Below are 139,131 nucleotides of genomic sequence, written 5' to 3' on the forward strand. Positions count from 1 at the left end.
AAGACATGATTTTTTTGGCACAGAAAGTTTGAGAACTATACTACTGATTTAGAAGGCATTTGTAGAATAGGCCTCAGGTTAAATCAGGTTAAATCTACCCATTTGTAAGTCTGAGGGAGTACGAATGAAACAGAATATGGACCCATAAGGGTCACTTGTACTTTAATTGTTAACAATTAAAGGACCACTTCACCACTTTTCAACCTATCTTCATAGAATAGGTCCTAACACATTGATTCTAAACGGCTAGTTGTTTCCACAACTCTTGTTTCCTGCAAACGACAGAACAGAAAGTACACAAGGGCATGAGGATAAAAGCACTTGATGCATTTACTTAGTGTATTTATACAAGAGTTGTTTACAAAGCTGTCAAAGCTTCATAATAAGTGCGCCGTGCACACAAGCACACTCTGGTCCGGTGGTAATGGCTCATAATTGGTTTGCTGTTAGGACTGGAAAAGCGGTATGTCCTCCACACAGCCTTATGCGTAATTACTGCCAATGTGAGGATAATGAAGAGGAAAATAGGTAGAGGAAAATGGACATGCGGTCATGCAAATGCCAGTGTGAACGCAACAAAGTCAAGTCAAATACATTTACATAGCACGTTTAGTAGACTCAATATGCTTCAAAATATAGCTAAAATAAAAACAATAGCAAAGAGAAAGTGACATAGCATAAGAAACAGAAAAATAGAATCATTATTGCGTTTAAAAAGCTGGTGAAGGCCACAACTCTGGCCAAAACATTGTAGGCTACCTTGTAATTCATTTAATAGCCAACACTAAAATCTAAAATGACCGAGAATGCTTTCTCAGCTTTAACGGGTTAATACCCAAGACACCTGATAGTAAGTGTGTGTGTAGTGGGAAACATATCCTAAATCCCCCAGCTGTGTTGATTTATCCGAGTTACATCTGTACAGAGTTGAACAAACTCTCAGGATGTCATGCTGTGAAGAGCGAGCATCATCCTGAGCAGTGCACAGTGCACACATAAAGTAAAGCCACTTATATAGACACCTTTATGAACACATCTGTGAAGAAAGCTAGTGGTAAGCATTTTTTTGCAGATTTGCCACAACTTAAGCTAAATTTACCTAACTATGAGGATGATGAGATGGATGTGCCACTGATGGTGAGAAAGACCAGTGCAGAGCTGAGATGGAGGCCATAGTGGATGTGGAGAGGAGAGCCATGGTACGGACACATATAGTAAGGAAGGGAAAGAACGATTGGGCGAAGAAAGTAATGTCGATTAACTGGGAGGAGACCCGGTGGCCCGCCTAAGAAGACCTGGCAGACGACAGTGTTGGCTTACATGAAACTCGACCATGAGATGGCCATGGACCGTTCCTGGTGGAAGAGAGCCATATCAAGAGTCCAGTACAACCCAGCGGTGCCTGGAAAGCGGACTTTAAACCGATCATGATGATGATGCACACACGCATGCATGCACAGAGAGACAGACAGCCTTAACTGTTTTTCTGGTGTGCAGCACAATCGCCTTCCATTCCTAATCTCAGAAGGCAGACGACCATTCTGACCTCCCGCCTCCTTTTGTTTGCCATTGTGTTGCCAGAAACAAACCACACGTCAATCTGTTGCTATGGCGTCAAGACGGGACCCAATAGGCCTGGCACGCAACATCCCAGGAGATGGAATGATTGGAGTTCAAATTATATAGGAAAGGCACAAATGATGTTATAGTTTTCCTCTCTCTCTCTCTCTCTCTCTCTCTCTCTCTCTCACTCTCTCTCTGTGTATGTGTGTGTGCATTGTGACAGCCTGTGGCTGTCACAATGCATATAATGTGACAATTATATACCCATTATATATTCTAAGCCATTGTAGATATATATTTCATTCATTCTGAGCCATTGTATCTATTTATTCTGTCATGAGCAACTCTTGTACATAACTATTTAAGTGCTTAATTATAGTATTAAATTAACCACTCAGCTATGGCTTCCCCGTGTGTGTGTGTGTGTGTGTGAGTGATTGAGTGAGTGCGTGCGGCGTGCGAGTATGAGAATGACCTCAGTCCAGTCTACAACTGATGTGAGGATATGTGTTAATATAAAGAGCAAAAGGACATGGACCATAATTCTTAAATATCAGTTATATCACTATATTTCACTCAGGGGAGGTGAGCAATCCTGCTATAGACTATAGTCCGACTCGTTTGTTTTGTTTAGAAAATTAGATTTTAGTGCTAGAGCAGTGGTCCAGACAGTGGCCTTGTGGTGTCCGCCCTGAAACTGGGAGGTCGGGGTTCGATCCCCGGCCGGGTCATACCAAAGACTGTAAAAATGGGACCCAATGCTTGGCACTCAGCATCAATGGGTTGGATTGGGTGGTCAAATCAACTAATCAAATGATTCCTGAGCGTGGCACAGCTGCAGCTCACCGCTCCTTGACTGCGGCTCACTGCTCCAAGTCAAGAGATGGGTCAAATGCGGAGAACAAATTTCACTGCGGTAACGTGTGTGACAAATCATATGACTGACTTTTTTTGTTCTCAACCTGTGGGTCAGGACCCCCATCCCGGCATCCCCACATGATTTGGGGGGGGGGTCCACAGATGACAATAATGGGTCAAACATTGGACAAAATGGTCAAATGATATGAGAAAGAGGCAAAAATTGTGAGGCAAAGCGAGGCGTTGTGATTGTAAATCTGCCATTTTCAAAAATATTTATATGTTGAACCGGAAATGTATATGCCTCCCTCAACTCCTATAGACCAATTATTGGTTTACAAACATTGGGACTGGGCCCAGGTGACTGTTTCATGTAATCAATTCCCAACAGATCTCCAAACCTGTTGTTTTGGAGAGCGCTGGTTTCAGTCCATTCAACCTCTCTTGTGTGTTGGCTAGTGAGATGCACCCTAGGAGACATTTATACTTCAAAGCGCAACAATACTGCACACATAGAACAGCTGATATACAAGCTCACATCGCATTGCATGTGAGCTTAGAGGTCTGCATGCCCGACACCATCGCGGGATGATGCATAAATTATACTTGATGGGCTGCAGGTGCGCGTGCAGCCGTGCACAAATCACAAATCATGAGCACACCTCCCGTTCTTATGACAGCGACTGGAGGTGTGGTTTTGAACTGATTTGAATTGCTATTATTGTTCAAACACAACAGAAACCAATGGATTATATATTTCAAGAGAGAGATCACAATAAAAATCCTAATCATTCTTGCTCCACACTGCGATAAAAACAGCATCTAAAAGTTTGATGGGGCATTTTGTACACGTGAGTGCAGCTAGAACTTTTCCATTGCATCTTATGAGAGGTGGTGTTCTTCTGCTGCCGCTATGCGCGCGCATGCTGTTGCTTATCAGTGTGACGTCGTCTGTTAAGGCGTCTATTGCAAGTGCATATCAGGATAGGGGGTCCCCAGTTCAAATATGATTATTTTGAGGAGTCACGGGCTGAAAAGGTTGAGAACCACTGTGCTAGAGCAGGGGTTCTCAACATGGGGGTCGTGACCCCTCGGTAGGGATCCCGAAATTATTTTGGGGGGGTCCCTAAATCGAATGGCTGGAAAATGGAAATGTAGAGTTCACACAGTATAGTGCATGCATAAACTTTCCTTAATGATTATATCTGGTTTCAGTATTTATTTATGGTGTATTCTCTCTATTATTAAGGTTATTGTAGCAGTCAATTTGTATTGGTGGAGGAGAGGGGGGCGTGGTGGGGGTCGCAAGACATGGCCAAAGTATTTTCGGGGGTCCCCAGCCAAAAAGGTAATTGATCGTAAGGTCTGTGGCCATACTGAGGTTAATTATTTTATTTTTTACCCAACTCGGGTAACTGCAATTTGTTCTCTTCCGAGACCGGGAGCAAACAGATTAGCCAGGAGGTACAGTATTCAATAGACACATGCACACGCACACACATTTAATTAAGCAATTACAGCCAGAGCACACACACACACACCATAAGTAACCCACTGGTGATTAAGGGCTGATAACATCCGAATCCGCTACTCTATGGCACATTTATGTGTATCATCACAGCATGGGAGCTGGCTTGACTGGCAAGAATCGTACAGCTATTTCAAAATGTGACAACGTGGGAGTACTGATTTATCTTACTGCTTGCCATTATGCAGATCATAGAGAGAGACACACACACACACACACACACACACACACACACACACACACACACACACACACACACACACACACACACACACACACACACACACACACACACACACACACACACACACACACACACACACACACACACACACACACACACACACACACACACACACACACACACACACACACACACACACACACACACACGTGAAGTGAGTGTGTGTGAACATATCGTCACAAGTGGCAGGGGCGCCAAACTATGTGGGCGCCAAACTATGCTCCTGGGTGCCTAGCCCCTTCTATGACCAGATTTGTGTGCAGACGGCAAACCGCCTTTTCTAAACACAGTGCAACTGTGCATCTGCAATGAATGAAAGTGACTCTCTGCATCTCTGTCGCATACAGTATGTGCAGGCTTCTAAACAAAATTATGCTAAATGCTTAAAAATGACTCGAGTGAAATTGTTCTCACGAAAGTCGAAAAGTCAGAAAGTCGAAAGTCTAGCTAGAATCTAGTCTTTCTGACCTTGGCTTCTATACAGTGCTGCCTACTTCACATTCCTGCATCCATTCACAGTTTCACACATACTGCAGTGGCAGAACACCATTTTACACACTCAAGCCCAACACACACCGTCTGTGAAGCGGGTGTGCAGCGACGCCGCACAGCAACACCCACAGGGTGCGGCGAGCTACCGCGCGGCTCACGGATTCCCGGATGGAGGCCGCACGGCAACGCCTGGAAAATAGAACAGCGCCGTATCGGAGCGCCAGGCCAGGCGTGAATGCGCGTCTGATGCTGCCGGTGTGGGATAGGTTAATTGAAAATAACGGAGGCGGCTGTTTTGACGCGCAGCGTTCACAGACGGTGTGTGTTGGGCTTCACACTGTCTTGCTCAAGGACAGTTTGAGCCACAGCTAGGACAGGAGAAGCCAGGGATTTTTCTGCCACAAAAACAACGTAACGTACATATTATATAAACACATTTTGGGGATCTTTGACATAAAATTGTTTGAGAACCACGTAATCTTGGTGGCCATAGCTGAATGGGCAGAGAAGCAGCCTGGTAAACAAAAAGGTACCATGTTTGATTCCCGGCCTCAGAAATGTGTCGAAGTCTCCCTGAGCAAGACACAACACCCCCTTGGGCAGCAATCAGCTGAAAACTGAATTTCCCTTTTGGGATCATCAAATAGGTCTAATTATTATAAATCTAAACACATTTAGCTTCTGCAGTGGACAAGCATATGTCTCTAAATGTTGAATAACAAAGTACTACCCACCACTACCCAACAGCAAAACAAGCATCTATCTTTCTATCCATCAATGGAATTAGGGACAAAGTAGTGATATGTACCAGGATCTGTAACAGCAATGTGAAGTCAGTCCTACTCTACAGGGCTGAGCCATGGAGGACCACTGTTAACACCACAAACAAAATCATTCATCAACACCTGTGGCAACGCACCAACCAAAAACCAAACCAAAAAAACAGGAAGAGATCCTTGAACAGAGTTGGAGATGGATAGGCCATACTCTCCGTAAACCAGCCTCAAACACGACAAGACAGTCCCACAAGTGGAACCCCCAAGGGAAAAGAGATTAACACCTGGCACCGAGACTTGGAGGCAGGTGCCAAGAAAATGGGCCACACTTGGGGACAGCTGGAGGTGTTGGCTCAGGACCGAGATGCTTGAAGAACTCTTGTAGACGCCAGAAGCCCCAGAATGAGTAATAGGCGTAAGTAATATGTGCCAGCCCACTGTGTGTGAACAGAACCAAATGGATAGCAATCTGAGAGAACCCATGAAAATAGAAGATACACTTGACTTTACAGAACACATAAAAGCTTTCAGATGTTCAGTTTGAGAGTGCATGTGTGTGAGAGAGAGAGAGAGAGAGAGAGAGAGAGAGGAGAGTTTGAAAACCACCAAATGTTTATAACATGTTCAAATACTGCTGTCAACTTTCAAAAGTATAAAGCGTATCCTAAATGGATGTATAACTCTGACAGAAAATGCACAATCTTTTATAGTCTCACAAGATAGTATTACTCAAAGTGTTAATATACGAAAATAAATGACGAAATAAAAACTACGCTATGATGAGTGATGACTAAAACTGAGACTAAATATATTGATAATTGTGTCAACAAATATAAACTAGATCCAGTAGAACTAAAAGACAAGTCATTTTAATTAAGTTTGGTTGCACTCTGCGACGCGTTGTGAGCTTGTAGATCGGCTGTATTCAGCATGCAACCTATTTTTTACAGTCTATGCATGCAACCAAGTCTAAAACCAGCCATGACGACACCATCAAGGCAAGCCAAAATATATTTAGTCGACAAAATCTAATGTAGATTTAGTCGATTAAAACCTTACAATATTTAGTCGACTGAAACTACACTAAAACATTTCAGATTACTTTAAAATTAGATTTTACTCAAAAGACTAACGACTAAAACTAAATAAAGAAATTGCTGTCAAAATCAAATCAGATTGAGAACCACTGACTGGTCTAGACGGATCCAGGTGGGGGTGTTTGTTGAAACTGCAGTGCTGCTAATCACTGCTGTCAACCTCCAGACTGCAACTCTTTGATACTTCATTTGATTTCTTATTTTCTTTATTAGATCCCCATTAGCTTACTGTGAAACACAGCAGCTATTCTTCCTGGGGTCTCTCACTCACTCACTCACACTCCACTCCACATCATCGGACAGTCCTGCCCGCTTTACTGAACCTCTCGCTGGCTTGTAATCGGCCCCGACAGCATGACCGCGGAGTCACCCGCGGAGTCACCCCACATGATCTGTGTCATGATGAGGTTGCCCTGGCCTTGGCCCCTCCTGGCCTGGCTGTCACACCGCCGCTATTAGGGACATGTCAAAACCATATTTATTGAAATAAGATGTCATACAATTGCTCCAGCACCTTCCTCTTTCCACTGCTGATCATGTCCAGCGCATGAAAGAAGCAAGTTATCGGCAAGTTAGCTGACGCGTGACGGGGTGTTCTAATCTCGCCATTTTTAATGGCTGTGTTTATGTTTGACACATGCTGCATAGAAGCATCGTCAACATGGGAAAAAGTGGTGGGAAGGGAACCCGTCGCCGACGGCTGTTTGCTTAACGATTTTGACTGCTACGGCAATTGCGTCATAGCAAGTACTTCAGCCTAGAGAAGCCGTCCTGAAAACCGTCGTTGCTTAAAGTCCCTATTGTCTACCATTCAGTGGCTCTCAAACTTTGTATGCATATACAGGTACATGTACTGTACATTTGATGCTCGATCTTGAATATTTTTTTATTCTCTCTCGTCTTTTGCACTCTTGCTTTCTTTCTGGGCCACTTCACCCCTTTTGCAACCACATCTTATTTGAACAGTGTTTGGGAGACAAGAAAGACTGGGGTTTATTTTTATGTGGGCAATATGTGTTTTTTAGATATTGTAGTATTTCCAAGTGTCTGCGATGTCACAGACACTGGTCTCACTTCCTTCCTGGACTACATGTTGTCTCAGTAAGACAGCCCTCTCCCTCTCCACAAGGTGGGGTGAGTGCATCAAAGCATTATGGTCATTGTAGTAATCCAGCAATCCAGTGAGTCAAACCCTAGTCAAACATTATTTACTGTCTATAAATACTAATAACATTGAGTGCCTTAAGTTTATTCCAGCAGTGAAATAGCCCTTTAATCTTTTAATCATTATTCTACTGTTGTTACTGTTATTATCTGTGCCACTGGTTCCTAAAGTGGGGTCGGGGGACCCCCAGGGGTCCTTGAGGCAGTTCCATGTGGTCCCAAGCTAAATGATAGTTTGGAACCAATTGGACCCTTTATGGGTCTGTAACTCTGCGTGTACAAACTTGTACACTGTCAGAGTTAACATTGATTTTACAATATAAATTGGGGGTCCTAGATAGAAATGCCATTAACTGGGGGTCCTTGAAATTAAACAGGTTGAGAATCACTGCTAGAGCCTAATCATCTTCTCTTATGGGGGCATTATCTATTCAAAAGGGGGTCCGTGGGATAATTAGTGTCAATTTGGGGGTCCTTGACATGAAAATGTTTTGTAACCCCAAACCAGTGATCTATGCTGCTGCATTGTCTGAAGGACTCTTATGAACCTGTACACAAGATGTAACAATAGAGTACATAACCTTGAACTTGAACCTTAATGTCAAGGACCACCAAACTGATAACTGATAAGTATAATTTGGCCCCACCTAAAAAGGTTTTGTGGCAGCCAGGTGTGTGTGTGTGTGTGTGTGTGTGTGTGTGTGTGTGTGTGTGTGTGTGTGTGTGTGTGTGTGTGTGTGTGTGTGTGTGTGTGTGTGTGTGTGTTACGGTATTCAACAATTTTGATATATTTAATATTTTCAAAATTGGCAGATGTACAAGCTTGTAGGCTAAATGTGCTATTTTAAGTGGTTAAAATGTAGTTCTCAAACATTTTAATTACAAGGACCCATTAAGCCATGGATGGACCCCCATCTGATACAATTCTTTATTTTTATTTATCTCTGGGACCCCAATCTATACCCTTTCAAAATCCTATGAACTAAATCTTAAGTTTAACCATGGACCATTTTCTATATGTCCACATACTCAGTGACATAACCGTAAATACTCAAGATTAACCTTACCATATTGATTTTAATACCCCCCCCCCCCCCAGACTTCACTTTGAGAACCAGATAACAAACAATATAGCCTATTTTCATTCAACTGTCAAACTGTAGGCTATAGCCGGCTGCCCAATGAAGACATAATTCGCTCGCTCTATGCAATTTGAGCATTGACTGATTGAAAACGGCTTGTACACTCCTACTCTACAATAGGCACATCACATGACACTATGAAAGCACAGTTTAATACAAGGTCTGCTGTTATTAGAGGATTAAAAAACCCCAAGAGACTATATAGTCTTGTTTCCATTGGTCTCCTACATTTTCAATTCATCAGAGTATTAATAAGGCGCACAAATTTGTGCAAAGAAGAAAACACTCGAAGCAGCGCAGCTGTGTAGGACAACCACCAGTATTTTAAAGCAAGAAATATTGCAATTACAACTCACGTCTCTCCAAATGTCTTTGGTTGTCCATCTTCATGACTTCATCTCGAACTGCATCAAAGTTCATTGGCCTATTTTCTTTATACATTTGATGTTCGAACTTAAAATCAAACCAGCGACATGCCAATTAATGGTCCTATATAGTCCCTCCGGGAGACCATGCAGGAGCAGCAGAGACGTGCCACATTCATTCATATGCGCAGTGCTCTTCTAAAATGCTGGAGTTGTTGCAATGCTTGTACACCTGATCCCACCCCCGCACACACACGCGTGCGCGTGCGCGTGCACTAATAAAGTGCGCGGTGAACGAACGAGCCTGCAGACTTCCTCACTTAGGGCTACGCTGTCACAATTAACAAACACACACACATAATTGGAAATTAACGATTTAATTGTGTTTGTGGCGTTGAAGCAGTTGGATTGAACAGTGGATGGAACATAGGATTGCATTTTATTTATATGCATTTTATATGCATGCATTTATGGTGGGCATAGCCTACAGTGATTATCTAACCTTATCACATCAAGGGCCTTATTTCCTGCATTTGTTCACAGAAAAAAAGGTTTTAAATAGCAGATGTGAGCATTGTGAATAGTGGTTTAAAAACAGATTTTGATGCAATATTATCCAATTTAGCTGGGGAGGGACGGTAGGGACCCCCAGAAACCCCTCAAGGACCTACAGAATCCTGACTTGACTGTTTTGTTTAAAAAGTGCCATAGAACACTATTTCTTTGAGCGGTTCTAGCCCCTCCAACATCTTTCAGAAATATGGTAATACTATATGGCAGTCTATGGACTTTTAATTACGTACAAAAAGCAGAACTACTTGCAACGGCAGCCATGCAAGTCTATGGACTTTTAATGTTTGTCTAGACTCTAGAGCACTTTAAACAAACAGATACGATGTTTGTTTAAAGAAGTGCAGCGCCCCTCACTTCACACAAGTGTGACAAGTGTGATTTTTATTATAATACTCTCTCTTTTCTGTCTCTATACCACATGTGTTCTGTTGACCCCCATAATTATCTGTATTTGGCCACGGACCCACATCTGAAAATATGTTGTTCCAGGGACCCCCCCAGAAGTTTGCTCTGAAAGACTATGTGACTAGTACAAATTTAATTGTGGATATCTGAAATTCATATTATGACTAGTATACAAATATAGTTTTGGATATCTGTAATTAGTATTATGACTAGGAACAATGCAATTACTCCTAGGAAGATCTTAATTTCTCCTAGGAAGAACTTAATTTCTCCTAGGAAGAACTTAATTTCTCCTAGGAATAACTTAATTTCGCCTAGGAAGAACTTAATTTCTCCTATAGGAATAACTTAATTTCTCCTAGGAAGAACTTAATTACTCCTAGGAAGAACTTAATTTCTCCTAGGAAGAACTTAATTTCACCTAGGAAGAACTTAATTACTCCTAGGAAGAACTTAATTACTCCTAGGAAGAATTTAATTTCTCCTAGGAATAGCTTAATTTCGCCTAGGAAGAACTTAATTTCGCCTAGGAAGAACTTAATTTCTCCTAGGAGTAATGTCAGTTGTTGATAGGAAGAACTTAATTTCTCCTAGGAAGAACTACATTTCTCCTAGGAATAACTTAATTTCTCCTAGGAGTAATGTCAGTTGTTGATAGGAAGAACTAAATTTCTCCTAGGAAGAACTTAATTTCTCCTAGGAAGAACTTAGTTTCTCCTAGGAAGAATGACAGTTGTTTATAGGAGTAATGTTAATTTCGACTAGGAAGAACTGAATTCAAGATATCCTGAATTACAATTTCTACTAGCAAGAATGCAGTTCTGACTAGGAGAAACATGGTTTTGGAATTCTAAAACATATATTACAGATGGGAGGGTGGTTTGATTAAATGTTAAATGGCTTGCCATAGTGGTTACACCCGACCCCCTGCCCCTGTCACCTTCAACACTTGTTGTCACCACAACTGGATAAAATGCACAGTGAGAACGTGACTACAGTGTCACTGTGATTATGATACATCACATCACAGATGTTTCATAGAATTATGCATGGTGACTGCTTGAGTCATAATATAGACTACGTATTCATATATTTATGATGAAAGGAGAGTATAGGGTCGTTCAGAGAGGTTTGTAGAGCATAAAACATTGGTGCAAACATGCTTGCACTCACACACGCACGCACGCACGCACGCACACAAACACACACACACACACACACACACACACACACACACACACACACACACACACACACACACACACACACACACCCACACACACACACACACACACACACACACACACACACACACACACACACACACACACACACACACACACCTTTCATCATCATACTAATAACTAATTGCTATGCAAATCGGTAGCCTGGTAGGTAGCCAGCTGTATGTGTCAGGCAGCTACAAAATCCAATCCGTTTTATTCATCTCTGATGTTCAATAAAAAGTAATATTAAAATAAACTAGATAAAGTGCCCCTCGGGGGCGCTATAATAGGCCAATGTGAAAAGGGTGCCATTTCTTCTTACGCCTTGGATGGCAATTGGATGATTTGAGGCATTTTGTTCCAAAAATGTGTTTTGCCAAAATCCACCTGTTGGTGGCGCTATAAGAGGCCAATGTGAAAAGGGTGGGATATATTCCTCAGCCTAGTAAATTGCACACTGCGTTCATGATTTGAGGCTTTTTGTTAAAAATGGGCCAATCCTGCAAACTTTGACAGCTAATGTTAGCCAATTAGGATGGAATCTGCAATATCGGCCAGATCCGGTTGAACACATGACTATAGAGATAGTGTGTAACGATTTGCGGGATATTTGGACAGAATCTGGAGGAGTAATATAAAAAAAAGGTTTTTCAAAAGTCGGCCTCCTGGTGGCGCTATAACAGGCCGTTCTGAAGGTTTTGTTGGCATTCAAGGAGTGTGTGTGCAAAATTTGGCATGGACCGGGTTAACGGTGCCGGAGATATTAGCTGTACATAGACGGATGGACGGACGGACGGACGTATGGACAGACACACACCCGGACGGACACACGTCACGGAGTGCAAAACATACTCTCTCCCCATGCTTTCGGCCTGGTGGAGACAATGACCAGCAAGCTACAGTGCTACAAAGTATATTCTCTGAATTTAAATTACTGTACAGTGTACATATCCCTATATGAGTATCCATAACACCCCTTCTATTCCCTATAACATCAAGTACCTTGATAGCCTTCTCAGTAAAACCTCAGTGTTTAAGGATCCATTTGTAACTCACAGACTGCACATACAAGTGTGTCAGAGTTCAATTTGTGTTTTGGGTTGGAAAACCTCTATGTCGACCTGTAGGCATGCAGCCATGCAAACATGTCGGTTTCCATGGTTTCATTTCAAGTTTCATTTCCATGTAGGCCTACAAATGGAGCCAATGGACCCCTAATAAGAGTCCATTTTGTTCCATTTGTACAAACTCAATAGTTATAGACCGGTAAGGGTCCATTGGTTCCTACTATCAATCATTTAGCTGGTAATGATTTTATTCATGCGTTGGACTGACACTGCTTTTCAAGGGTGATATAGTTCAGTTTGTGTGGCACTACGCGTGGTGCCACCAAAGCACATTATTACCAACAATTATTTAAAACCATTTGGTTTCGTTTAACACTCTCAAGAGTTAAAGGTCCAACTGTCCATCATTTAGGTGGGGACCACCTGGAACCCCTCAAGTACCACTGGTTGAAAACCACTGCTTTATAGTATGAACTTGTTGTATAAGAAGGCAACATTTAGTTGCCTTCTTATACAACATTTCAGAAGCTCTACTCTACAGGGTCAGTGGGGTGGATTATTGTGTGTGGGTGTGTTAAAGAGAGAGAACCCATTCTAGACAGGAACCCCTTTTGGGTTTTTTAAGCATTATGTTATACTTGTCTTTAGCTATTGAAAAATAGCAGATCTACAAGCTCATAGCACGCCAGCACGGCACCAAGTGCCGTGTTACAAGCTTGTAGATCTGCGATTTCTGTTACGTTTTTAACTCAAATCTTTGCTTCTGGGGGGTGCCTGGAACAACATATTTTCAGATGGGGGTCAGAGAAGTATTGAGCACCACTGATATAGAAACAGGTATTTCAGAAAACTGTCATTTTTACATTTTCAGGCCTAATGGGAAGAAACCTCAAGCAGTTGGGTGGTTGACTTGACTCTGGTTTATTGGAAACAGCAGTGCTGCAGGGATCAGTCAGTGGCTCTTATCATCACCTTTATGTATACTCGGAAATACAGTTGAGGGCAAGCCCTCATTTTCAATGTAGCCGAGGTTATATAGATGGGTGCTCTTTGGTGATGCCGGTAGAAAGGGTTTTTTTCTTAGTACTGCTTACTTCCCAATTCCCAAAAGGTGTAAACTGCAGACTTGTAAAGAAAAGGATTCCAAGGCACTTTGATGAAAAAAATATATGGATTTATTTTGAGCAAGGCAACACAAATTTGACCAACGCAACTGGTTCTGTAGTTTGTAGGCAAGGAAAACATTTATTTGAATTTTCTGGCATCAGACCCTGAAGAAGAGTTTAACAAGAGAGTACAATTAGTATAACTATTAGTATACAGACAGAGCCACTTGTTCTCCCACACAAGGATTCATCCTTCCCTGCCAGTTGGATCATTGACCACACAGCTGGCATCAGGGACAATGTTGTGCTATGCAACAATGAACAAAAAGATGTAATCAAATAAGCCCTTTTAATCATTCCACATAGTTAAGACAGATTGATAGTCATAGTGTTGCGGCTGCCATGCCCTGCTGTGTGTGGAGAAGCTACATTATATGGATGATTCTCATCCTGGAGTTTCTAATGAGGCAGGAGACAGCTGGAGTCAGATGAATCTGCCACACTGTACATCAATGTCAATTTATGCTTGATGCATAAAAGTCTGTCGTGTTCTGTGCAGACTCAATATTAGATTGTTTTCATAACATATTATGGTCAATAGAACATTATGAAGAAGAAAAAGTTGTAATTTGTTTTTATTCGAGTTGAAAAGGACAGGTCACAATAAATTAGTTGCAGATGCCGATATGTTAAGACAACAGTTAACATTTACGCTAGGAGTCCCTCTGCTTCTTCAAGGGCTCGCTCCATTTCTGCAGCCTCCTGTGAAAACAGCTCCCGCTCCTGCACCAAACCGAGCCGCGCTTCCGTCAAGTCCTTGATAGTTGTGTTGATTGCCTTGAGAGACAAAGGGAAGCACAAAGACAAGAAATAGCAATCGTTCATATTTTCTGTTATGTTGCTTCAAGTCCATGCATGCGATCCATGCAAATCATGCATGAAATCCATGTATGAAATGCAGGGACATCTAACACGGTCTAGCACAGTTAACGTGGAGTTTGAACTTGAATGGAGTTATTAAGAAGGGGAGTTTTAAATTAATATGAAATATCAAATTAAAGCAAGCAAGTTAAAAAACATTTAGATTTATACATAGAAAAAGAAAAAAGGAAATCCAGATAAATCTCTTAGTTAAAAGTTGTTCTTATGAAGCCGTTTTGTTCGTAGAACAAAATAATCATACGCTTGCATTCCCGAAGAGTTGGGAAATTTACTGCACAAGATTTTACGTAAATGGACAACTGTTTCCACATCAGGCTGGCCTATATGGAATATTGTCAGTGGATTTGCAGTTTTCAGTGCATGTGCAAAACAGGCAATACATTCTCATCTCAACTAACCGTTAAGTTAATTGCATAATGAGGAACGACAAAAGGTATAACACAATTCCCCCACTCTTAACTGGGTCTATATTATACTTTTCTGTTTACCATTAAGTGAGGAACTGAAATACTAAGCATAAACGTCCTTTGAGAACATCCCATGTAACACTGGTTGGACAATTTATAAAATGAAAACCTGTACAACTGAAATGGAGAGTTACATAGTCCAATCAATCAGACTTACCTCCAGTTGAACAACCTGCGTTGATGCCACGTCTCCAAACGTCTTCAACTCATTTAAAAGATCCCTGGATACATTCTGAAATTGAGGGTATGAAAGAGACATGGTGACTTTAACTTTACTCCTTTGTCTCCTGATAACTTACCTTACACCTTATGCCTTACCCTCCACAATCTGTGTGTAACTAATACATAAAGTATACTAATACTAAAGAAAATACTGTGAAAGATTTGTTTTACAAGTTGCAGGTCATAATAAAGTGTGTTACGAGTAAAAGTAAGTAATTTACTGGTGTGGGGTAAGTTCAACATTTTCGGTATCAAAATACTAAGTACTTGTGCAGAATCCAAGTTTCAAATGTTGAACTTTTGAAATGAGCTGATTTACAAGCATTGGGACACATTGTGAGCATTGTGTTCAGAGTAGACAGTACAAGTGAAAGCTTACTGTCTTAAGTTGAGGGCAAGCTAATTCAAATAAATGACGTACCTGCACCTCTCTCCTCTGATCTTCCTTTTGCGCAATTTCACCAACCGTCTCTCCTACAACTGAACGAGCGAGGAAAAACATTAGAAAATCAGATGTGCACGTCACTTATTGACTTAAACATCTTGTTTTGAAGTTAAGGGCACATATTCACCTGGATCAATCTTTGCAGCGATTAGGGCCACGTGGCAGTCGTTGAGTGATTTCTTCATGTTTGTGTTCTCCTTCTGGAGCTCACTGAACTGCTGTTCCAGCTCATCAACCCGTTGCTGCAACACAGAAGACTTGCAGCTCTATTTTCGTCCATGCTGAACCCCTTATCCCTAACTTCTTTGCCCTTTTTCACTATTTTGAAAAACATTTTTAATAGTTCCACTAGCCGATCTCCATCAACACGTTGTGAGCTTGTAGACTGGCTTTTTGAACTATTACTTTTTTTTTTCAAAATAGTAAAAAAAAAAAGAAGTTTAGGGATAAGGGGTTTAGCATGGACGAAAATAGAGTCTTTGGTGTTGTTCTTATAGAAACACAAATTGTGACGGCAAAATCATCATGCCTGGTGAAACCTTTCCCAGAACAATAACTTTTGCTATGCAAGTTAATGATGTTTTGCACCGTGCACTCGCTTAAAGATATATACATAAACAAGAACCATCAATATTTTACAGATGCCGTCTGCGGCAAAATACAAATCAATTCAGGGACCCTTGACATGAGGATGTTTGAGAACCACTGTGCTACATTTTATTCAAGTGCTCACTCAAGGTCTCCTCTCCTACCTGTGTCTCTGAGAGGTTCTTATGCAGGTCCTCGTTGTCAGCCACCAACAGCTGGTTCTGGTCGCGTAGCTCTGCCTGTTGGACACTTCTGGCCAAGGGTCTATCAAATCGTGCACAAGGAAAAAACTGAGCATTGGACGCAGCGGTTCCCAATCAAGTACACAGTAGGGACTAGGGATGTTAATAGTTAATCGATTGATGATAATAATAATAATAGCTCAAATTTATATAGTGCTTTTCTAAATACCCAAAGCGCTTTACATGGGAACACTAGGAACAGACTTTATTAAGAAAAAAAACAAAGCAAAACATTACAGATACAACAACAGTACAGGGTTAAAAAGATAAAAGGATAAACGAGACCTCAGCTGGGGAAAGTAAGAAATGGTAATCAAACTTAACAGTTAACAATTAATACAAAATGTGGCGGTTCTATCATTTCTGTGAATGTAATGCTGTCTGCACGTGCGCGTGGCCAAGGAACAAAATAATCCCCCCCCACCTTGGTAGCCACAGAAACACCTCTGCTTTTGCATGTGATGTGACGGACAAGTCAGTGCACTTTTCATTTTATTCCTCATACAAAAGGGTTATGCCATTGCCTGGCCCTGTATCTCTTAATGGTCAAATAAATATTTGATTAAGGAATATAATATGCCTTTTGTATCAGCCAAATGTAGAATTTGATGTTATACATTGACGGAAATTAAGATAAAAAATAAATAAAAGACACTTATCAACTAACCGGTTATGGTAATGGATCGATAAGGTTATCAATTAATGACTTCATGGATAATTCCCATCCCTAGTACACAGTAGTTCTTCCCTTATAGGTCGCTTCTGATAATTGAATTCATAATTTTTCACGTTGCCGTCGAATAACTACATCAATCTTCACAACTTTATGAAATTAACAAAGTGCACTGAGCTTTACATCCAACAAATTGACAGAAACCTTTGATTTGATTGTCCCAGTTTGTCATCTATATTAACATATTGGTGACCACAGAATTCAGAGTAACTGAGAGCTCACTGTAAAACCATGAGTTAAAAAGCTGTGCAAGTGTGATGGGACTGCTATCATAAAATACATTTCATGCCATGAACGGTATGTTTCGGATAGCAAGCAACCCATTATGTATTCTATCATATCCATGACATTTCACAAACACAGACATAAATAAATGCATGACTTACGCCACTTTGTTAGCCTTGGCAGCCACATTCTTTCTGCAAGACAACAATGTAGGAATACTATTATTAGTAAACTATATTTGTACAACATGCTTCATTGTAGAGATCTTTATACGTTCTGGCTCCACTCATTCTCTAAAGGCCAATAAAGGGACCCTAGAGTGGCTGAGGTATTTCATACATATCATCTATTACAGAATACGCTTGTAGTGTACCCACTCATTAATTAACTGCTGCAACTCGGGGTCATCTACTTTCATATACATTTTAAACTTGTGGCAGATAACATGTACATAACATGTACATAAGATGTACATTTTCAGTACAATATCTCCACTTTCCACATTCTCTGTAGGCAACGGGTCTGCATTCAGAGTAGCACTAAACACAATGTATGCTTTTGTGAAGTGGAGACATTTTACTAAATCCACGTTTTGCAGCAATTACATATATTGTGTATTGCTATTTTTATATTATATCCACCATGTCGAAGATGCGTCGCTTGGCGAAGAATGTCACTGCCTGCAGTATACTGCAGCTGCATTGTTATGTGCATGGAAACAATCTTGATTCATGAAACTGCATTATGTGCAACTTCACAACATTGAATTACAAGTAGGGGACAAAATGTGCAAGGCAAGCCACCTGCCTTGATAAATACAAATATCACCATTGGGAGAACGGAAGAAAGGTGTCAGAGTTGGACATTGAGATTGGTTAACTTACCTTGCTACAGGTATGTTATCCTTTTTGGACTTGAGGATACCATCTGCAGATAGAAGACAGACAGATAATTTTGGCTAATCAGAGACATGCATTATTGATGTGAGGGTAAGGGCAGGCAGTGGTTCTCAACCTTTTCAGACTGTGACCCCCCCAAATAATCATAATATATGAATTATATAAGCACCCCCGATAAGCACTTGGACATTTGGAATGTAAGAAAATAGCACATCTACAAGCTCACAGCGCCTATTATTTGACCAATATTTGACCATATTTGAATGACCAATTGGCCAGTTCTATATTGGCACTCTGGCTATTGGCGTGTGTGGTCAGATTTAGAAACGACTGTGATTACCCTATTGCTGTCCATTTCAATGACTCTAAAGTCTAAACATGACATTTCTTCTTTTCGTTTTATGGGTATAGATAGAACAAGTTTGCCTGCCCAACAGAGGCGGTAATCATGATCTGTTACTCAAACAACGTGAAGCATATTGGATCCATACCCTTCAAACCCTTCACCCAAAAGGGCTCAATGATGAACTGTTACTAAACGTCACGTTATAATTTGGCATGTTTTTCAGTCCTTTATAATCAAGTATATCATTACCTTTAAGGGCCCTATTTTGCCCTATACCCTCCCAAAAAATATTTTATAAGTTATTCACTCAAATAACGTTAAATATACAGTATAAGCACTTTAATTCAGAACTTCTTGCCTTTTTGAGTGAATTTGGTTTGTATATATTAATTTTATTCATGTTCTTTTCCCCACTCTCATTGTTTATATGTCATGAGAGCAGGACCTAGTGACTTTTGTCTCTTATTGTTGACTTTGTTGATTTTCTTAATGTATGTTTACAACCAATTTGTCTTCTTCTTATATGATGTTTTTAGAATTTAACTGAAATTATGTAAAAGTTTTTTGAGGTCCTTGTGCCTTTAAATGATGTCAGGAAAAATTGATGATCACCACAAGCTGTACCTCTAATACAACTCTGTCCATTGTGATTGGTTGATTCCTTTTCAAATGTTTGTATATAAGTAACTCTGTCAATAGGAAGTGTTATGCCTGAAGAAGGTCCGGAGGGACCGAAACGTTGCATTAAAAATAAAAATACTCTTGTACTGAGCAAATATACAGTGTGCGGGTGCATTCTATTATTTTCATTGATGTCCACTGGCCTACGCACCTGTGCAGATGCCTGACTTCTAGGTGTGCAAAGGTTTTTTCCTACGGCCAATATTTGACAAAATGTAGATCAGTGGTTCCCAAACTTTTTCATGTCACGGACACCCAAAATGACACTTATTAGCCCACGGACCCCCATTAGAAAATATATGCCAGGGACTCCCATAAGAGAAGACTTTTACAGCTCTAGCAGTGATTTTCAACTACATTTTCATTTCAAGGACCCCCAGTTTGATATGCAACAGGCTACTGACTCCCATTTAATGGCATTTCTATCTCTGAGACCACAATTTATATTGTAAAATCAATGTTAATCTAACTCGGAGAGTGGACCCATTAGGGTCCATTTAGTTCCATTTGCACATTCTCAGAGTTACAGACCCATAAGGGTCTTCCTCAAGGACCCCACTTTGGGAACCACTGATGTAGATGATTGAGCTTACCTGGTACAGCTTTGGGGATCTTTGATGCCATCTGAATTCAAGGTGAGGATTATCCACAACCTGCAGAGAAAATAATATTTTTATGATTATTGTATTCCAATATCATTCCCACCATGCTCTGATGCTCTGAACTGCCAAGTGTGACTGAATAGAAATGATGGTGTATTAGTATTCTACATAAAGATAAGTTGTGCTTTAGTTAGGCTTTTTACTGGGCCAGTTCCAAATGGCAGTCACGTGTAGGTGTTCTTTTAGAGAAGTTTTGAAAGAGGGTAGGTAGGACTAGGGAGTCACACGTCTTGGCTGTTGGTAGGGCATTCCACATTTTGGTGGCATACCAGGAGAACAAATTGAAACCCTTGTTTGTGCCGAATCTGGGTTGAACGTGATTTGTGGACCTCCCTCTAGTGCCCATTCATTGCAAGTTGCTGTCTTAGGGTCTTCTACCCTGAGCATCAGCATAGCATAGCCTACATTTCAGTTATTTGTAGGGTTACCAGATCCAAACTGTTCATTTGAGAGACAGAATTATCGCTTGTGTAGGACATGCGACAGGGTTTCATAGCAAGTCATTACTTAAGTATTGTCTATCATTGTTATTAAACCACTCTGGCATCTCACATTTTGTTTTAAAATGCTAATTTTGGCCGATTTGGTACTGTAGCCTAGGCTAGGGGATATTTCTTATGTTATTTCAACAGGCTTAAAAAACACATCTTGCTTTACAACAGAAAGCCAACTATTATGGGACTAACTATTATTAGGGACACTGATGCCTTGCCTGTCAGTCACAATGTGGGGCAGGGTCTCAATTTGTGGGACGCGGACGCCTGAAAAGTGTTGGAAATGAGGGACTGTCCCACGCAAAGGGTCTGGTCAGTGGTCACCCTAGAAAACGGCAGATCTACAGGCTCACAATTATATGCTGCAGGCAGGCAGCAATGCAGCATTGATTGATTGAAGTATTTATTAACAGTTTGCAGAATGGCTACATTTCACATGAAAGCACAATTCAAAGACTGTTACTGTGGACGACACACTGATAAAGCATTACACTTGTTTACAACAGGGTCCACCATTTTCAATTAATCAGAATACATGTAACATTTGCAGTATTGATACTTTTAGAGATGCGATAGCCCTGAAACATGACTGACATGATTATCGTGAAGTACGAGCGTCATGTGAACCATGGCTATAGAGATGCGAGTACTTTTTCCACCACAGTAGCCTAGTCCTATAGTGACTCTGAGTGATACATTTCATGTAGCCTAGCTGCGAAAAGCTCTACAAAAAGAGCTACAGCCCAGACACGACAATACTCCAACAATACCGTTCACTGTCACTTCTACTAACACTAATAATGTGTTCAACAATACTCTAAGTTAACTTTTCCAACAACACGCTTACGTGGATTTGTAGGGAGGCTGATGACCAAAACAAACAACAAGAAAGTCGAGACTCGAGAGAATTTGAAAAAAGTGCCGCCGTCGCGCGCATTGGTGTCAGCCTTGCCAGATTTTGCGACAGATATAAGCGACCAGGTCAAAAGAAGCTCAAAATAAGCCAATCCACTAAAACGAGCAATTTAAATATAATACGGTATTCATCAGCTGTTTGATGAATCATCTCCTATTTTCCCAAAAATTATTGGAAAAAGGTTAATAACAACAACAATAATAATAATAATAATAATAATAATAATAATAATAATAATAATAATAATAATAATAATAATAATAATATAAATCTCGTATGGGGGTCCATATATATCCAAGGTCCCTGGCACAAAATATGTTCAGATGGGGGTCCTTGACTGTGCTTGACAAGACATGAATGCCCAAAAAAACCGCAACCACCGGTCCACCACCACCACCAATATTTTCATTAAGCAACTTCACAGAAAAAATGCCCAAAGTCGCGTGTAATAAGCCGAAATGGCAACACTGCTTGGTGCGTTGCGTGTGTTACGCCAAACTTTGTGACCCTGATAATTACTGTAACCTAGTAGTACGCATGCGCGATGGCTATAAAATAGAGAGTGGGAGTGCACGCCATACTCTATGGTGCACGCATGCGTTTGGCGGAGAGAGGCGGACAGTTCAAAACAAACCAAGGTAAGGTATATATTTCACTTAATTTATGTATTTAACATTTCAGTTCCAATCTCCATCTCTTGCGTTAGCTCCATTTAAAATAGATTGTTCTGTTTTTGTGATAGATTGTTGTGGTGTTCCATTAAGAGTACTGCACTGACACTGTTGTTATGGGACCGACTGCTCATGCCTGTAGATTCATTCACATACGTTACCCTTAATTGGGAGCTCCGTCTATTAAATAGAAACTGGTCAACATTCTGTCTTTTGATATAGTTTTCAGAGTCAAATGCACTCAGAATCTCAGATTGATACCCGCCTGTCACTCGAGCTGTTGAGTTTTAAAGTAATCCAAGTGTCTCTCAGATGTCTGATTAACAGACAGATCTTTATTAATCGCCGACCCATGGACGGATAAGAGTAGAGTTTCTATCTGTCTGTTAGTCTCTCTCTCTCACCCCCCCCCCTCCTCCCCACTGTCTTCACTGTCAAGAGATTGATATCCCTGCTGTTTAATATCAGGTTCTTCATGATTTATTTTGTTTACCCTCCCCCACAGCTGAAGATGGAGCCACATGTTGACGAGGAGGCTGCTGAGAGGAGGGATGTGTGAGTGGCACTGAAGTGGTGTTTTGAAAAGGCATTTAATCTCATTTTTGGTGTTTATTACTGGCATGCAAACAAAGTATAACCACTTCAGTAAAGATGGCCCATATGTCACGTTCCTGTGAGGGCTAGTGTTAATTTCCTAGTATTCCATTTTTTTATCTACCACCTGACCCAGGGGAAGAGGTTATTGTCACAATTATTGTCTAATTATTTAAGATAATCCCAATTATCCATAAAAATACAAGTTTGTAGATCTATTTTACCTTATAACCGTATAACATTTTAAAAATGCCAGTAATTTCTTTGTATATTTCAGTTATTTGTCATATCGGCCCTGTGCACTTTTTTTCATTATGAAGTGTTCATTCAATGCCAAGAACACAATTAAATCCCAATTATTTGTGCGACAGTTAATCGTCAACTTAAATGTGTAATTGTGACAGCCCTAGGTTAAACGTGCAGCAAGTGATATTTAATTTGTTTAAAATAAGTGTAGCTCTATATTCTGACTGTAATCATTACTAAAAATCATACTTTTTCAGGTCAGGATAACACTTTTTATGCACGCATGACGCATCCATGCAGGATCAAAGTGAAATTGGCAGAGACACTCCATAGAGACACTCCATAGACCATAGCAGTGACTGCTATCTGAATATAGAGCTTTGCAATGTCATTATTGGCAGAAATGACCGTTTGGCTATTGTCACTTGAATTAACCACTTGAAACCCTGCATCCCTATTCTGGGGATAACGTAGATGGGTGACCTCAATAACAGTTCTAACTTGGGTCTGTAAGGATAGAGGTTTTATTTATGTGGTTAAATGTGATGTTTTCTTCAGTTACAGTGAAATGGTTGGATCAAAAAAGCCCAGGCGGCGGCTGTCATCGGTCAGTGCTACATGTGATTTGTATATCTTTATTTTTACATTTCTATTCCACATCTTTGCAGTGACACATTGTATAATACATACGTGTTATACATAGGTACATGGTACATATAATTACTAGTAGGTGCATTTCATGGTAGTTAATAGTCATTGCATGTTTAAACTAAGCAATACTGCCTCAAGATACTTGCATGAGAGGGGGAGAGGAGTTTGTTTAGCAGACTGTTTGGCTAGTTTCTGCCAGACAGACGATATATAATTGTTGTGTTCTTTTTGCTAATCACAAAACCGACAAACTTTAATAATATGATATAATAATGAGTTTTCTTTTCAGATTTTAAAAGGTCAGAGGACCACTGTCCCAGCGAGGGTGGGTCTCTTTTGCATTCATGACCAAACTTTACTCTCTGTGGATCTCTGACAATCTTGTCATACAGTGCTTTTTCCATAAAATTGTCTACTTTATTCTATGCAATCCAGCCTCATTCAATGTAAAACATAACTGTGGTACTCCCTATACTTGAGAGTGAACAACATGCATACAGTATTATAGCTGCAATATAGCATATCGTACATTGTAGCAAAACTTTCATTATTTTTAAACATTTAAAAAATGGTAAATAGCAGATTGAAATATGGAGGTAACAAGGTTTCTGCCCAACACCAACGATATTCTGTTTTTATTTTCCCACTTTAAAGGAGGAGGTCGAAAAAGATGTGGAAAAGAGACTCTCGAGAAGAGTTAGTTTTGCCCCTGCCAACAAAGTTCTTCTGTTTTCAGAGTGAGATTCCAAAACGCATTCTTCAGTGTTTATTTCCCAAGTTTTAGACATTGTTAGTTGACATTCTTTCTCTTTGTATTTCCATTGATGCTGAACCTGCAACTACTGTCTGCAGTGATCTAGACACCCTATCATCACGTAAGTATTGCATGCCAGGGCTGATCAATGGGACGCAGGTCGTTATTGACAAATAAACCCAGATTAGATGCTGACGTGAAGCGGAGGGCTCTTTGTCACAATGCATCCTCTTACTTGCATCCATCAAATTAACTGGATATTGTCTAGAAAATTAAATATTAAACAGCTGTACATGTAGCATTAAACAAACTGCTATGATTGTGTATAATTATTCAAACTATTGATTCTGGACTATTTCATGTGATGTTTTTTTTTTTTAGCTATTTGTTCTGCACATAATGGGTCTGGGTCACTTCATTAGATTATAATTGAGATTAGTGATAGTGGTGTCTAAAACCTATGCCTACTTGCACCTTACTGACTTAATATTTCAGTTCATATTTTTTTCTTCCAAATGCATTTCCCCTTGCAGCAGAAGATGATGATAGGAGGTAAGTTTACTTGACTGAGTGTGTGTCCTTGCTAAACTTACTACATTTCAGATTGATTAACTGTGACCAGCTAAATTTAATTCATATAATGCAAACCTTTTTAAGAAACATTCATGTCAAGTCAAGGACCCCTAAATTGATAAGCATGTGGCACCCCTATGTGAAACATTTCAGGAACCTCTACAAGAAAGAAAAAATGTTTTAAATTGCATAAAAATGAAAGCCCTTAAGTATAATTTTAGCTGGGGCCCGCCTAGAACCTCTGAAGGACCTCTGGAGGCCCCCAGAACACATTTTGTTCTATAGGAAGAGTAATCAAGTTTTTTTTCTTTTGCCCTTTTACCCAAAGGGTCCAGGCGGCCATAACTGATACAGGAGCTCAACCCCTCACAGGTAAATGCTTATATATGTTTTCTTCTTGTATTTGCACAGCATGTCTTTCTTGCATTTAATACCTTGACAATGTTATACTATTAAAAGCTTTGCTTTTAATTTAGAATGTTGTACTATTAAAAGTTTTGCTTTTAATTTAGACATGGAAACCTTTTTGAATGATCCCCTACCTGCAGCTCAACAAAGAACTCAGGTCAGTCTGAAGTTACAAAATATGCATATTTGCTAGTATGGAAGTAATTTTCACATCTATGAAAATTAGTCCAACCACTCTTCAGTCTATTAACATTTTAATAACTTATTTGGTTGTAACAAATAAACAAACATGTCCTAAGACAGTGGGGGTCCCACCTTTTCTGGATCACGGTCCTATATTTGTACTTTAATCAGCCACGTAGCAGGCTGGGGATAAAATATTGGGGTGTGAGCGAGCATGCATTTATTTATTTATGCTTTGTCTTGTCTTCATCAGGAGAAGTTCGGAGTCTACTGTGATACCCAAGATGACTATGGAGAAAGAACAATTATGTTTTCCGGAGATTGTGCTGGATTTATGAACATGACCCACTGCCACACTGTTTTAATTAGTGATGATGACTTGGGACCACATGCCCCTTTTCCTGAATATAACGTAAATGTGCCTACTCATGGAAATTTGGATTTTACCTTCTCCATTTCAAAAGGAGATGCTGAGACTCTACCTCCTGTAAAAATACCCTCGTCAGACCATGGCTTGCATCCAGAATATGAAAACGTCTTCACTTATCCTGTGACCAAAGTGGTGCACAATGCTGCAACATCCCTTCAAGAAGATCAGACCAAAGATCAAGGAGATGATGTTGATCCAACCGCCTTCTTGCTCGCTAAGATCAGAATGAGAAGATCAACTGTGGATAAGGAGAATCGGCATCCAATCTTTACATCAACCATGATGGAACAGCCACAAGGCCGAAGTAGTAACGTGGAAAATGTCTTGGAAGCGGAGTCTGACGCGGAGTTCACAACGTCTCAAACTAGGGCAAGGCAGAGTGCTTCAAAGGATTGCATTGGAATTGAAGGTACAAGGCACATTACGGCTCAATCCGATGACATGGATATAACGAGCCGGAGGGTTGCCATGTTTCCTACGGTCCGTCCTTTGCAGAACGAACCACGACTGCGTCTGTCCTTCAAGACAACTGCCAACACAACTTGCAGTGAATTTGACATGGACATGACGAGGAGCCAGACGGTTGCAATCAATGCCGAAGAAGTCTATCCTCATCCCATCAAAAACCGAAAGAGTCTGGCCTTCGTGACCCCTTCCAACATGACTTGCAATGAATTTGACATAGACATGACAAGAAGCCGGACGGTTGCCATTGGAAACCAAAGGCGTCTGACATTCACGACACCTTCCCAACCAGCTGATGTTGCCTTGGACGACGGTCGTCTCAAGCACATGACCAAAGAAATGGAGGCATTGAAAAGAACAGAAGATGAATCTGATGAAATGGAGTTAACGTGTCGTACTGGGGTTGTTGCCATCAATGCTGACTCTGCTGAAATGGACATGACCAGAAACCAGACTGTTTCCTTTCCAGCTGAAGTGGACGACATGTCTATGACGATATGCCAGACGACTTCCATCGGAAACCAAAGGCGTCTGACCTTCACGACACCTTCCCAACCAGCTGATGTTGCCTTGGACGACGGTCGTCTCAAGCACATGACCAAAGAAATGGAGGCATTGAAAAGAACAGAAGATGATTCTGATGAAATGGAGTTAACGTGTCGTACTGGGGTTGTTGCCATCAATGCTGACTCTGCTGACATGGACATGACAAGAAACCAGACGGTTGCCGTTCCAGCTGAAGTGGACGACATGTCTATGACGATATGCCAGACGGTTGCCATCGGAAACCAAAGGCGTCTGACATTCACGACACCTTCCCAACCAGCTGATGTTGCCTTGGACGACGGTCGTCTCAAGCACATGACCAAAGAAATGGAGGCATTGAAAAGAACAGAAGATGAATCTGATGAAATGGAGTTAACGTGTCGTACTGGGGTTGTTGCCATCAATGCTGACTCTGCTGACATGGACATGACCAGAAACCAGACTGTTTCCTTTCCAGCTGAAGTGGACGACATGTCTATGACGATATGCCAGACGACTTCCATCGGAAACCAAAGGCGTCTGACCTTCACGACACCTTCCCAACCAGCTGATGTTGCCTTGGACGACGGTCGTCTCAAGCACATGACCAAAGAAATGGAGGCATTGAAAAGAACAGAAGATGATTCTGATGAAATGGAGTTAACGTGTCGTACTGGGGTTGTTGCCATCAATGCTGACTCTGCTGACATGGACATGACAAGAAACCAGACGGTTGCCGTTCCAGCTGAAGTGGACGACATGTCTATGACGATATGCCAGACGGTTGCCATCGGAAACCAAAGGCGTCTGACCTTCACGACAGCTTCCCAACCAGCTGATCGTGCCTTGGATGCCGGTCGTCTCAAGCACATGACCGAAGAAATGGAGGGATCAACATGCGAATGTACTGCAGATCATGTGACTGAGAATGTTGAGAGATCGTCGGCAGATGCCAAGACTAAACGACTGAGTTTAGTAGACCTGCAGTCCAAGTTGAAGCGCATAAGCCTTAGCGTTAAGAGTGATGTTGAGCAACACCGTAGAATGGTGACCATGGCCAGCAGCACTCTACCTGTGTCTCATTCGGAGCAGGCCTTGGATACAAACGCCACAAAAACCATATCTCTGCCCATTGTGGAACCTGATTCTGAAGCGGCACAGAATGACGGGTACAGTATGCCTGTCACTATTATGTTCACCTTATTAATAGTAATCAGTTATTTAGTATGATCACTTTTATTTTTTTTTGTTTCCATTCATCTGAACAGATATGTATTGGTATTTATTGGTAAGAGTCATTGTATGTTGTGAAGTCGTTTGGCTAGTTTGTACGCAAACGTTGCACAGAGCATTTTTATGTATGCTAAAAGTGTTAAAAGTCAAAACTCCCAATAAATGAATCACTAATTTTTATTCATCCACTAAACTTTCGTGGTGGTTTTGCAGCCCCACCGCTGATGATGGGGGAGGCGAGGCCCCACGGGAGGAATTCCCTGGAGAGGAACGGTCCGCAGTAACGCCTCTGAACCTGAGGAGTACACGTCTCGCTCCCAGGCTGTCCATGGGCCGCTTCACGCCCAGGCTGTCCATGGGCCGCTTCACGCCCAAACTGCCACAGAGAAACGAGCCACCGCAAACCAACCGGCTGACATCATCCACTGTGAGACAAAACATGTTTCAGGACACCCATCAGCTAAGCAGCGACATGATGCAGGTATAGGTCTGCGACTAACCTCGTTTTCTTAGCCACATTCCTATCGCTCACAATTAAATAATTGATAATATATTTTTATTTTTATGATGGGATTGGGATGGTTCCAATGTTTGGAACTATAGCCCATAGGCACCCGCTTTGCGGCGAGATCAAAGTGTGTCGCCACTCTTACTAGATTACTCTGGTCTGACCTAGACGCAGGGTCTGACATTAAGTTTGACCTGATGGTCAAGATTCAATTTATCCCCATTAACATTTCAGGACTTGGAACGGCAAACTGGGTTCAGGAAAGTTGGACAGGAAAGTTGCATAAAGCTTTAAGTCATCTTATACTCTCAAAAACATGAGAGTTCCAGATCTAAATTCCGAAAGCTTGCATCGTGATCTTGTGAACTGCTATTTTCACATTTTTCCTATGACCTGCCCAAAATGGGGATAGAGTATTAAATTATGATATGATGATCGGTTTGTTTCAACCTTTCTTACGCCCCTAAATGCAGGAACGTGTCGGTGGCATTCATGACGAAGTTATGCCCGACTACTCGCTCTGGACAGATGATTTGTCAGAGCTGCTGGAGGCCGACGCCCCCCAGTGCAATGGTGAGGAACGACAGCCTCTCCGAGGACATAACCTCGACTGTGACTTTCAGTGTGATATTCTTGAGGTCGTCCCAGGCGCTGTTCCACGCAAGAACGTAACCACGCCAGAACAACATGATCCCCAAGATGAACAGAGAAGGCCATCCATTGACGGCATCCAAGAGATGGTAGGTCATATCCATTAACCTTATATTCTAATATTGTAGCTGTTGGTACTAGAAACTTTTTTTTAAATTAATTTGAATTCTGAGAGTAACAGTTTCCACCAGACAGCAAAGATATCTCAACCAGTTGCAGGAAATTGCCTGGATTGACCAGTTGCATACAGGTACCATGGGTATAACTGTAATGGTTGTAAGCAGTTGCATTGGTCTGGATTGGCCTTTACTTTATCCCCCCCCCCCTTTTAATCTTTTTTTTACTTTTTGTTTTCCTTTTGTGAATGACTAACAAGAACTTTTAAAGATTTGAATCTTGTTTAATGTTTTTGCATCACTTTTTCTCTGGTATTTTCTTCTCTCCAGGTTCCATCATCTGTTGTGACTGACGGTAACAGAATTGCAGCTTCAGGCATCACTACTCGGCCCATAGACACTGCAGCTTCAGGCATCACTACTCAGCCCATAGACACTGCAGCTTCAGGCATCACTACTCAGCCCATAGACACTGCAGCTTCAGGCATCACTACTCAGCCCATAGACACTGCAGCTTCAGGCATCACTACTCAGCCCATAGACACTGCAGCTTCAGGCATCACTACTCGGCCCATAGACACTGCAGCTTCAGGCATCACTACTCAGCCCATAGACACTGCAGCTTCAGGCATCACTACTCGGTCCATAGATTATTCACGTTCAAACAGTAGCAGCATGGCCAGTCTGGGATCGGAAGCAGCAGCAGAGTCCAGTAAGTTGTCAACGTAAATGGATTTTGGGTATTTTTTTTTATTTACATACTCTCCTCTATAAAATCTATTTATATTAATTGTGTGTGTGTGTGTGTGTGTGTGTGTAATCACACCCGTGTGAAGTGAGGGGTGCTCTTATCATTGTACAACATGACCGAACATGTCTATTTGCTCAGACACATATGATGTAAATTCTCCATTCATTGTCAATGGGAATGCATGTTTGTGTAAGACAAATCTGCACTAATATCTGAATATAGGAGGGGCTAGTGCCCCTCAAAAAGATATTGGAAAAAAATGAATGTTTATTTTATCATTAGAAAGCACTTTATTAGTCACATAGTTAAGGGGGGGAATAAATCATGTATTGGAATCGAGATGCATCCTACTAAACTTGTGTCTTTAAAAAAAATTAGGCTACGAATCGAGCCTGGTTGAATCCCACCTTGAAGATGTTACTGACTGGGGGAACACTTTACATAAGGTAATCTATATTTAGTAGTTATTTAGTCACAGGCTCTACTTGAAACTTAACAAATTAAGCAAAAATCTACAAGCTCCCAATGTGACATGCTGTGAACTTGGCTATTGTCACTGTTTGCATGAAGTTATTGTACAAATTGTAGTAGGCAGGGCATTAATTTCCAAATGTTGGGCAGCCCAGATGCAAGTATCTGCAAGCTCATAACATGCTGTGATGTGTTGTGTACTGCCATTTTCTATATTTTGTGAAAAGTTTTGAAAGATCTTGCTTAAAATGTGGCCAAAATACGGATGCCACGTAAAAAGGAAACGATTAACCCACTTTAATTTCAAACCTTATTATTTCATTTAGATATATTCTTTATTTTATTTTGTCCCAGAAACTGGAGGATGAAAACATGACGGTGCTGGAGTTTTTCAAGTGTTTCGGCGTAGACTTTGTCTTCTGTAACCATCGGCAGAGTGTCACTCCTGGAAACGTATGTTTGTCTGAAACCATAATGATTCCCTAAACAATGGGTCGGGAGCCAACTTTTATTTATTTCAAAAGATTTTCAAAAATGTCAAATCTAATGTTTCAGAGTTGGAATGAAATGTCAAGCATTTTTTATAATAGGTTTACAAAGTGCTTCACATACTGTACATAAATACAAACCGCCGAAAAGCAGAAACCAGCTTTCCACTCCTTTTTTTTTCTTTTTCTATGCGTTTTTAGAAGTGGACCCTGAAGTGGCCTGTCTAATTTCCAGCAATAGTTTGTTCCTCAAAAATGGTAGCCCTGCTGCTGTTGCCTTCCATCACAAGCCTTGTCTTGAGTCAAGTAAAAATGGTAGCCCTGCTGCTGTTGCCTTCCGTCACAACAAGCCTGGTCTTGGGGGCTCAAGTAAAAGTGTCTCTGCTCAGTGCTGATCTAAGATTACGCTACATAGTGCTGCTTTAAGAAGTAGGGTGATCTACAAGTTCACAACGTGTCTTGATGCGACTGGTTGTGAGCTTGTAGATTGGCTTTTCACTTAAAATGTCTATTTTGGGTCTCGACCAACAAAGTTTGGGAACTACTGTACACTCAAACAATGTCGATGAAATATAATGGCCATGCTGCTGTAGTCATGTGAATGTTATTCTTTTCATTCTTCATAGCTTGCGTCTGATCTGGATTGCAAACCAGAGGACCTTATCAGACTGCTCCATATCGACCATCCTAAAGCGATCGTCTATGAGAACGACCACACACATCTCGCAGAGACGATGGAGGGGTTTGTACTTTGTTTTGAAAAGGGCCGTATATCGTTGTCCAGAAACCTCATCTCCATATTTTGACATTTTATACGTCTTTCGTAAATCTATGCCCTGCTTTGTCATACCACGGTGTCACGCATAAGTAGCAAAAGAGCCCATCTACAAAGCTTCAAAGCCTGTTCACACGCTTTAGTTTAGATTGTGGATCTGCCATTTTTGCCATAATCCTGAAAAAGGCATATGAGGTTTCCACCTGACTGCAACGATATGCATTTCCTCATGTTTTGCACACGCACGCTCTCATATCGTAAAATTTATTTGAAATGTACTTCCATGTGACCTCGTTACATTCTTCTGGCAACTCGCAAAACTCACCTGTGCTCAAACCCCGCCCCTTTCCCCCCCCCAGATTGCAGGTTCGAATGAGAGACAAAGATCATCTTGTGAGGGATGTCAACAGACCACTTTGGAAAGCATTGAGAGACTTCTCTGAGAAAGAGGTATTACATGTTTAACTTATGCACCCCGGTATGCAAGCTATAGCCATCAACACAGACTGCTTTGATTGTGCCTCATGACGTACAAAAAAAACAAATCTTCCATCGTGACACGTTGTGTTGTAGATTGCCCAATTATACAATTTAAAATTTGTTTTTAAAATCATTAAAGGGACACTTCACCCTTTTTGCAAAAAAATATATGTTAATGACGTTTAGGAGCTTTAGAACACTTTCCTGGGGGTCTTTATGTGTGTAATATGTGGTTTTAGATATTTTAGATTGTAGCAGTGAGCCTGTTGTCTCTGATGTCATGGACACTGGGCTCACTTCCTTCCTGGACTACATATTGTCTCAATAAGACAGCTCTCCCCCTATCCACAAGGAGGAGCAGTGCACCAAAGAATTATGGGAATTGTAGTCCAGGAAGGTAGTGAGACCAGTGTCCATGACATCAGAGACAACAGGCTCACTGCTACAATCTAAAACCACATATTACACACATAAAGACCCCCAGGAAAGTGATCTAAAGCTTCTAAACGTCATTAACATATATTTTTTTGCAAAAAGGGTGAAGTGTCCCTTTAAAAAGGAATGTTTGCGGATATGCAAGGTTTCTGCCAAAAGCAATGCTATTATACCATGATGTGGAAAGAAACCGGCTGCCATTAAGCCAGTCTGCAATAATGCAGCAGTGTTCAGAGCTACTGTAGACAGATGTAATGTTCAAAAGTAAGTAAGACTCAATAGGGCTGCAACTCATTATTTTCGGTTATCGGTTAGTTGAGAAGCGCATTTGTTAAAAAAAACGAAAAGTGAAAACGAATTAATTGTTTTTTTTATTTTTATATAATTGACTAAAACGATTACCGGTAGTCTGATTAATCACTTTGCTTCTTAATAGCTGATTTTACAAGCTCACAACACGCTGTGAGCTTGTCAGAACATTATTTTACAGTGAAAATGGCACATCTATTTTCATTCACTGTAGTAGACTAAGCATGAGGTTGAAGCAGACTGATTGTGTGATTGTTCTTTATTAATCCACGTGAAAACAAAACGGCACAAAACACATAATCAATATAAACTGTCATAAACAAATACCTTTCCAAATGACCAATAAAGTGCATATCAAAACCACATGAGAAAACGCCAACTAACAATAAAATCTCACAACAATGAGAACTGAGACCAATAATCATAAAATGACGACAATAAGATGACGGAAAACAATAACCATAAAATGGCATTATTAAAAATATATAATCCTCACTGTATTCTTTACCATCGCAGCTCCAATGTTTTGGTGCAAAACTGAAAGAGAAAAGGAAATTCTTCAGAAGAAGAGCTACGGTTCAGTCTCATGAAATGAAAGTGGTTTTGTACTCTACTCTTCACAACGCCTATCGGGTAACGTATTTTTTTCAATCTTTTTAGTTTTGATATCCATTTTCTATTCTGTTAAGTAATGTTGAGTAATGTGTGCCATCTTCCAACTTCAAGGAGGAGCTGCTGAAGTTGAGAGAAAAACATTTAGAGGCGGATAAGCTGGTGGAAGTCGTGGACGACTGTATTCATGATTTACAAACCAGTAGGTCACATTTGAAATGGAATGTACCAAGCAGTGCACTAACTGCTGTGCTATATGCCAATAGCATAATTGTTTATTTATTTTCACCTTAGGTCTTGAGGCAGTTGAAGGAAATTACTTGAATAACAGTGGACCGACATTGGCGTCAAGGCAACGAGGTAATTTTGGATATGAATTATGCTCTGTATCATTGTCTCCACCAGGCCGAAGGCATGGGGAGAGAGTATGTTTTGTGGCACCGTTAACCCTGGTCGATGCCAAATTTTGCACACACACTCCCTGGATGCCAACGATGAACCTCTGCCCCAAATCTTCCAGAACGGCCTGTTATAGCGCCACCAGGAGGCCGACTTTTGTAAAACACATTTTTTTTTATATTGCTCCAACAGTTTTAGTCCAAAGATCCCGCAAATCGTTAACACAGTATCTCTACTCTATAGTCATGTGTTCAAGACGGATCTGTCCGATGGTTCACATTCCTAATTGGCTACATTGGCTTTCAAAGTTTGCAGGATTGGCCCGTTTTAAACAAAAAGCCTCATGAACGCAGTGTGCAATTTACGTCAAATCTTTCACAGACTTTCCTACTAGGCTGAGGAATATATATTTTCACATTGGCCTGTTATAGCGCCACCAACAGGTGGATTTTTGCAAAACACATTTTTGGAACAATGCCTCAAATCATCCAATTGCCAGCCAAGGCGTAAGAAGAAATGGCACCCTTTTTTACATTGGCATATTATATAGCGACACCAGGAGGCCACAACCTCACCTGGCCTGAGACCTGTGCCCAGAGGGGCACTTGATCTAGTTGTCTCTGCATCGTTGTTTTTGTTTTACATTTCTATGGAAATGTACTGTACACCAGTACTCCCAGATACACTACAATGCTGTTGAAAATCTCCCTCAACATAAGTTGACGTTCTAGAATAAGAGCACTGGAAAGTTGCTCCAAATCTTTAAATTAAATTGATATATATTTTTCCCCTAGAATTGGAGAAGGTCAACAAGAAGTTGGCTGATGGTGAAAGGTACGTTGAACCTGCTGTAGCATAACGTTGCTGCCGGATACGAACGTCAACCTCTGACTTTGTTTTCAGGATTGAAATTAAAAAAATAACAGACCTACAAGCTTGCAGATCTGCTACATTTTATGCTTTGTGTGATGCTGTAGATCCAAGTAGGACATTCATTTACGAAAAAAAGCCATTAAAAAATGGAGAGACGGCCTGGGCCGTGGCTCAGTGGTCCCTTGGCTGGTGGTCCGGTCTGGCAGTGTGCCGTGGGTTCGACTCCCGATCCCGACGGCCTTTGCTGCATGTCTTCCCCCATCTCTCTCCCCATTTCCTGTTGGCCTACTGTCTGTCACTCCATGAAGAATTTATGAAATAAAGGCGAAAGCCAAAAAAAAAACATTAAAAAAATATGGAGAGAAGGGGTTTTTGCCCGACGGCAATGATGAATAATAACGGCATCTTCATGATCGTTTTTACCAGGAATTCAGTAAATGTGTTTTTGTATTCTACCAAAGGGAAATGTGTGAGCTGGAGCTGCAGAACAAGCAGAAAAAGGACAAGCTGCGCAGGCTCCGAGCTGAGACGGGGCATCTCCATCACCACCGCACCACTCTGGAAATGTCAGTCTGATGGAGGTTCACTAGGGCTGTCCCTGACTAGGAAGACTACGAGTAGACATTCTAAGAATTTGTATAGTCTACTTCTCAGAATGTATGGTCCAATTGTTTTTGCACCACGGTAGATTAGAACCCACAACCTCCGTGGTGGTGGGCAGGGACTGTGCCACCAGAGCGCCTCAATATTTGTCTTTTTTATATCTTCTCCAATTTCTTCACTGCAGGTTGAATGAGTGGAAGCTGAAGGAGGAAACGGGGAAGCATGCAGTGTACACGTTTGTGTACAACACCATGCACCTGGACGTGGAGTTTGAGGAAGCTCACGGTACGTTGAGTAGCGGCATCAAAGAGATTCTATATAAAGAGCCATTAAGTCCCATAGTAACAACCAGCGCCTCCACCATTATTGGAGTGATGACGTAACTTCCAGTTGCTTTAAAATACATTAAAAAGTCACGCTGAACAAAACACAAACTTGTGTTTATCCTATTCTACTCTCATATATTGATTTACTCATTATCATATTTATGAATGGATCAAAGCAGAAATTGGTAAGAATATATCGGAGTGCATGTATGCACATGACTGCATGTTTACGTGTGTTTGAAGTGTTGCATAGAAAGTGCTGCCGCCATATTGGAGTGATGCGCCATCTAGTGGTGATTCCAAGTATTTGAGGAGTGTTGCATCTTTATATAGAATCTCTTTGGCAGCATGATGTCTGATGTTACCAGCAGACCTTGCACTTCCATGTCTGTATTGTTCAGTGGTGGAAAGTAGATGACTGTACTTCAGTACAATTCGGAAGTACTTTTTCTTGAGAACTTTGTTATATTAGAAAACCACTTGTTTTAGAAAGACTTTATTTTATACTTTGGATAATTATAGAAAAAGAACCACCGCTCATCCGCTGAGAAAACTTAAGAGAGGTGCTGGAGCCACAAAGGGAACATGAGAAAAAATAAAGGGAAGCTCCGCACACTCAGATCTGCACACAATCAATTTATTTGGCAAGCTTTCGGTCTACTGACCTTCAGGCATACTTTGATGAGACACAACGTGTCTCATCACAGCATGTTGTGAGCTTGTAGATATGGCATTTTAGAATAGTTGGACAACTTTTAAATGTTGGGCTTTTACTCTGTAATGTTTTTAATACAGGCCTCTTCGTTTTCTTTGTATTGTGCCATAGCTACATTCAGAGTACTTCTTCCACTACTGGTGTGATTGTAAAATAGTTTCTGATGTGTTTCGAAGGAGACCTTACTGATGAGAGGAACATAACCAACATCACCTTGACACTAGTGCAACTGAATGGTAAGGGGCTCAATCACATGGTAGCTACAGTCAAATGATTCACCCTGCCTTTCTGCATGGCACAATTCAGATTCTCAGTTTAAAGGCTCTTGCAGACTTGACACGTTTTTTGAAAACTGGAAAACGCAGCAGTGACGCCTTGACTCTGAATCTGTATATCAGTGTAATTTTTTATCTGTGTAATGTGAATATTGTGTTTGTTTCAGATTATAAGCGATGTGATGTGACATACAAGTGCATTGAGATATGGACCAATATTTATATGACAAAGTGACACTATGGAGACATTGTCTGTAATTACACAATTTAACCTTGTTTAGTTTTTATCACGCTCAGACCTGGTTATAGGGGAAGCAATAGAGAGAAGAGTTTGATTAAATATTAATTAATCTTTTGCTGCGGAAGATTCGTGTTCTGAAAAAAGTGGAATAATAAACATTTTAACATTTCTTTAAAAGGATTTTAGGTGAAACCCTCGCTAATTTGTGTCCTCGCATACCATACAAGTCTCATTGAGCTGGACTGAATACACTTGCTGTACTTAAAACGTTATTTTTCTATTTAGATAAGAAGTCAAAGTGTCACGCCAGGCTTGTTCACACACTGCTGTCCCAGTACATTGAAGCAAACTCTGCACTGAAGGACAAGTATCCAACCCGTCGATACGTCCCACAGGTAAAGTAAAGACCATAACTCATTTCAATACATACTGTACTTTCCTGTGTACTGCTCTTACGTATAAGTTTATCTGTATTTCAGCTTTTGTAAATGAATGCACTACTTCACCTCATGCTACAGTGTCGTGCAAAAATAACTGATCTACAAGCTCAACCCATGGCGTCAAATTCTTAATTTTCGGCCCGTTGAGAACTTCCGATGCCCCACATTGTTGTCTGGCTTTATGAATATTGAATCAATGAAAACCATTGGACATGCTGACAGCGGCGACTTGTTGGGTACCCATGAAAATGTCCCCAAATAAAGTATACATTTTTCCATACATTTGTCTCCTTCTCTGCCGGTCCATTCAGCTGCTTCACAGGGTGAGCGTGACTGCCGCTCGCCTCTGCCTGCTGGGAATGGAGGTGGACTCGATGGCCAAGTGGGGAGCTCCGAGGCTGAACCTGCTGGAAATCAGCTGTGAAGACACGCGGTAAGAATTCACCTGTAGATCAGTGGTTCGTTTTCAACCATTTCCATCTCGAGGCCCATTATTTACTCTGCATTTGAGCCACGGGCCACAATTTGATGACATTTATCTGCTTGGACTCAAAACTAAAGAATATTTTTATCGATGGATAAGATTCTTTCCACAATTTCATGCTGTATTGACTTCTTGGAAATCTGGAGATGTTTAACAATAATTTAACTCTTGAGAGCATAAAATGTAACCTTTTATTACCATTTTATGCTCTCAAGAGTTAAAGATCTACAAGGGTCCATTTGGTTACCAACTCCTATCATTTAGCTGGGGACCACCTGGAATCCCTTCAAGGCCCACTGGTTGAAAACCACTGATCTAGAAAATAAAAACTTCAGGTCCCTGACCTCCGGTATTCCATGTCCTCCTCCCAGGGTGTGCCTGCTGTTCAGCAGTCTGAAGGCCTTCGCCAAGTTCCAGCTGTCCGTCGAGGTCACCCCAGACTACCCGCTCTGCACCGTTCGCCTCTGCTCGTTCACAAACCGCATCGGAAGCACCACGTAAGTGTGGCCATTCATGGCTTTGCTTCGCGAACGAAGATCTAGGGAGGCTGATGTCCACGTCTGCTGCAGGCACGTTGGTGTCTGATGAGGCAAGCTCTGCCACTGCAGGGAAACGAGTGCTCTGATGTTTGTGCTTGTGCTGCATTCCAGTTCTTTCTTTTTCGTCGCGTCGGTTTCTCTCAAAGGTAGACACGCCACCATCGATGGTATGACGCCAAGTCTCATTATTTGAGGCGAGGGTAGACCACTGGTGCTGATCAGTGGAAGTGTGGCCATTAAATGCACAGTGAAAATCGTGCTCTCAATGGTTCAGGGACCAGAAAATCGGTAAATGATCAAATATTGTACCAATGAAAAGGTACGAAAAATCACTTCTGACTAAGGGCCGATGCATACTCCTACTGAAAATTTCTGACGAGCCAACATCATTTCGGTACTACAGCAGTAAAATAGCAGTATGAATCGGCCCTAAACCTCCTAACTCCTTTTGGATCCTCAAACCACCTAACTTTTTCTATCATTGATTAGAATGTCAATCTCTGCATTAATGGTCAAAACCCTCCTATGCCCATGTGATTAATGTTTTTACCCGTGTTTTTGCAGGAGAAGCCAAATTGAAGAGTTGGTGGGTTCGGTCAAACAAGGAAAGAACATGCTGACCAAGATTGTAAAGAGGATAAATGACACTCTTCTATGCTGAGGTAACGTCATTGATAAAGACACTGTGATTTTCAGCTATTGCTATGGTCAGCTGCTCCCTTATAATTTGATTGTGAAAAGACTAATATCCGTTCTACAAGCTCACAACGCCTCGCACTGTGATGCGTTGTGAGCCAGTTTTCGTCATAGTTGATTACTTTTTTGCAGCAATGTCAATACAATAATCTGAATATTCTCAAATATACTGTGTTTTTGTGTGCATGTGATTCTAGGCGTCAGATTAGGACGAGGATCCCTGAATCCCCTACCAGAACTGCTCTGTTTCAAAGCACTTAATAGCACTGTTATGTTTGTTTCACTTATGTATGTTATGGAACTTTTGAAATAAAGCACTGTTTGAGCATTATCCTGTTTGCAGAAATGTTCCTCTCTTTACTAGCCAATAAAAGCCTAACTGAAAAAGGGATAAAAGTTGCTGCCTGGCAGAAACCTCAATGAATGCCCTATACTTGATCATACTACAGCACACACAAAAATGGCAGATCCACAAGCTCGAAATGCAGCACGACACGTTTTCTGGCTCAAGCAAGTGCTCTGATTTGCCTGTGGAGTCTAAAAATCCCATATATGAAAAATAATTTGCCAGCAGATGTCAGAGGGATTTTGCCCGTTTTCATTGCAACTCAAAATGCTTCAGAACACAGAGAAAACTGCAGAAAAACCACTGAATGTTCCAAATTCAGGTGTGTAATTGAAATGGAAAAGAGATTTTCCTCAAACCTTTAAGCATCTGCCTCAGATCTAAATGAATAACCTCCAACTTTGTCTAGAAAAAGCACTTGCCTAGAAATCTTATGTACATTACTTGAGCAAATGTACTTGATTAGTTTCCACCACTGCAATTTTGTCTGGCCAAAATAAAGTGAAACTGTAGCGTGGTTGCTTTTTTTTTCTGTTGGCGAGTGCGATCATATCCTTAGGTGTTGAGATTAAAGAATATATGGGTCTTGCTTCATTTCACAGATGGAGAAATCATGAGTCATCATAATTAAATGTCATTAATCGTCCATTGGCATAATGGTGTCCCAGAAGGCTGACTTCAGACCTGCAATTATGATGGTGAGGTAGGAAATGGCAGCCACTTTACATTAGTCATTTCAATGCATGATGACCATGGGGAGAAAAAGGAACTAATGTGAGTTGTGCAATGAACCGTGACCGTGAGATCGTTTTTTGATATATTTTCTTCCTTACCTGCCCCGTCTATCTTAATTCCATTTGGCTCTGCATCTCATCTTTTCTAAAGAGTATGGTGACCTCCCGTTGAGGATTTGAAATAAGAGAGCTTACAAATCATAAGCAAAGGAAATTACTAAAGTTTTTAATTAGTTCTTTCATATTTTAATCATTGTCAAATCTCTCTCTTGCTCTCTTTCTCTGTCAGGACAGCTCATTTAATTAAAATAATTTAAATTAATATAAAATGTGTTTTGGTTTATTTGGTTTGACGATGAATTGATCTGATTTTAGTATCTGGGCCTGGCCATCTCCCCTACCAAATAGAATGCCTTCTGAATCCCCCATCATAGTACTGTTTATAAAAACCAGGTGTTATTGGGGTGGTATGGTGGAGGGTGAGCAATAATTCAGCAGTATCATGGGACAAAGCAGCATTATGACAAATTCCCCATTTATTTCCCAAAGTGCCATGTTTTATTTTAGTCAGTGTGCCATGTCATTGTCAACATGAATTTTAATGACGCCACATAAAAAAAATCCAACCTATTTTCATTGTCCACGAAATATAACATTCCCAGAGTTTTAATGAATGTAGTTGCCGGTAGGCCGGGTGTGTAATTTACATACAGATGTGGGGCACTTAATTTATCTAAGTATGTTTTTCTTTGTACTCAAACGAAGTGATCACCCTCCTTTGTGCCGATGTTGGCACCAATGTTGATGCCAATAGATTCTATTCACACACACCCTCGCATGTTTATCTACTTGCAGAGCCTACTGTGAGCCTGCACACACTATCACCTCTGCATTTATTTATTTAAAAAAAAGTCACTCTTGTCTTACTTTATTTTGTCCCCACAAGTCTAAAAATTTTCCATTGAAAGGTGAAATTAGGTCAAATGTATGCCAAATATGAGTACAATTCTACGATGACAAGAGCGCCTCTCACTTCACACGGTTTTAATATATATTTCACTCAAATGCCCTTTGGGGACACATCAAGACGTTGTTTAGAGCAGAGCTGTTTGCAGTGGAGTCACGTCCACACTCTGCATGTTCTCTCCGCTCGAGGGACCATTCTTTTACAGTAATGGCAGATCATCAAGCCTCTCAATAGTTTTTGCCTTTAGCAGCAAATAGCAGCAGTGCAGAAGAATAGACCATTTATGATACTTTTATTTTCAAAAAACCTTTTTGTTGACGTTAACAAAAGTTCACAGCTGGGTTTATGGGCAATATAGGCCTACATCTCATAAATAATTAATTGAAGCCATATGATGGCAGGACATTAGGAATGATGCTTTTCTTGTGTAAAGCTCAAGCTATCAAGTAGTGTATATTGTATAGTGTATGAAAAACGAACAAAACAAAAAGTGTGAGGCCAATGGAATTAGGATTGGATGTGTATTTTATCCTGACTGTTTGATGTACCTATTGTATGCAGCTGTTTATTCCACTTCCACTGGAGCGACTGTCGCTCAAGAGGTAGAGCAGGTCGTCCAATGATCCATGGGTCGGCGGTTCGAATCCCAGCTCCTCCTGTCTACATGTCGAAGTGTCCTTGGGCAAGACACTGAACCCCAAATTGCTCCCGATGTGCTGGTTGGTACCTTGCATGGCTTCCACCGCAATCGGTGTATGAATGTGTGTGTGAGTGGGTGAATGTAATGCACAATCTATGTAAAGCGCCTTGGATAAAGGTGCTATATAAATGCACCATTTACCATTTACTGACCTGTAATATTACTTATGTGACATACAGCAGGCCTATTGATCTTTTGAGGTCTAATCAAAAGAACATCTCTGAACTAACCATCTGTGGAAGCATACATTGATCCTGCAGTGGATCAAACTGCACAGTGCACACTGTCACAATCATAGCTAACTACTGCCATCTTGTGGTTAGTATACAACCAACTACAGGAATAGATCACAGGGGCACAAGAAATGAGAAACAGGAACAGGTAGGCTACCTTTTAGCACGGGTGAGGGTTATGGCACACAGTGTGATAGAGAGGATTTTTCTCATGAAATACAATATGTTTTCTTCTTGAGCGGTAGCCTACTAAGTCATTCCAACATCTAACTTTGTGTGTTTGGTTGTCTAATGTCTATTAGTCCCTACTTAATGTGTTTTGTTTGGATGTCGGATGTCGTTGGTAGCAGCACGGTTACTGTGTGTGTATATCATCATAATACATCATGATAAAAGGCACTGCTCACTTCACATGGGTGTGATTTTTGAGGGGCGCAAGGTGCAAGCCCCTCCAATGCTTGGCTTTGTTTGGGGGACAACATCAGAGGAATTCATTAATAAGGCTACATATAAAACTAGAAAAAAATATACTTTGACTACCAAAGACGCATAAGTACTCAAATGTATAGAAGGCACATATAACACGTTACATTGTAGATCAGCTTTGTATTCATTTGTGCATTAATAATAAGATCTTCAAAGTAACACGTAACAAAAGCTGTCAAATGCTGTAATTGTAGTGGAGTAGAAGTAACAGAAAAGGTATGCATGCACGTTTTGTTGTCTTGTTCATCGCTCAGCACCTACCCAAACTTGGGTTGGTGATTTGCAGGTCGTTGCTCTCTTTTCTTTGTCATCTACCAGGAAAGACATCATTTTATGTGGAATTTATAATGCATTCATTATTTCTGAGAATAAAGTTAGTGTGAATGGCCTAAGAGAAATACGTTGTTGAAAGAAAACATTTATATGCATAATGCTACAAATGTATATAATCACCATGCAGGCTTATTTGGATTTCTATAGTGCAATATATTTAGTTTGTGAACATCATATCCAAATTACCGTATGTAATTATTTGGAATAAACTAAGATTGCATATTTTGATAAAGGATACTTATTGCAATGCTGTTGACGTAATTTATAAACGGCTTACTGTTTGAATCAACAACCGACCATCTCTAGGCCAGTATGTCAAATTCCTCTCTCCTACAGATGTGGATGTTGGCAAACATGCCTTCAACATAGTTTCAACAACTGAAGAGATTGTGTGTAGACAGTGTCGACTTATATAAAGATCTTGTTTGTCAGCTGCTAACCTCCCCTATAGTCTCAGTGCTTGTCATTATTATCTCCCTTAATGTTTTGACGGAACAATTTCATGTGTGTTGAATATAAACTTTATTTTCTTTATTCTTACAATAGCTGTCGAACATCCGACCGATCGGCTCTTAAAAAGGAAGCATGTTTATAGTTTCAACTTCCCCTCTCTCATTCTGTTTCCAGAAGGATGTCATACTTGCTATGAAGAGCAGGAGAGAGAGAGACAAGCGCGCGCGCACACACGCGCGCGCGCACACACACACACACACACACACACACACACACACACACACACACACACACACTGAAAGAGGGTGAGGTTCTCGCTTCTTGTCTTCACAGTTGGTCCCTCCATACCGCGGCGTGTTGTCTTGCTACAAACATGCTGGTTGTTTGCATTGACTCCTGTCTCTCACTATGGATGTACACTCTGCTCTGCTTTGCTCTACAGCACTGGAGTAAGTATCACACTAATCTTAATTTCATCCAGATGTTGAACATCTGAATCTTCTCATGATGACCTTCTGTTTTGTCACCTATTTAGAAAGGATTATAGGCCTATACTGTCTGTATTCTTATTCACAGATTTTCCAGATAATGTCAGTTGAGGAAGATTATTTTCACGTCTGCTATTATATTATTTAGCTGTATAATTGTATAAAACTATTGTTTCCACTGGATAAAGTGTCATTTGGGACCCAGTTTATTTTCAACCACATTCACCATGGCATATCCCTTATTTTGAACCCATTTTAACAAGAAATGTAAAAAAAATCTAGAATAGCACACATTGAATCTACATGCTCAGAATGCGATGTGTTGTGTTTTGATCTTGTAATTCAACTATTTTAGCTATTTAATGTACAACAAAAATAGGGCTTAGGGATATTTCACTCTTTTCTTTAGGGGGAGGGGGGTCATTTCATCATCTACTGTACTCAGGCTTTTGTGAACACCCTGGACAGGTTTTAAGTTGCTTGATTCAGTATTTGGATATTTGATATTCATTTTAGCTGCCCTGCCCCCTTCCTATAAAAACTCAATTTTAACCATGATAGATTAATTGAAAACACCATGTCCTTGGTTCGTAGGCGATGAAATTACCCCCCCCCACCCCCACCCCCCAAGTGAAATACCCCGTTAAATTAGTTTTACTAAATTAGTTTTACGCAGCACAGGTGTGGAAGCATAATTATTCTCTTCTCTTTGGGTTATCTTTTCCTCTCCTCCTCAGATAGAGTCTTATCATCCACCATCACTCCCAGAGTTCTCCCTGCCCCTGAGCTTAAGCAGACCACCAGGACAAGGGACAGAGTAGTTCTAATCTGTCAGGCTCCCGAGGGACATCTTGGGACAAACTTCACACTTTTCCGTGACCAAAAACCGGTAAGTTTGGTCCGTTGTGGTGTATAGGCAGACAATAATGATACTGGACGCCGACATAATATTGATCACTTTTCAAATATTTTCTGCTTGTTATTATATATAGGCCAAAATAAAATAAAACTTACAGTGAAAAGTGAATTTCCAAATAGTAGTGTGAGTAACACATCACGATATGACGCAGGGCTTAAGTGGTCTACTCCAAGGGGTCCTTGAGGGAGTTCCAGGGGTCCCCAGATAAATGATAGTTATGAACCAAATGGACCCTTATGGGTCTGTAACTCTGAGAGTGTACACTAACACAGTTAAATTAACATTGATTTTACAATATAAATTGGGCGTCCCAGAGATAGAAAAGCCATTAAATGGGGGTCCGACCATAGGCTAATGCATGTCAAACTGGGGGTCCTTGAAATTAAACAGGTTGAGAATCACTGCTAGAGCCGTAAATATCTTCTCTTATGGGGGTCCCTGGCATGTCTCTTCAAATGGGGGTCACAGGCTAATTAGTGTCAATTTGGGGGTCCTTGACATGAAAAAGTTTGGGAACTACTCCACTACATCTCCTAAACGTTTTGTGTACTTTTTCCACTCCATAATGCTACCAATCTTCTCTTGGAGGTGGCTTCCGTGGTGAACCAGCATGGCATGGAGACGGCTCAATACACTGTCACTGTCACTGTCGGTGGAGGAGGTCTTTACTGCTGCCTGTACCAGAACAACCACGGAGTCTACAGTGGCTTCAGCCAATACCTCACACTCAACATGCAGCAATGTGAGTGCACTTGTGTGCACGCGTGTGTGTGTGTGTGTGTGTGTGTGTGTGTGTGTGTGTGTGTGTGTGTGTGTGTGTGTGTGTGTGTGTGTGTGTGTGTGTGTGTGTTTGTGTGTGTGTGGGTGTGTGGGTGTACGTGTGTGGGTTTGTGTGTGTGTAATTGTTGCATTTATCTCCAGCGGAATGAGAAATTATCTTTAGGCCTAGTTTTGGATGCAGCAGGTTATCCAGCTGTGTGCATGTGGTACAGAACAATAAACACTTCCATCCGCCTTCCTTCAACAGCCACCAATAACTAGGCCTACCACAGATATTCTCTGTGGTAGGCCGATGTACTGTAAGCTGTGTGTTTGTGGAAGGCAGCGACATCCTGCACCTCATATAGAAACACGCACGCACGCACACACGCACGCACGCACGCACGCACCCACACACACACACACACACACACACACACACACACACAGACAGACACTTCAAACAGTGCTCTGCTGTGTAGACGGTTAACAGAGGATGTGGTGCTGTATGCACAGTCGCACACACCTGTAGCTACTACTGTACTGTATGTGTGAGGCTGTTTTAAATTTAAGGTAGCCTATTTTTTTTATGCCAATTAATTCCTCCCCACACATGTGTCTGTGTTGTCACTGCTGTCGTCTCCTACTGACTCACCTGCCAGTGAGGAGCATTTTATTATTACATTTGTCAAAACGTATAAAACATTTAAAAAAGAGTCCTGAGGTGACATGTGGATTTTTTAACACTCATTTTTTCACAACACAACAGCTAACTATCATGTAGCTGGGGACCCCCTGGAACTCCCTCAAGGACCCCTGGGGGTCCCCGGACCCCACTTGGTGACCCACTGCTCTAGTCTAAATGACATGTCCTCTTGACTCCCATGCAGACATGCTGCCAGCTCCCATGCTCTCTCTCCAGGAGGATGCAGGAGGTGTGAGGCGCCTGACGTGCACCGGCTCAGCCGCCTTCCCCGGCTCCGTGTTCTCCCTCTACCAAGTGGTTAGGCACACTGTCACAATTATTACGTAGAGTCGCCCAATCGCAACTATTGGAGATAATTTCAATTATCATTGCATAATCGTCAGTCGTTTCCGTTGAAAAATGTCCAAACATTTTCACAAAAATGGCAGAAATAGCAGACCTGCATGCTTATATGGAAAAACTATTTCTGCTATTTTGTGATTTTTTTGTCTTTTAATGTTAATGATGGAGTGCCGTGATTTTTGTATATTCTTTCTCCAGTTTTTCATGTGGTGACCACCCACCAGGCAAACCAGGCATACTTAATGAACTGGTGGGCGTGTCCACATAAAAGCTACATTTTAACAAATAAATAATGTACACTTTATTTTTATTTTTGTTATTCCTCCTTATAATACCCGATGATCATCACGTTTTATGGTGGAAGAAATCATGGCAATTTGTGATTATGAAGCCCAAATGGCGAACAGAAATACAAATTGTAACGTTCCAATGTTCAATGCAAGAAAAAACGCAATTAAACAATAATTTGCGTGACTTAAATGTTGTACTGGCGACAGCCCTACCAAGTGGACGGTGGCAGTCCGCTCCTCCTCCTCCCCACGGACCCCATGGCCACCCAGCGCGTCCCGGTGACCCGCCACCACGCCGTGTTCCCGCTGCCCGTCCAGGACGGGCCCTCAGCGACGTGGTACCGCTGTCAGTACACCGTCCTCCTGGGACAGGACTGGAGCTCCTCTGAACACAGTCTCCCTCTGGCTGTGTCCACACCTAGAGGTACACTGGACGTGTGTGTGTGTGTGTGTGTGTGTGTGTGTGTGTGTGTGTGTGTGTGTGTGTGTGTGTGTGTGTGTGTGTGTGTGTGTGTGTGTGTGTGTGTGTGTGTGTGTGTGTGTGTGTGTGTGTGCGCGTGCTCGTATGTGTGAGAAAGAGAGCTAAGGAGAAAGAGGGGGATATATTTCCCAAATTGCTGTATATATTGTACATATTTAGTACATCACATGCTTATATTATACATTATTTATCATTTGGTACCAGTTGTGTTTATTCTGTCTTTCAGGACCTACACCTCCTTCCACAACAGGTAGGCTAGTACAGAATATTCACCATTTCATACTAATTTGGTATGAAATAGACTAATTTGATTTAATATTTGTTTTTATACTATTTTGCACTTTAAGTTACCGGTAACTATTGTGCGCTAAACACCATACTACTGTTCAAGGAAGGCCGGCGCAGGCTTCAACTATCGAAAACTCATAGGTGCCAAATGTTGTTAATCTGCTAATGTGTAGAAATTGGACCCGTAGATTTTAGGGTTTAAGCAAATTTAGCCCAGCTAGTGTCTCTCCTACCAACAATACAGCATGGAATTGTGGACAAAGTCTTATCCAAGGATAACAAAATATCGTTTAATTCAGGGTCTGCATATCAAATGGTGGTTCGGTGGCTCAAATGCTGAGTACTAGTCTACAGACGGATAACAATCTAAGTCCACACTAATTATTCATAATGTATAAATGATGGATAAGGGGTCAGGACAACTAGGCCTTTTCGTGGAGGGGTCAGAATACAATTTGGACCTAAACTGTTATTCGTCTACTCTTTGGACCTTGATATGAATAAGGTTGAAAACCACTGGGTTAAATTAATATGGCAGTGTAGTTGAATGGTCAGTGAGTGTTGTAATGTCTTCAGGTTTATCAGGTGTGGACTGGCCTCTGGTACTGGGCTCTATCTCCGCTGTGGTCATGTTCTGCTGTGCACTAGCCCTGGTGGGGGTCATCGCATACAGGAAAGGTAAGACAGGACATACTGTACATTATGCACAATAAATAATACATTATTTTCTGCATGTTCTCAGCGTGACGTAACATTTTGTTTTATGTCACTCCACCCTTCTTCATTATAAAGTACAAGCAGTGGCCAAAGAAAAGAAGAAAAGGTACTTACGTTTTTATTATCTTACAGTATACTTAAATTGATACAAACACATTCAAGCTATGGGAGATTTTCTAAAAATTGCAGAGAATCCTCAGTGCTGTTAAAACAATGTGTTGCTCTTCTCAGAGAAGAAGCACAGTTCTGGACCAAGGTTCGTGCTAAGGACCATGTTGTTGGTAAGCCCTCCTCTTCAAACCACATTCTGACGTCTATTGCTATTTCTGTGAACACTCTATATTCCGTAAATGAATAACATCATCATGGTCAATTCAAACATTTCTACAGTATTTCAGTGTAATAATTTTCCAAGAAGAGAAAGGCCTATCTCCATCGTTGATGTCATTTGTAGTCCGGTTTCAGAACCAGCAATGATGAGACTCAGAGTGAATAGATAATTGTGTGATCTCATAATGTGCATTAGTGAGGAACAATTGTATGAAAATAAGTGTTCCTTTGAGTGGTTAATATTGTGATGTTTGTGTAAAAAAACTGAAGATAATGCTGATGTTTATGAGTTTTTATGTGCCTTTCTTATTCATTAACTGATACTGATAAATGTTATTGTGATTTTTCTTGTATTCACAGACTATACTCTCAGGCCAGTGAGCTTAGACTGTCAGGTAACTTTTTGCTTTCATACTGTTGGAGAGTTAATCAGGGACAGGGACTACAAGTGAAAGTTGCTCAGTAAAACTTTATTTATAAGTTAAATTCATTAGTAGCCTATCCAAAAATATGAATAGACTACACCACACATATTACACAACAATTTATTCAAGTAAATATACGTTGTTACTGTCCCCCCTCCCCCATGACATATTGTTGCATGGCTTCCTGAAACAACACTGCTCTGCTTCTGAACCTTGTGACTTGAAGAGCTTTGGCAACAAAATGACAAAGTGAAGTCATAGAGTAGACTCCACAGAGGGGTGACTTGGCACAGTCACAGCTGAGGTGTCACATTAACCACAGCTTGACACCTCAGCATTGATTGCCTACACCTGGCCTACAGGGCACCGCTCCACGGATTCATCTATACAAGCCTACTTATAATCGTTCGTTTAAGCTACATGCACTTTCTCTGGAATTTCCTTCCAATTCACTTATTTACATTCCTTTACATGTAAACATACACATACCCACAAATATACAGGGTACTGTGTATTCTGTATGCACACACACGCACCATCTTTTTACGGTCTACGCACGCATGCATGTATGGTACCTCTCCGACAACAAACGTATGCTCCATGGGCCACTTTACACTAGCTAACATCACTCTCATTGGCTAATTAATCAGATAAGCTAGAGGCTGTCAAGGCTTTCTCTGTGTTCTGTTACTGCACAGACTCTCTCTCCCACAATTCGCTAACGCAATGGTTTTCAACCAGTGGTCCTTGAGGGAGTTACAGGTGGTCCATTTTACACTCTCAAGAGTTACATTATTATTAAACATCTCTCTTTCTTAGTTTACAAGAAGTCTACACAATAGTGTAGTCCCGCCCCCTCGAGAGGCCCGGAAAATAATTCCCCGTTCATTTTCCATATAGACTTTTCAAAAAGTATTTCTTTAAAGACGTTTACGCTGCGGACAAAGCCAACTCGAGTTGTGACACACCATGACAATAAACACAATGTTTTGGTCCAAACAAAGAATTAGAAATTATTTGTTTGGTCCAAAATATTGTGTTTGTTGTCATGATTTGTCACAACTCCAGTTGGCTTTGTACGACGCTTATAAGGTCTTTAAATAAATACTTTTTGAAATATCTATGGGAAAAATGCATTGGGAATTATTTCCTGGGCCTGGCGTCGTCATGAAAGGGGGCGGGACTGCGACGCTCTATTAGAGAATGTAGATCAACGTTTCCCTGTTATCTCTTCTAATGGTACCAACATCAATACAGCATAGAATTGTGGACAAATCGGCTAAAGTTTTGGGTTTGAGAGGCTAAATGTCATCAAATGGTACGTGGTCCGTGGCTCAAATGCATTATAAATAATCTGAAGTGTTGAAAACCACTTCAGTCCAGGTGGAAAGTAACTAATAGTTTGAAATTACTAAGTACAATTTTGAGGTGCATTTCCCAGGGCCGGATCAAGTCTAAGGTTCCCCGGGGGCGGGGGCACTCTAACACTCTAAGATAGACCCCGGACACAACTTTGACAACCATTGTCCTAAAAGGGAAATACCAGCCACCCTCCTCAGATATCTCAATCTTGAGCGTTGTCAAAACAATGCTTTTACTAACATAAAACCTGTCGAGCACGGGTTCTCTCCATAACTCTGATGGTTTGAGTTTCCAAAAGAATGCTCAAGGATCCATTTGGTTCCATTTGAAATTCCATTTGAAAATTGCAGTGTTCTGCGTTTTTGGACACCAACTTATTTGCGTATCCCAAAAGTCAAATTAGTCAGCCTTTGTGATTTTGGGGGATCAACATGCAATTACCTCAAAAACAGATATCACTTATATGCCGATATCACATTTGGCTGACCAGTTGAAACACTTTTAAATACATTTTCAGTTATATTTTTGATCGTAATTACGGCACTTTGGCTTTGTAGGCCATTTTTATTTGGAAACCTCCCAAGGACCCTGGACCCCACTTTGAGAACCGCTGCTGTAGAGGTACAATGATGGCCTCTTCTTTTCACTTCCTATTTCACAGCTTGTTGTTGTGACAACAAAGCTTGTGATCCATATCGCCAGGATGTTGAGGCAATTCAGACCGGAACTGAGGAAATTATGTCAATTCTAGTTTTCAAACATGCTCCTGTCATTCACGCATGTGTGTGTGCATGTGTGTGTGTGTGTGCACGTGTGTGTGCACGTGTGTGTGTGTGTGTGTGTGTGTGTGTGTGTGTGTGTGTGTGTGTGTGCGTGTGCGTGTGTGTGTGCGTGCGTGCGTGCGTGCATGTGTTTTATTTGCAGGATTGGGCAGACACAAGTACAGTCCCCAGAACACCTTTATGGAATGCTCTATCAACATTTGCAAACCGAACCCAAACTTAGCAGGAAAATCTTTCTCTCTCTCTCTCTCTCTCTCTCGCTCTCTCTCTCTCTCTCTAACTGTGACTGTGACTGTGTTTATTTCCTCTCGCATGTAAAGCTTGTAAACTAAAGCAACATTTAGCAACACTGAATATATGATGTAAGTTTCCATCATTTCAGCAAGGTTGTACATTTCATGTGAGGATATTACATATTACATGTTTGTTCTTTAAGTTCTGAGTAGCCTATACATACTGTATCTCTATTCCTGTTGTTGTTGCTGTCATCGTCGTTTACATAATTTTATACTGTATATGGAATTCAGCTTTTGTAGTAAAACTATAATTTGTGTTTCCTCCTCTTTCTCTTTTTTTAAACACACCAATGCAGTGAACATATATTTTTACTGGCTCTTCTTACACTAAATACAGTATATTATATTCCACTTTATGTAAAATATGTGGTCAAGTAAATTATATTCATCCTTAGGACCCCCCCAAATCACACCTTGGAAAGCATGAGTGTCTATTTCAAACAAAGTGTTTTTTGACTGGGGGGGGTCATATTTTGACAGCACGATGCCTGTCACGATTTGAGTATTAGGATGTATTAGGATGTTGATATTCACCCCCCCCCCCTTTTGATTTACATCAACAGGGAATGTGAGCTCAAACCCACAATTCAACATTTTGGTTTTACGATGTAAAACTGCAAGTACTGCATCTTTTGCATAAAGTGGAAGGAAACTGGAACCTGTGATCAAGTTCCCTTGTAGTTCTACTACAAACCAGCAGGGGGCACTCTTTATACATATTCACACATTGTTTGTTGAGAACAAACCTAGTAACCTACAGCAGTCTTTCAAGTTCACAAATGCCTACAGCTACAGACGGTGTAATACTTTGATATAAAGCTAGTTCTTATGTGATACAGTAGGTGTCGGTGACCCTACGCATTAGCCAATGAGTAATATAGCTTAATTAGAAGCATTAGCAAATCCCTTATCTCTGGTGTATAAAGTAACTGATATGGAAGCAAAAGTGCTGCAGGTATAGTTTTCACATAATATCTATCTCACACATGTCGCACGCACACGCCACACACACACACACACACACACACACACACACACACACACACACACACACACACACACAGAGTATACTATCTATACTTACTGTGATACCGACAAGACACTGACCATCATAGTGACATGATACTGACCATGACACTGACATGATACTGACCATGATACTGACTAGCATGACACTGACATGATACTGACCATGACACTGACATGATACTTATACTACTCTTCCTTGCACAAGAGACTGTGATATTCCACCTCATTTCCTCTCTTTCCCCCCCCCTTTTTTTGGGCACACATATTCTCTATTCTGCTCAATTCTGTACCTGCAAAACGGAAGCTTGTGTTAAAAGAACATCAATCCTTACTTAAGTACACCTGCAGTGATGTAAGTTGAAGTTGAGTTTGTTTTAGCCACAACAGTACATGTGTTTTGGCCATAATATGTACACTGCAGCATGTTTGTGCTCCAGACGACAACACGGTGTGGTCAGAACTCATCATCAGAACCATAGCCAGACAGTATAAGAGGGCCGAGGAGGTATAGAAACACTTTGTACCTGTAATATGTTTTTTTCTTTTATGGTGGACCATAAATCGTGTATAGAAGAAGGGTTGTCATTTGGCCTCTGGCAATGCAGCAGAAAGCATAGCCTGCATTATACTTACGACTTTTATTACATTTTACTGGCCTCCCATTGCAGGACTGCCACTAGGCTTCTATCAGTGTAAGTGGCAAAAACGCACACACATGAGTGCGCACGCACACACGCACGCACGCGCGCACACACACACACACACACACACACACACACACACACACACACACAGAGAGAAAGAGAGAGAGAGAGAGAGAGAGAGAGAGAGAGAGAGACACACACACACACACACACACACAGAGAGAGAGAGAGAGAGAGACACACACACACACACACACACAGAGAGAGAGACACACACTCACAGAGACACACACTCACAGAGACACACAGAGAGAGAGAGAGAGAGACACAACGTGTATAAATATGTAATGACCTCTGCCCATTTTTCTGGCTCTCTTTGTCACTTTCTCTGACGCATAGGGAAAGGGAACATTGCTGTGATTAATGATTCAGATGACAATGCCGTTCAATTGGACAAATGAACCCATTCCTATTCATGTCTGGGTCATATAGTTTGTAAATGCACAGCTGTACAGGCCGGTGCTCCTCAACCTTTTCTGCATCAATCATGAAAGCAGTAACCTAGTACATTTACTTAAGTGCTGTACAATTTTATGTACATTTTGATGCCAATAGTTTTGTACTTTCACTTAAGTTTAACAATTGAGTAGCCTACTTTTTCCACTACTGAACATGCCCAGGCACAAATGCACAATTGTACAGGCCGGTGTTTCTCAACCTTTTCTGGATCAATCTTGAGAGCATTCGCAGAATCGTGGCCCACCCATGCAGGAGGCGGTGTTAGGTGGTCAGATGGGTGGGCCGCGAGAATGATCGCGTAATCCATTGTGTTCCACCTCGGAGCAATGGAACTAATGTAGTATATTTTACGTTCTTATTTATTGGTATCACTTTTTAATGTTAATATAATATTATCATTCAAATCTTATAGTGTTTTGCCAAATTATTTAGCCCACTTGCAGTACCCATACGGCCTACCAGTGGGCCCCGGCCCAAAGGTTGTGAACTGTACATGTAAAATGCAAAGTAAACAGCAGCAGCGTTCTACCTAATGTAATTAGCTTCATCTCTTTCAGTACAGATTAAGATAAGAAAGAAAGTAAATAGAGTAGAAAGAAAGTATATTGACACATGTACTGATGAACTTAATGATACCTACACTATTTACTCCATCCCATCCATCCATCCATCTTTAACCACTTATCTGTAGTCTGGTCACGGGGGCAACGCAGCTCCACCAGAGAGCTCCAGAGCAACATTAGTAACTTCATTCTCTGGGATCCCGAGGCGTTCCAAGACCATTTTGGAGATATAATCCCTCCATTTGATCCTTGGTCTGCCCAGGGGTCTCCTTCCAGCGGGACATGCATCGAGAGGCATTCTTACCAGATGCCCGAACCACCTAAACTGGCTCCTTTCTAAGTGAGAAAGCAGCGGTTCTATTTACTCTATCTATCTATAACATTACCTACTGTGATTTACCTTTATATTATATATTATTATGCTTTATTATAATGATTTACTCTAATTATGCACATGCCACGTTAGGCCACATACTTTGGGACCCATTTTGAATATCAAACCTATTGTTTGGGGTTGCATGTGTGTCATGTATATACACAGTAATATAATAATATTCTGTGATGTGCTGAGGAGGCTCAGCTGCCTGCAGAGAGGATAATGACCATTCCTCAGCATTTGGCTGCAGAAGTAATTGTGGCTCCTCTTCATTGTGTTTACGGAGGAAGAGCTGACATTTGAAGGCATAATGGGCACTTAGAATTAGAACACAAGTCCTTATAGCCTATAGTCTTCTTCCAGGAGCGCCGGTTGAGGATGGAGTACAGTAGTCCTGCTGCATGGCGCCTGCTCTCTCTCTCTCTCTCTCTCTCTCTCTCTCTCTCTCTCAGAACAGCTGAATCAGATGCTTTACCTAATTACCACCATATAAAAATATTCTGTTATAAGTAAAAGGCCTGTAGCCTATTAAAAAAATTACTTAAGTAAAAGCACAAAGGTATTGGCATCAAAATAGCTTTGAAGTTTGAATAATGTGAGTAGACCTACTTTAACTTTGGCTCTGTTCTGTGAGTATAGGCCTGTGTTTTTGAAAATAGCCAACTACTACAAACTCACAACACATCGCAATGCCAGGGACGGATTAACCCCATAGAGAGAAGGGGGGGGGGGTTGTAGGGGGGTGCAGCTTTTATTATTCCGTTATTGAGGTGTGCTAGCCCCTCCTATAAACAGCTATAGTGTGGATTCTGTCTGAACACAAACATTAAATGCCATTGACAATGGACAATTACACAATTTGTCATGTGTCTGAGCAAATCGGCATGTCGGTGGGAACCCTTGGCCAAGAAGGGACCTACCATTCTTGATGATGATGTACGATGATTAGAGCGCCCCTCACTTCACACATGTGTGATTTTTTAATTATTCTTTTGACCTAAATTTAACACAATCAACAGCCAATGATGGCCCCCTGCAGGAGCCCTGGTCGAACCCAGTACCACACGGTCCAGTTTCCGGCCTCACTGACTCAATGGCTAATTTGGCCCTGCCCTGCCCTGCCCTGCAACATACAGTATGTTTGGAGTTTGTATAGTTAGTTATACTTAAAGTTAAGATAAAGTTTAATGCATGTGTTTTAAGATAATAATCTAAATAGGCTGCTCAAATGTGTAGGCATACTGAAGTAACAGTAACTCCACCATTGGGGGTGTGTTTGCGAGCTACGCCCCTGGAAGAGGGCTGGTCAGTGTTGCCAAGTCTGATTATTATAAGTGACTTTGGGCTTGTTTTTCCTGTGATGTTGCTTGCTTGTTGTTAGTTGCGGTTGAAGGTGGATGGATGGATTCTCAACATTTTCACCGACCCCACCCACCCCATCTGAACAAAAACTCACTGTTGACTATATGAAAACCTGCTAAACCTGTCAGTCAGTCCGTCCGTCACACCTTGTGACACACTCCATATATGGTCATTGGTCGTCGGTCTGTCACGCCTCATGGCACGCTCCATATGTCCACGCTCCATATGAAGACCATGACTCTGACCTCATCAAACCCTGGATACCTACATGCAGAAGACTGGATCATCACCTAGATCTGCATATATGGAGATGACCTGTTTTGACCTATAGTCTGGCTATCCCCACCCATCCTTCCTCTTCTTTGATGTCTCCCTTTTGACTGATGATATACCTGTGCATTCAAACTCTAGATGGGTCCGCCACAAAGTTATTAGTGCAGCCTGGCAGCTGGCGAAAACTAGAGTTAACAGGCCTAGAAATTATGCCCGGCCCGAGGCCCCGCCTGGCCTTACTAGTAATTAGCACACATTTAACGCCCTACCTGGCTCGAAAACGTCAATAAATAAAAAATTGTCCATATATGGTATACATGGTATACACAGGTCTGGGAATATACATTCCCAGACCTGTTGTTTCAGCGATACCTCGCCCTCAGCTCAGGGTGACTTACTGGTAAAATATTGGTCGATGATGTTTCTGATCTGTCCTGAGATTCTTTTGAGCTTTTCCCCCCACCGCTTATTTCTGACGCACAATCTGGCAACAATGAGGGCTGGCCTAATGACTCGAGTCAGGTAACCGCTGAGCGACCGGACGGAAAGACGGACGGACGGACAGACTCAAGCCGACGTAGTAGCTCTGGAAGTGGAACGGCAGTGAGTGGACACTGCAGACGGATAGGAGGGAAAGTGACTAGCTGAAAGAACAGGGGGAGAGAGAGAGAGAGAGAGAGAGAGAGAGAGAGACTATATCCTCGTATCATAAAACCGCGACTCACTCCCGTCTTTGAAACAAACTTTTTATAGCCCTATAAATTAAACGACATCATTGTCGAGGTGGCCCGAACTCATGTGACGACTTTCGCAGAGAGAGAGAGAGAGAGAGAGAGAGAGAGAGAGAGAGAGAGAGACTCTTCTCAGGTGTTCAACTGCATAGAGGGGATTGTTTTGTTTTTTTCCTATCCTCCACCTAAATTTAAAGAGCTGGAACGACGTTGTTTTAGCAGCTTGTTTTGGTGTATCTCACTCCTCCACGTCTCTGCCTCCTCGTTTCGTTTTATTGGACTTAATATCATCAACTGGCCCAGAAAGTTTGCACAGGTAAGAGTGTCATTTCATTTGGTCTGTTTTTTTTTGCATGCATGTAGCATTCTCTGTGTTCGAAAAGAGTGCATATTGCAGAATGTCCTGTGTGTGGAACTGTGGATGTCCTTGGGGTGACACCTTTTGAAAGTGTGCCATGTCGTGGATATGATCCGCAGTACCTCGGCCAGCTGTTGGAGTTGGTTGACCTCTGTGAAGCATTAATGCAAACCAAGCTTACTTATTAATGCAGGGGGATTGAATGCAATGGACTCTTAGTGGTTGTTCAACTTTATTTTTTGTTACTGAGTGCAAACTGTAAAGCATGTGATTAGCTAAGGGTTTTTTATGTAAAAGTACGTGGTGTGTTATCACACACACACACACACACACACACACACACACACACACACACACACACACACACACACACACACACACTCACAGCCAGAGGTGAGCTTGAGCTAAAAGCTGCTACACTACAGTATAGTCACAGTCACACACACGTATGTAGACTAGAGTTTATTTTCAGGGCACACAGCAGGAGGTCTTGCCTATACTATAGCTTGACTCCATACTTTACAAGATCAGCTTGAAGGGCCTCTGGGCATTTTCTAAGGGGTGTTGCTCACCTAATTGCACCTTTTGGTACAAGTAACCCTGCTGGGCTTTAAAAATTCAACTGAACATTCAAAAGGTAGACGTAGCTAATATGTGTAGCAGAGTGGCTCACAACCTCAGCCTGATGGTGGCCTAAAAAGACTAATATCTCCCGCCAAGCCATAGGGAATTGCCTTTGGCTTAGTGGTTAAGATTTGTCTTTGGCTTTTCCATGCGTGAGACCAGGGTGTTACATACATGTATGCTGATGGTGCTTATAGGTCGTTGAACTTCAGTACAGTCTGAGAAGTGACGAGCGCAAACTTAAAACTCATTGAGACCAGATGTGTTTTCTAAATCATGACAGTTTTCTTAAAATCCTATGATTCTATATCAGTGGTTTTCAAACTCTTTCATGTCAAGGACCCCCACGGACCTCCATCTGAAAATATGTTGTTCCAGGGATTTGAGTTAAAAACGTTCACTGTAAAATAAAATAAAAATAATAATTATATTCAAAGATTTGCACACACATTTTGATGATTTTTCAAAAATTGCAGATCTGAAGCTCATAGCGCAGCACTCGGTGCCGCGCTATGAGCTTGTAGATCTGTAGGTCTATTTGGTTACGAACTTAACAACATTTAGCTGGGGACCACCTGAAACCCCCTCAAGGACCACTGGTTTATATAGTCCAGTACTGGACTATATAAAGCGCTATATAATTACAATAACGTTTTTATTGTTAATTATTTTACTAATGTCGCTCTACCAGCTCGGGCAGGAGCGTGGTGGTGGTGGTGGTAGACATTACCATAATACAGCGGTGGTTCAACAACCTTTTCTGGATCAGGGCCCACTTGGAAATCTTGTGTTTTGTAGCCTGTGTGCATTCTCAGAGGATGTTTGTTTTAACGATCATTCAATCAATCGATAATGTGTTCAGCTTGGATCAATGGCATTGACGTTCCTATTTCCTGTTTATCGGTATCCAACTGAAAATGCACACTCGTGCAAGCGCGCATGCAAATACATTTTTGTGGTTATTTGCATGGCAATGTATATAGGGGAAACACTGAATATAATCAATACGTTGTTTGGTTCTTAGTGTTTTGCCAATACTTTTGGGCCCACACTTGCAATAGCCTCACAGCCCAACATTGGGCCCAGGGCCTCTGTCTCTCTTTCTCTCTCTCTGTCTCTCTCTGTCTCTCTCTCTCTCTCTCTCTACGTCATCCTCCTCAGATAAGCCCTATATCAGCATCTCCAGTCATCTTGATTGAATCGATTTTCTATATATCTGGCTTAAGGCCCCTGCACACTGCTGCATTTTTCGTATTTTTAGCAGCGGTTTTCCAAAAAATGCGTCCAGTCTGCAAGGACCCTTTAGCCTTAGATTAAGACTCTCGTAGATGTATTTTTCATATCTACAAGAGTATTAGTTTGGCCACAGACAGGATGAAAACTACAGGATACATTGCACCACGTAGGCCTCTCTAACATTTGGGGCAACAGGGTAAGCACCTTATATTTAGCATTTTGTACGTTTGTTTGTTTTACGGGCTCAGCTAGTGTCACTTTCTGTGTCCACAGGGGGAAGTGCACTGAGACGCTTGTAGATATGAAAATGTCAAAATCGATAAAATACACTTAATCTAAGGCTACATCTGGCTTGCTTCTTTGTGCTTTCAGCACCAAACATCTTTCTTTAGCACATGCACCTACAGTAGGTAGGCGTGGCACATCCCTTGGATCGATGCCGTGTGTTGCTTCCCACAGTAGTACAAGCTTTTTGGCAGGGAGTTCCTGGTGTCAGTGACTGTTAACCGGCTAGTCTCATCTTCCTCCCGACAGCTACTATCTTCTGTTATACATACACTGACTGACTGTATACTACTGGTCTGGTTCCCAAACCTTTTAGCTGAAAGACCCAACAAAAAGACAACTTTGCCCGCGACTCCAACTAGTGAAACAACGCATTGTGAGCTTGTAGATCTGCTATTTTCATTACTTCCTAAACATTTTTGTTAATTTCTGTAATTTTGGAAATTGTTGGATCTTTTTTTATTTTGTTCATGAAATACTGTTATGAAAAATATTGAAAAATATTGGAATTGTGTTGAATTTATGGATGAAAAGATATGGGCTGTGATATTTATTCGCAACCCATAAAAATTGGTCCGCAACCCGTTTGGGTCCCAACTCCCGACCCACTGTTTGGGAAACACAGTGCTGTGTGTATATACACTGTATCCATATTTCTATGGCAGGGTAGGGGTCTTCTCCTCTATGACACATTAGTAGTAGAACCGCATTCTTGCTCACAATCTGTATTCACCCAAAAAGATATTTCAGAATTGTCAGCTGTGACTGACCACAGATACAGCTGTAGGCTATGTGCCACGGCTGTGTCCGTCCAAAATCAAGTGCATGCCCAGAGCTGGTCATCATAACTTATCACAAATTACATGCTTGTCGTCGTAACCCTTGGGGACCCAAAACCGATCCCTTTCCCACTGTTTAACCAGAACATCTCTTGGCTGTGTAAGGTTCATATCGGGTTCTGCATGACGTTGAGTCCAGTGATACTTGATTTATGTGGAATTGTGTGTTTAGACGGTGGCAAATTGAAATAGAATGCACTGCAAGGGAAAGTACAGGGAAAAACCAGACTCGTTTTTCAACTTCTCCACCTGTATTCCCTCCTGCCCTTCCATCTGTCTGTCTGTGTTTGAGTTTGAGTTTGATTTTGATTCGAGTCTGCAGAAAACTATCCCAGCATGGCAGCATCCCAGCGTGCTAGTGAAGCGGAAGAGTGGGCGAGATAAATAGTAAAAGACGGATAAAACTGCTAGGAACTAGCAATCAGCCCGGGTCTTTTTCTTTTAAAATCTTTTAAAATCGCACTGAAGGGAGGAAAAAAGAGTCACACATTGAAGAGATTGGTACAGAAAAGAGCAAAGAGATTGATAAATGAGGGGAGAGAGATGTTAATGACTGATGAAATCGGCTCCTTTTCCGCCTGGCAGACAGGGTGACAGTCGACAGATGAGCTGGAGGCAAATTCTTCAGAGACTGCTCAATCCCCAACTCCCTCTGCCTACACAGTCACACCTGGACTGCTCATCTAACCACTTAAGACTGATATCATTGCTGGCAGACAGGCAGAAACCTCCAATCTCCATGTTTTGACTTTTTGCCATTTTGTTTCTTAAATTAACACCCTACTTCAGGGGTAGGCACTAGGCAAACTAGGTTTGTCCTCGGGCCAATATCTCCTATCAATATCCTCCTCAATGTCGCAAAAAATATTTTGCCTTTTTTTAACGTCAATTTAGAGACTAAAATGACTTTAAAAAAAGGCCAAAGTACAAAGTAGAGGAATATCTCAAATTAAACGTTTTTTTCAGCCCCATGCCAGCTGCTCTCCCTGCACTGTCACTCAACATATCAGTGTAGAGTATATTATAATAAGTGTATTAATAAACCTTCTTTGGGTTGGGATAGTTTCTCTATTTGGACATAATAGCCTATATGTGAGACTGTCGGTTTGATATTGTATATTTCCAAAAAATCACATTCTCCAAATGATCTCACAGGCCAGATATTATTTCTAGGGGCCGCCTGTTGCCTACAGGGGCCCTGCCCTACTTGATCATACTGCAGGGTCACACTGCACACAGCGTCCCTGTTGCCTACAGGGGCCCTGCCCTACTTGATCATACTGCAGGGTCACACTGCACACAGCGTCCCTGTTGCCTACAGGGGCCCTGCCCTACTTGATCATACTGCAGGGTCACACAAAAGCATCAAAAGTAGCAGATCCTCAAGCTGTAAACGCTGTAAACACTTTTGCTATTTTCTTATTTGAATCTTGAAAAGTAACAGTTTTGGACATTGAGGTTTCCACCTGACCGAGACGATATACTTTGTTGCATGTGGAAATGGCAAAAAAAGAAAAGACCGCAGATCCACAGTACACTAAACATTGCAGATTGGCCATTTTTAAAATGTAATTCATTCATCTTTTTGCTAAATGTGAACCTTTTCGCCTATAATCAAATGCCCAAAATATAGGGACAGAAACTGAAAGTAGAGTTAACTCTTGAGTTAACCGCTGTTGTAAATTATACCACTGCAGAGTTTAAGTTATACCAAACCTGCCTCCCCCTCCCCTCTCTCCGGTTATTATTTTGATACACTATTCGGGCCATCAGTCGTCCATTGCTCTCATGGTGACTTTGACGGGAGCCAACCCCCAGTCTCCTGAGAAATGCTGTAATGGAGGTGTCAGGCACTGCAATTTATGGCCTAAGAGAAAACATCTGATCTCTGTTTGTGGATTATGTCAGTCTCACACATACCTGAGCCGCTGGCCACACCCAGGCCCCCAGGTGGGAGCTGCTACTAGACTGAAGCTCACACACTCCTGCACACTTCTTTGCTTGGGACTTTTTGTGCAGTGCCAATTTGAGACGATGCAGCTTTGCGTGTGTGCTTGCGTGTGTTTGCATGTTTACTTTTTTCATATGGAATCATCTGTTTACTTACACTTTAGAAACCTCCTGACAGTGAGAGAGGTGACTAAAACACTGGCAATCCTAAAATCTGTCTTCATCGTGGTTCTCCTTAACAGTGTTTAATCTGACTTAGGGGGTTGCTGTGCATTTGCTTAAAGGGCCTTGCAAACGGGGAGCGATAAAACGCGTCTATAGTTCATTTTCAATGAGACCTGCGTTTTTGATCGGAGAAATCGCGGTGTTTAGCTTTATTTTTTTACGCTTGCGTTGTTGTGCCCCTCTTCAACAGACCTGGAGGAGACCTGTGTTGATCCACGCAACAACGCCTGCGTTCCTCGCTTCACGTTTGCAAGGCCCTTAAAGCTGCATGAAAATCAGACAAATAAATATGAAGACTTTGATGGCAAACCCAGGGTTTTCTTCATTATATATATATTATTTACTCTGCACACTGAAAAGATTTTCACATAACATAGAAGGTTTGAGTAAAATGAAAGCTTTCCTCCAGCACAGGCCAGGCGTGTAGATCCCTGCACAGCAGCACTGTCTGGAATATGGTGTTTAAGGAGCTCAAACATGTCTCCTTTCTATAAAAAGAGCTATTCTTAATCTGTACTGGCTATTGTGTCCTTGTGTAGCCCTCCAGACTAGTGTTGTGCAATGTGCTGCTTTTTATCGCTATGTGCGATAATAAAAATAGAATAAAAGTAATGTTTTTGTTTGTGACATGTTTTGTGCCACTTTTCATGTTCTTTCAGCGAGGGTAGCAGAAAGGGCTTGTGTGACCTGTGTGAGCAGTATATTATTTAAATGAACACAGCGAGTGTGCTTGATTTGCACAATTTGTTCATGGCACATCTAACCGGTGCATGCAGTGTATAATCAATTCATCCATATCGGCAGATATTTCCCACACACCACCCAAATTAATGTTTAGATGTGGAATGTGTCTTTTTGTAGTTTCCCTGCCGTGATTAAACAATCGTGTTCCAGATCTCCCTGGCTAGTTTTTACTAACCTTTGAAGAGCCACTGCGACGACTTGATCGTGGCTTCAATTGCTTGTCATGAAAATCCACTTTAAAACGGTGTAATGGCTTGTCGTAGTGTTGAAAACTGAAAAGTATTCCAATGTGGCGATCACAACAATCGCGAGAGCGCGCGCTGCTCGGCACCGCCGCCATTGTAATGCAGTGGGCCTCAATTTCCCAGAACCCTTTGCATGCCAGTACATGTGACATCATCAAAACGTGTACGATGGAAACACTGTATGACTTGAAACTTATTAAAAATGCGGATTAAACCATGAAAACATAACTCGTTATTGGGAGGGAAGCTGTTTTACAGTCAATTCACTCATGTAAGTCGTGTTAGGGAGGGAAAGTGTTAGTATACAGATCAGAGTTTGAGTGACATTATTCCTCTGCCCTTGTCTTTTAAACCTAATTGTCTGACTGAGGTCTTGTGTGATTAGTTCACCCTGAACCCCACAGTGAAAGCCGAAAGGTGTTTAGGAACTTCCTATATGACCTTTTATTCATGACAGGTGATGGAAAAAAATGTATGTTTTTAATTTTCAAGGCATTGATTTACTATACGAGTCATGGGACCTGACACTACTTGAAGGGCCTGTGGGGTTCACGCATGATAAGAGCGAAACCAAGCACTAGGCGGTCTGTGCAGTGCAGTGCACTTCATGGAGCTTCACTATACTAACACCTTTTTTATTATTTTTCTTTACATATAATATAGTAGTACACATTACACAATGGACCGGCATTTAAATAAACTGGCATATTTGCAATTCATAACAGTCTTAGGTCGACTGTCTGGAGAATTTGCAGTTGGAAAAGCCTGTCAATTGACAACTGACAAGCTAATTAGAGGCGGTGTGTGCTACAGTACAGTATCATTGTTGAACTGGGATCAATCGATCAATCAATATCTCATGAATTATCATTCCAAGAATGTGAGTGGAGAACTGGGATGTGTTTTAGTTGCAGGTCAACATGAATGTGAATAATGGGAGTCCAAAGGAATCCACCTCCCCCTCCCTAGAAACATCTCTTTGCCGATAATAGTGTGAGCTTTTAGCCAACTTTTTTAGCTGTTTTTGCCAACTATTTGCCTTACTTCGCAGAAAGTTTCGAATATTATATGACATGATGCCCAGAATAGATTAGGGGCACTAGGGTTCCTGTGGTTATGAAGTTTAATCCATAAAGGCCGTGGCATCCTCCATCACTTTACTTTCCCATCATTTTAAGTTTCATCACTTCCAGAAAGTCACCCCCTGTCCTGTCCTCCTCTCAACTATATAATCCCAGAGTGATGTGTTGCCAGGTTATGCAAGAGAAACAAGCAACAGGTCTATGAAAACCAACCCAAAAGAAGCTCGCCCTTTACCTTTAAACATGTAGAAACATACGTAGGCTATTTAAAATAAAATAAAGTGGAATATAACACAAATCTGGTATGACGGACAAAATATGTTTAGATATTGGGGAACAAGCCCAAATAAGCACCAACTACACTTTGGAAACAAGCCCCAAAAAAAGCCAACCTACAACTACCAATATTTACAAGTGACTTTAGGCCTACAGATAAAGAAGCCCCAATGACGCTTATAATAAGCCGACATGGCAACACTGCTTGTGGGTAGGAGGAGGATGGGTGTATTACTGTATCTCTAATTTCCTTCTCGGCGGGCAGGAATGTGAGCATGTTTGTCTTCTAATGAGGAAGGAGAGCTCAATGTTAGACTGACTGTATGTGGTGCTACGAGGTGACTTAAGCCTCATTCATACTTGTTACTTATTACCTTTTGTTTATACCTTGCTTACTGTAAATTGCTCTGGATTGAGTGTCAGCTGAATGCCTAGTATATTTGTAAATTGTAGGTCTTCCGTCTTCATCATTTTCCCTGGGATGAGTTGGTTAAAAATATCTGCTCGCCGTATTGTGAGCTTGTAGATCTTCCCATTTTCATTACTCCTTAAACATTTGTTTAATTCGTGGAATTTCTTAGATTTTTACCATGAAATTACTGGAAAAATATATATTTTCAATTCATGAAAAAAAATTGCTGTTTGGAAATAAGAATAATTAAAAACAAAATGTTGGAAACAAAAAGAATATAGGGACCCATAAAAATTGGTCCCAACTTTGGGTCCCGACCCAGTGTTTGGGAAGCAGTCACACAGTGCTCTAGAATTGATGCTGTGAGTAATGTAGGCTGGGCTGTGATGTGATGAGGCCCAGCGACACACAGGCCTCCAGACGTTTGACTCTGTGACAATAGAGAAAATGAACCAAGACCGGATTACACCAGTCCCGCATTCCTATCCAAACCTGTTTGAGACGGCACCCCCCCCAACTTCACACACACACACACACACACACACACACACACACACACACACACAGCGCAGTGAGTGCACAAACACACACAGCGCAGTGAGTGCACGCACGCCGCACGCACACACCACAGCGCACCGCACGCTAATCCTTTGCTCACACATACAGATACAGCACTGAAGCATGCCGTTACATGTCATCCAACGTGCAGAGAGTATTCTTAAAGCAACTTGAAATATGTGTCTTGTGTGAGCGAGTCGGACAACTCATTAGTAGTATAAACCTACTAATGAGTTCTTCAGCACTTTGAGCTTTTTTGTGTGTTTGTTATCCATGCATTGAGATCCTGCATGGTGACACCTTTCGACCTTTGCCTTCACGTTGCTTAAACGTTTCCAAACTCTAGAGTCTAGACCCAACCCTTTTCATATCAAGGCCCATTATTTATTACACGAGAGGGTGTTCTTTATCGTCAATTCGTCATTAATGCACACCTGTGGTGCCGTAGGAAAGGTATCGCACCGGAAAGGAATATATCCCCGCGACCACTGGTCTAGAGTCCTTTTAACCTGTGACCCAAAAGAGAGATTTGATGTCTCCCTTGGATTCAAACTAGTGAAAATAGCAGATCTACAAGCTCACAACACATCACTTTGCGCCACGTTGTGAGCTTGTATATCTGCTATTTTCACTATTTCTTGTTTTATGTAATTTCTTAGATTTGTCTTTTTTTTAATCCCACGATTTTGCAACAGTGTCAATTATCAGTGTCAATTATCGAATGTAATCCTGGGCGCTACACTTCCTCTGCCAACCTGGGGGGGCAGCGGACTGACCTCATGCTTCCTTCTATGCATGAGGAGTCCAAGCTGCTTCTTTTCACCTGATGGGGGAATTTTGATGGCCGGATGTTGCGCATGGAAGGAACACGTTATTCCGACCAGTTCCTTTCCCCTCCATCAGGCGCCCCGGCTTGCCAGGGGGAGTTTAGAGACCAGGATTACTGCATGTTCTTTGTGATGGTACCTACCCTAGGGGACACGGGGAGAACATGCAAACTCCACACAGAAAGGCCCTTTTTGACAACTCTGCCTCGGGTATGGGCACTGATGACGCAGAGGAGGGAACACGCCCACAGCGTGCGTCCCCAGCAGGAATCGAACCCAGGACCTGTTTTGAATTCATGAAAAAATATGCAAAATGTAGGTAACAAAAAACTAAAGGGACCCATAAAAATGAGTCCGTGATCTATGGGTCCCGACCCACTGTTGGGGAACTGGTGCTCTAAACATAGAAACTGGACCTGGGCTGGCTCTGTACTTTAACCCCTTTTTCCACCCAAACCAAATCTGGTCAGCAAATATAGCCAATCTACAAGCTCACAGCACGTTGTAACGCAGCACGTTGTGAGCGAGTAGTTCGACTCTTATTTACCAATAATGTTACCCCCCCAAATATGGATGCTGCTGGGATGAACGACAGACGCTGAACTGACGGAGGGAGCTAGTGGCGTATAGGCAGTGGTGGAAAGTAGCTAAGTACTTTTACTTAAGTACTTACTTAAGTACAATTTTGAGGTATGTGTACTTTACTTGAGTATTTCCAATTTCCAATACTTTTACCGCTACTTTACTACTGTACATCTCAGAGCCACATTTTTTACTTTTACTTGAAAACTTTAGTTACTAGTTACTTTGGAGATTTAACTTTGATTAGAAAACATACATTAACCACTCCAACCTTATACATTTCAGCCATTTGAAAATAGCCGATCTACAAGCTCACAATGAGGTCGCGTTGCGAGCTTGTAGATCTGCCATGATGAGTACTTTTACTTTTATTATTTTAAGTACATTTTGTACTTTTTCAATTCCGTACTTTAACTTGTAACGAAGTAGTTCTAAATTGCAGTATTGGTACTTTTACGTAAGTAAAACAATTGAGTACTTTTTCCACCACTGCATATAGGTTAGACCCAAACGTGTGTGTGCAAGTTCTCCTTGTGTGATGGCACGGAATAGAGACTTCACTAGACTAGAGGGACATCCAGCTTCATTGGGGTGTCTGTTTACGTCTGCGTGTGTGTCAGGTTTGACTTAGCTGCCGGCAGACCGCCGACAGCCTCCTGCGAGACAGGCAGACAGCCGGAGGTGTTTTGTCACGACCTGTTAGAGAACGAACGCTGGCAGTCTTGGTCGCCTCTCTCTCTCTCTTAGTTTGCACCCGGTATGTGCATCCTCTGTGTAAAATAGTGTTCATTCAACTCTAAAAAAACCCTATCCAAGAATGTGAGTGTTGATCGGGGAGGTTACATTTGTACACTCTTAGAGTTGCTCACGCATGTAGGCCTGTCACAGTTATTACATAATAGTCTAATCACAATTATCTGCGACACGTTTTGGGCCTGTAGATCCGTCGGCTATTTCCTCTATTAATGGTCATTAAATATGTGTTATTTTGTCATATCTGCCCTTTGTGCAACTTTTGTTTACGGTTCGTACGAAGGCTAAAAGCCAAAAGGAAATTTGATTTATAATATTCCAATAATGTTCAATGACAAACGCAATTAAATTGTTAATTATTTGAGTGAGAGTTAATCGTCAATTAATCAATGTCATAATCGTGACAGCCCTACACACATGAAATAAGAAATGAACAACCGAGCATTTTGAACTGCATAGTTTAGTTGTTTCCTCCATTTCATTGTCGCGTCACGTTTCTGCCGCAACGTGTCTCTTTGTCCGCAAGCTTTATGATATTCTCTTCCTCTCTCTTGAGGTTAATTTATACTCTCGTTGAAATCGTAGTACATCAAAGACCAGAAGGCATGTGTTGTGTTCCAACTCCCTCCCTCTGTGTTGTGTTCCAACTCCCTCCCTCTGTTTCTTCTGTCTCTTTCTTCCCCCCGGTCGGTTCGTCTCGTTGAAGGACTCTCTAGATTTGTCGGGCATGTGACTTGCATCACCTAATGTTTGTGTTATATGTCGCTGCTTGTTTCTCCTCGTGCTCTGTTTGAACAGCAGCTCTGTACACCGGGTTCACTTTGACCAGAGCTGTCTTTCTCTTTCTGTTCCTCTCTCCCCTTTTATTTCTCTATTCTGTGTTTAGTAATAAGTAAGCTACTGTCACTGGGGCGGCAGTGGCTCAGGAGGTTAGAGCAGCCGGATGGGACCCCCGCAAGGTTCCTGGTTTGATCCCCCAAAGTTAGTGTCCTTGAACAAGAAACTTGCTCCCGATGTGCAGGTTGGTGCCTTGCATGGTTTCCTCTGCTATCGGTGTATGAATGTGTGAAAATGTAATGCACAATCTCTGTAAAGCGCTTTGCATAAAAGCACTATATAAATGCACCTTTTACCCTTTACTTAGGCCTTTTTATATTCCTTTCGGAACATTGACAGCCATTGATGAGTTGTTTCCACCGACCCGCATCTGTCTTGGGCCATCCTCTCCAGCTGTTTCCACGCCAGTCCCTTCTGTTTTAACATCTAGCTCTGTGCTCCTTCTCCAGGTGTTTTAGGGTCTCCCTAGCTGCTCCATTTGCCTCGTGGGTTCCATGTTTGTACCTGTTTGGTTATTGCCGTTTTTAGCTTTTTCTTAATGTGTGACCAATCCAGCTCCGCTTTCTCCTTATCAGCCATACCTCTACTGGTTCTTTTTGGGTGCGTTGCCCACAGGTTGATGCATCTTGGGCAGTGGATGATGAAAGTAGTCTGTAGTTTATTGGTGGTCCTGCAGGTTTCTGATCCATATTCTGCAGTACGGATTTGAGGTCCCTGACTCCCCACTTCTCTGGGTTATTTTCTTTGTCACTGGCACACAAGGTGAATTTGTCCTCTGCATTTACCCATCCTATAACTACATTAGGAGCTGTGAGGGCTATTAGTACAACTCAGGGGGCATTTGGTGCTTGTGTTTCTTGCTCAGGGAAAAACATCCACAAAACTTCACCAAAACAACATTTCCATAATACATTTCAGTTTGGTCATTGCATACAATGAAGACACATAGACAGCATCACATTGACAATACAGACAAAGTCTTTCAATAGTCTTAATGTAACGCTAAACCGAATGCAGAGACTACTGTTATGGGAAAACTGCTGAATTTTTTATTCTCTTTGATTTGATTCCGTTTGTTGTCATGTCATTGACAGTCCCAGTTGAGAGAGAATAACGGTGAGGCTAGAGGAGTGACAAAATGTTCCGGGCCAGCCATGAATCAAACCGGGGACTCTCTGTCACAAGCATGCACAACATCCACATGGTTTTCTTTGGAATAGAGAGCACCAGAGGGCAACTCCACCCTCCCTCCCTCGCTGTGTGTGCTTCCTTCAACACCCAAGTAGCTTGTAATCTCTAAACAAAATTCCCCGCAATCTCTGCATTCCATGTCATTGTCAAAGGCTGCTTTTACCCTGCGCTTCGTGCCGACTATACAGTATAATGCGTACTGTCTTTAAGTGTCTAGCGCACAGCTCCTTGTCGAGATCAAAGCCCAAACATGAAGCCTCGGTTGTTAAGCCGGCCTGTCTTGTATGTTAATGCTAGATCATTGTCTCCCGCAGTCTCTGTCCCTGAAGCTGGTCAACATTGTGACTAGTTGGACTTATATTTAGCATACCTTCGAGACGGTGTTTAAGCACGCAACTTGTTTATCAACCCCAGATGATACTAAAAGTAGTGAGGCTGTTAACCCATTATGACCTGAGGCACGATCCTACAAATGCCTTCCGAATCGGTAGCTCTCACACTTTCAAGATTTAGCAAACATGTTCAAAAATGACAGATGTACATACGTACAAGATCTCAGCGCATCAGCGTGGCTCGAAGAGACGCGCTGCGAGCTGGTACAACTGCTTCTACAATCTGCTATTTTTGAACAGCCAACGCAAACCTCTAAAATTACACATTTCACAGATTCTTTCCCAGGTTTTAATGTCTTAGCCCTGAAGGAGTTTGAGGGTTGTAATTGTACTCCATTACGGCTCATTACTGCCAGTTTAGTCTACAGTCTTGTTAGTTGTTACCTATACTTCTGTAATGATACTCAGCTACTGCAATCCTACTTTATTCATAGTAAGTGAACAAACAGAAAATGTATTTCTATAATGTTCAAATGTCCAATGACAAAATTGGATATTGAATTGCAATTATTTGGGTAATAAATATTTGTCAATTTATTGTGTAATCGTGACACTGACAGCCCTAATGGGGTGTTTCTCTTTTCCATCGCACACACACGCACGTGCACACATGCACTGTCACACACACACACACACACACACACACACACACACACACACACACACACACACAGACACAACAATCAGACTATGAATAGGATTACATAGATAATCCTTGTTGGTGTTTTCTTGTGTGAGATTCATTCAGGTTTACTCACCCTAGCCTGAAGCCTAGTCCAGACAGAGCCATACTGCTGTTATTCTCTATCAGCCTGTGTCTCGCCAATGTTTGTATTTAAGACTAGATGCACTACGAGTGGTGTAACCACTTAAACATGTTTGTACTCAAGACTAGATGCACTGTGAGTGCTTTAACCACTGAAATCCTATTTACTTAGTGGACAGGAGTCCCCCAGGTGTCTATACTAGGCCCCCTACTGTTTTCACTCTACAGCAGTGGTTCTAAACCAGTGGTTCCGGGGACCACCAGTATGTCCGTGCCATGGCTCAAAGGCCCAATAAATAATGGACCTTGAAATGAAATAGGTTGAAAACCACTGCTCTAACAGTAAATATCTTTTATCAAAAATAGCCGACCTACAAGCTAACGAGGAGCACTGTGACAGAATAAGAATGCTATAGGGGTTCATGTGGTTGAATCAAACTGGGGAGGTCAGAGGTCACACTACTCGTATCCACGATGCAACAGATTCATGATTCATGTACTGTATTTATGAAGACAAGGTTTCAACCAAGGTCGCTCTTTTCCAAACGTTTGTTATGATTCTGAATACAACTATATTTTGCATCGCGGCTATCTATGAGCACGGAGCAGCGCGACCTCTTCTTACATTTTCATGCCTTAGTTTTCACCGCGCGCCTCTGCGCTGAAATGGTGTGAGCCATTCCTGCTTGCTTCTAAAGCGAGGTCAGACCAAAGATTCGCCACAAGATGAAACCGCATTAAGCCTGTTTTATACGCGTACGGACGCAAAAGCCGATCTACAAGCTCAGGCGGATGTGACACGTTGTACTTACTTACTTATGCTCTTCGCCCCCATGGGCATAAGGCATCGATGATGTTCCTCCACCTATACCACGGTCTTTGGCAAACAGTTGCGCCCGTTCTGTAGAGGCGCCGTGCCCCATGAGAGACCCATCTCCAGCAGCTCAGCCTCTACCGTTCTGTGCCAGGTCGGCCTCGTTTCCTTTTCCCTGTGAGCTAGTCTAATTCCAGCACACCGCGGTACGACGGAGCATACATTAAGCATAAAGGGCATTTCAAACGGGAAGCGATATAACGCGCCTATAGTTCATTTTGAATGAGACCTGTTTCTTTTTTCACAGAGCAGTCGCGGTGCGACAACGCAAGCGTATTTCCGTGAGCGCGGTCCCGTGAATTTGTTGCACACGTGCTCGTTTCGTGCACACGCCCGCGACTCACCAGAACTGGATTCTGTTTAGCTATTTTTTCATGTGTTGCGTTGTTGCGCCCCTCTTGAGAAGACCTGTAGCAGACCTCTCGTTGATCCAGGCGATGTGTGTGTTCCTTGCTTCTCGTTTTGAAAGGCCCTTTAGACTGAGCATTGCAGAGAACAAGTGCAGCGGTCTGAATTGCACTCAAAATATGTCATTGTTCTGACATGTTTGATCTGCTCTGTGGATGTAGTAATGGCTGCAGAGAAAATTGTTTGGCCTGAAACACTTATTGCTTTCATTCTGTCCGTGTGGTGGTTTGATAGTGATTTAGATAAGATGACTGACGGGTGAATAAAAAGCTCTCGTTGCAGCCAAGACAGTTTACACTCCAAAGATAATATACTTTTTAGTAACCCCGTCTTAATCTGCCTATTCTTTCTGGCTGCAAAAGGGAGAGCAGAGAATTGACAGGATGAGAATTGTTATTCTTCTTTGGCCTAAAGCACTTAAGCCCTATCTATGCATGTACTTTGTTTGTGTGCGACGAATAGCCAATCTGCAAGCTCACATTGCGAGTGTCGATGTTCACTATTTGTGGGAAGGATATTGTGAGAGTGGAGCCAGTGCAGCTTGCCGTGTGTGTGTGTGTGTGTGTGTGTGTGTGGTATTCATGCTGTTGTCTGTATAATACATTGCAGACATCGTGTTTATTCTGGTATATTTCAGGCCATACCTTAAATAATGACGTACCTACATTTGATGTGAAACACCCAAGGTGTAACAAGAGATACATAATATGCAGATGACAGTGTCAAAAGTATGAAATCGTAGGTATAAACCGCCTACCCTGAATCAAGTTATTAAACAAACAAACAAAGACAAGCACGTAGATGGAAAAAAATAAATGAAGAATAACAGTAGGCCCAATGATATGTAATATTACTCGACAGAACGAACCTCCTGACCTCGCAGCTTGTGAGTGAAATCCTTTCCCCTTCTCTTTGAGAGGAAGTCTCTGTTCCGTTGTGAGCTATTGTTCCTTCATCTTTATCCTCTTTTACCTGAGCTGGCAGTCAATTCAACTTCCAGCAATTTACTGAACTCCTCAATACAGAACACTGGGACTCATTGGAGATTTCTCTTTTCATAATCTTACTTCCACAATTCCTTTGATGCTCGGGAAGCCTTCCGTGGGTCTCTTTTTCTTTTTTGCTACTCTGGCTGTGACTTATGCAAGTGTGAAATAAAAATGTGAAGGCACTTAGGCTTTCAAAATAACCGGAAGATACAGTAGATGGAGACTTTGAATCGCGTATACGCCGGCAATTGCAATTTAGGCATTTAGCTGTTGCTTTTATAAAGTGATACAAAGTAACTAGGATACCAGGTAAACCTCAAACATCGCATCTTTATAAATAACATGTGATCTGCCTACATTATAGCAAAATAGGCAACAAGAAGTGATGGAAAGAATATTAGGGGTTCTATAGGGGGGTGTGAGTTTTCAGACAGCAGCAGAATATGGGGAGTCAGTGCACTCTTTGAAATAGTGTCATTCCACTGCTAGGGAGCGCGGAGAGAGGCTCGGAGCTTTGTCCAGGGTGTTTTAAGGAAGGGAGGGACGGACAGATGTCCTGTGTTAGCTGATTTAAGTGTAGGGGTGAACTGTTGGTTGTACAGCTGCATCGTGTCCTGAAGGCAAAGGGGGGTGCCATGGCCTTGATTTGCCATCAATGTTTTGAACTGGTTGTGACTGTGAGCAGCAACTGGAAGCCATGCAGTGAAGGGATTGTAGAAGTGGGGAGACTTCGATTTCGGGAGGTTGAACCTCCTGGGGGCCCCCGGACCCCACTTTGGGAACCACTGGTGTACGGCACACTGTTTGTCAAACAGTGAGTCGGGACCACAATCGTTATCGCTCACCAGTATGTTTCCTACAAAATGTCATGTCCAACAACAACTTCGTAGAAGTTAAGTATTTCTTAAGTAAGATCCCAAAACTCTATGTACTGTATGTTTTTCTATAAATACATAAAAGACTACACTTAAGTATACGGAAAATAAAACATTTAGGAAGTAGTGAAAATAGCACATCTACAAGCTCTCTGCGTGGTGCGAAGGGTCAACAGTGGGTTGTGAGCTTGTACAGATCTGCTGTTTTCACTAGTTTGGGTCCCGGGGAAACATCCCATTTCTCTTGGGTCTTGAGTTAAATCATGTGTGTGCACGCCGGTGCAAACTACAGGATTGAGTGATCGCTACAGTAAGTGTGCTGTTGTGGAGGAATTCCGTAATTGTTGCGTTTACGCAATATTAAGTCAATGAAGTTACGTCGTGAATTTGTGACTGCTGCTCACATCTTAATTACAGTATAACTAAAAGAGTGGAAGAAGACAGTGGAAAAATGCTGGCATATGCCTGTGAAGAGAAGACTGTGACAAATGACTTAAAATATAGCTGTGATGTATATGTTGTTGACTTTGATAATCCCTGACACACTTCCATGCCATTAGCACTGTGTGTACACGATGGATGGGTCTATTATACATACACACACACACACACACACACACACACACACACACACACACACACACACACACACACACACACACACACAGACAAACACACACGCACACTCCTAAGAGAAGTGGAATGCTGTGTTGTCATTCCTTTGACCCTGAATGTCACTCAAAAGAATCTTGGCTGTGTGTGTTGTTGGAGCTGGCCCAGCCGAACTCCACAAATTCCATTCATACCACCCACACACTCACCCACACCCTGCCTCAAGATTTATTTTCTATCTTAGACAAGCAGGATATTCATTTGCGTTTTCTTGCTGCAGAGTCCGTAAATGAAACTAGGAATCGATAGTGGATGAAAAAGCACTTTAAACAGCAGTTCTCCAGTCCTCCTGACCTGCTCCTCAAGCTAAGAGTAAATGCCTCCTCTTCCACCGACTGCCCCGAGTTGACTCTCTTGATGGAAGTCATTTCCAGGAATTGGTTGTTTCTGATTGGCTGGTTGTGTATTTCAGCTGATCCCTTCCTGAGCGCTGGCCAACGATGACAGCGGGGGACGTGTGAGGTCAGAGCTCAGGGTTGTTGCGATAGGACGTTCCTCTCTCTGTCTCCTGTCGTCTGGAGGACATGTAGTGCTGTTTGCTCTCTTCCTGTTCCCAAACACAAGGGTGGAAGGATATCTTCAAGGCACATCTTCGGCCTTGGATTAGTCTGTGTAATGGGTACATCTGTCATTATCTTTTCTCGCTCTCTCTTGCACGCATGCACCCACGCACGCACGTACACACGCACGCACAAAAAAAAAAAGTTATTTATTTGAATCTGCTAATTACAATTAATTTTACAGGGAAACGCATGTAACAGGGTTAACAGTTCATGGGCACCCTCCTCCACACAGACAAACTGCCCATAGAACAGCCGAAACAGAGCAGTATTTATTTGGCAAATATCAGTGTCGCGAATCAGTACCCAATGTTTGTTATGATTCTAAGTAATGGTTGGTACTTAGAATGTTTATCTTGAAATGCCTGTGGTCCATGTACAAATCAAAGACACAGCCCATCTCCAGAATCAGGACCTCCTTGTGACTGGTGTCAACAAATCAACATTGGGTGTATTTGGGATGCTAGCAAAGACATCACATAATAGTAATGCAAACATGCAAGGGATGTGCAGGCACAGTTAACATGCTTGCAGCATGACTCCTTCAGTAACGTGAATCCTACTGTAATTGACACTTTGTCACGTGTTGGAGTGCTAAACGTGGCCATTACAGCGAGCGGCTGTGCACACGGCAGCTTTTGTTGCCCGAGTCAATATTTAGATATTTGATATTCACATATATAAGGCATGCCCCCTCCTATATAAACTTCATTTTAACCAGGTTAGACTCATTGAAACCACACACCCCATGGTTCTGTTGACTGATATCATCGGGGGGGGGGGGGGGGCTGCTTTTGAAAATGAAAATAAATAATATTTGTTTTATTTTGTGATAATCGATTTATATCCTTTTAACGATTAATCAGACCCATCCCTATACCACGCTAATACAATACTAGCTTAACCCTGTAAAACCTGGATTAATTTCTACAAAAAAACTTTGCGTTGATGCTGCTCTCCGTTTCATTTCCTCCCACATTGTTGCAACATGCATCGTGCATTGAGGCTTTCTATTTAGTTTCCCCCTCTACACTACTTTCACTCTGTGGTCTGTGCCTTGCAAACACACTGCTGTTCTCTCTCCCCCTGGACACGGATGCAGAAACATCAAAGCCGCGCGCCGCGCCGCACGGCCACATCGTGTGATTGCATCATCGTGCACAGCCTAGGCGGGTGGCCTTCGCATGACCCAGCATGACTGAATGGCATGAATTTCATGCTGCAGGACCTTTAAAAACCATTGCTGTGAAAGAATATATATATTTGCGCTCATTTTCATTAGAAACAGAGGAGTAGACTGCTGCATTTAGATCTTTCTCCGTGGCTCCTTGACATTATACAATAAGGGGACAAACTTATTTTTAGAGGGGAGATTGATGAAATCCTGCTACTTCATAATAACTCCCCTGGCTGTGTCAACCCCTCGCCTCCAAAACGTGCCTCTGGTTAAACACAGAACAGCCTGTGCCCACTATAGTTGGCTGCTCTTTGACTTGTTCGCAGCCGTTTGCAAATGTGTAACCACCAAAGGTCCTCAACGTGACCTCAGTGTCTAGTGCTTTCCATTCACAGCTTGGAGCAGCACAGTAAAACCCTCAGTGTTAATGTGATGTGCATTTGTAACTCTGGGGGGGGGATGTAACCAAATGGACCCGGCGTACCCGCTCAGAGTTAAATGAATTACAAGGGTCTCGTGATAGGTGCAGTCACACAGGCTGCTTCGAGCCATTTGAGCCTCCTAATTGTATCCAATGATGTCCACTGAGGGGCATGGTCAATGTCAAGGTTGGCAGGGTATTTAATCAGCTCTCAATCAACCAGCAGGTGTTGCTGACAAGAGGCAAACCTTTTTCAGACTCTGTTTAAATTTACATTTATTGTATTTATTTAGATGTATGCTGCAGTGACTAGGCCTGCAGAGACGGATAATACATCTTCATTATACCAACTCTACGCACATGTTTGGACATCACTTTCTGGAGCACACGTCTTAACTACAACGTGTCGGCACCAGTCAGTAGTGCCACAAATATAGGATTTGGGCTCTACACTGCTGTTGGCGAATAGTGGTGATAGCTGGCTCCCAAAATATAATGGGTCTGAGCCTCATATAATAGCTGTTGTTTGCCCTTGAGCAACACTTTGGAACCCTACCTGTATCAACAGGTGCCGCTCCTGGCTGGCATTGAACTCTTGACTTCTCACAGTACACGTGGAATAACTTCACGTTGATATTTAGTGTGGAAGCGACTCATCATTGTCCTATGTTCTGAAACATTATCGGCCCGAGTGTTGCCTATAGCAACTTGCTATAGGCAACACTCGGTCCGATAATGTTTTGCCAGCAAAGTGAGCCTGCTTTTTGTTAATGTTTGCACAGCAGAAAGGTGCAGCTTTTGGTCATGCTTCACATGACATCACACAATATTCAGTGATGCAAATAGCCTGCATCCTTAGGCGCGATTCATACTTCCCAGAATTGCACCTTTCTAATTTCTATTGAGCTCAGTCAGTTGCATGTGGAGCCACAGTTTGTAAGTAGATGGCCGTACTGCATTGAAGCTTACTACATTACTAACCTTGTCCCTAACCCTGACCCTGTTGTCTACACAGAGTTGACCACTCAGGCACTCACCTACAGCAGCTGTGTGTTTAGTGGTGATAGCTGGTTGCCCCTTTTACACACTTCAGCAATGAGATAAAAGTTAGATTTTATTTTGAGTGTAATGGAAAGATGTTACCTGACAGTCCACTCGATTGGGAGGAATTGTTGTGGCGTTAAAAAATATTATTTATTTATTTGTATTCCTTCTGAAGTTCTGATTACATTACAAACAACGCAGCCTGCCAGCCTCTTGCAGTTTGCCAATTGCAGCATTGAAGAAGCCAATTAAATTAGATGGACACTAGACAGGTGTGTGTGTGTGTGTGTGTGTGTGTGTGTGTGTGTGTGTGTGTGTGTGTGTGTGTGTGTGTGTGTGTGTGTGTGTGTGTGTGTGTGTGTGTGTGTGTGTGTGTGTGTGTGTGTGTGTGTGTGTGTGTGTGTGTGTGTGTGTGTGTGTGATTAACTATACTTGTGAAGACTCTCTGTACAGTGTACACAAGTAGAAGACACGTTAGTTGGCGTCTTAATACTATATGTTGATGTCCTCACAAGGATCGGTGTGTGTGTGCGAGCGCACATGTGCGTGTGTGTGAGAGATAAACTACAGGCATTAAACCGAGATATTAAATTACTCCCAACGGTACTTGAACCTGCACCTCCCTGCGTCTCAAATGCCTCACTGTTATGCCATCTGTTCCCACAGTGCTAATGTCGCTACGCTAGCCCTCGGCATACAGGCTTCATGGATCCCCACTGGGCAAATACACATTCTTAAACACACACACACACACACACACACACACACACACACACAGTGGGCAAATATACATCCTTAAATACACACCGCACACACAAACACACACACACACAGGGCAAATATACATTCTCTCAAAAATTCCATAACTTTCCCTCTCTCAGCCACACACACACACACACACACACACACACACACACGGAGACTCCTACACATAGCGTGTATACATTCTTTCACACCATGGTGTTAGGAATGTTTGTACTGAAACTGTTTGTGCTAACTGCAGTGCTACCTGCTCACTAGCTATCTCCGTGTTTCCCAAACAATGGGTCGGGACCCATTTTGGGGTTGCGGACCCTATTGTTTATGGGTTGACAGTGACTCGTGACTCAGTAGATATAACAAAAGCAATAGTGCATGCATGCATCCAATCTATACTGCCCTAGAAAGCTCAAGGTGAAACTGAGATAATTGGCTTTGACGTTTGTCAACTGGCCAGCCAAATGGGGTATACAAGTGACGTCATGACGTAATTCTCATGCCCCAAAATCTTGAATTTGACCCTTGAGCTCCAAAATGTAGTTACTGCACTCTGCCTTTGTTTTGAGCTAGGTTTTGTAGTTACTCCTGCAATCTTTTTTTGCAACGCTTTTTCTCTAAAACAAAACAAAATCAAACTCTGAAACTTTGTCACAAGATAAAGCAGACACCTAGGAGTTATTTTTTAGCTTTTAGTTGGACCAAAAATGTAGTTAGTGCACTCTGGCTTTGTAGGGCAGTTATAGTCCAGGAGTTGCAGAAACCACACATCAACAGCAACACTAATACAATCTGTACAATGGTTCTCTATCAGCTTCACTTTTCTTTCTTCTTTTTAATTCATTCTTTTTTCTACATATTTCAAAAGTATTTTTTTCTAATTGTCATTAATTTAGCTGGGGAACCAATGGCTCCAGCTGTCCTGGGACAGCTCCCGGGGTCCCCGGTATGGCTCCAGCTGTCCTGGGACAGCTCCCGGGGTCCCCGGAAGTTGGAACCAGTGTTGATTTCGTCAACGTCTAAAACTAAGACGAAAAACTGTCGTCGACTACCTTTTTTCACTGACAAAAACTAAATGGAAACTAAATGAAAAAACCAAAAACAACACTGGTTGGAACCCACTTGGAGATGCACTGCATTTCAGTCTCAACACTGTCCTCTTCTACCTTATCCATGACTAAATGCTCCTAACCTACAGTGTGGTGATCAGAGTAGACGTCCTGGTCTGTCCTGCTTTCAATAGGTGTCCTGACAATGATGTGTAAAACAGTAAAATGTCCTGTTTTTCAACATTCACTTACAGCTCTCCTTCACACCAGGATGTTATACTGCGATTAAAATAGGCTCGTAAAGTGAGGGTAACGTGGATGCAGTGTGTCATCGAGGACTGGACGTTAGTGTGTGTGTGTGTGTGTGTGTGTGCATGCACTGTTCTTTTGGGCACATGGAGGCACAGCGCAGACGTCAGCGCAAAATTAATCTTGGAAGTGAAGCGAAATGCCAGTTTTTTGGCGAACTACAGTGCGATATGTTTGATCCGCCCATCGATATGGTTCCCTGCTGCGGTTGACACGGCGCAGTGTGAACGCGAACGCAAAGAATGACGCAACTTACCTTACACATTGGCCAGATTGTCAGTACAGTATGACTTGTTTTGAACACATTGATAAGGTTCCCTGCTGAGGTTCACGCAGCGCAGTGTGAGCGCAAACGCGGCAGCTCAGTATGACTTGTTTTCAGCGCTCTTGCATTGATGTTTCTGATGTGCTGTTCTTCTGCTGAAAGTTTCAGGCGTGCTAAAGCACTAAATAAAATAACCGTCGCCAATCCTATGTTTATATACAGTATGTGCACATGTTTGACTATACATTTTCATTAATTTAACTGTCCTGGTTTGTGGGATTGGAAATAATGTTCACCCTAGCCTAATGCCTGTTTTATAGCTAATCTACAAGCTCGCGGCACGATATGTTGTGAGCTTATACCCTGTTGCTGCTCATGTGCACTCGAGTGCGAGTGTCAGAGATGTCCTGTGAGAAACAATAGAGTAGGACATTATAACACAGAGGTCAGTCACCACTGTTTCGTGTGTGTGTGTGTGTGTGTGTGTGTGTGTGTGTGTGTGTGTGTGTGTGTGTGTGTGTGTGTGTGTGTGTGTGTGTGTGTGTGTGTGTGTGTGTGTGTGTGTGTGTGTGTGTGTGTGTGTGCTGTAGGTCAGGAGTGTGTGTGCATACTGTAGGTCAGGAGTATTGCAACAAAGTTATCCGTGACAGAATTGATCCGGTTGATTAGATGTATGTCCTTTATCATCCACAAGGGGAAATCGTTTTGCTCGGGGTCAAGACAAGAGTAAGTCAACACACAAATATACACCACAATTAAAACACCACGCAATCGACGATATAGACAAGAAGTGCTTAACCCATTCTGGGCAGGAACCCCTTTTGGTGTTTTAAGCATCATGTTATACTTTAGCTATTAAAGCAGATCTACAAGCTCATAGCGCGGCACCGAGTGCCTCGCTATGAGTTTATAGATCTGCTATTTTTTTTTAATCATGAAAGCGTGGCAGAATAATTTGAATATATATTCTTTCTTTCAGAGACAATGTTTTTAACTCAAATCTTTGCCTCTGGGGGGGGAATGGGGGTCGCCGGCCAATTACATATATTTTTGCGGGTCTATGTCAGTGGTTTGAGCACCACTGACATAGAAGAAACATGGGTTTTTCTGAAAACTGTCAGGATTTAGAAGGCTTTTTTTTTAGAATCGTCCTCAGGTCTAAATGGTTACATTCCTATGCCTAATAATAATTGAATGGCACAGTAGACGTACACAATAACAGTCCACCAAAGTAAGATCAACGCTTCTCCTGCGCCTTTTGCTGCTATTCCGTCACTGATCTTTCAAATTATAGATTGAACATTTCAATGCATAAAAAAAAAAAAACGCCTCGGAAATACCATGGCTTGAAAGAGACGGCGATACAATGAAACAGAAGGGTCTTTGTTCACCTACAATGTCTGCACCCCCCTCCCTCCCTCCCCACCTTTCTCGCTTCAAGTTCAAACAATTGCTCATTTTATGTCTATCTTCTGCAATCATTTTCTTGCTTTTCTTCTCCTTTTTGTGCATGTCACATTATCCAAGCCTTCTATTTTTGGACAGTGGATCTCAGCCATTTCTCTAGCGGGGCCCACAATGCTCAAGTGTTCAGCCCAGTGCACCCATCTGACCACCCATCTGACCACCCAGGTGCCCCATGAGTGCATTTTCAGAGCATCAGTGGAACTAACACATTATTCCTATTGATCAGTATCGCAATGTACAGTAAGCACATTTTTAAAGAACAATTATAATTGTTATATGTGTCCGCTTCTGACTGAGGCTAAGTCATTGACATTTAAAAAAATACAAGTCACATATCATTAAAATCTCAGTGTTTTACAAATTATTTTTTGGGCCCAATTGGAATACCCTCAGGGCCCAGGTTGAGAATCACTGTTTTCAGAGATCCTCGGAGGTCACAATTCAGCCATTGTGATCTGGCACATCTGCTATTTTCTTGTGCCCAAAATAGGAACATCAGGGTGAACGCAGTTGATTCAATTTTCCCCTCTGATCCTGTTTTCCCAATGTTTTGACGTTGCCTCTCTGTATCATCATAATTTCGAAGTGTGTACGAAGTGTGTACGAAGTGCGCACGCACGCACGCACGCACGCACCTGCCTACCGGGTGCTGTTCTCATTACCTCCCCTCATCATAAAACCAGTGTTTGTGTTTGCTTGTTTATCTGTGGCTTCTATTCCGGGACCTCTCCCGAAGCCTTGACGAGACAGCGCTCCTAGAGTCCCTACGGTACGCACTGAGACTCCTAGAGTCCCTACGCTACGCACTACGAGACTTTTTGCTGTCATTGTCTAGAGAGTACTTCAAAATCACTGAGGAGACGACGTGCTTTTTGCCTTCTCTCTGTGTTTATGAATGGTGGGTGGGTGGGTGGGTGTTGTTTTTCCTCTTCTCGCATAGACTGCATTAAAAGCTACATTGTTTTTGTGCAGACGAGTGCCATGAAGGGCACACTAGAGCAGTGGTTCCAAAACTGTTTAGCTCAAGACGCAAAAAGATAAATTAGACGTTGTACTGGGACCCAAACTATTGAATATAGCAGATCTTACAAGCTCACAATGCATCCCTTCGTGTCGCATTGTGAGCTTAGTAGATCGGCTATTTTCACTACTTATTTCTATTTCTTTGTGAAATTACAAAAAAAAAAAAAAAATGTTTTTAATTATCAAACGTTTTTGCTTTTTTGGGAATGTTTCAGTAACAATACACATTGTCATCCTGGATTGGAATGAACGGTCGATCATTCAACTGTCTGTACAGTATGTGATATCATACAAATGTGGAACATTGGAAACTTCTCCCTCATCCACTTTCTCCCCTCAGGAGATTGAAATATTCTGTTTGTTCTTCTGGGCTCTGCCCGCTGTCTGTCTGGGCACTCTCTCCACCCACCAAATCCCCCATGTTGCTCGAGTCTATACAAGTGTTTGAAAATATTCTCAACCCCATTGTAAAAATGCACTGGGAACTTTTGACTGTCTCAAACCTTTTAATCCCCCCACACTACCGAAAGTAGACTTGTATGTACATACGTTTTCATCATCTGGAAAAGCTGTGGTTTGTGGGCAAGTGAGAACTTAACTAATGACTGTTTTTCTTTCAGCATGGGTTTGGTCTATTGCTCTCTCTCATACACTCTAATGGATCCTCTCACATTGTACCATTTAGTGTCAAGCTGCAGGGGAACACAAATACTGCCTGCTCTCATTTGCTTAGACATGCCTGAGGCTGGCTGTGTCACCAGGGAAAACCCAACACTTAATGGCATAAGTAGGAGAAACCTTTTGGTATAGGGAGGGATGGGGATAACCAGCAGAGTCTGATAATGTTGTATGTTGTTGGGCAACTTGTAACCACTTTAACCCTATTATACTCCATTGACCGGGGTCCCCCATGGGTCTGTACTCGGTCCTCTCCCTTTCTTCATCCAGACCAGGGTTTCTCAAAGGGTGCCTTGACGCAAGTCCAGGGCTGGAGTGCCTCCGAATACTTTGATAATATTTTGAATGCATCAATGTCACTTGCACTTTACTTTGCACGTTATTTTATTCAGCAAATACTGTATCTACAATCATGAGGAACAGCCACACACTTTACAGATGCATCATTTGAATGAATACATCCATGATGGGTGTAATCTCATTTTGGTTAAGAATGAGCTGAATTAAAACCAATTTCATGTCTAATCTTGTACATTTTGCATGCATATTTAAAGTTATTTCTTTCCGCCTGTTCTCTGTTTACTCATGTGATAGGACATAGGGGACACGTAATCACCACCACGGTTGGGTTAGATAGCCCCCTAGTGATAATGTAGTAACTTTAGAGAGTACTATGAGATTAGCTAGATATTTTCTATTCATGGTATGACTCCTCAGAGGAGAAGTTTGTGTGTGTGTGTGTGTGTGTGCGTGCGTGCGTGCAAGTGTCTGACTGTCTGACCGAGACTCATCTGAAGTTTATAAGATCCATTCCAGAGTATTAACACGTTTGTGCGTCCCTTGTTTTTGGTGAAAGACAAACGGACAGCTCTAGAGCCTCTAGGGCTAAATGGATTATTTATTTTGACCCTAAAAACCTCGGTTCTCTAACTTTTGCCCTTGTCGTGTCTTGTCACAACAGGTGCCATGATGGATGAGGCGGAGAAGTATCAACAGAGACTTCAGGCCATCGCTGTGAGTCCAACACACACACACACACACACACACACACACACACGAAGCCGTGCTCTCTGAGCTGTCCACAGCTCTTGAATAATTTACCCAGAGTGCAGTGTGGTGAGCCAGGGCCTCCCTGGAACCAGGAAAACAACACCAGAGTGTTGTCATGGGAGACGGGTGACTCTGGGGCTTAGTACTATTATGGGATAGGTGCCTGGTCACCATGGTGACGGACCGACGGCGTGTCCATGTGCCAGGTGTTTCTTTGACCAGGTCCCCCCCCCCCCCCACCCATCCTTTTCCACTTAGCGCTGTCACGATTAAGCTGATGATTATAGGCCAATTCGCACTCCAGTTTTGGGTGATAAGGTGACCAATATTGGTTAGTAATATTGATTGAAGTATTTATTAACAGTATGCAGAATGGGTACATTTCACATGAAGGCACAACTCAATACAAAGACTGTTACTGTGGACGACACACTGATAAAGCATTGCACTTGTTTACAACAGGGTCCACCATTTTCAATTCATCAGAACATTTAGAGACGTACAAATTCTCTATGAAAAACAGGAAATCATGTAAGGAGGTAACAAGTGAAAGGAAACGTATACAGTAAAGGGGATTCGGATTTTACGGAGTGATGTGTTTGGGTGAGCAGTGAGTCGATAATCGCTGTTGTACTTTACCCAACACCGTGGTTGGCTAATGAATAGTATGAATAGGCCATAATTGTCACACAAATACTGTATCTGCAATTTACCGTAATTGTGTTTTTTTCATTGGAAATTGGAACATGATTGGCTTTGTAATGAAAAGGCGCATATGACAAATAACTGAAATATACCAAGAAATTACTGACGTTTTTATACATTTTATACACGACGATTGACACAATAATTGCGAATATGTCAAATAATTGCGATTAGACGATTGTCATTATTGTGACAACCCTATTTCTATGTGCTATTTTATTCACTTTTATTCATCTTCAGACGTCTTCTTTTCCATTCTGTCCGTCTTTCATTCTTTCTGTGTCCATCATTTTAACTTTCTGTTGATGTTTTTTTGTAAATGAATGCACTACTTGATCATAATACAGCTAGTACAGTACAGCATCACATGAATCAAGAGTAGCAGGCTAGCGGCCCATTTTATTCTTTGTTTCTTTCATGGCTATACTTACAGTATACTCGTCATCCATAGCCTCGCGTAGCAACACTAATATCACTGCGTGGATATTGGTCTCGTCCCTCTCAGTATTAATTATTTTTCTGCAATGTCCCGCCCCATGCATACTGGGCCCTGGTTGGTTATAGCCTGGTTATAGCCTGGTTCCAGATTAATCTGGAAACAGGCTATAACCAGTGGTAAAACAGTGGTTTTCAACCAGTGGTCCTTGAGGGGGTTCCAGGTGGTCCCCAGCTAAATGATGGAGAGTTGGTTACCAAACGGACACTCGTAGATCTTTAACTCTTGAGAGCGTTTACACTCTCAAGAGTTGTAGAGGAAAAAGGGATCCCGCACACTGTCTTCACTTAGAATTAGATTTATTGAGCAACGTTCAGACCTTTATCAGGCATCTCTCAAGAGTTACATTATTGTTCAACATCAGCATTACTTAATTCTCAACTTAAGAAGTCTACACAATTGTGTAGACTGTAGTGTAGAAGAATTGTTATTTTGATTAACGTTTGCCTGTTACATCTCCTAATGGTACCAACATCAATACTGCATGAAATCTCATCAAATGGTGGTCCGTGGCTCAAATGCCCAATAAATAATGGACCTTGATATGAAAAAAATGTAAAAGCACTGACTGACATAGAACAATCACTGTGTATTCCACCACATGCTCCCCTCTCTCTCTCTCTCTCTCAATCTCTATTCTATCTCTCTATCTATCTCTCTATCTCTCTATCTATCTCTCTATCTCTCTCTCTCAGGAGAAGCGTCGGCTGCAAGAAGAGCAGGAGAGAGCTAAGAGAGACATGGAGGACGAGAGGCTCAGACTGCAGCAGCTAAAGGTCTGACACACGCAGGAACACATTCAGATGGGCCTTTTTCACACAGGAACAGCTTTACACTGGTGACTCTCAAAACATTTTCACATCAAGGACCCCCCCTCCCCCAAATCAATATGTATTTGGCCCCGTCTGAAAATATTTTGTGCCAGGGGGGGGACCCCCAAATAAGATTTGCGTTATTAATAAAATGTTTGAAAAAGGATTCTTTCCCAGATTCACTGATCACGCTTTACAACATTTATGTTTCGGGTAAAACAAAAATAGATTGCGGGATACTATACATAGCTGGTTTTTATTTCCAGTTCACGGCCCGTGAACAATATGGAAAAAATTGTGGCAGGGGCTGAATTCATGGCGAATTTTGGTGAACACATTTTAAACTCAAATCTTTGCTTCTGGTTGTCCCTGGCACAACATACTTTTGAGATGAGGGTACACAGCCACAGCCAAATACTGTTTGACGGGTTTGACAGTCATACACACAGGAACAAGTTACACCTGCACCCTGGAAAGATAGAAGAATAGAATAGTCCCCAATCCTTTGAGGTGTTTATTTTTTGTATAATATGCACATAGGTGAAGTTCATTCTCTGCATTTATCCATCCTATAACAACTAGGATCAGTGAGCAGCCATTCTACGGCGCTCTGGGAACAATTATGGCGTTCAGGGTCACACATTAGACACATTGCTGGCCTGGCCTGGAATCGTACCTGGGACAACCAGGGTCTCTGGCTCCCCAGGGGGGCTCACTAACCACTCAGCTATGGCCCACCCCGTTACGGAACACTTTTACACTTGAACCCAGGGTTTCACACACAGGAACACCTTAGACATGAACCCAGTGAGCCGCTGCATATCACACACTCCTGTGAAGAAGCCCAAACATTATCTCACTGACTCTCAAATACACACACACCAACACGCACATACAGATACAAACAAGCACACCCCCTCTTCCATATGAAAGAGACCACAGTTTTGCACGGCCAAAACTCTCCGCAGACTCATTTCCAGCTTATTAACTCCCTTTTCATGTGTGTGTGTGTGTGTGTGTGTGTGTGTGTGTCTCTCTCTCTCTCTCTCTCTCTCTCTCTCTCTCTCTCTCTCCCCCTCTCTCTCTATCACATGCACACACACACACCCTTCCCCACTTCCTGGTTCTGGGCCTTCCTTTGCTGAAATCAGTTTTACGTCTGTGTTTACTTATTCTCGGTGGAGTGGGCTTGCTGTATTGTTTTCCCACCAATTACGGATTGGCGTTCCCCCTTCCTACACCACTGTGTTACGCTGCCCCGGGGCACATTCCTGTGTGTGTGTCTGTGCGTGAGAGTGACTGACTGTGTGTGTGTGTGTGTGTGTGTGTGTGTGTGTGTGTGTGTGTGTGTGTGTGTGTGTGTGTGTGAGAGTGCACGCGCGCACACTGTTGGGCAGGCATGCATGCCCAAGAGCACGCATGCATCAGTTTACATCGTCTCTGTTGAGGTGGAAACCAAATCGCTACTTTTCACTCAGGATTCAAATTAAAAAGTAGCAAAATGTGCAGATCTACAAGCTTGAGTCATGTCACGTCGCACAGCGTTAAGGGTGTGTGTGAGACAGTATTTCAATGTATTGCATCCATAATCACATAATACAGTTCCAGTAATGAAAAGAATCCCACAATGAAGCAGGAAGTCTTAAGTTAACAGCTAACATTCATTAGCCAGGGTATTGACCGTTGTTGCGTAAGCCCAGGAGCTGTTATTATAAGATGTAGGAAGGTGATAGGAGGGTGAGGGGAGGAGACAGGAGGGCAGTGCTCCTTGAGGCTCAGGGGCGTGCAGAGAGGGTTCGAAGGGCACAGGGGCTGAGATCCTGTAAGAGGGCACTTTTGGACAAATAATACAGATCTACAAGCAAAAATACAGATCTACAAGCTCTCAACGCGTCGCAGCGCGACGTGTTGTGAGCTTGTAGATCTGCTATTTTCATGGGCACGACCCAGCACTCTTTAGCTACTGGAGATGCGGTGCAACGACATTGGATTTCTAAACAAATTTGTTCAACGCAAAATACTGTGTTCAAGTTCAGGAGACTTCGGGGGGAAAAAGTAAATGCTGCATCCGTGGTCTGGAGAGGGCAGTTTGTTTTGCAGACGGGGTAAAAGGGCAGGGGCTGAAGCCCCCTTTGATGTCTATGTGTGCACGTCCCTGTTCATGCTACTGACCCAGGAGGAGGAGGAGGAGGTTTTAGGGAGAGAACCGTGGCCGTAGACTGCCCAAAGTCACAGGAGAGGGAACAGAGTGGGTCTTGTTCTGGGCTGTAGGGGAGGGGAGGGAGGGGGGGGGGGGGGGGGGGGGGCACAGAGAGGGTTTTGTGACACTTTTAGATTAATGGTTAGTTGGTGGCCAACAACTATAGCATGGAGGTGCTCGGAGGTTTTTCATAAAGAGCACTAGAAAGTACGAGGCAGAGAGAGAGCGAGAACAGAATGTTTTGCAGCGTCTAGACTCTTAGTGCAGTGAATGTTTTTCCCCAGGGATATCGCTGCAGTAAGTTGTTTACGCAGGAATGTCCGGGGTGTTCATTTAGCCCGGAGCGAGCATGAAAATGGACTCTCTCAGCCTGGCGTTCCCTAATTTTGGCCACGTCATTATAGGCGGAATAAAGTGTGCGTTTGTTAATTTGTATGTAATTTCACCATACACTGTCGTATACAACTGAGCATATCACTTTGGCTTGACCACTTGAACCCTCAGCATCCCTATTCGCAGATCTGTTGTTGAAATTGTTTATTTGGGACTACCCCTTGAGATAGAATATCTCGTTATCGAGAGGGGTCAATACAAAACAATTAACAGAAGATAAAACACAAAAACAACACAGACAGGATATTACACTAGGCAAGCAACAAGATGGATCATTTGTTATGTCAAATATCATTGTCACTATAGTTCAGGTTTGGAATACAGTTTATTTGGGTCAGCATTTCGAATACAGTTGATACAAGAAATATTTAGTTTCTCATTGTTTATATGTTCATTGTTTATAAGTAAATAAAAGAGGTCTTGGTATAAGAAGAAGACAGTGCACTTTTGAACATTATTGAAAGATGAAATAGTTTGAATATGTGTTGGTAAATTGTTCCAGTCAGAGGGTGGGAAAAGAGCATACACATCATCATCGGTTTTACCGTCCATAGGAACGCCATAGGAACGCTCCATGGTCATCTCATGGTCGATGCCATAGGAACGCTCCATGGTCATCTCATGGTCGATGCCATAGGAACGCTCCATGGTCATCTCATGGTCGATGCCATAGGAACGCTCCATGGTCATCTCATGGTCGATGCCATAGGAACGCCCCATGGTCATCTCATGGTCGATGCCATAGGAACGCTCCATGGTCATCTCATGGTCGATGCCATAGGAACGCTCCATGGTCATCTCATGGTCGATGCCATAGGAACGCTCCATGGTCATCTCATGGTCGATGCCATAGGAACGCCCCATGGTCATCTCATGGTCGATGCCATATAGGAACGCTCCATGGTCATCTCATGGTCGATGCCATAGGAACGCTCCATGGTCATCTCATGGTCGATGCCATATAGGAACGCCCCATGGTCATCTCATGGTCGATGCCATAGGAACGCTCCATGGTCATCTCATGGTCGATGCCATAGGAACGCCCCATGGTCATCTCATGGTCGATGCCATAGGAACGCTCCATGGTCATCTCATGGTCGATGCCATATAGGAACGCCCCATGGTCATCTCATGGTCGATGCCATAGGAACGCTCCATGGTCATCTCATGGTCGATGCCATATAGGAACGCCCCATGGTCATCTCATGGTCGATGCCATAGGAACGCTCCATGGTCATCTCATGGTCGATGCCATAGGAACGCTCCATGGTCATCTCATGGTCGATGCCATAGGAACGCTCCATGGTCATCTCATGGTCGATGCCATAGGAACGCTCCATGGTCATCTCATGGTCGATGCCATAGGAACGCCCCATGGTCATCTCATGGTCGATGCCATATAGGAACGCTCCATGGTCATCTCATGGTCGATGCCATAGGAACGCTCCATGGTCATCTCATGGTCGATGCCATATAGGAACGCCCCATGGTCATCTCATGGTCGATGCCATAGGAACGCTCCATGGTCATCTCATGGTCGATGCCATAGGAACGCCCCATGGTCATCTCATGGTCGATGCCATATAGGAACGCCCCATGGTCATCTCATGGTCGATGCCAATCGCTTTCAAGTCAGCCAACACGTCGTCTGCCAGGTCTTATTAGGCCCAATCGTTCTCCAAACTTCCTCTAAGTCCCTTGTAGTTCAGCCAGGGTCCGGACTGTACCCTGTTACCGTCTGTCGTCACGTGGAGGCACTACATAGGGCTTGCTGTTAGAGAGGCGATGGTGTACTGGCAGGGAGAGGCTTACGCACTCGGCTCTCCCGTTCGCACTCTGCTAGCCAGCGGTGGAGGTTGACGCTGAGATGTGAGGCACTAGGCACTCCACCAACACACTAGACGCATCACAACAACCCAACTTCTTACGGGTCCCTTTTACTAAGTCCAGAGAGGGTTTGGGTGGTTAAGAACAGTTTAACTGCCCAGAACAGAGATCAGAGAGGTATTTTAATTGCTTAATATGTGTATTTACTGGTTCCAACTGATGCTGGGCAGTATAAGGGCCGATTCATACTTTATTATGACTTTTATTCGGCTCTAAAATAGGAGTATGAATCGTGCCTAAGTCTCCAGTGTTTACTTTTTATAGCTAGCGTGGTGGAAGGGTGCCAGGTAGGCTCTGCTTAGTTTGAGGCGGGTTCTCTCCTCCGCGTCATCAGTCCCTTTCACCCGTACCTAGGGGGGGTTGGCGAAAGGGCCTTTCTGTGTGGAGTTTGCATGTCCTCGTCATGTCCCCTAGGGTAGTAGGTCCTCTCACAAATAAAACAGTGCAGTAATCCTGGTCTCTAAACTGCCTCCCCTTGGCCATGATAGAGGGGAAAGGGACTGTTTGGAATAAAGTGTTCCTTCCACTCGCTACGGTACGTCCTACCGGGGGAAACACCGGCCTCCTCATGCATTGAAGGAAGCATGAGCTCAGTTCGGGGCTCTCCCCAGGGTTGGCAGAGGGAGAGTAGCACCCAGGATTACAGTTTAGGCAATTGGGCACTGGGTGAAAAATGGGTTAAAAAAATATAAAAGTTGGAATGAGATTGATGAATCCCATCATGTCCTTCACTAGACTCTGCAAAGACCTTGACAGGTTTTTTTTCTTAGGCCTAGCCGTGCATGGATTAAGGTTCTCAGTTGCCATGACTGATTTCAGCCATTTGGATTCATTCCATAGAGGTCAACATGTCTTAAGTTTCTATAGGCACTGCTGCTTTGCCCCATGTGGCCGGGTAAAGTCCTGACCTACTTTAATAATAGATATTTAGTTTGAAGATTAGAGAGTATTTGAATTGGTTAAACTAGCCATAGAATACATATAAAACCCTAATGGTCTCTGATCCTATATTAAAATTGGCTAGTATTAAAAAAAGAGCAAAGGTTAAAGCTTCAGGCAGTGATTTCATCCTTTTTCATATTCTGCTAAAGGTTTAGGTAAAGAAGCGCTGGTGTGTGTATGGGGGGGCGCTCCTTTTCATGCTATTTCACACAAGTTGCAGATTGGGACTTGGACTTAGACCTGAGGACGATTCTTTAATGTCTTCTAAATCCTGACAGTTTTCTGAAAACCCCTATGTTGCTATGTCCGTGGTTCTCAAACATTTTCATGTCAAGGACCCCCAAGATTATATATATTTGGCTGCCGGCAGCCCGGCACCCATCTGAATATATGTTGTTCCAGGGACCCCCCCAGATTTGAGTAAAAAACTTTGGCTCTGAAAGAATATATATTCAAAGATTTTCACTATACATTGTCACGATTTTTCAAAAATTAGCAGACCTACAAGCTATGAGCTTGTAGACCTGCTATTTTTCAATAGCTAAAGTATAACATAATACTTAAAACGCCAAAAGGGTTTTCACGCCCAAAATGGATTAGAAAATGTCAGTTGTGAGATAGATAAGTGTCTTTGCCTCCCCTGGGCCTAAATGTGTATGGTTGTAGTGGGTGGTACGGAGATGGAGTACTACTCTGTGGTGGTGGGAACTCTGCCTGCCCGTCTCTCTCACACACTCTGACATGTACTCCACTGAACCTCGGTGGGGTTCAGGTTTGTCACTGTGAGAGGGCATGCGGTCTCAGTGTTAGAGGATGTAACCGTGGCTGCTGCACACTTCCTCTGAGCTGTGACCTGAAAGGGGGGGAGGGAGAGAGAGAGAACATTTATTTAAACTAGTACTGTACTTAAGTACAATTTTGAGTATTTCCAATATTTTTTTCTTCTACTCCACTACATCTCAGATGCGAATATTGTACTTTTACTCCCACTACATTTATTTGAAAACTTAGTTGGGCCTACTAGTTACTTTGTATAGATTTTGATTATTATCATTACAAAACTAAACATCACTAAATTCAGCCCTTTATATACATTTAAGGCCATTTGAAAATAGCCAATCTACAAGCTCAAAATGTAGTCTCACCGCAAGGACGCAAGGAGGAAGGGGGAGAGATCACGATAACGGCAAAGTTGTGAAAACAGGACGGATTTCCTTTAAATGAGTAATGTGCTTTGATTCAGCTCCTGTGTGTGTGTGTGTGTGTGTGTGTGTGTGTGTGTGTGTGGCGTGTCGGGCTTTTGTAATTTAGTGCAGAGAGAGGAAGAGGGAGAGGGAGATAGGAAATCTATACCACCCCCACCCCACCCCCGTTCTCAAACGTGACACAATAAAAGCTTGCTTTTGCTTTATCACAGTGAAGGAGAAGTTCAGTTCAGGGGAAGAAAAGCAGAGCATCTTCTGCTCGCTGATTCTGTCTGCTTGCTGTTTGCAGACAGAGAGAGAGAGAGAGAGAGAGAGAGAGAGAGAGAGAAAGAGACAGACAGAGACAGACAGACAGACAGAGAGAGAGAGAGAGAGGGAGAAAACCACATCATGTGTTGTGAATGTGTTGTGGACAAGACATGCTGCCGCTTGTTTTCTCTGTCTGAAAAGAACGTGAGATGAAACCTTGAACTGTTTTGGCTCATCCCTGTCACTCAATCTCTGCCTTGCACTGGATTTCATGTTCGCATGCATGCACGCACGCACGCGTGCGCACACACACACACACACACACACACACTTTGTAGATCTGGGCACATACATATCAATTTGGGGGAGACTTGACTTGAAAAAGTTTTGAGAAGCGATGATCCAGTAGGTTTCAACACTTTTCATATAATGATATCATCAATATTTGAGCCAAGGAACACCATTTGATGACATTTAGCCTCAGGCCCAAAACTAAAGAATACTTTGTATTCTCTCACTGTCTCACATTGTGTAAACTTCTTGTAAATTAAATAATGCAGATGTTTAACAATAATTTAACTCTTGAGAGCGTAAAATGTACTGGTCCATTTGGCTTCATTTTACAATCTCAAGAGTTAAACATCTAATAAGGGTCCATTTGGTGACCAACTCTCCACCATTTAGCTGGGGACCACCTGCTGGAACCCCCTCAAGGACCACTGGATGAAATGCCCTGGTCAAATTGTTTAATTTGAACCCTCATTACCCCCCTGTCCCCCCTCTCCGTCCCTCCTGCAGAGGAAGTCTCTCAGAGACCAGTGGTTGATGGAGGGTCCTCCTTTGTCCCCGACCTCCTCGGAAGGCAGCCAGGGTCCCCGCTCCCCTCTCTGGGGTTCCCACGCCCAGGACATCGAGAAGAATATTGACAAGTACGTGTGTGTGTGTGCGTGTGTGTGTGTGTGTGTGCAAGGGAGAGAGAGATTGTGAAAGAATTGTCACATTTGTGCTGAGTTTGGGTTGATAAAGTTCAGTTCAGTTTACTTGTTGGTATTTATTTGCATAATCCCATTTACAGTTATTTGTTTTGTGATTACCCATGTCATTTTCTGTATGCGCTCCGGCGGTGTCTGAAATGTGTTGTTGTTGAGAATGTGATGGTATAAGGAATGAGGGAGAATGGAGCTGCACTGAAATGACCTCCGGTAGGACTAAAATGAACTGAGCTGTCAGTGTGTTCATAGGCCTGTCACAATTACTGCATCATAATTGCCTGATGTGTAATTATGTTTTTGCATTAATCACCATAATCATTTCTACGGTGAAAAATGTCCATATATAGATCTACAAGCCCACAGCGCTATTTCCAGTTTTATTAAATATGTCAGTCATGTCTTTGTAGTTTGTATCCATCTTCAACGCGTCATACCAAAGCATACACGGGTTGTGCAAGGACGAGCTGTGATTGGCCAGTCGCTGCGATTGACAGCCTAACCTTAACCTCAGTAAAACTAAACCTAACCTCAGTAAACTTAACTTGCCAAGGGGTGTGGTTATAAGCACAACCCGTGTTGGATTTAGTATGTCGCTTATCCGTAGTCGGGTCATGGGGGCAACGGCTCCACCAGAGAGCTCAGACAGACAGACAGACAGACAGACATGGCAGTGGGCAGTGTGCTCAGGTCCCTCGGCAGCAGACAGACAGGCAGACAGACAGACAGACATGGCAGTGGGCAGTGTGCTCAGGTCCCTCAGCATCATCCACCTGTCCTAGAAGAACAAGAAGCAGGCTTTTTATAGAAGCAGGACAGGGACACAACTCTCCTCACATGTACTGTAGTGCAGCCTCTGTACAGCAGTGCGTAAACCAAATGGACCGCAATGTACGTAAGGTTCCATTTGGTTTCATTTTGCGCTCTCAAGAGTTAAATAATTGTTAAACATGTACTTAATTGACAAGACGTCTACACAGTTGGCGCCTGTTTTCTCTAGTGTGGTACCACATCAATACAGCATGGAATTGTGGACAAAATCCTACAACATATTCTTTAGTCTTGGGTCTGAGAGGCTAAATGTCATCAGATGGTGGTCCATGGCTCAAATGCTGAATGTCTACACATTACAATTAGTGAATGTAGAAAAATGGTCTTTCCTGTTATCTCTCCTAATGGTACAACATCAATACAGCATGGAATTGTGGACAAAATCTTGCATTTTGGGTCAGAGAGACTAAATGGTAGTCCGTGGCTCAATTGCCGAAAAAAGAATAGGCCTTGACATGAAAAGGGTTGAAAACCCCTGTCTTATTGGAACAAGCACACTGTACCACTCAGGCCCGGCCTGCACTATACAGTATACTTTGTTGCACGGCGAATAGTGAAAATAGCCAACCTGCAATCACGAGTCATTGTGAGTGCTCTTTCATGGTATATATTTTTAGAAAAGTCTGGAAATGTAGACATTTGGGCATTTTTTTTTAATTGAAAAACAAAATAATGTCAAATAGACTTCCCACATGTGCTCTAAACAGTATAGATACATGACTGTGTGTGTGTGTGTGTGTGTGTGTGTGTGTGTGTGTGTGTGTGTGTGTGTGTGTGCGCGTGTGTGCGCGTGTGCGTGCCAGGTTGCAGACAGAGACTCAACGGTTGGCGGAGGAGGAGGAGCAGTTGAAAGAGCAGATGGAGGACGGCCAAACGGTGAGGAACACACACACAATGCATACACACACACACACACACACACACACACACACACACACAATGCACACACACACACACACACACACACACACACACACACACACACACACAATGCACACACACCCTGCACAATGGACACAAGGGGGTTGGAATACATGTTGAACAAGCTTGCCCTATCATCTAGCATCAAGCAACAATCTTCCCACAAGTTCTGTTGGTGAGTTCCTCTCCATGAATAATGAATGGGATTGATTCCCATCTAAAAGTAGCTTTGATGTCGCACCTCCCGTTCAAACGACGGAGCTTCATGAACGCGGCGCGGTGTCCCGAACACCCCTTGTGTAAACAGTTCAGCACTTCAACAATTTTAATGTTTTTTTTTTTTACCTCCAGGCAAGCATCAGACTGTTTACCTCACTCCAATGAAGGTCTTTATTGTATAACTAAAGAACTCTCCCCCACATTTGGGAGAAGGTGCCATGGGGGGGTTGTTCACTTCCTCAGCTTTGACTTTAACTTAAAATGAGCTTCTGTCAAAAACAGACTATGGCAACTTGTGTGTGGTTGTTACAGACTGAGACAATTATTTATAAATGCATAAATGCAAGTGTGTCTTTCTGTGTGTGTACTGTTGTAATCCATGTAACTCGGGTACCGTTCGCCCCACCGACTTCAAATTTGACCCACGCGTTCCACACCACCACAGAGAGTGCAGTGCTTGGTGTCGAGTCGGTCGAACCCACGGTTGGCCAGAACCGCCCCAAAAACCCCTCTGCCCGGGCTCTGGACAGGGCCCCTGTCCAGAGCCCATATGGAGCTGGCCTGTTCTGAAGACATGACTCCACATAGACTCCATATTTGGGCATGCCTGACAAAGAACTCCATATATGGGCATAAAAGGGACACAGACATAATATCTGGGTGGGGCATGCATTTCCAACTTGCATCCTTCCAAGTAGGCCATTGCTCAACTGGCACCGCTGTGGAGGCTCCAACGGGCACCGCTCTAGTTTCACTGGTTCCCAAAAGAAATGTATGGGTCCCTTTTATTTATTTATTTATTTATTTTTTCCACGTATAACAAGTTACAGACATCAACTCAGAAGTGGTTCCACATCTGAAAACAAACTTCATAGTATATAGAAACACTGTAGAAAGTTTCATGCTTTAGTCATGAAATGCACAATACCTTCCATATGATGAGCTTAACTGCCGCACTATAATAATTAGACTGGATGATTTAGATCGCGAGTTATTAAAGGTAGAGTCAGTGATTTCACTTAATTCAAATATCACTTATTTTTTGTTTTGTTGTGATAATCCTCTCTACTATAGAGTGTGCTGACCATATAAGGAGTTCCTCCCTGTCCCCAGTTAACCCCTGGGGGTCAAAAAACCTTAGGTTTTGTTTTTGTTCTCTATCCTGATTGGATAGATTGGAAGCTTGTGTCCCAAGGCAAAAACGAAACCTAAGGGTTTTTGACTGAAATCACTGACACCCCCTTTAATGTTTTAAGATTTTCGTTGTCGTCAGCTAAACAGGGGAGGAACATTTTCGATGACTTCTCACTGTTGCGCAACATCGAGGATTGCACAACAGGCACTTCCAGGCTGTGGAGCGATGCGATCCGTTTTCATATAAAAAGACTTCGTGTTTTGGATCAAACTTGGTCTTGGGCGTCGGGCGTTACTAATAGAAAGGACAAAGAACTTCGCCCTGGATGATGGGGGTGTTAATCAATAAATGAACCTCTTGACCTGTGAGCAGCGGATCACACCATATGTCAGACATCGAGTTAAAGATCTACTGTAGTCACCGGGCAGAAACCTTGTATCTCAATCTGTTCAAGTTTTTACTGAGCATTTTTTTTCACTAGTGAATGCCCTACTTTGTAGAGCGTAACGTAATAATAAAACTTTTCACCTTTCATGACATGCTTTACAGAGCAATGGAGAAAAGAAACGCAAGGCATAAAACAACATTAACCCATTCTGAACAGGAAATGTGAAAAATAGAAGCAGCAGCACTCGGCCGCAACTACGAGCTTGTAGACCTGCTATTTTTTGAAAATTTGTGAAAATGGGGCACAAATCAATATTTGAATATATTCTTTCAGAGCGAAAGTTTTTAACTCAAATCTTTGCTTCTGGGGGTCCGCCTGGAACAACATATTTTCAGATGGGGGTCGGTGGCCAATTTGGGGGGTCCAAGCTCGCAACAGGTCAGCAGAAAGCTGCTTCACCGTGTTTTGTCAGTTGCCATTTTTTAGGCACAGTTAGTCGATATCCAAGCACACAACAGGTCACCAGTTTAGACATTTTGAAAGAGAAAGTGTTTTTTCTTTGTTTTATAAATAATATTGAGTGACATCATCAAGACATTTTTTAATATATATATTTTTATTTTCATTATTGTGAGAACAATGGCTTCCATTTTTGCATTGCAACTTTTCAGGAATGCCTACCGCTTCTATTAGCTTGGATTCCCCATCGATGGTGGTTTTTTAATTTTATCTCAAATATACACTGTAGTGACTGTACTGTACAATTCTCAACTCTGAGAGTGTAAAAATGGAACCAAAAGATCCTGTGAGGGTCCAGTTGGTTGTACACTCTCAGAGTTGACCAGTATATGACCCTGCTCCTTTCAAAGAGCAGGGGCTGCCGTGTAGTCCATTCACTCCCCCTTGTGGTCGGGTGAATATGCTTACTAACTAAAAAGGATTACAAGCCAGTAAAGCATAATAATTATCAGCCTCCTTTCCCATGCGTATACAAGATTACAGGCATGTTTGATCTTTCATTAAGGCCTTGATAGGGTTAATCATTTCTAGTACTATATAATCCTGACCAGCGGTCATTTTTAACTACCTCTTGTTAATATAATCCAACCGACACACTTTTACTGTCCGTGCTGTAACCGTAAAAGATAAACATCCCTATATTAACAACCCACAAGGACGTTGATAAATGAAGACATACAACAAGGTTTAAAAAGGTTTTAAATTAAACTAACATTGCTAAAAGCAAAGACCCACACAATCCATTAATCAAAATTAAGTAGAAAAAGAGAGTGGGGAAAAAAGTATATTGTATTGTATATTGTTGGTTGTTTTTATGTCCAGAGGTCCCTGTCCAGGATACGTGTTCTTATCTGGCACAATTTAGATTGAGTTTTATTTAGAATTTGTAAATGTGATGAATTATTTGTGTACTGATATATAGAGTAGTAATATTAATAACATGTATCTATCCACCCTTTATAGGAACCAGTAGAGGAGACACGAGTTACAACTGGTAAGTGTCTCCTTCCTATTTACAATATTAAGAAATATAAAGTTAACATGACCTGCTATGTGAGAACACTCATAACATTGTGTAACCTCTCTACACAGACCTACTGCTCTTTACCACATGTTAGCTACAGCTGTTCTTTTAATGCAGCTTTTTAGTTCATTACCATTGTGTTTTAATTAGAACTAATTATCATCTCCTAATAATTAACACGTAATATAGCAACCTTTAATTTCACAGAAGCAGTCCAGGAGGCTGTTGTTCAAAACGGACAAGAGGAAACCACTGGATCAGGTGGGGAACGTGCACACACACATGCACACACACACACACACACACACACACACACACACACACACACACACACACACACACACGCACACACAGGGATCGGGTACTTCATCGCGTACCGTACCCACCCACACATCATGATGTAATGCTCTTGGTAGTAATACTACAGAGGTATAATTCCGTAAGATCGGGTATTCATTAAGTGAAGACTTGAATCTGTCCTGAGGATTAATAAATGACATCCTCTCTCTCTCTCTAAGCTTCCTCTCTAAGCCTTAAACATCCCGGTGGAGATTTAAGGGCGTTACATCACAGTCAGATCCTGTGTTGATTTAAATGTAGCACTCTGAACTTGATGGGAAAGTATTGCTCCCCTGCGATGGTGTTGGCACAACGTATTTTTCTGTCTAAACCCATTTCTCATTCTTCACTGTAGATAATCTCTTGCTAACCACATGGACCCCAGTGTCCCCCATTCTGGACACGTCATATAGGCCAACATTTGATGCAAAATAGGCGAACATTTTCAGAAAATAGCAGGTCTACAAGCTCACATGGCAGGTCGGATGCAGTGTAGATTTGGTGTAGTGCAGTGGTTTTCAACCAGCGGTCCGGGGACCACCAGTGGTCCCTGAGGGGATTCCAGGTGGTCCCCAGCTAAATGATGGAGAGTTGGTAACCTTATTAAATCTTTAACTCTAGAGTCTCAAGAGTTAAATTGTTGTTTAAACATTTGCATTGCTTCATTGAGAAGAAGTCTGCACAATTATGTGAGAATGTAGAAGAATTGATCAACGTCTGCCTGTTGTCTCTCCTATGGTACCAACATCAATTCAGCATGGAATTGTGGACAAAATCTTATCCAACGACAAAACAATATTCTAAGTTTGTGTAAATGTCATCAAATGGTGGTCCGTGGCTCGAATGCCGAATAAATAATGAAAGGTTGAAAAGCACTGGTGTAGTGGGGTAAAAAATCATCGATTCAGCAATGCATCATGATTCAGCCGTGCTGCAATGCAATGCCTCAATTTGACATAATCGATGATCGAAGCCTAACTATAATTATATATAATATATATATATAATGGTAATATTGTATATAATATTATATCTAGATATATCTATAAATGCACCAAGTCTCTGTCTGTCTGTCTGTCTGTACGTCTGTCCATGTGTAATCCACATAACTCGAGAACCGTTCGCCCCGACTTCAAATTCGTTACACGCGTTCCACACCACCCAGGGGTGCCCTGTGTCGAGTCGGTCAGACCCACCCACGGTTGTCCAGAACCACCCCAAAAATAAAGGCACTGCCGCACATTTGTAGAGGCTCTAGTATAATATAATTCTCAATGAAATATGTTCACTGTATCTTGACTCCTTGTATTGACTGATTGCCATGTTGTGCAGTAATATAGAAAAGTGTGCTGCATCGCGATGCATCGTAGAATCAAACCGTTAACTGGTGAATCGTAGTGGAATTGAATGGTGAGGGCAGTGCCAATGCACACCTCTAGTAGAAAGGTATAGGGCGCCACAGACGGAGCCCTGGGGCGCCCCCAGGTCCACGACACGTCTAGGGTTTAAGTGGTTAAACTTGATCTGGTCACCCACCCCACTGACATGATCCACTGATGCCAGGATTGTCTAAACCCCTGAAGGGAAGATCCTGGTCTGTATGCTCCGTGCACGCTGCACTCTTTTACATTTGCATAAGAAAGGGGGAGAAAAGCACTGGTGTGCCTCTGCTGCATCACATAGAGTTCACTTCATGCATAGATTGTGTATTCTCTGGTGAATATTTCAATATGTTAATTATGTGGATGTTAGCGTGCACATCTAATGCGGATAAAGTAAAGTGTGTGTGTGTGTGTGTGTGTGTGTGTGTGTGTGTGTGTGTGTGTGTGTGTGTGTGTGTGTGTGTGTGTGTGTGTGTGTGTGTGTGTGTGTGTGTGTGTGTGTGTGTGTGTGTGTGTGTGTGTGTGTGTGTGTGTGTGTGTGTGTGTGTGTGTGTGTGTGTGTGTGTGTGTGTGTGTGTGTGTGTGTGTGTGTGTGTGTGTGTGTGTGTGTGTGTGTGTGTGTGTGTGTGTGTGTGTGTGTGTGTGTGTGTGTGTGTGCGAGCGAGACGGTATTTCGGAGGGCAGAAGAATGGGCCAGTGGGGACGATCTTTGTTTAAGTGGCCTTGGGAATAGTCTTTGTAGTTCTTTTGTTCATACAAAATAAAATATATAACGCTCTGTGGAGAAGCTCTGCGGAAGGCCCACACTGCGGAATTAAAATCCCCTTTCCTACTGGTGGAATAAGTGCTCTCGCATGTTTTACTTAAGTAAAAGTATCAATACTGCAATCTAGAAATGCTCCCTTCCGGAATTCAAAATGTACTTATAAAAGTATTGGCGTCAAAATGTACTTAAAGTACCAAAAGTAGAAGCTCACAACGCATTGCTTTGAGAGCTTGTAGATCGGCTATTTTTGGCAAACGTCTCGCCCAGAATAGGGATGTTGGGTTTTCAAGTGGTAAACAAAAGTCCCATTTTGATTATCGCGACAATATCGTTAATCGCAATTATTTTTTGTGCCACAATAATGGTAACGTGTACTTTTAATATCGTCCATACCGACCCTGGATATCGTTACTGTCGGGCAGAAACCTCTTATGTCCATATTCAAACTTTTTGTGTTTTTACATAGATGATCATACTACACACGATGTGTTTTGAGTCGATTTTGAATTGAAATTAAAATCCTGAAAAGTAACAGTTTTGGACATAGTGAGGTTTCCGCACGACAGAGACGATATCCAATCCAGCAGAAAGTCCTTCATTCTCTGTCATCTTAACACTTTACCTTCTTGACATTTTCTTTCCCTTTGCTTGCGCTGTCCTTTATAGCTGGGCTTTCTTCTTCATGGTAAGATTAAAACCATTAATATAACACATGCTTGAGAGGGGGGTTACTCTGCACCTGCTGTAGTGGCTACCTCACTGCTAGCTTCCTAGAAACTCCCATCTGCTGAAAAAGAAAATGTCTGCAATACGGTACTTGCGGTTGGTACTACTATGGTACTTGTCGTTTAAAATAAATGTGTAAGCTGCTATGTCTGATTTTGGAACACTTATGTACCATCATAGAACTGATGGTACATACGTTAATTAATTCTAATTCTAATACTAATTAATTCTGCCGTCCGTCTCCGGGTCTGAAATCAATTAATTAATTGATTTCAATCAATTTATTATCAATAATAAAATACGTCACGCTCCGTCAGGACAACAAGCGTTGGACGTGTTTTGTGACAGGTACATTTCCACCTTCACTTGATTCTTCATAAGCCATATGAGTAAATTCACGGGGTGATTTGTTCATTTTTCTTTATGAGGGGATTACCAAAAAAAAACACGAACCAGGGTAATAGCACCATCTAGCGGCCATGACGTTAGGGCTTCAGTGGTCTATTCTCTGTTGATACAGGGATCAGTTCTTGGCTTGGCAGCATTAACAATGGGTTCTGTAACCTGTCAACACTTTCTTCACTGCATTAGACTATTATTAAATCATTACCGTATTACCAAAGCTACAAACTGCATTCCAGGCATGCATACGCGTCTTCTTGCCATTTTGAGTCAGAGATATATCACCTTGCATGATTCACTGAAATCCAAGACGCTATACTCAAAGCCAAAGAGTAATGGATGCATCGATTAAAGTTCTCAGTCGCCACGACTGATTTCACTCATTTGAATTCCATAGAAGCCAGCATGTGTTCTACTGTGGAAGCATGTTGCACAGCGAAAATAGCTGATCTACATCTGATCTTGAACTTGATCAGCTTGTAGATCTGCTATTTTAGAATAATCGTGAAAATGGGTGCAAATCTTTGAATATACATTATTTCACAGCAAATGTTTTTAACTCATATATTTGGAATATATATGTTCCAATAATGGAACAACATATTTTCAGATGGGGGTCGGCGGCCAATTACATAAAAAAAATTGGGGTCCTTGACATGAAATAGTTTGAGAACCACAATACTTTGAGAACCATAGAAAACACAGGTTTTTCAGAAAACTCGTGATTTAGAAGACATTTTAGTAGAATCTGGTCTCAGGGCTACAATGCTACATGCGTTAAAATGTGGCTTTAATCCATGTGGATGCCTATTGCCTACTCTAAGTCAAAGTGATGCACGTTGTCTGCTCAGAGCTAAAGCACAAAGACGATCTCCAGGGTGGTGGATTGTCCTCTGGGTAGAATAGAAAGCTGCCGGCTACTACACACTGCTGTCATTATCACATGATCAAACAGAATGATGTCTGCTGCTTTGAGTAGGGATTTAGGACCGTGGTTCCCTACGTTTTTTATCTCAAGGACCCCCAAATTGACACTAATTAGCCCGCGGACCCCCGTTTGAAATGATATGCCAGAGACACCCCATAAGAGATTATTTAGCAGTGGTTCTCTACCCGTTTAATTTCAAGGACCCCCTATTTGACATGCATTAGTCTACGGACCCCCATTTAATGGCATTTCTATCTCTGGGACCCCCAATTTATAATTGTAAAATCCATGTTCATTTAACTCAGAGTGTACAAATGGAACCAAATAAACCCATTTGGTTCCAAACTATCATTTAGCTGGGGACCCCCTGGAACTCCCTCAAGGACCGCTGGGGGTCCCTGGACGCCACTTTGGGAACCACTGGTTTAGGAGAAAGGGATGCGCTGGTAGTGGAGCAGCTGGACGCAGCTGGAGCCATGGCTGAAAAATAGAGGGTGAAATTGAGGTTACAGGAATTATTAGAGCATGGCGAGCATGTTTTTGTGATGATGCGTAACAATAGGGTGGTTGCACGAGGTTGTGCATTCACTGCCAATCATTTAGTGGAAGAAAGTCTACAGTATGATGTCATAATGACTTACTTCTGGTAAAGCTTGTATGCTCTTGGGAGGAACGACATATTTTCGTATGACTCACAGCAGGTTGTGTGAGTGTCCTCCTATTCCTTTGTAGACAGGCTCTGGTCTGGATCAATTGGACCGGTCCCTTCACTCAGTCCTCTATCGCAGTGCTTCTCAAACATCTTCATGTCAAGGACCCCCCAAATTGATGTGTGTATTTGCGCACGGAACCCAATCTTGAAATAGATCTGTGCCAGGTACCCCTACCGCCTAAGAGAAGATTTGTAAAAAATGTTTTGAAAATGGCTGTTCTACAAACTCACTACGTGTCCCATCGCAACAACATGTTGTGAGCTTGTAGATTGATTATTTTTCAAATAGCCTGAAAAATAAAATGAGGCTTAAGCGATTAAACCGTTCCTGATTTTCCTGGGGACCCTTTGGAACCCCCTCGGTGACCCATGGGGGTCCTCTGACCACAATTTATTTATAAAGCTCTCAATGGTCTTGCACCTTCCTACCTCTTTGACTGCCTGCCTAGATATGTCCCAAACCGCCCCCTCAGGTCCCCCGCGGCTGACCTGCTCGATGTGCCTCAAAGAATGGCAACTAAAAAACACGGTAAAGCAGCTTTCTGCTTCTACGGGCAGACGGCTTGTTATAACTTAGACACTTAGACAGGCAGCCTCTGTAGACATTTTTAAAGCACCGCTCAATACATTCTATATTATTATAGTTATTCGTTTTGTTTGTTAGTTTTGTGTTCTATGATATCATTCTAAAATTACTTTTACTTATTTATGTTATTTAATGTTTTAGTTTAATCTTTTTTTGCTCTGTAAAGCACTTTGCGCTACATTCGTGTCATGAAAGGTCCTAGATAAATAAAGTTTAGTATTATTATTATTATTATTGAAAACTTTTGTTGTACACACACAGACACAGCTGAGGATGAAACGAAGGACCTTTCCCCGCTCTCAGACGGACCTGCCGCTGTGATCACCAATGGCGGAGGAGGAGGAGGAGAAGAGGAGGAGGAGGAGGAGGAGGCCAATCACGTCGCCTCGGCAGAGAGCCAGCTGCCGCCCACCACCAACGGGCTGACCGCGGCGTCCCCCCCGGGGGAGGGCACCGTTACCATGACGTTCCTGGGTTACTCGGAGGCGGAGTCCGACCGGGCAGACATCGGGGCGGACAAGGAGGAGGAGGAAGGCACACTGGTGATGCGAGCGGAGAGAGTCATCATCACAGACGAAGGGGATGAGGTTACCAATGATGTCACCTCCCAGGGGGAGCATGGTGAAGAGGAGGGGGGCGTAGGGGAGGTGGTGGTGGCCGCCCCCCCGCAGCTCCAGACCTCACAACCCACCGAGGAAGGAGGTGGAGAGGAGGAGAAGGCTGCGGAAGAGCCAGCAGCGGAGGAGGCTACGGAAGCAGTTCCACAGGCATCTTCTTCCACTGAACAGGAGGCTACGGAAGCAGTTCCACAGGCTTCTTCTTCCACTGAACAGGAGGTGGAAGCAGTTCCACAGGCATCTTCTTCCACTGAACAGGAGGTGGAAGCAGTTCCACAGGCATCTTCTTCCACTGAACCGGAGGCGGAAGCTGTTCCACAGCCGGCTGCCTCTTCCTCTTCCACGGAACCGGAGATCGCCACAGAGGTAACCTCGTCGCCGCCACTGCTGTCCACCGCTGAGATCGCCACCGCACCGACGACGGCGGCGGACAACGGAGAGATGGGGGACGGCGTGGAGACGCAAGAGGAGGCCGCCGCCGCGGCAGAGATTACGACAGACGGAGGGGAGAGATCGGAGGAGGCACCCGACTCGTCCGTTTCGCCGCTGCCCTCCTCGGCCGCGGTGGTTGTGGCCACGGTGCCGGTCTATTCCGAGAGCCAGCCTTCCCCCGAGGGAGAGACGGAGCCCACCGAGACCACCGCCCAGACCGGTAAGGCCAGGCACAATATTCATAATCATTTCCATGTTCAAAACATTTTGTACATTTATAAAAAAGCTGAAATAGCTGATCTACAAGCTTACAACACTTCACAAAGTGACGCGTGTCATTTCTTTGTATATTCCAGTTATTTGTCACATCTGCTCTGTGCATTTTTTGATTAACAGGCAAACAGAAATGTATTCTTCATGCATTATGTTAGTCAACTTAGTTTAGTTTTAGTTAGTTTTGACTTTTTTCTCCTCCCAATTAGTTTTAATTTGTTTTTAGAGCGGGTTTGCTGGTTGTTATTAGTTATAAACTTGTGTCCCTGTTCACCTACAGTATGTGACTATGAGCACCAGTATGACTATGAGTACCAGTAGGGGCGCTGTTGGGCCAGAAACAGAGAGAGAGATAGTGCTGCACTGTTGCCTGCTAATGAGAGAGAGAGAGAAAGAGAATGAGAGAGATAGGGGGGGAGAGGGGAGTTGCACCACTCGGTTCACACGGGTGTGATTTTTTTCCATACTTTGGGTTATTTGTCAGGTGCAGGATTAAAAAAGGTCAGAGTAAGTACTGTAGGTCTATTGTGTAATTAAAACGCTACAAAAAACCCCATTTAAAACCCAATTAACTTTCCGTTTTTATTTTTATTTAAGTTAAGTCAAAATTGAGTTATTTCAAAAACTTTCGTTATATAATAACCTTGCAGAGGCCGAAGGAGAGCCCAGTGAGCCCAGCGGTCAGGCCGATGAGTGTGACGTAGCCGTACAGAAGGACCCCACGCCCCAGACGGAGGAGGAGGCCAGCTCCACCACGCCTCACGTCCCCCAGGGACAGTTCCAGGACGTGCCCCTCGTCGACCCCCAGGAGGAGAACCCAAGGACAGACGCAGCAGGGGAGCAGCCAGGGGAGCACGAGCCCCTGCTCTCCCAGACCAAAGCCCCCGAGGAGGTGGTGGTGGTCCGGGCGGAGCTGCCAGCGGCTGCAGCCTACACAGAGACAGCGGTCCCGGCCAGGGCCGACCAGGAGGAGGCTGCTGCTGCTCCCAAAAGCAAGACCTGCCAATGCTGCTCCGTCATGTGATCACAGACCCCCCCCCCCCCCCGCGTGACCCGAGTTGACTCTGTACTTGGACTGTTTTTTTTTTTCTCCCCCCCATCTACACCAAATCTCCCCCCCCCCCCCCCCCCAAAAAAGCTGTGAGCTTGTAGATCGGCATTTTTTTGCCTAATGTTCCCCATGGGATCTGGGATCTGGTTCTTTTCGCTGGTGCTTAACCCCTTTTTTACTATTTTGTAAAAAATACTTCAAATAGCCGATCTACATCGACATGTTGTGAGCTTGTAGATCGGCTATTTGAGCTTTTGAATGTTTTTCAAAATAGTATTTTTTTTTTTTTAAGTTTAGGGATAAGGGCTAAGGCACCGGCAAAAATAGGGCCTCAAATCTCTTCCCCCAAAAGCTGTGAGCTTCTGCATTTTTTCTTTTTTTTTTTCTTTCAAATGTTCCCCACAGGTTATGGGTGCTGGCTGGGGTTCAAGTGGTTAACTCTTTATTCCATCACATCTTTTGGCTGAGCCCAATCTTTCACACCGGTGTCCTTCTGTATCTCTCTTTCTCTCAGTGGCTCCTCTCCCCTCCCATCCCTTTGGTGGTTATTTGTCTCAACTCTTTCTCCTAACTGCCTGGCTCTGATAATAGTCCTAATACTAGCCAACAGACTCGAGCCATCAGTGTTCACTTGCGTGGTGGAGCGCTCCCCGCCCAGGAGAACAGTCAAATCCAGAAGGTTCATTTAACTCTGAGAAGTGGGAGAGTGAGACGATTGAAAGACTCTTTTACGGGTTCCATCCATTTTTTAGAGTTAAATTAACATTACAGATTGTGCTGTGTACGGCTTTAAAATCCACTTTTATTTTTATTTTTACAGTTGGTGTTTGATTTGATTTGCTTTGTTAACAGACTAATTGGGGTTTTCTTTGTTATGCCACTCCAGTGGCCTACAGTATATGAGAACATTACCACCCAACCAGCCGATGCTCGCATATCAAATATATGTACATAGTTACTGAAAAACAGGGACCAAAATATGAAATGAAATGTTCTGTAATTTAGTCTAGTATTCAGTATATAATTGTCTCTAAATATGACTGAGTCTGAATGAACGTGTTTGGACCGAACTGGAATACGTTTTACGGTCCAGACGCGTAGAGAGGATGCTCATACTGCATTGTGTGTTATTTTAGTGATTCCAAGCGCTACATTATTTAATTGATTTGATGTTAAAGAGCAATATGTGTGTGATCCATTCACAGGGTCTAAATGTTTATATTATTTACTCTACATAAAGCTCATGGGAGATATTGTCGACCGACAGGCAGCCCATTTTTATGCAATGGTTTCTCCTCATGTTAACTGACACGGTATCCTGCATTAAGTATGGTTTTGTCTGTGCACGTGCTCATCTTTTAAAAGGGAAATTACTTTTAGAATAGCTAAAACAAATGTATTTTGTATTTTAACAAAGGATGTTTTTAAGAGATGTTCCACTACTCCTCCTGAAATTGCTGTGCGTTTGTGCGTGCGTGTGTGTGTGTGTGTGTGTGTGTGTGTGTGTGTGTGTGTGTGTGTGTGTGTGTGTGTGTGTGTGCGTGTGTGTGTGTGTGTGCGCGCGTGCGTGTGTGTGTGTGTGTGTGTGTGTGTGTGTGTAAAAGTAATGCTGAATGTACTCCGTCATACGATGGTGTCTCACGTAAATAATCGCTGATCTACAACGGGACACGTTGTGAGCTTGTAGATGGGCTATTTTCAGCGCGTGACACCGTCATATGACGGAGTATCAGTCAGGCTTCACTAACTGGAATTGAGAATGTCTGGGTCATTTTTTTGAGCTTGTCCGTTACAAAACCAACTGACATGGTTTAATGATTAAACAAGTTTGTGAAACGATTTGATTTGTTTCGACGCAGTCATTCCGCTCTGTTAAACTTTGGATTTTGGGCTGAAACTACATGATTGCTTCATATTGTTGCTGTGGGGCTGAAACCTTGTATCTCCATATTTCCACTTTATACGTTTTTGTTTTGTTTTTGAAATTTGTTAAGTTTTCTTCAATAGTTTTTCAAAAAGTGATAAAAAAATGATAATCTAATTCTAAACCTAAACCTCATTGAATTATATTGCATGGTGAAACCACTTTCATGTCTCTTTAGCACATGAACGCATGCAAACCAAGAAGATTCTGACGATATAATTTGGACGTTAAGAACAGGTTGATGAATTCCGCCTAGGCTATTCTTATTTATTTTTTCTCTTAACAGACAGTTAAGAGAAGCAGGGCGACAGTGGCTCAGGGGTAGAGTGGCCGGTAGAGCGGCCGGATGGGAGCAACCGCAAGGTTCCCAGTTCGATCCTGGGCTCCCCCAGACTGTTGAAGAAGTCTTCTTGAGCAAGACCCTGAAGCCCTAATTGCTCCCGATGTGAAGGTTGGTACCTTGCATGGTTTCCTCTTAAGAGAACATATAAGAGAAACATTGGTGAATGAGGCCCAATGTGTGAGAAGCCAGTTGGCTGGTCCTGTGGTCCGTTCTCTTCCTTGGTCATGTTCCAGAAACACACAAGCGGCAGCACCCAGTGCATTTTGTATCCTCTACACCAGGGTTCCCCTTAGAGTATATATTAATTAATAGAGACGGCACCGGGAGGAAACCCTGAGGCGAAAAATACATAGTTGCCGAATTTGTTATTGACTATCATTGCGCACGTTCATGTTATTGGGACACGTGAACGCTATGTTTCATACGTGAACGCTATGTTTCATACGTGAACGTGTGCAAATGGCGCAATGATAGTCAACGGCCAGCGCGTTCATGTTATTGGGGCAATCCATCCCAGAATGCACTCTGTTCTAGCCTCGGTCCCAGGCTTACTTATCTGCGAAAAGAAAAGCCTGGTCACAACCTAAGGCAGAGAAGCTATCGGTGGTTGTATCCTCCGGAATATCCGTCAGATGTATTTCCCCCCGGATACGATATTTTCCCTACCAATCACAACACTTGTTTCATTCGCGGAGAATGTAAACTGATTTGTAAAGCATCAATGTAATTTCCTTCGGCGATACTTCCGCTAAAATCCTGCACTTCCGCTGATAGTCTTTTCAGTCGCGGTCTTGCCCAGGGTGACTCTGTTCCTACCCGGAAGGAGGAGTGAAATCGCCTCGTGCGCTTTTGAGCAACTTAATGCAAGTGGATGGGAGGAGAAATCCGGTGACGTCTCTATTATTAGCCAAGTCTAAGGGGTTCCCCAATAGGCGGCCCGTGGGCCCTGGAAGATTTTCTTGTCCCAGATATAAATGGCATTAAATGGGGCTCAGTAGCCTATGCATGTCAAACTGGGCATCCTTCAAATTAAAATGATGAGAATCCCTGCCATATCTTTTCAAATGGGGCCTTTCCCTGAAAATGAATTCATGTTACACTCTCAAGAGTCAAAGATCTATAAGGGTCCATTTAGCATGGGGACCACCTGGAACCCCCTCAAGGACCTCTGGTGGTCCCCGGACCACTGGTTGAGAACAACTGTTATACTATCTATTCTAAGCTTAATTAATTCATGAAAAAAGAAAAGCCCCAATTTTCCACGTGCGTGCGGACTCTGCCCCCGGTCTGGTACCCTAGTCAAAATATGGCCCTTGAGGAAAATGAATTGGGGAACCCTTAACAAGATTTTTTTTAACCTTTACACAGAATCAAAGCCATCAAATCAGTTGATCTGAAGTATGAAGTCATAGATATCTGATATCTCTGTGATATGCTTGAAGTGGGATCTCACTGGAAAAGAGAATGTTGTAGTTTGTTGTTCGTTATAACTCATTGGTCCCGAGTTATTGGAAAGGAACGTAGGCAGAATGAAAGTTTGATGAGGTTGTCATCCCAAATGTATCGGAATGGTGTTTGAGGGAGCTGAGGCTCTGGAATCCCATTAATTTCAGTGCTTTTATAGCAGCACTGTTTGTTACATTTGGAGACAGGCAACTGTAATTGTGAATACATTGCATAGAACAGGTTGGACATTGTCCAGTTTTGTACTTTTTTATATAGAGTATGTATATACAGTACAGTAGCCATAGGTTGTCAAAAGTACTTGTTTTTGTGCCACACACACACACTGTCTGCAAACAGCAAGCCGACAGAATCAGCGAGCAGAAGATGCTCTGCTTTTTTACCCTGAACTTCACTTCACTGTGAAGCAAAAGCAAGCTTTTATTGTGTCACGTTTGAGAACGGGGGTGGGGTGGGGTGGGGTGGTGTGGTATAGATTTCCTATCTCTCTCTCCCTCTTCCTCTCTGCACTGAATTACAAAAGCCCGACACGCAACACACACACACACACACACACACACACACACACCACCACCCATGGTCCAACATGCGACACACAATTACAATAATTACAATTACTGATAAAAAATAAATATTAATTCATCAATTCAAAATCCTGATTTATCTCGCTATACCTCCTGGCACTTCCTCATGGTACATATGGTAGTAGTGTCTTTAACTCAGTTATATGTTTAATCATAGGGCCCCATCGCCCATACCTTGTCAAACTTTCCTTGTGATCCCCTCAAATTGTATTTAAATTTCTCCAAATTTAGATGCATCATGAGGTCTTTAAGCTATACAGATGCTTTCGGGGCAAGTGTTGATTGATTTCCACTCCAAAATAGATTCATAGATGGCACATGGTGACATCTCTATAAGTTCCAGGATTCGGCAATGTGTTTAAAGATAGCCGCCCAATAACCTTGGAGGACTTTACCAGAACATGTGTGTCACGCTGCACAACTTTAAATTGTATTAAGTTCAGCCGCCTAGCAGCTAGGCGGCTGAACTTAATACAATTTAAAGTTGTGCATCGTATTTAAATTAATTAATATAATTCACTCTCATTAAAGCATCTTCCCAGACTTTATTATCTATAATCCTACTTAATTCATTTAATTCATTCTTGTTTGTTGTCTACAGAAGTTTCTGTATGTGTATTGCAGTCTTGTACTCTCTGTGGGCATTGTGTGTGTGCCTGACCCAGCTTATACACTAGGGTCAGTCCAGCTGGCACCAACACTGAACAATTTTGGAGCCTAGGCTGCATACATTGCCAAAATAACAAAAGCCACGCTACACCAATGGAAAGACATAAAGGACTTTATATAGTTGCAATAAAGTGTCGCTGGAATTCTGACCTCTTTTCCTACTTCAGAAGTCAGAACAAGGATAAAGAACTAAATAACAGTTTTATCTACAGTAGCCTTATCTATGTGACTAATGGGGAACTCCTTATATTCCAGAGAGAGGTAGCCTGTTTGCCAAACAAAAACTGGAAACTTTTTGCATGCTGCAATCCTAAAATCCACAGGTGGGTAGGCCTATGTCTCGTAGCTGCCACTGATGATATTGCAAAACCTTAAAATGTATGGCATGAAGCAATAACTCCAGCTGTAAACCTGGGCTACAGTATATAGTCTTGTTCATTCCCAGTGAACAGACACAACGCAGCCAGCAGGAACAGACTGAGTGGAAACGGAAACATCCTCGTACACAGAAATAAACGTGCATACAGCTCTAGTTTATTTTCCACAGAGATAAATAATGTTCGCCGTGATCATCGCAACCTTCTTCCTCCTCCTGTCTGTGAGCCGGGCGGCTCCTCTGACCTGTGAGGAGCTGGTCAGGCCTCGTGGTGCAGTGGACTGCCACGGTCTGGACGGGACATGGACGCTGCTTGCCGGCAGCATCAGCCACCCGGCCTCCCTGGAGGCCCTGAGGCTCAGAGACAGCATCACCATGGGCTTCTCCCAGTCCTGCGCCAACGCCAGCTCCTACACGCAGGCCAACCGCCTCGCCGGCCACTGCCACTATCTGCCCTACAACATCTCCATAGACAACAGCAGGTCAGTATATCTGCCCTGCAACATCTCCATATAGACAACAGCAGGTCAGTATATCTGCCCTACAACATCTCCATAGACAACAGCAGGTCAGTATATCTGCCCTGCAACATCTCCATATAGACAACAGCAGGTCAGTATATCTGCCCTGCAACATCTCCATAGACAACAGCAGGTCAGTATATCTGCCCTGCAACATCTCCATAGACAACAGCAGGTCAGTATATCTGCCCTGCAACATCTCCATAGACAACAGCAGGTCAGTATATCTGCCCTGCAACATCTCCATATAGACAACAGCAGGTCAGTATATCTGCCCTGCAACATCTCCATAGACAACAGCAGGTCAGTATATCTGCCCTACAACATCTCCATAGACAACAGCAGGTCAGTATATCTGCCCTACAACATCTCCATAGACGACAGCAGGGCAGTATATCTGCCCTGCAACATCTCCATATAGACAACAGCAGGTCAGTATATCTGCCCTACAACATCTCCATAGACAACAGCAGGTAATTATATCTGCCCTGCAACATCTCCATATAGACAACAGCAGGTCAGTATATCTGCCCTGCAACATCTCCATATAGACAACAGCAGGTCAGTATATCTGCCCTGCAACATCTCCATAGACAACAGCAGGTCAGTATATCTGCCCTGCAACATCTCCATAGACAACAGCAGGTCAGTATATCTGCCCTGCAACATCTCCATATAGACAACAGCAGGTCAGTATATCTGCCCTGCAACATCTCCATAGACAACAGCAGGTCAGTATATCTGCCCTACAACATCTCCATAGACAACAGCAGGTCAGTATATCTGCCCTACAACATCTCCATAGACGACAGCAGGTCAGTATATCTGCCCTACAACATCTCCATAGACAACAGCAGGTCAGTATATCTGCCCTACAACATCTCCATAGACAACAGCAGGTCAGTATATCTGCCGTACATCTCCGTAGACAACAGCAGGTCAGTATATCTGCCGTACATCTCCATAGACAACAGCAGGTCAGTATATCTGCCCTGCAACATCTCCATATAGACAACAGCAGGTCAGTATATCTGCCCTACATTTCCATAGACAACAGCAGGTCAGTATATCTGCCCTGCAACATATCCATAGACAACAGAAGGTCAGTATATCTGCCCTACAACATCTCCATAGACAACAGCAGGTCAGTATCTGCCCTACAACATCTCCATAGACAACAACAGGTCAGTATATCTGCCCTGCGACATCTCCATAGACAACAGCAGGTCAGTATCTGCCCTACAACATCTCCATAGACAACAGCAGGTCAGTATCTGCCCTGCAACATCTCCATAGACAACAGCAGGTCAGTATCTGCCCTACAACATATCCATAGACAACAGCAGGTCGCTGTTCATTTCGTCGTAAATAAAAACTAAGCTATGATGACTTTAGGCCCAAAACCACACCAATGCAACTAGTCGCAACTCCTTTCCAGTTTAAAGGACACCATCAAGGCCGGTCCAAATATTTTTTTGTTGACAAAATCAACTGTAGGCTACATTTTGTCGACTAAAATGTTATATTTAGTCGACTAAAACAAAAACGTTTCAGATGAGTGAGATGACTAAAATATTGTATGACTATAGTCTTGCGTGTGTGGCTCACAGCCTCAGCCTGATGGCCTCAAAAGTCTAATATGAGCATGGGCAATGCCTTTGGATTTCCATGCAGGAGACCCGGGTTCGATTCCCAGGTGTTACAATGGTGCTGTGACCCAGATCGGGTTTCCCCATGGGACAGAGGTCAAAAGGGGGGTGAGTAGCAGAGTGGTAGCCTGGCCCCAGCCCTGAAACGCTAGACACACCCATTAAGAAAATATGTTCAGGCTAGCAGAGTGGCTCACACAGCCTCAAAAGTCTAAATCTGCCAAGCCACAGGCAATTGCTTAGTGGTTAAGATGTTGTCTTTTTCCATGCAGGTCAACACCCGGGGGTTACACCAGACTGTTGCCTCCTAGAATTTTCAAATGCATTCAGAGATTGTGGAACAGTTATCTGGGTATACACAAGACTAGACTTATTAACTCAAATCAACACTGCCCTGCAGGTTCACCTTCCAGGCCGGCGGTCGTTTCAACCTGAGCGGAGCCTTCCTCCACACGTCGTGTCCGGACTGCGCGGTGGTGCGCTGGGACGTGGAGTCCTCCAGGAGGCGCTCTCTAGACGTCTACCTGCTGAGCCGGAGCCGGCGGGAGGTGACGGCGGCGGAGATGCAGGAGTACGAGGCTCTGCTGGAGTGCCTGGGGCTTCCTGCTCCCGTTGTGATGGATCCCACCCAGGAAGTGTGTCCGGATAGCGCATGAGCAGACCGCAAAATGAAACCAAATGGACCCATTTGGTTTCCTTTTACACTCTCAAGAGTTAAAGATCTATAAGGGTCCAATTGATTACCAACTCTCCATTTATAGCTGGGGACCACTAGCCTGACACTCAATCTGAATTTTCATTTAGTTTCATCGCCAGAACATATTTTCTTAATGGCTAGCGATTCAGGGCTGAAGCCAGACTAGGGGACCACCTGGAACCTCCGTAAGGACCACTGGTGGTCCCCAGACCACTGGTTGAAAACCACTGCTTTAAACTCATTCAATGCCAAGAATATTCAATCAACTGTAATAATTGACGCCTATGTATTTCTCCTCACTTTTAAGTAGTCACAGAATATTCGTCTTCACTACAATCGCAAATAGATGGAGATGTAGATTCAGACACCTACTTGTATGCAACCTAATTCTGTGAAGAATCGTGCAGCACTAGTTGGCTGTCCAATTCATTTTAGTTACTCTTATGTTTTTGTTTGATTTTTTAATATATATGTTCATGGAAAAAATGAGAATTGTGTGAGTATCGTGACCTCAATTCTTGTGGAGGAAAATCGGATTCACATTTGAGTAACAATCGTACGTCCATGTGAACAACACTCATGGATGTATTATACGTCATTGCCAGGCAATGTCAGTCACAAGGTATCAGATTCAGACAACGTGGGAAAATAATCAAATTTAAATCTTGTGAACTATCTAAAGTTGTGAACTACAGTATTTCATGATGAATCCTAAGTTTTTCAATTTGGGTTTCATTTAGTTACAAATAAACACGTTTTGGGCGGCGGTGGCTCAGGAGTAGAGTGGCTGGATGGTATCCGCAAGGCCGCCAGTTCGAACCTGGGCTCCCCCAGAGTTAGTGTCGAAGTGTCCTTGAGCAAGACACTGAACCCCTAATTGCTCCTGATGTGCAGGTTGGTGCCTTGCATGGTTTCCGCAGCCATCGGTGTATGAATGTGTGTGAATGGGTGAATGTAATGCACAATCTATGTAAAGCACCTTTGATAAAGGCGCTATATAAATGCACCATCCTATCCTGTATGTCATCTCCCATATTTGTCATGATTGGAGTCAGTTCATGACAAACATTTTTCTAAACGAATGGGCCTGACCAATAATGGTGGTTATAAGTGACTGTGAATGAATGCTATGCAAATGTTAGTGCAACAAAGGGTTGTTACTGGGAGGAGGAGGGGGGGGAGGTGAGGTGTTGAGAGGCTTAGTAATCCACATGTACACTACATGTGTGTGTGAGTGATAGCATTCTACAGATTAAACTACTGTACACCTCTATGCTGACCCAAACAGATCTGGTGTTCTCATAAGCGTGGTGGACCTGCTGGAATGTTCCCTGGAGAAGCTGCTTAACAATACAACAACAGCAGGTATGTAACTGTACACCTCTATGTTTCTACCTAATTATGACCAATGGACAAAATGTAAATGGCCGAAGTGGATAATGTACGTATTCATAAATGTCTTGAAATTAACTAGTTACTGAAGTTTTCAAATAAATGTAGTGAAGTCAAGTAAAATTACAATATTTGGATCCGAGATGTAGTGGAGTAGAAGTAGAAGAAAAGTATTGGAAAATGGAAATATTCAAGTAAAGTACATCAAGATTGTACAAAAGTAGTAAGTACAGCACTCAGTAAAGTAAATGTATGCTACTTGGTTACTTTCCACCACTGGACTACATTTTGTTTCTGTTAGAGACATGTAGCCTATGATAGCATAACATGATTGTGTAAAAAAAAAACTGTCGGCAGCCATTAGACATAATCTAGCAATATAGTTCTCATTAGAGGTGATGTTGGCTGCATTCATTCCAATGCATTATCTTTTTTCCCCTTAAACAACCTTATTGTAGATCTCCAAATACTTTGCATGAACCGTTTGTAAATGCATTTTTAATGAACATGATTTCACACTCTTCCTTTGATTAAAAAGAAACTGAGCTTCTTTGCTAGTAATGAGCAAAACAAGCTTATTATGCAATGTCACGTCATGTTCTATTCTGCAATCTCTTGCAACCTTGTTTAAGAGTGTTAGACAAAATCACATTGATTTTGTGGATTGAATAAAACAGCATTTAGCCTATTATTTGATTTAAATTATTAGATGATACGTAAGGCAAATATGCATTTGAGAAAAACAGAAAACGCATGCATATTATTATTATAGGTCAGATTGCATGATGAATTGTCAAAGGGGGAGCATTAGGTCATTATAACCTACTAGGTCAGATAATCTTATTAGCATTCACTGGGATTACTGATGTGATAACAAGCATTTACTATTGTAATTTGTAATCACTGTTTAATCTTGTTCTCCTAAAGCCACTGGATGTGACAAAACAGGCCTTAATTCACATCCCACATTCACACCTCTCTTCACCACAGTGTTGAGAAAATGAGAAATTTCAAATATTTTGGATTGTTTGTCTTTAGTTTTTGATTGTCTACAAAGTCCCTTTTTCACAAGGGTGGGAAATATCCAGGTCCCCACTGGCTTTCACGCAGAAGAGAGAGAGAGAGATTTTGGAGTGGTGCAACCACTCTAGACAGCTATGTGTGTGGCTGTGTCCCTGGGTCCCTGGGTCTGTCCCTGTGTCCCTGGGTCTGTCCCTGTGTATACACATACAGACATTAAACCTGTTATCCCAGACTGCCTTCTTTAGACCAAGTTCCACCCATAGACGTAGATAAAGGATAGATGACTTGCCCACACTGCTGGCCAATGGAAGCAATGTCGCTACATGGCGGCCATCTTGCTACAGTCAGCTCGCTCACTCATAACATTATTGTCTATGGTGCATGTACCTTTTAAATTGAACCATAACTTGCTCTATTTTCAACCAATTTTGGTTTGGTTTGTCATAAATGTCAGATGATACTCAGATACTGCATACGAATAATGGACTTTAATATGAAAAATAAAGCAGATAACGTTTGTAAAAAAAGACAAACCGTTTGTAAATCCGTGGTTCCACCATTCTCTATCTATGGCATAGATAGAGAATGGTGGAACCACGGATAGATTCTATGCCCACATTGTTACCCCATGTCCTCAGTATGGCTCAGGCTGGCTGGCTGGCTGCTGTACTTATACAAATAATGGAAATAGCAGATCTACAAGCTCACAACGCGTTGCAATGCGACACGTTATATAGTTTGTTGACCTGCTACTTCTTCCTCTTTCATGATGATCCCTTGTGGCTCATGGTGCCAGCCAGAAGAGCCCAGCGCAGTGGGCTAAACAGCTTGTGGCATCAATGGCATCATGTCAGTATAAGTACAGCTGGCTCCCACTTGGCAAGGAGTGAAATGGAAGGGACTTATGGGCTTTGGCAGCTTTAAGCCATTTAGGACCTTTGGTGTTTTAAGCATTATGTTATACTTTAGCTATTGAAAAATAGCAGATATACAAGCTCGTAGCGCAGCACCGAGTGCCACGCTACGAGCTTGTAGATCTGCTATTTTAGACAAATGTGAGAATGTGGTGAAAATCTTTGAAAATATATTCTTTCAGAGTGAATGTTTTTAGGTCAAATCTTTGCTTCTGGGGGTCCCAACACAACACAACACATTTTCAGATGGGTGTCGGCAGCCAATTACATATCATTTTTTGGGGTCCTTGACAACCACTGATATAGAAACATTGTTTTTTCAGAAAACTGTCTGATTTAGCCTTTTTATTTTAGAATCGTCCTCAGGTCTAAATGGGTTAAGTAGTGGTGGAAAGTTTACTTAAATACTGTACATAAGTAAAATTTTACTGCACTTAAGTAACATTTTATTTGTATTCTAATCGAGTAATTCCAATTTCCCAAACTTTTACTTCTACTCCACTACTCTACTCTTTTTATTGGGCTAGAAGTCAAAGGGGAAATATTAAACCTAAAGAGATATTGCATGGCTCTGACTCCAATGTGTACCCCGGAAAACTCTCTCTCTCTCACACACACACACACACACACACACACACACACACACACACACACACGCACACACTGTGTGTGTGTGTGTGTGTGTGTGTGTGTGTGTGCTCTCTGAGGCCTAGAATATAAGCTGATTTAAAGCCAGTGTGCACTCAGCAGCAGAAAACGTCACACGTTGCACAAAGGGAGTCGTATATGCGTGGCGCTTGCCTCACGCCCCAAAGCCAAACACACAGGGTTATAAACCCCCCCCCGGCATGCAATAATAAGCACATTCTGCATCTGCTATTGCGAAGCCAGAGGAACACGATGAGACTGAGGCAGCATCTGAAGTCCTGCTGTGTGTGATTTATCACAAGTGAATGTTTGTGTTGTCGGGTCAGAAAACCTCCTATCTCCAATTCTTCTATAACTTTCGTTGGGTTTTTAACTTTTAACTTTCGTAAATTAACTTTCGTAAATTAACCCCCAAATAGCGGGGACATTTTTGGGGGGCGTCACGTACGACTCAAGTAAAAATCCAGTTTTTCTTCTCCTACGTTTAGAACATTTTACATTAATTTTTTTTGTTTTTCAAAAGATATTTTATTTTCTTTTTTGCGACACTTTAAAAAAACAATCATTTTGCAAAATTTAAAACAAACAAACCAATATAAAATAGCCCATCTACAGTACAAGCTCGCAACATGGTGTGCAAAGTGACGAGTTGTGAGCTTGTATACTATATATTTTCACTAGTTTGCGTCCCGGGCAAATGTCTAATCTCTCTTTTGGGTCTTTCTTGACATTGTAAAGTTTAGCATCTACTGTACTTGATCACACAGCGTCACACCAAAGCATCAAAAGCAGATATATAGCAAATATACAAGCTCGGAACGTGGCACGGACATTTTAAACGTTCTACTTTTGATACTTAACCCATTCTGACCTGAGATCAGATTCATACGAGGTTTCCACTGGGACACACACTGGTCTGATGAACCCATTCTGACCTGAGATCAGATTCTAAAAATGTCACAGTCGTTCTTCGATTTTTCAAAAATAGCAGACCTACAAGCTCGTATCGCGCCACTCGGTGGCGCGATATGAGCTTGTAGATCTGCTATTTTTCAATAGGTAAAGCATAACATGATGCTAACACCAAAATGGGTGCCCGGTCAGAATGGGTTAATTGATACTGAATTTGAATCCCGAAAAGTAAAGGTTTTGCTCTGTTTCCACGAGAGAGAGAGAGAGATGGATGGAATGGTTTGTTGAATGCTGTATGGTAAAAGAAAAATCTATAACTTTGTTACATAAAATGCATTAATATTCAGCTTCTCTTCTCATTTGAATTTTGCTAGGAATTCATGTCAGGGCTGGCTGGGGTAACATTAAGGCAGCCAGAATGCATTTAAAAGTGGGGCATCTATAATAGCTATTCCTCCACTGAGCTGTATAAGCCTGCTCCTCCATTAAGCTGGAAATATAATTTGTTCCTCTTTTTTTGTTGAGATGGTGTCTTTTCATGGTAGACATGTTTCATTGTGACACTTGTGACGTAAAAGTGGCAGTAAAGCTTTGCGCCCACATGATGAGTGGTGTAGATATGGACTCGGAAATAATAAGCGTGTCCTCAATGTTCCTTGCATTTTATTGTAGGGGACTGTTCTACACTAGTGAGCACACTAGTGAGTGACTCCCTTATTGTAGGGGACTGTTCTACACTAGTGAGCACACTAGTGACTAGTGAGTGACTCCCTTAATAAAGACGTATGGGTGCACGGTGGTGCAGTCGGTATAGGCCTACTAGCGCTGTCGCCTCACAGCTTGAAGGTCCCGGGTTCGAATCGCTGTGGGCGCCGCCGCGGGCCGCGTTCTCTCCTCTGTGTCATCAGCGCCCATACCCTACGTGGAGTTGGCGAAAGAGCCTTTCTGTGTGGAGTTGGCATGTTCTCCCCATGTCCCCTATCCTATAGCCTCACAAAATGTGAGGCTATACCTATACCGGGGACACTCTCTCCCCCTGTCAGTGTCAGGTGATAAGAAGCGGCCTGCTCACTCCTCATGCATTGATGGAAGGAATCTGGGCTCTCCCCAGATTGGCAGAGGCCGGGAGAGCCCATGATTAGGCTACAGCTTAGGCAATTGGCACCGGGTGAAATAAATGGGTTGGGGGATAAAACATTGAGGGTAAAAAAAACCAACAAACTGTGTATTGTCACTCTGTCCACCATGAAATCATTTTAGATTAACCATGTTCTACCTAGCATCTCTCTTTTGAACAATAATTTTCAAAGATTGTCAATGTGACATACATGCTACTAATCACCATTCACCAGTGATGAGTAGTACAGTAAATAAGTACATTTACTTGAATACTGTAATAGTATTTTTTGATACTTCCACTACATTTTAGAGAAATGTTGTTCTTTTGACTCTTTTGAAAATGTCTAAATTTCAATATGCATTGATATTTAAAAAGTTACTTTGCATTGTACGTTTGAATACTAAAGTATTTGTTAAACATGTACTATTGAATATTTTTTTTTTTTTTAAAGCAGTTTCCTCATACTTTAACTCAAGTTGATGCAACTTTCCCTTGCAGATGAGTAGTATTCGACCAGGAGTATCAATACTCTAGTATACTTTGTCCACCACTGCTAATCACCCTGCCTGCATATTGCTGTGCTCTCCATTCCAGCGTCCTTCTGCTGTCACTCAGACTGGCACTATAGGCTCCAGTAGGCTGTGTTCCAACACAGACGCTTCTGAAGGTTCCCTACAAACAGCCCAGTCTCTCACCATGGCAGTGCAGCCCGTGGCCAGTGACCATTCCATAGAAGAGCTGGGAAACGAGTCCTGGACCGCGGCTGCTTTGGATGATGCTGCTGACAAAGAAGAGGTCCCCCAAGAAGAAGAGGTGGACATGGTGCCAGAGCCCGGCGCTCAGAATGAAAATCTGTGCGCAGAGAACTGTCAGCCTTCAACAATGAAATTGGCCCGCGGTGCGCTCAAAGTGGAACAGCCGATAGAAGTGAGTCATGATGTCCCCACTGGGGCGGCGGCGTCACTCCAGACTGAATTTGAAAATGCAGAACAGACGGAAGGATCACAAGCGTGTCACAAATGGGAGAAGTCTCTCAATCTAGTTCAGGATAGTTTCCTATCATCTCCTCGTGCCTTTAGGCTGTCACCCACAGAGGGAGGTACAAAGGCAGAGGACTGGTCCAGCCTAGAGGCAGAGCTGGCTGAGTGGATCAGCGATGCCGATGTCACGTCCGACCAGGCAGATGAAGAAGACCTGCTGGCATCTTCCGATAGAGAGGGTGAAGAATGGCCTCTGGCACCGGACCTCCCTGAAGCTGCTGTTAACAGAGCTGAAGAGAAGGAGATGAAAGGAGACGGCAGGGCAAAGCCAGAGGAGGAGGAGGAGATGAAAGGAGACGGCAGGGCAAAGCCAGAGGAGGAGATGAAAGGAGACGGCAGGGCAAAGCCAGAGGAGGAGGAGGAGATGAAAGGAGACGGCAGGGCAAAGCCAGAGGAGGAGGAGGAGATGAAAGGAGACGGCAGGGCAAAGCCAGAGGAGGAGGAGGAGATGAAAGGAGACGGCAGGGCAAAGCCAGAGGAGGAGGAGGAGATGAAAGGAGACGGCAGGGCAAAGCCAGAGGAAGAGGAGGAGGAGGAGGAGGAGGCATTATCACAGTCATATAGTTTGGACAGTAATGAATCTGAACAAAACGTATCCGAGGCCACCGTTAAAACACGCACTGTCCATTTCTCCACAGACTGTGATGTTTCTCCGTTCGCTGACGAAGCCATAGACAGAGGGTGTGTGAGCGCTGTGGACTCCAGGCCCCCGGAGGACGTCAGCTCAGCTTGGAAACGGCGGGTGAACCTGGACGGCGACAGCAGCAAGCCTGTTTTGTTTATTCCAATCAGCAGTCAGCCATCACCAGCCTCAACAACACAGTCTGCAGTTTCCTCTGGGAAACAGCAGAGGGGGCAGCAGCAGCTGCAGCAGCAGCAGCTGATCCAGGGCCAGCCTGAACATGACCCCATGGGAGTGAACCAGGAAGCAGCACAACAGGTGCTCGGCAGCCAGGGCTTGCCACCTTTGGCGGCCGTTGCCGTGGAGACGGCCAATCAGGGACCGGCAGGTACTCTTTGCTCTGCCTGTGTTGTGGCTGTGGGAGAAATAAAGGCCAGCTGGGCGGGGAGAGACACAGAGCAGCAGGAGAAGGCAGAACGCAGGCCAACAGTTGGACGGAGTGCAGCAGGTGGACGTGCCACTGACGAGGCGGTGCTGCTGGGGGAGAAGGAGAAGAACCACACGGAGGAACCAGTGTTTGGATTTAGAACGAGAGCTGAAAACCTTGAAGACGACGTCGAGGGGAATTCAACTATATCCATTTCCAAACGAAGCAGAACCGCGAGGATGGAAAGCGACATATACGACGACAGCCAGAGTGACAGCGGGCTGTCGGCGGACTTCTCTCCATGCGGCACGCTGGAGACCACCCCCATCGACACCGAGACCGCCCCCTGCACCGGGCCCCGGGCCGGCGGCGAGACCCCCATCGAGAAGGAGATCCGGCGGTCGGTGGAGCGCGAGCGCAGCCTGCGGAGGTCCCGGGGGCTTCAGACGGCGGCGGCCGCCCCGCAGTACGTGGAGATCCCTCTGAGGAGGTCCGTCCTGGCGCAGGCTCCGTCCCCCTCGGAGAGGAACCAGGGCAAGGACCGGCACTACGCCGGGAAGAAGATGCAGCGGGAGATCCACGCCGACACGCAGCGGGAACAGGACCTGGTCAACATCGGGACGGTGTCGGGCGGATACGACCGAGGGACGGTCCGCCAGCTCCGAGAGAGGCAGAACCTCTTCGAGGTCTTCCAGGAGGCCGCCGGCCCGTCGTTGACTCTGTCGGCGCGGAGCAGGGCGCCGTCGTCCTGGGTGACCTCTCCCGGTGACCTCTCCGTCCCGGAGAACCGGGGCGGCGCCGGCTCGTCGGCCGCGTCCAGCCCCAGAGGCTCGTTTTCGGAGAGGAGACGGAGCTCGGAGCTCCCGAGCCCCATTCAGACCCCGGCTCCGTCTCCCATGCTCGGACCGGGCCTCTCCGAGGGGGCCGACTGTCAGGTCATCATCCTGGAGAGCAACGACGTCAGACTCTACTACTCCGGACCGCCGGGCCGCCACGCCCACGGCGGCTCAGACGGAGCTCTCCATCCCCCGTCGTCCCTCGCCGGAGAATACGAGGGCGATTTAATAGGGAGTGAGGAGGAGGAGGGGGAGGGGGAGGAGGAGGAGGGGGAGGAGGAGGAGGGGGAGGAGGAGGGGGAGGGGGAGGCTGCCGCGGCGCCGCCGAGGGAGAACCCTTTCTTCAAGCTCCGCTCCTCGGCCGCGGCTGTGGACAAGGTGGGCCGGGACATCCGCGAGGCGCAGGACAGGGAGAGGGAGCTCCGGAAGCAGAGGGGCTGCCTTTACGGAGGAGGAGGAGGAGGAGGAGGAGGAGGAAGAAGAGGAGGAGGAGGAGGAGGAGGAGCAGGAGCAAGAGGAGGAAGAGGAGGAGACGTGACGCCCGTCAGCACAGCACCTCCTCCTCCTCCTCCTCTGCTGCTGAATGGACTGACTCCTCCTGACCCACCGATTCTCTCCTCCAGGAGGGCCACGGGACCCTCCACAGGTTAGTGTGTGTGTGTGTGTGTGTGTGTGTGTGTGTGTGTGTGTGTGTGTGTGTGTGTGTGTGTGTGTGTGTGTGTGTGTGTGTGCACGGGCGTGACATAATTGTATATCTGTGGTGCGTGGCGAGATGATAAAACCTCCTCTCAAACAGTCCAGTGAGCACATCGTTTAGTTTATTTCCCCCACAGCCGGTGGTACAGCTGAGGACAGCCACTAGAAACCAATGTTAGCGGTTGTTAGCAGCTATAATTCTATACACCAGAGAGCATATATAAATAAGCTCCCTATCCAACTAGAAAATACAACAGCGCCATAATAACTCAAACACGTAAATGTACTGTAGCAGCGTCAGGCTGGTTGAAGGAGCCAGGAGCAAGGCAGAAACTCCTGAGTCATGTGTACGTCCTGACCTTTTATCCTGTCAGCAAGAACCAAACTTCACAAAGTGCTTCCCCAAAAAAAGGCCAATCATCAGGACAGGATCCTATACGTCCAGTTTGTCTAACCCAGTGGTTCTCAAAGTGCCGTCCGGGGATCCCCCGGGGTCCTCGAGGGAGTTCCAGGGGGTCCCCACTCCCCTAAATGATAGATAGTTAGGAAGGAACCAAATGGACCCTTATGGGTCTGTCACTCAGAGTTAAATTAATAATCATCAAAAATCTACAAAGTATCTATAGTAACTAAAGTTTTCAAATAAATGTAATGGAGTAAGAGTAAGCATTTTGCCTCTGAGATGTAGTGGAGTAGAAGTAGAAGTACTGGTTGAAAAATACTCAAGTAAAGTACAAATACCTCAAAGTTTTAGTTAAGTACAGTATAGTAAATGTACTCATAGTTACTTTCCTCCACTGCTTATAAGTCAATGTAGGACAGTATTATTGAAAAAGCATGCTGTATACCAGTGACTCCCAAACCTTTTCATGTCAAGGACCCCCAAATCGACACTAATTAGCCCGCGGACCCCATTTGAAAATACATTTAATGGCACTTCTATCTCTGGGACCCCCAATGTATATTGTAAAATAAAAGTTAATTTAACTCTGAGAGTGTACAAATGGAACCAAATGGACCATTTGTTCATTTTAACATAATTCTACAGACACATAAGTGTCCATTTGGCTCCAAACTATCATTTAGCTGGGGAGTAGGGACCCCCTGGAACTCCCTCAAGGACCCCTGGGGGTCCCCGGACCCCACTTTGGGAACAACTGCTGTATACTGCCTGCAGTAACTTATTGTTGGGGGCTTTAATACTAGGACTATACTATTTATGTATAATATTCCTGTGTTACTCAGAGTTGTGCTGTATGGCCCAATACTGTCATAATGTAATGCTTGATTTATAGCAGTAGCACTGTTCTAAAGCGATACTATCTTTACTATCGCTTTAGAGCAGTGGTTCTCAATCAGTGGTCCGGGGACCCCCAGTTGGCCTTGAGGGGGTTCCAGGTGGTCTCCAGCTACATAAATGATGGAGAGTTGGTGACCAAATGGACCCTTATAAATCTTTAACTCGTGAGAGTGTTATTCTTTTACGCTCTCAAGAGTTACATTATTGTTAGACATCTGCATTATTTAATTTACAAGACGACGAAAATTTCAACGACAACTAAATATTCAAAGTTTTGGGTCTGAGAGGCTAAATCTCATCAAACGGTGGTCCGTGGCTCAAATGCCAAATAAGTAATGGGCCTTGATATGAAAAGGGTTGAAAACCACTGCTTTAGAGTCAGACGATGAGTTTATAATTCTTTATGATAGGCTATTCTTCTTCATCAGTAACATCTGCTAATGTCTCTCTGCTGCTCTGACATGTTCACTTTCAGCAGGCTTCATTTATCCACTGTAAATAGTTAAGAAGACCCTTTATACTTTAGCTATTGAAAGATGGCAGATCTACAAGCTCATAGCGCAGCACTCATGTGCCGCGCTGTGAGCTTGTAGATCTGCTATTTTTGAAAAATCTTGGAATATATATATATCACCCATTCTTGAGATAAGGGACAAAACCTTTTTCAAACTGGATTTTTTTTTTTTTTAAGATACATTCAAATCAAATAGATGTATTTGTAGACACAGGTCTCAACTACCAATCTTGAGAAGGAACAGGTTTTTCGCATAACATTTCTTTCTAAAATGGGACATTTATGCACTTAATACCTGATTCATGTCAACTCCGTCAGACACACTAAAATCCCTTTTAATTGAATTTTATCATTTCAACAATAATATAAAGTCCTCAGTTATCTTATAATGGCTTTCAGTAATCAAGTTAAGTAATACAAATCTTTTAATATTATTTTGTTCCAATATCACACTATTATGAAATATCCAATTTCTCAAAACCGTCATTTCAACCTTTATTTTCAATATTATAACATGAAAACCATGTAAAAAAAAAAAAAAATCATCATTACGTATCATTTCAGTTGGTGTTTCAATACATAAGCACAAAAGATTTGACAGCAAATTTTCTATTTCTTTGGAAATTAACAAAAACATCACGGGACGAACGTCTGACGGAGTTGACGAACATCTGACGGAGTTGACAAGTTTAACTGATTTAGGTTCTAGACCACCTAGGATCTTGATTCTGGTGACTAATCCCACATTTTCAAGGATGAGGAATACAGTGGTACTATTTAGATTTGCCCTGTGAACATGGCAGCCATTTTTCAAAATGGCCGCCAACTTTCTGTTATTTCCCAATAACTCAAGTTCTACACCACCTAGGATCTTGATTCTGGTGACTAATCATACATTTTCAAGGATGTGGGATACATTGGTACTATTTAGATTTGTCCTGTGACCACTGACCATGGTAGACCTTTTTCAAAATGGCCGCCAACTTTCTGTTATTTCCCAATAACTCAAGTTCTACACCACCTAGGATCTTGATTCTGGTGACTAATCATACATTTTCAAGGGTGAGGAATACAGTTGTACTATTTAGATTTATCCTGTGACCATGGATGGTAGACATTTTCAAAAATGGTGGACCTGCTATTATTTTACCAATTTACTCAGGGAATATTATCAGAATAATATAAAATCTGTGAATACATTTCTTACCAAGAATTTTCTTCACCAATGTTTGTAAAGGTGTCTACTAACATATCCCACATTGGTTTCTATTTGACCACCCTAGGGGCATGTTTGACAGCTGCTGAAAGTTGGGTACCATCAACAACCAATATAAGGCTAAATGTTCTAAATTTCATTATGCTTTAAGTAGCATGTGGCATGTCAAACTAGGGGCTTTTCATGATTCTGGATCCATTCCAAGCATTAGTTTTGCACAAAAAACACTACGTTGGCTAAAAACGGCCATAGCCATCATCACAGATGTGATGAGGTCAGCACATGTCGGCACATTTGGGCAAGTGGCTATGGCCAAACTAGGGGGTCTATGGCCAAACTAGGGGTCAAACTCCTTGGGCTAAATTCGGTGAGGTGAACAGTGAGCAGTGAACAGTGAGGGAAAGACTGAAGACAGAAGATTTGGCTTCAGGACCATCAGGCAGGATGTGCAGACACTGAAGGCATCAGTGTCTTTCTCTGTGTCCCCAGCATGTCAACCAAAGCAATGTTACCAAATCAAAGGAGCCTTCACCTCATGTCACCTGGGGCTGGGTGAGCAATCGTATCCTGTATCTAAACTCACAACTAAATACAGACACTTGGCCAGACTGCCGTTTGAAAGGGTCAAACCCCTCATCCTGATTGGGGAAGACCACCCCACCTAATCACACCAACCGAAGAAGTGAGGTTGGGGCCTCCAGGTGGGCCAGCAGCCATCTGCACAAAGACTGGGCTGGACCCTGCAGGAAAGCAATCTCCAGCCAAGACAATGTAAGTTGACTATAACAGAGCCCCAGAACACAGAGCTCAGGAGAAGGATGGAGAAACACTGGCAGGAGGCCACCAAGATACAATGCCCCAGAGACCCAGAGTGTGCCACCACTGGCAGTAAGGAGATCAACTGCTGCAGCAAAGATGTCATGAAAGGCAAGTCTCCGCCAAAAAAAACCCTGAACCTAATCGGGGTGTCAAGAGACCAAAGTTTCTCCCCCACAGTTCCCTGCAGTGGCCAGTGAAGTCAAACTGTGCATCTGTACCTGAAAGGGGCAAGTTAAAGGCCAGAAAGCCCACCTCCTTTTAATGTCCTGTCAGTAGAAACTCAACCTGCACCTGAAATAAGCCCTTACCTCTCCCAGAGAAAGTTCATCCTTGAAAATGTAATGATTAGTCGCCAGAATCAAGATCCTTGGTGGTCTAAAACTTGAGTTATTGGTAAAATAACAGCAGGTTGGTGGTCATTTTGAAAAACAATGGCTGCCATGGTCACAGGACAAATCTAAATAGTACCACTGTATTTCTCATCTTTTAAAATGTATGATTAGTCGCCAAAATCAAGATCCTAGGTGGTCTAAAACTTGAGTTATTGTAAAATAACAGCAGGTGGCGGCCATTTTGAAAAAAAAAGGCTGCTATGGTCACAGGACAAATCTAAATATTACCAATGTACCCCACATCCTTGAAAATGTATGATTAGTCACCAGAATCAAGATCCTAGGTGGTGTAGAACTTGAGTTATTGTAAAATAACAGCAGGTGGCGGCCATTTTGAAAAATGGCTGCCATGGTCACAGGGAAAGTCTAAATTGTACCACTGTATCCCTCATCCTTGAAAATGAGGTCTTAGTCACCAGAATCAAGATCCTAGGTGGTGTAGAACTTGAGTTATTGTAAAATAACATCAGGTGGCGGCTCTTTTGTAATATGGCTGCCATGGTCACCACGAGACAAATCTGTGATGGCCCCATAGCCAAAAATGTTCCTTAAGGCATGCTCTAACTGTGTGCCAAATTAGAATACTGCCCATTATTCAAAAACAATAATTTTATTGTTTTAGGAACACTTTTGTCAACTCCGTCAGATACACGTCAACTCCGTCAGACACAAAATCTGACGGAGTTGACGTCTGACGGAGTTGACAAAATGGCATTTGTTTTCATCTTAACCCTCTTTAGTACAATGTAGCCATTTTGTTTTTGCTTAATTTTGTTAGCTAAACCTAACCCCTAAACTAAAATAATAAACATTATTTTGGAATTCTTAACAAAGATCATAATAATGTCCTGACGGAGTTGACATGTAAAAGCTGTGACCACATTGTTATCAACATTGTTTGTTTAAAATATCAAACAATTGAATGCTTGTCAGACCAGGTACTCCACTGTTGCAACAAATATAAATGGGACTTGGAAAAGGAGTCTTCAGGCTAAATCTGTCGACAATATTTTCTGATTAATTTAAGACTTTTAAAAAAACCTGACGGAGTTGACGGAGACGTGGGACGAACATTTGATATGAGATATTTAATAGAAAATATAAATTAAAATTAACTGTGTATATTATTTGCTATGTTGTTGACAATCTACTTTAATTTAGTATGTATATTTATGTGATTGTGACAGTATTAGACACTTTTTTGGCAGTTTGAAATTGTGGCCACTTGCTGGGGACAGGCTAAATACAGGCCTTTTTGGGTACAGGGCCTGCTTTTAACTAATTCAGATGGAATATGAAAACAATTATAATGAAATTAAGGGCATAATAATACACAACTGTATTACACTTAACTTTGCAAGTGCTTTTATTTTTATGAATTTATTTATTTTTTACATAAAATAAGGCTCTTATGTGTGGGACATGTTTTTTCCACTTTTGTCCCTCATCTCAAGAATGAGTGATATATATATATAATATATATATATATTCTTTCACAGCAAACATTTGTAACTCAAATATTTGTTTCTGTGGGGTGGGGTCGCTGGAACAACATATTAATGATTAAGAAACATAATAATGAATCTCCGTCACCTACACCTCCTCCTCCACTCCCTGTTCCCTCTCTCCTTCTGCGTGTGCGTGTGTGCGTGTGTGCGTGTGTGTGTGTGTGTGTGTGTGTGTGTGCGTGTGTGCGTGTGTGTGTGTGTGTGTGTGTGTGTGTGTGTGTGTGTGTGTGTGTGTGTGTGTGCGTGCGTGCGTGTATCCCTCCCAGCAGCACGCCAGTCCCTGTGCAGGCTGGGCGTCATGTGGCCTCCAGCCCATACTGAAGACCAGCAGCTTGTTTGGCCTGAGGTGAGTCAGTCTGTTTGACTATAGTCATCATACCGTCAAACACGCCCAACACTTTCCATGAGTGGTTCCAAAGTTAGATCAAAGATAATGGTACTGCATGTTTGTTCACACAATGAATGTCGTAAATGACACATATCCGAAACAACTATGACGTGGGAGTTTCCCTTGGCTAAGATTAAGGTGCGTTCAAAACTGAAGATTTCTTTCAGTCGCTTTAATCGCTTTACTTTGGTCGCGCAAGTCCCTTAATTAGCTCCAGCTGTTGCACTCTCTTCCATGTGAGATCTGTAGCTCTCTTCCGCCTCCCCCGAGTGGTGCATTATAATATATTGATTATTGATTGACAGTTTCAACGACAACAACGACAGTGACACAGACGCAGAGGGCTTCCTTGACTCAAATACACCAGAGTAAGGCCAAGTGTGGACAAGGACGGACACATGCACACCACACCGTCTGGAGAGACGTATAGGAGGACCCTATAGGCAGGAGGCAAACCATATAGTCCTAGAGACCTCTCAGTGCCTGCTATCCCCCAAGAACACACACGGCAGAGAGAGCTTCCTGTTAGTTCTGCCATGAGATAAAGGACAGTGGGTGGGTCCGCGGGGGGTGCCCTGGGCGCGGCGGTCACTGGGGTGTGGTCAGCAATGATTTGCTGCACCTACTACTACATCTACATTCCCTGTTGGCCAGGTGTGGCCCTCTCTCGCGGTGCTGCGTCCGGGGCGCCGCTCTGTGGACTTGTCCATAGTTGGAAGCCTGGAGGAGAAGGGCAGTGACTTGGCCTTGGTCGAGGGTTGAAACTAGGGCTGTGAATCTTTGGGTGTCCCACGATTCGATTCCGATTCTTGGGTTGACTATTCGATTCAAAATAAAAAAATAATAAAATCAAAAGCATTCTTTTTACAGAATCAAAATGATTCTCTATTCAAAATGATTCTCGATTCATTACATAGGATTTCATCACAATCTACTCCAGTCTTGTGGCATGAAAGCAGAGTACATTTCTTAAACATGTACAAAACATTTTAACTTCTGACTGAGTCTGACTGACACTTTTCTCACTCTGTTACCAGAACAATACATTCAAGTAAAAACTGCTGTAAAATGAATAAAATTGGTAGGCTTAGGCTAGCTGGTAGTAAGAATGTACACATGCAAAGTATGCAGAAACCTATAATGTATTGCACAGGTTGAACTCAATCACTTGTGTTACGGTGGGGGTCCACTGGACGCGTGCGTGCGTAAAAAAACGAACTGGGGAAATTTGAAAGCAGTCACGCAACGCAACGCATCGTAGGCACTGGAGCCACCCTTCATTGATTAAAAAGGGAACATTCCCTGACGGTGACGGAGACGCAACGCTGACGCGCCCGGTGGAGTGTTAGGCACATGCAGAGACAGAGACACACTCACACTAACGAGTTGCCTTGATGCCTGTTGCCTGTCAATGAGGGTCAGCTGGCTCCTCGTTGACAGACACACCTCAGCTGTGCTGAACTGAAAAATAAGCGATGTTTACTGTGATTAGGGTAAGCTTACATTTCATACTGTGTCTCACAAACACCATGTAGTGAAAACTGTAACGGTAACCAAAAAATAAAATGAAAATCTGGGGGAAAATAAATAAATAATAATAATAGATTTTTGGAAATTATGAATCGATTTTGAATCGTTCATAACGGGAATCACAATGCAAACATTTGTGTTTGATTACTGGTGGTGTTCTGCCCCTACCCCCTCATCAAACAAAAATGTTTGGTCAAACCATGTGACTCCCATTGGAAAAGCATTGTGGTGGCCCAAAAAAACGACCAAACATTTCCTTGATTGGTGTTTGGTACGTGTGAATGAGGCCTAAGAAGGTTGGAGACCACCTGATGACCTCTCTTCCAGGCCAAGGCTTCATCCAGTAGAAATGGATTATATTTGCATCTTTGATGTATTTACAAACTGATTTTTGATAGGCCTATATGAATTGATATAACAGATATAAAAAGTACACAGTAAATTAACTTTGGGAGTGTAACCAAACAAATTAAACCCACTCGTTACAGTTGTACATGTTGTACCTCGAAAAAACACCTATAACATAATTCCTGCTACTATATAATTTATGAGCGGCAAAATTAGTTCCTATGTCTTGGCAAAGGGCTTGTATATTGTTTTTGGATGAATAAAACCACCGGGGCTCCGAAAAACATCAAGTCTCAATGATTGTCTGCCAGCATGCAGGGGCGTGCACAGATACACCAATTGTGCTAAAGCACCTGCACTTTTGCCCTCTAGTCTGGACAGCAAAGTGCCCTTTTGAAATTTTTTACAGTTTTGAAGTTTTTTGTACAGTTTACATACAGTATATGTGGCCCATATGGTGACATCGACCATCTCTGGATTTAAAGCATCTAAAATATTATTTATGGCCCAAAATCTATAAATCTCACACTATTAAGGCAGCCGGCCGGTTCCACGTGCCGCACAAGGTGCCCTTTTTTCACCTGCCCCCCTCAAAATGTCTGTGCGCGCCACTGGCTGTCAGGACGCGATGCGTGGAGCCTGGGGGAAGCGAACGTTGCTTCAGTGGTTTTTCTCCAGCCGGAACGAAGATAAAAGGCGACTGTTCACTTCGTTCGCATCACCCGTTCGTGTGACTTCTCGCCTTTGCATTGACTTTGACTTTGTATGTAATCGCATCGCTCTAACTATCCAGGTTTCGGTTTGAACGTAGCTTTACGCATGCACTTTCAACCCGGCATCCCTGTCTTTAGCATGTCCTAACTTTTCTATCTATTGAGAAAACAACAATATGTTGACAAAGACACTTCATACATTTGGAAACATATTTGTATTCAAATCAATATAGTCTTCAGTTCATTTCATATTATTTTAAAAGTAGGCTAGCTACAGTTGAAGTGGGGACGCTGTCTCATTTGGGGGCATGCAATTTGTAGTCCCTGTGTGTCTCTATTGGCTGTCTGGAGGTGTGAACTGTGAAGTCCACTCCCATGGGGTAGAAACTAAGGGTGACAGAGGTCATTTTGACCGAAAACTAATAGACAGATATGGTATAAGTAGGCCTATATGCCTATAAATTGATATTTAGAAGATGAAAAAATACATGGAAGGAGGAAACCATCTGAGAGCTTCACAGGCATGATAAACTTCAAAATGGGTCAGAAAGACCTCACAGACACGCAAGTGTTAAAAGATTGCACTGATCCCCGATCAGCATTTCTCCACTTCCTAGCTATTCTAAATAATGCACAGAGGTGTAGAACTGCATCGGACTGCACAGGGCCCAGTGAATAAAGACACTGAACTTCTCTCTCTCAGCGAGCATGACTCACAGACTAGTGCTGCTGATAATGCAAATGTACACAAAGTAAATGGCTTGTCTATACCTTTTATTTGTATCTTTATTTAATCCAGGAAAGCCCTTGAGATTTAAATCTCTCTTTCGAGGGAGACCTGGCCAAGACAGCACACCATTACAAGGCTACAAAGACATTGTAGAATAGAAAATGGGGAACAAGGAACAATAAAGGAAAATACAGCAAATTAAAACAGACAAGGGACAACAGATACAAAATCCAGCAACCGCATGCACTCGAATTCAGTTACTGTACGCTGTTTTATCTGAACATGGCTTTGAACTCGCCTAGGGAGACCGAATCATTATGCCGTTAGTGTGATAAGGAAATGAAACCAGAGAGAAAGGGAGAGGGACAGAGAATAAGAGAGTGAGAGAGAGGGGTGAGTAAGTGTGTGGCGTCTGTATGTTTGTAGTCAATAAAAGAGTTCCCAGACAATCCAAGTGATTCGTACAACCCGTCTTGCGGCAGTGCTCTTTGAACACTAGACTAGTGCCTCTGATTAGCCATGAGTGCAGGCAGCATCAGGCTTTAGTTCCTCTGCATTTCAGCTTCACATTAGCATGTTTTCGCTGCGCTAGGAGGAATTGGCTATGTGTGGTTCAGCTTGCCATTAGCATTGCATAATGAGAAGCTCCATTCTGTCCTGTGGTGACAAAACCGGGACGATCCTGGGCCGATGCAGGGACGTCTGCCAGATGTCCCTGTTTGGCCCACATCGTCTCCATTTAAAGCCGGGTGAACTGAGTCAACGTATTCGCTGTAAAACACTCTAATCTAATTTTGAGTTTTTCAACATTCCCTATCAAATTGTTGTTAAAATAATATCACTAGTTTTGAGTGCTTAGATCTTTTTTGCACATTGCACTGCATTTATGTCATGAAAGGTGCTATATAAATAAAGTTTAGTATTATTATTACTACTATTATGATTACATTGTCCTCCCCTCACCCCATCTCAGAGTCCTCCTTGGACTCCCAGACAGAAGACTCCTCTCCTGCAGCGCTGGGAGCTGGGCCTGGTCAACGGCCACGGAGACGGAGACGGAGACAGAGACAGAGAGGAGGACAACTGACATGAAACAGCCGCGGTGAGACGAAGGGCATGGAAAAGATGGCAGGAGGAGGAGACAGACCGCTGGCTGGCTTCAACAGACGGCTTCAACAGACGGAGGGACTGCATGGCACACATGAAAGCGGCTGCTAGGAGAAAGTCAGCTGAGGATAAGCAAGAGTCACTGGGGTGCAGAGAATGAAAAATAACCAAGGTGGATGAGGAGTCAAAAAGGGAGGGGCGAGGAGAACTGAATCCCCTCAAGGAGAGCGAGGAGTGCTCCTGAGGAGGGCCATGTTGTGCAGCAGCAGGTTACCTGAGTGATTACAGGCAAAGAAAGAGACCTTGCTCCGGCACGGTGCCTAGGACAGTGAAACCATGCCGTGTCGGACACCTATACACACTGTGCTCTGCAGAGCTGTTCGGTAAAGAAAGGAAGAGAAAGTTAATACTGCACCTGGAAGGAGTGAGATAGTACATTTGAAGGATATCCGAACTTCAGATCAGATTTTCCAACCTTAACCTTGTTGGAGGATTCTTTTTTTTTTTTTTACGACAAATGAGAATTATTAGTTATTGTATAGTTATTGGAATGGAGTGGCATAAGCCTATCTAATGAAAATAATCTTCTGTGATTTCAAAGACATTGAAGTTGCATACCATGTGTTTTACTAAACGTTAAAATTGAAGCACTGATTTTTCATAATATGAATATGAATTTTGGGAGATTATTTTCTACTCCAATAGTTTATTTACTGAGCTTTTGAAAATAATTATGATAATTACAACAAAAAAACAACAACAGACAAAAACACTGACTCTGACTATGGATGCATTTGAAGAATGAAGACTTTATTTGCCGAAATGTCCGTATGCTGCACATGCCTATACTTAAATAAAAACTAGTCTACCTACTGTAAGGACTTTTGCGTGCTGGTGATTCTTCTGATGGATTGATTGAATACTTTATTAGATTACTAAATCTAAACAGCAACAGAGTACAGTCACAAACACTAATTGGTCAGGATAGCACAAAAAACAAAGTCCCCGTGTCCCCTAGGATAGGTACCCTCACAAAAACATGCAGTAATCCTGGTCTCTAAACTACCTCCCCCTGGCCAGCCTGCAGGGCGCCTGATGGAGGGGAAAGGAACTGGTCGGAATAACGTGTTCCTTCTACACGCTACGTCCAACCGGGGAAACTCTCCCCTGTCAGGTGAAAAGAAGTAGCTTGGACTCCTCATGCATAGAAAGAAGCATGAGGTCAGTCTTCTGCAATTCTCTATAATCTTATCGTTATAGAGAATTGCATTGTCTGAGGAGGGAGAGGTTGACCTTTTGTGTTGAGTCACTTTGGTTTCCCATGCAGGCAGATTCAGTCAGATTACGTTCCCGGCCCTCAGTGGTGTGTCATGCTGATATCTTATCTACAGCTGACATGTACAGTACAGATGATGTGATGATAGGTGGGCGAGTCACACATGACCAGCAGCCAGATATATAGTAAGAGAGTGGCGACACTAGCGTTGACTCCCATTGTAACAATGGAATGCGGAAGTGCTCATTCTATCTCAATGGGATAGTTCCAGCCATAGGAGCAATGTTTGGAAGATGGAACTATAGCCCACAGGCACCCGCTTTGCGGCAAGATCAAAGCGTGTCGCTACTCTCCTACTATACACTCTGCCAGCAGCATCATGCCTGTTCCCTGTTCCTCAAGCCTTCAGTCCTTGATTGCCCTCAGTGGGGCTTGTTGTACGGACCAGTGTTGCCATGTCTGATTATTATAAGCGACTTTGGGCTTCTTTTTCTGTAAAGTTGCTTGTAAATATTGGTAGTTTGTGGGTTGCGGCTTTTTGGGCTTGTTTCTAAAGTGTAGTTGCAGTGCTTCTTGTATATTTCATAGGACCTACATCTAAAAATATTTTGTGCCAGATTTGTGTTGTTAAAATGTTTTTTTTTAAATTGTCACGTCTTTCTGAGATTAACAATAAATAAATAGATGATCTACAAGCTCACAACGCGTCATGTTGCTTGTAGTAGGCTATTTTCAAATAGCCGATGTGGTAGCCTATAGTCGCTTCTTTTGGGGTTGTTTTCATAGACCTGGCTGCTTATTTCTGTCACAAAACCTGGCACCACTGGTACTAATCACTCCCTGATAACTGCCCTCAGCCTTTGTGACTCATTAAACTAATTGCTGCATGGAGGCTGTTTAATAAGACTTTCTTTATGCGCTGGTGCCGTCTCATTGGCCTGTGTATTGGCGAGTGAGATTAGCGTAGCAGACAACGCTTTAATGACCTCCGCACTCCTGTGAATAATTCATCATCTCATTCTTACTGGACGGAGGCCAGTGACACTGTGTCCTGGCCTGGGACCTAGCTGTCTTGTCATATAAGTCAGTGATTATGGTTGAATTGAATTACATTTAATTAAATTCTATTCTATTCAAAGGAGCTTTATTGGCATGAGAAAACTGAAACTTAATGTTTGCATTG

At 42.8% G+C, this 139,131-nt stretch overlaps 4 protein-coding genes across 6 annotated transcripts; 3 read left to right on the plus strand and 1 right to left on the minus strand.

The window, feature by feature from the left end:
- Positions 1-13,424: 13,424 nt before the first annotated feature.
- knstrn (kinetochore localized astrin (SPAG5) binding protein) lies at positions 13,425-21,498 on the minus strand. Of its 2 annotated transcripts, XR_013963779.1 has the most exons (10): positions 21,400-21,498; positions 19,990-20,049; positions 18,355-18,397; positions 17,632-17,664; positions 16,435-16,534; positions 15,810-15,924; positions 15,659-15,717; positions 15,173-15,247; positions 13,822-14,443; positions 13,425-13,461 (listed from the first exon to the last, which is right to left on the minus strand). XR_013963779.1 is itself a non-coding variant. In XM_080759171.1 (9 exons), exons 2-9 carry the CDS (start codon positions 20,018-20,020, stop codon positions 14,315-14,317), a joined length of 585 nt encoding a protein of 194 aa, XP_080615297.1. In that variant the 5' UTR covers positions 20,021-20,049; positions 21,400-21,498; the 3' UTR covers positions 13,750-14,314. The 2 variants fall into 2 exon arrangements, 1 of the variants encoding a protein (XP_080615297.1); XM_080759171.1 differs by lacking the exon at positions 13,425-13,461 and having other exon boundaries at positions 13,750-14,443.
- Positions 21,499-40,332: 18,834 nt separating this feature from the next.
- Positions 40,333-52,016, plus strand: LOC308313280 (uncharacterized protein). Of its 2 annotated transcripts, XM_080760320.1 has the most exons (13): positions 40,333-40,432; positions 41,997-42,154; positions 43,974-44,089; positions 44,866-45,017; positions 45,636-45,789; positions 46,697-46,809; positions 47,352-47,568; positions 47,852-47,875; positions 48,490-48,591; positions 48,706-48,736; positions 48,862-48,911; positions 49,321-49,355; positions 51,672-52,016. In XM_080760320.1, the coding sequence occupies exons 2-13, from the start codon at positions 42,147-42,149 to the stop codon at positions 51,750-51,752; spliced, it is 1,083 nt and encodes a 360-aa protein (XP_080616446.1). In that variant the 5' UTR covers positions 40,333-40,432; positions 41,997-42,146; the 3' UTR covers positions 51,753-52,016. The 2 variants fall into 2 exon arrangements, with proteins under 2 accessions (XP_080616446.1, XP_080616447.1); XM_080760321.1 differs by lacking the exon at positions 49,321-49,355 and having other exon boundaries at positions 48,862-48,886.
- A 5,248-nt stretch (positions 52,017-57,264) lies between these two features.
- palm3 (paralemmin 3) lies at positions 57,265-110,089 on the plus strand. Its single transcript, XM_080760550.1, has 9 exons — positions 57,265-57,638; positions 85,033-85,085; positions 87,018-87,098; positions 94,809-94,939; positions 96,634-96,706; positions 99,976-100,006; positions 100,244-100,297; positions 106,139-107,146; positions 107,850-110,089. Exons 2-9 carry the CDS (start codon positions 85,038-85,040, stop codon positions 108,221-108,223), a joined length of 1,800 nt encoding a protein of 599 aa, XP_080616676.1. The 5' UTR covers positions 57,265-57,638; positions 85,033-85,037; the 3' UTR covers positions 108,224-110,089.
- A 14,575-nt stretch (positions 110,090-124,664) lies between these two features.
- On the plus strand, positions 124,665-138,632 carry misp3 (MISP family member 3). Its single transcript, XM_080758927.1, has 3 exons — positions 124,665-126,057; positions 132,123-132,202; positions 136,539-138,632. The coding sequence occupies exons 1-3, from the start codon at positions 124,815-124,817 to the stop codon at positions 136,650-136,652; spliced, it is 1,437 nt and encodes a 478-aa protein (XP_080615053.1). The 5' UTR covers positions 124,665-124,814; the 3' UTR covers positions 136,653-138,632.
- The last annotated feature ends 499 nt before the right edge of the window (positions 138,633-139,131 follow it).

The sequence above is a fragment of the Protomyctophum bolini genome (assembly GCF_963924005.1).
Source record: "Protomyctophum bolini genome assembly, chromosome: 3".
NCBI lineage: Eukaryota > Metazoa > Chordata > Actinopteri > Myctophiformes > Myctophidae > Protomyctophum > Protomyctophum bolini.

Bases quoted from the DNA above. Each gene is read 5' to 3' on its own strand.
- palm3 (XM_080760550.1), top strand. From the start codon at position 85,038: ATGATGGATGAGGCGGAGAAGTATCAACAGAGACTTCAGGCCATCGCT. The intron at 96,707-99,975 runs GTGAGGAACACA...CACCCTTTATAG, and splicing joins AGATGGAGGACGGCCAAACG to GAACCAGTAGAGGAGACACG. The intron at 100,007-100,243 runs GTAAGTGTCTCC...TTAATTTCACAG, and splicing joins GGAGACACGAGTTACAACTG to AAGCAGTCCAGGAGGCTGTT.
- LOC308313280 (XM_080760320.1), top strand. The intron at 45,790-46,696 runs GTGAGTGCACTT...ACTCCCATGCAG, and splicing joins CACACTCAACATGCAGCAAT to ACATGCTGCCAGCTCCCATG. The intron at 47,569-47,851 runs GTACACTGGACG...TCTGTCTTTCAG, and splicing joins GGCTGTGTCCACACCTAGAG to GACCTACACCTCCTTCCACA.
- misp3 (XM_080758927.1), top strand. From the start codon at position 124,815: ATGGAAAGCGACATATACGACGACAGCCAGAGTGACAGCGGGCTGTCG. The intron at 126,058-132,122 runs GTTAGTGTGTGT...TATCCCTCCCAG, and splicing joins GGCCACGGGACCCTCCACAG to CAGCACGCCAGTCCCTGTGC. The intron at 132,203-136,538 runs GTGAGTCAGTCT...ACCCCATCTCAG, and splicing joins AGCAGCTTGTTTGGCCTGAG to AGTCCTCCTTGGACTCCCAG.
- knstrn (XM_080759171.1), bottom strand. From the start codon at position 20,020: ATGGCATCAAAGATCCCCAAAGCTGTACCAG. The intron at 15,718-15,809 runs GTGAATATGTGC...TCGCTCGTTCAG, and splicing joins CGCTGCAAAGATTGATCCAG to TTGTAGGAGAGACGGTTGGT. The intron at 15,248-15,658 runs GTACGTCATTTA...CCTCAATTTCAG, and splicing joins ATCAGAGGAGAGAGGTGCAG to AATGTATCCAGGGATCTTTT.